Below are 144,179 nucleotides of genomic sequence, written 5' to 3' on the forward strand. Positions count from 1 at the left end.
CACTATAACTTTTGCCCATTTTTACAGGCATAAAAGTCTAGTATATATATATATATATTAATATATATATATATATATATATATATAATGTGTGTGTGTTTGTGTGTGTGTATATATATGTATATATTTCCGAATTTTCAATTTATTTGGAAAATAAGGTGGTTTTACAAGGCATAATCTGGGCACAACTTCCAATTTGAAAATTAAAATACAGGGTGTGCTTCGTGTTTGAGAACATTTATTACATTTTAAGGATAAAAACATACAAACAACAGCATTAAATAATCAAAGTATGTTTTATTCAGCAGAATGTTTCAGTTTGTTTAAAAGTCTCTTGAATCTCACTAAACGATTTCCTTTGGTGGTTTCAGACATAAACTGGCCTCTCTTCATTACATCGAAGATTATCATGGACAGTCCTCCGAATTGTGTCTTCGGAGTCATCGAAATCTTTTGCAATTGACCTCATTGACTTCTGCGGGATCTCGTCAATGATATTCAAAACTTGTTGAATAAACTCGTGTGTTCTAATACTGTCAGAGCGTTGCTGGTGCTTTTTACGTTTAGCAAGAGCTGAAATTTGGCCATCATCATCATCTTCTAACTCTTTGCGAATTTTAAAAACAAAGGATCGGGCAACTTTAAGAGATTTATAATTTGCACATCAATTTGTTCTGCCATTATTGCAACTATTACAGCATGTCTTTTCATTTCCTGTGTTAGTTTATTATCTCCCATGATTGATCGTAAAAAACTGTAAAAGTTAATACACAGGAATGAATTGGTAATATAAGTGATGTTCTCAATCACAAGACGCACCCTGTATTATAACTTTGTAATGAATTTGATACTCACACTTTTTCCCATTACATGAAAAATAGTACATAAACATTACGAAACAACCTTCATCATGAAACTGGCCAAACATTACAGTCAAAACTGTCTTACGAATGAAACAATCAGAAAACAAGTATGCTACGAAAATAGTCCAAAAGAATCGCCAAAACTAAACCAAGAATTTCCATTGCAAAAAAAAAAAAAATGAAAAAATGGGCAAACCAACAGCGTGTCAAGTATTTTCTGTGTGAATTCACCCAGGACTCTACATATAGCCGGGATAAAAAGATAACAGCTCAGCCTTGATCAGGATAGGATTATCATGGTTTGCCAGGATCAAGACTTGATGATGAATTCTTTTAAGAAAATGAGTGATCTCAGCAATGACAAGGTTCTGTAAGGTTCTGATAGGGGACGGCTTCTATACGATGCGGCACAATCGAGTGTGTAAATCTGGGCAGGAGCTGCTAAAAACAGCCTATCCTGCCTTGACAGAGTACAAAATAGACTTCGTGGCTTAGTGGAGGATGCCCTTTTCTCTTCCCTGCAACCTCTCTCCCACAGAAGAGACGTTGCAAGCTTATCTTTATTTTATCGTTATTTCCATGGCAGGTGCTCGTCTGAACTCCAATCTCTGGTCCCCCCTCGCCAATCTTTTACAAAACCACCCGTCTAGCTGAGTCCACTGTCAAAAACTTTCCCCATTCTTTATCTATGCCTAAATCAAAACATAGATTCCATGAACAAAGCTTCTTTCTTAGAACTGCATGCCTGTGGAACTCTGTTCCGTCTGCCTGCTTCCCTCCTGACTACAACTTGGATGTCTTCAAGTCCAAGGTAAACAAATTCCTGATGAACCGCCCCCTTAAGTAGACACTCTAAAATATCCACACTAACGTACTGTACTTACAATAACCTTTATCCATGAGTGGCTTCCGGGCCTTGATAAGTGGTGACCACCATGTAAAAAAAATATCCCAACTGTACAACGTTGAATATCGAATGCAGCAGCAAATCCTGGGAACATGTTTACCAGCAAGAACAGTTGGGAATAAGTCATTCACCATCCACTACATCTATGCTACGTACTTAGAAAAAGGAGCTATTAAACCTGGCATAATGCTATGGGGCAAGAAGGAAAAGTTAGTGTCCCCAATGATGTTGAGTTAAACAAAGCTAACAGGCAAAAGATAACGAAATACGAAGGTATTCTGTACGACATGGAAAGAAATTGGAATCTTAGGAAGATCTCTATCATTACAATAATTATCGAAACAAATGGACTCATGAAAAAGAATTTTAAAACCTACCTGACAAATACACCCTGTTAACCAATGCAAGAGAGATTTAAACAATTTCATTTAAAGAGACGGTTAGAATCTCAAAAGAAGATCTCTCGGTTGGAATATATGAAATAGCGGGTGAGTTTCTGGCATCCGTTAGGATGCTCCATCCCAAGCTTAAGGAAAATGATGAACAAATTGAAAAGAATTAAACTAAATATGAAGCAACAACAACTATGAAGATGAGGATAAGAGTCCAAAAAAATAAATAAATAAATACACATAGGTTAAAAATATTTGTTACATTCCGTTAAAAAGCTAGCACCGGTGTGGCAACGATACTCCATACATGAGCAAACGATGATATACTAGCGTTATTCCAAAAGTAAAGCCTCCTATTTTATTAAACTCAAAAAGTTGGAAGAATACGAAGACGGGAGTAGTACCATTAAAACAAACGACATTTTATGCTCCAGAATGTATTTTTCCATACAGGCATTACCATCTCCAATGCACATTGGTTAGAAATTTAATGACACATCTCTGTTTCTGATGCACGTCCATGACAAGGGTTGCTTTCTTAGCATCTCACGCCGTCAATATATATATTTTTTACAAAGGATCCACCACTTATGAAAGACAGGAAGCCATTCGAGGATAAGGGTTACTGAGTGTACAGTAGTCAATGGGAAAATGTACTAGTAATCGTTAGTAGTTGACATTTGGTAAATTGGATTACTTAAGGGAACGGCTCGTCAAGAACTTGTTTACTATCATATTGTAGTCAATTGGAAATGAGGAAAATGGAACAGAGTTCCACAGGCGTGCAGTCATAACAAAGAGGCTTTGTTCATGTAATCTATGTTTAGGTTTAGGCGCAGATAAAGAGTAGGGGCAATTATTGATAGTGGTTACAGATAGATGAGTGTTTTTCGTAAAAGTTAGGCCAGGGGGGGACTATAGATTGAAGCTAAGACGAGCACTTGTCATAAAAATAATGATAAAGCAGAGACAAGCTCGCAACGTTTCTTCTGTGGGAAAGAGGTTGCAGGGAAGAGAAAAAAGTATTCCTCACTAAGCTACGAAGTCTGTTTTGAACTCTGTCAAGGCAGGATAAGATGCTTCTAGATATAGCAACAGTACTCAAGCCTTGGACGTACTTGGCTCTTATACTGGTAGAGAATTGCATCAGCTATGAGATATCTACTGGAGGGGTAGAACAATTCCATTATTTCTCCAGAAGCCTTGGCAACGGATTTGATGTATGTATTCCAACTCAGATCAGAAGTAAAGGTCAGACCTAGAAGCTTGTCAAAACATGGAGTCTTCCCAAGACGAGAACCATTCATTTCATTGATGCCAGATGGATATCAGAGCGTTGATGATGTCAAGATAGAAGCTTGGTTTTAGATGCATTAAAAGTAACCAGCCACCTCTTTCCTCATTGCACTACATTATCAAGATCAGAGGAGAGAGAATCAGAGAGAACTTGGTCGTTTACGTTTGAAGTGTTGCCATGTATGGTAGTGTCTTCAGCATATGTGTTTATGAATGATCTGAGGATGTGATGTGGAAGATCATTGATGTAAATAAAGAAGAGAATTAGGCTCAGAATGAACCCCTGAGGGACTCCAGCATTAATACTGTGAGCTTCTGATTTCTGACTATCTGCCACTACTCTTATGAACCTATCAGAGAGAAATGATTTAATTATTAATACATTTCCAACTATATCGTAGCTTGAGATGTTGTGGAGTAGACCTTTATGCCATACCCTATCAAAGGCTTTTGATATGGCAAGAGCAATTGTCCTAGAAAGGAAGCCTCCGTCGAGAGATTCGCTAACCCTATGAGATATAACTGTTAGCACATCTGCTGCAGATCTAGCAGAACGGAAACCATATTGCATGTAACCGAGGTGATTATTTTTGCTGAAGTGGTTGGCTACTTTACTATTTAACACAGATTCCAGCAACTTACTCATGACGCACAGGAAACTGATATGTCTGTATTGAGAGGGAGATGATGGATCGCCTAAATTTTTAAATACGGAACATACTGATGAAGTTTTCCAGGGTGTTGAAAGCAATTCATCTTAAGATAATGGTTACACAGCTTTGTAAGTGTTGGAGCTAGTTCTGGTTGAAGCATTTTGAGCACTATGATAGGAATGCCGTCAGGGCCAGTTGCTTTACTTGAATGGCATTTAAATTTTCCGCATTTAAGTAGTTTTTGGATATCAAGCACCGTTAAAAGTGGTGGCCATTGTTATACGCGCAAGTGTGCATACTTTTGCAATTCCATAGCTAGCCAGAACATATACTGACCCAACGAGTCACGAGTAGTCTACTATATGGATATAAAATGTTTTTCTTACACAACATGGTTCAGTCTCCTTAAAGTAATCTTAGAATACCCAAGGTGCTAAAGGAGGGCGGAACAAGAGAAATCAGCAAAATAAACAATATCTTTTTCCTTTTGCTTTTTTTTAAATCCTGCAAAATAATCACTAGTGTCCAAACATAGATATAAGAAACATTTAAACATACATGCTCTAATAAATTTAACTTGTCTCTTCATTAGGGATGAAAAAGGTTTGGAGGAGGGATGGGAACAATAGACACAAAATGATGAAAATATGCCGTAAGCGAATAAAGTAAAATGTCCAAAAGAAATAAGCATTCAATTCCGAAGATTCTCCAAATTTCCATACGCAAGAATATACAGGATGAGCCAAAAGTAGGTGGACAGCATCTTTAATAGGTTTATGCATCAGTTATTTTAATGCAATTATTTATTATAACTATAACCGTAACCCTAACCCTAACATGTTCACCTACTTTTGGCGAACTCTGTATATTTCACTGTGAAAATTTCCTGTTAATAAAACAAATAAAATATCAGTTTATTGATGTTCTTTTATGTGATTTTATCAGATATTTTTAGATCCATAACGCTGCAGTAAATTAAGATAAGCTACACTTATTATTGTCGACTAGCAGTGCTATCTGGCGTCGCCCAGGGCCCTAATTTTCGTTATATAGTTTATAGAAAAATATGCAAAATGCTGCAGCAGGAATAGCGAGAGTTGCACCTAAAGAAGGTCATGCTGACTATTTGGTTTCATCCATTACAGTTTTTTGAATGCAAGCAAAACTATTACGGCGGAAAAGTACTGCCAACAAATGGATGAACTGCATCAGAAACTTCGACAACAGCACCCAGCATTGGTCAACAGAAAAGGGTCAATTCTCCTCCAATGCCCAACAGAACGTTGCTAGAACTTGAACGAATTTGGCTACGAAACTCCGCCTCACCCGCCATACTTTCCCGACCTCTCGCCTACCGAGTACCATTTTCAAGAATCTCGACAACTCTCTTCGTGGTAAACCTAAGCGATATGAAAAACGCCCTCAGTGACCTCATCACCACCAGAACGCAAGATTTTTTTTACATTGCTAGCATAAATACACTTGTTTTGCGTCGGAAAAAGTGTATTGATTCTGATGATTATTTCGATCAATAATATTTTTTGAGCCGAAATATCTTTATTTGAATTTATAAGTTAAAAATCGCAATAACTTTCTTGTCAACCTAGTAGATTACGTGCATTAGATCCTCACGTAATTTGACATGTTCTGAAATAACATGGGGTTGTTTTGGTATGATTTATATTTGAGATATGCCCACAAATAAAACTGTGTGCAATTAAGATCTAGAATCACGCTCCCTACACACGACAAAACGTTCCAACACACTTGTGTAGCTTAATGGACAGGGCACATCTTGACTGAAGTTTATAGTTTTCTGATTTTGTTTTAGATGAGGGTTGATAATTTGGATTATTTTGGATTATTTTGATTACTATTCTCACGTTGTTATTATCACAACGTTTCGGCCGATGTAAGCTCCGACTTTCCTTAGATGCATCTTGGTAAACTCTGGAATCTGCACTAAGTACTAAAAAATCAGTTTAAAGTGAAACACTTGTGGAGGTGAAATGGTTTTATTTTCAGGGTGGGCGACGTTTAGAATACAGTTGCGAATTACCTTACATTAGTCTCTCCTTTCCAATCTTTGGTCGATGGCACTCAATGTCCAACCGACGGTCTCATAAACCTTTATCCTAGAATAGCCCCCGAGTCTTGATAAGTGCTCATCTATTATATATATATATAAAAATGTATAAAATTGAAGACGAAAAGTATAAAAATTTATAACTTTTCTTTATTCATTTTCGATTGATGACGTGCAGAAAAATGTTGTTATGAAAAAAAAAAATTAAAAAAAATGTTTTTTTCATGAACATATTTACATATTTTCGACTGTACCGTCATCTTCCTTAGTGTAATATATATATATATATATATATATATATATATATATATATATATATATATATATATATATATATATATTATAAGGTAAAATTAAAAGCCAAGAACAATGCGAGATTTTTTTTTATATATAGAGTAAAATTAAATGAAAACAAAAAAATAAATTTCTTTTTTTTTTGTTCGTTTTTTCTTTTTCACACAAATTTTAACTCTAAACAACAGTAAATTTTTTTTTCTGTTGTATTCAATGGTGTTATAAATCTCAATATATTTCAGACCTATTAGTCCTTTTTCAAGAGAAGACAAAGGACTAATAGGTCTGAAATATATTGAGATTTATAACACCATTGAATACAACAGAAAAAAAAAATTCTGTTGTTTAGAGTTAAAATTTGTGTGAAAAAGAAAAAACAAACAACAAAAAAAAGAAATTTATTCCTTTTGTTTTCATTTAATTTTACTCTATATATAAAAAAAATCTCGCATTGTTCTTGGCTTTTAATTTTACCTTATAATTTTCTTCAACAATGCTTCAAGCAAACTACAATCTACATATATATATATATATATATATATATATATATATATACATATGTGTGTGTGTGTGTATAATGAAATAAGAAATACTATTTTGATGGTTGAAATTTAATATGAAGAAATTCATTCTGACGACATCAACTTTATTTATTGTAAGAATTTCTTCTCACATAAAGATATTTGTGAACATATACACACAACAGTGGGCAAATGCTTTTCTTATATATGCAATCCAGTGCTGTTAGTGGCTACCGAATAGTCCATCTTTCATAACGACGAAAGTCCATAACAGTACAGTAAAATCAGCAAATAGGTTTATATGAGATTAATGTATTGTTTGCTAAAAGTCGACAGCAAAACTATTGTTATTTTTTACACCGCATAGTCATAAAAAGACGCTAATAATCGCTTCAAAGGTCACTTCTTTCTTTTAACATGAACCCGGAAGTAGGTGGAGGGGAAGAAGGGACAGTGTGTAAACGGTGCAATTTCTAACATGATTCATGTTTTGCTGATGATGAAAAATGAGAGCAACGAATTTAAGGCCTTTTTTCTTGGATAAAATTAATGAAATGAAAAACTTCATCACTGAAATGTTCAGTCACGCTTCTCACTCTAGCATGTCAGAAAAGAACTAGAATTCTAAATAAGAGAAGTCAAACAAAAACAAAACTAAATAAATATAATTGCAAATCTTTCTACCGGACATACGAGCAGAAAATCTCAAATCTAAAAAGCAAAGAAATTCAAAAGGGGACTTTAAGACAACATGAACTGGAACAAATACTTGAAGACATTGCCAAAACTGTTGCAAAGAAGGTGGGCCCCCTCTACCGGAAATAAATGTCATTTTACAAAAACGTAGTCGAGTTATCATATGTCCTATGTTCCTTGCGACGTACCCTACTACAACGTGTTGGGTCCTAGGCGTCTACATGCTAACGCGAATGTAAGCGTGTAACGTTACACGTACGATAGGCGTAGAGGTTGGCATCTTTATTGAAAGTGTTTCTGTGCAACACACAGGACTCGAACTTTTCCCACCCAGATTTTCAGTCCGTATCGTTAACCACTTAACTACAGTCACCTCCAAACAATTACAATGATATCCCAGGACTGGTTCCTGAAACTATCACTTTTTTTAATCGACAACTCTTTTCTCGACTGAAACAAAACTCTCACCATAGAACATTCTAAAAATGTAGTAGTGGAGAGAAAACACACGAGCTTCAAAACATGTTAGAAGTTTCGCGTGTAGGACAACTGTGTTTTGTTTTGTTTAATAAAAAAATAATTGTGTTCATAATAGCAGATATTTATAGTTGGAACCACTTTGCATGTTTTGGCAACTTATTTGCATGGATAGAGAACAACTGTTTTTACAAAAGATGAATTAAAAGCAGATGGTGAATTGGATTTCGGACATCTCTGAGAAGGAGGGGATTTATTAGTGTTTATCACAATGTTTAAGAAGGAGGCCTTTCTTTTTGAATTGTCGTCGTAATGATACGGAAAAGGTTTGTATTGTCGCAATAATAAACTACTAATCAGAACAATAAATCTGGAATTTGCAAGAAAAAAGTGGTCACGGCACCAAATTATTTATATGTTATATTGTTATTATTATTAGACGAAGGTACCACTTGTGCGCGTATGTTACGTGAGTTCTTATTAGTAAAGATACGAGTCTTAGTGAGAGTTTGTCTTATTACAAGTGATGTTGCATCTTAGAGAGAGAGAGAGAGAGAGAGAGAGAGAGAGAGAGAGAGAGAGAGAGAGAGATGTTGTTGTAAGAGACTTAGAGAGATTGTTCATGTTATGAGAGATTGTTCATGTTATTACGATTCTTATATATTAAGAATATGTTTATTCGTAGGTTAATAGATGTGTTGCTATGTGAAGCTCTTAGAGTGAGAAGATAGTGTTCAGACAGTCTTAGTGTAGATATGAGATGTAGATTCACATTGTGGATATGAGATGTGTATGTCACGACATTTTATAACACAGACATATAATACAATTCAATTTACCTTTTTGTAAAATCATAAGACAAGACGACGTTTTATCAAAACACATAATGGGTTTATTTCTTCACGACTGGCCGTGGTTTCCATCATCAAGAATTCAAAGATTCACATTTTAGTTTCAAAGTGATCGTCTCGCTTCCTAGACGTTCGAATTCCCAGACCCTCTCTGAGTTTCTCACTAACTGTCTCCCTAACTAACTAACTCTCACTTCCTATATTGAGAAATCCATGCATCCCGGCCACGTGAGCAAAATTCACGTGTTTCAACATGCGCGACTTTGCACGTTTTTCCGACATAATGATTTCCCAATAATCTATTTTTTCTTTGATGTTTTTACAAAGGAATTCAACCTACATATCTAATTTATTTAACCCATATTTTATTATCCAGATTCTTTCTAACAATTGAATAGTTTATTTATTATTTATTTCATCAAAATTAACAATTTACTGGACATTCCATTTAAACCTATTGTTCTTTAAAACTTATATCCAAGGTTCGATTTCTGCTTTCTCTCATTTTATTTTCATTTTAACTAATCTCTCTATTTTTATACTTACATGAAAAGGGGACAGCCCTTATCATGTAACAGAAAGACAGAGAGAACAATAAAAGCTAAGAAGTTCAGAATACATTGAAGACATTGCCAAAACTGTTGCAAAGAAAGTGGGTTTAACGTGGTTAAGTGGGTGTAACGCTATGTAACGTTAGACTTTACTTTGGTAATTAAAAAAAAAAAAACTCAAAAGAAAGAAATAAAAATCCGGGTCGGCATTTTTTCTTTTTTTGCAAAAGCATTTATTACCGTCTCGTTTAAAAAATTATTATCCCGCCTCGACACCATTTAAAAAATCTCTCGCTTCTGCTTCACTACACGCCGGCTGTAGAGAGCCATTTCTGATACGTCCATCTTTTTTCGACCGCACACTTTGTTTTCCCTTCATTTTACACGTCCGTCTCCTTCGGCGTCGACTTTTTCTCCCGAATACGTGGTGTCCTTTATTTTTTTTTCTATTTTTCACAACAGCAGCTTTCGCACACTTCCTAATTTGCATATGTGCGTTTTGTTCGGCTACTGCTGCTAATACAATGGCTTGACACCCATCCTTCGACTGCTGCTGATATTCTCATCTCTGTTACACCTCTACCGTGACAGAAAACAACTCACACGTTACAATATTCTATATCTAGCTAAAGTCAAACGTAGATTCCATGAAAAAAGCTTCTTTCTTAGACCTGCACACCTGTGTAACTGTCTTCCGTTTTCCTGCTTTCCAGCTGACTACAATCTGATTATCTTCAAGTCCAACGTAAACAAGTTCGTGATTAGCCGTTCCACTTAAGTTAACAAATTTACCGATTTTCCATTACTAACAATTACTATATTGTTAAATTTACTACTGTACACTCTTAACCCTTATACTCGAGTGGTCTTTGGGCCTTGATAAGTGGTGATGTCTATGTAAAAAAAGGTCACTATTTACTCATGCATGGAATACTTTTGCCACGGTGTATCTAACACTAGTTTCTCCTTCTAAAGCAAGGCCCTAAACAGAGTATCCAATATAATAGTTCCCGCAATATAAAACAAGCTCCAACCCTCCCCCATCATCCCAATATTGCATCCTGTACCCTTCGACATAAATATCCCCGACTAACCCGAAAAACACCATAACTGTCGCGTTGTTCATTCATCCAAACAAAGATTTTACTCGTTATAAACCATCCTTGGTGTATGATTACTATTTCTTGTTAATTTTAGTGTTATGTGGCCAGTAGTTTAACAGTTCATCGGTTAAATATTTACACACACAGACACACAGACACACATACATCTACCGTTTTATTTAATAGATTACATTTTTTTTACTTCTCCGAGATCGGAAGTGATGAGACGAGAAGCTGGAGTCACGCTACCTAAAATTATTAATAAATAAATAAAAAATACATTTGACTACGCGTAATGCAGAAATTCAGTATTAAAAATTATTGCATACATTTAATATATAAAGTAAAGTGGGATTTTCCCTTATTCCATTGACCGGCATTGTTTCATAAATAAAATATAGAATTTTGTTTTCAAAACTTATTACTTATATAATTTTAAAATAAATAGTTTCGTTCGAATTAACTGATTTGTAAAATTTTATTCGCTCTCTAGTTTTCTCATTTTTATTTATTTCAAAACGGAAGTGGGAGTGAATAAATTTCCCTGAATAATAAATCTTCATCCCCTCCCCAACCAAAACCCATCTTAGAAAGAATACGGTAAAAATTATTTAAAGTCACTCTTTTGTATTGCTGTGCTAAGCGCACAGCAATACAAAAGAGTGACTTTAAATAATACAAAAGAGTGAATTTAAATAATTGATGAAAATATTTTCTTTAATTCTATTTTCAGACTGAAAATAATATTAAAACATTCATAATTTTTAATTTATTTTTATTTCTGACTATTATTCTCATCTTTATTAGTTGTTGTTTTCATCTTTATTTGTTGTTGTTTTTCACGACGTTGAGAATAATAGTCCGAAATAAAAATAAATTAATATATATAATGCTCATCTCAAAAATGAATTGCAAATAAGGAATAATATATATTCATAATCTTTGTTACCGTAACGTTCTTACAATATACATAATAAAACGTACCCTAAAATTCGTTGTTCTAAATCCATTCTATACTGTTTTATTGTTTTTTCCCTCTCAATTATCACGCATGCTTAATTGGTTTCGCGACCTACTCACTGAGAAAAGAAAAAGAACGTAAATTCATCATAGTAGCGTTTTTATAGCGTTGGTTAGAGCGAGCAAGCAGCAGTTATTACCAGTCTATTATTATAGAAACACACTCGTCACATCGCGCAAGAAAGTAGGTATATTAGTATAGAATCGTATACCGATTCGAGGAAGCCGTTTGGCACCTTGAGCAAAATAATATTTTACCTACCCTAGGACGGGTATCACAAACATATATATGGAATAATTGTACCTTCCCTAGGACAGGGAATTTACAGCACGTATGTGGAAAATAATTTCCTTACCTAGAGCGGGTAATGTACAACACATATTTAAAATTATTTACATAATTTTCTGTTGTACTAAATTTTCGATTTGTCACAGGTAAGAGTGTGTTTTTACATCAGAGTGCTATAGCGGAGAAGCACCGGGTTTGTTTTTATGAATGTTATACTACACGAATATATTACATTATTTTCGATTTTGATAACTTACGTACGTCACAGATAAGAATTTCTTTGTTTTTTATATGGGTACTTCACTGTACAAGTACCTCATTAAATCTTAGGTGGAAACAGGAGTTTCATGTGTGTTGCATTTTTTTCCCTAGAGCACCACTCGTACAACATGCCGCTAGTTTAATATAAAGTATTAGTGTAAAATGACGTTGACTAAGTGGTTAACGACACAGCGTGACAACCTGGGTGTCCGAAGTTCGAATCCAGTTCGTTCCACAAAAATCACTTTCACCAACCTTCACGTCGTCCCTCCCATAAGTAGCCAATGTCTTTCTAGAAAGAATTCTTACCAGAAAAATTATCAGGGAAACCAATGCAAACAACAAAATTTTCGGATTCATACTATATGATGATGACTATAAAGTATATATCTGTCATCATCTCTTGACTAAAACCGTTTCCTGTTTCTAGATCGCTTTTATATCGAGGCGCGCCTTCTCGAAGAAACTCCGCGTTTATTTGCTAATTTACCAATTTTGTAAACGTTTAAATGATTGTCCGTTCGCTTTTGAAGCGAAAACTGTCAAATGAAAATCTAGTTATACGATTGAATTTAAATAGGACAAAAAATACTTGAAATTAACACATAAGAAAGCCCTGACAGAATAAAGAGAAAGACTATATAAAAAAAAATAAAATAAAAATGGAGTCGTAAAAAATTTGAAATCGATACAGAACTGCAAAGGGAGATAATTCGGCCAAACCAAAGCGAAAAGAAAAACAACAACAACAACAACAACAACAACAACAACAACAACAAAATAAAATAAACAACCGAAGCTAAAAAGCAAGTTTGAACGAAAAGCAGAATAAAAACGAGTAATAAAATCAGAGAAATTTCATTAGGATGTTGAAGAACACTTGCTGAAATTAAATTTTACTGAATCGACGAAAGTTTTCGGAAAAAAAGTTGAGATTGTTGGCGCACAAAGATGCTTGTATTTCTCTTAAAGAAACACACACACACACACACACACACACACACACACACACACACACACACACACACACACACAAATGAATTGTGATTATTTTAACAGTTTTTTTTCGTTGATATTTTGTAAAAGTTGTATTATTTTTGCATTCTTATTTAACATTACACGGAGAGCGGTCGGATTGTTGATTGATCTCAGAAAGAAAAGAAACATAACGTAGAAAAAATAGTAAAAAATACCTGAAGATTTTGAGTTGACCAAAAAGTTCGTTCGTTTTATAAATGCCATCTTTCCGTTGCCCGGGTGGTTGGAGGTGTATACTGAGCAAAAAAACAAAAAACAAAATAAAAAGGTAAATTTTTAAAAACTTTGACCCCTATTATTACCCCTTAAAATTTATTGTTTTGGGTTCAAATCAAGTTATTAAGTTAGATCTATGTCCAAGGAACCTATATCTAAAATTTTGAGTGTTTGGACCCAAAATTGTCGGAGGAGTTTAGTAGAGTTCTCAAAGGTCAGATCGTTGAACTTTTACCCCTTAACAGCGAAATTTCTGGGAGAAAACTGATCACATAGATTTCCCGAAATCTCAGTACCCTGTATATCAAATTTCGAGTCTGTAGACTTATAATTGACAGAGTTATTGTGTAGGGAAATGTACACAGACAGACAGACACACAGAAAGACACACAGAAACAAAGATGTACACTAGCAGGAAGGCCAGACGTTGCTCGGGATTGAATGATAATCAACAAATGTTTCACATACCCATATTTCAATCAAATCAATTGATTGTCTACTCTATTTGGGGATACATCGCAACTCACCGAGAGGAAACTTTAGCTGCCTCCTCGCAACAATGACAGTTCACAATATATTGTAATTTACATTGCACTGTAGAGAACCTACTGTTGATTTTTATAAAATTATTTTATATATATAATGACTTGAATATAAGTTTAAACTGAAAACGTCAAGTATCAGGTTTCAATTATGCTTTAAACAGAAACATTCCTTTCTAACGGGCCCACCATATTAAAGAACCTACTATTGATTTTATATGTCAGGCCTTTTTGCTTGTGCGGTAATAAAACTTCTTAAGTCACTTGTGATGTTAGGCTGTATAAAATATTAACTTTGGTCAAAATCTCCTATTCCTTTTTCATCGGATTTTATTCAATTATCGGTACTTATCGAAAATATTCCGATACGAAACCAACACCAGCTATATAAAGTACATTTCTGTGAAATTTCATAAAAATTAGCATAGCCTTTTCAAAGTCTATAGAGGACTCACAAACAAAGACAGAGCTTCTTTATATATATATATATATATATATATATATATATATATATATATATATATATATATATATATATAAAGAAGCTTTGTCTTTTTGAACAGAAAAAAATTTACAATTATTCATGTATATTTCAAAAATTAGTGCATGGATTTTTCTGAAATACTCAGAATAAACAAATAGAACCAATGTGCATAAACTAGTACAAAAAAAAATTACGACTCAATATTGAGAAATATTTTAGTTTAAAATTATATCTGTGGATTTATCCTGGGCAAAAGTTAAGGAACGAAATAGAAAAGTTATTTTTAAGAGACTAAACTTTACATAAAAATAGCTAATTTTTAATATTGGATCTGCTGATAAGCACAACAAAGAAAAATGGCGTCACCAACTCGCAAAACTCTGTCTCTCCAAGAAAAAAATTCATTTTAGACAATTACAAAGAAAAGAAATCAATTTCAACAATTTCTAATATCGTTCGAAGATCAAAAAGTGTTGTTCATCGTGTGATAGCTCAATATAAGAATAAAAATACATTAGAAGTATCCCCTAAAACCAACAGACCCCCTAAAACGTCTCAAAGAGAAGATAGGATTATGGTAAGGCAAGCTCTTAGTGACCGATTCAAATCCGGAACATCAATTTCTCGAGATTTTAATGAACAGACCGGGAAAAATATATCTAGAAAAACTGTTTCTCGATGGTTAGCAGCTGCCGGATTGCATGCCAGGGTGCCAGTATCTAAACCCTTGATCTCCAAGAAGAACAAAAATAGCCGTTTGAAGTTTGCCCATGAGCATGTCGTCTGGACTGATGAACAATGGGCTAAGGTTCACTTCAGCGATGAATCCAAGTTCAATTTGTTTGGATCTGATGGAAAGAAGCATGTACGGCGTAAAGCAGGTGAACGATTATCCTCCAAATGTGTTAAAAAGACACTTAAATTCGGAGGGGGAAGTGTAATGGTGTGGGGTATGATATCCTCGGAAGGAGTTGGCCCTCTAGTTCGAATCTATGGTAGGATTAATGCGGAGACTTATAAGCAGCTCCTTCAACAACATGTCATTGAAAGCTTACGCCTTTCACCTAATCAGCCAAGCATTTTTATGCAAGATAACGCCCTTTGCCATAAAGCTAAAAAAGTGATAAGTTACCTCGAGGAAGAAGAAATAAGAGTAATGTACTGGCCAGAGCAGAGTCCGGATCTGAATCCGATAGAAAATGTTTGGAAAAGGTTTGGAGAAAGAGCACAGACGAGGAATCCCAAAAATCAAATCATTTGTGGGATTTATTAAAGGAAGAGTGGGAAAGATAAATCCTGAGTTTTGCAAGAAACTAATCCAGTCTTGTGGTCGAAGATGCAGTGAGGTCATAAAGAATAAAGGGATGTTCACTAAATATTGAATGAATTTATTTTTTAAAACATTTGCATTAAAAAAACATAAATTTTCTATTTCGTTCCTTAACTTTTGGCCAGGATAAATCCACAGATATAATTTAAAACTAAAATATTTCTCAATATTGAATCGTAATTTTTTTTTTGGTACTAGTTTATACACATTGGTTCTATTTGTTTATTCTGAATATTTCAGAAAAATCCATGCACTAATTTTTGAAATATACATGAATAATTATAATTTTTTTCCGTTCCTTATATTATGGCCGATACTGTATAGGAACCACTTCTGCGAGTCCTGACGAAGCTGTCGGATCGTAAACATGGTCCAACATCAGAAACATATGTAGCCAAACATAAAACCGTAATAAAAAAATAAAAACATATTTGCTCTGGAATAGTATTGAGTACTCTCTTCAAGTTTTACTAATTACCAGTTTTACCAACTATATATATATATATATATATATATATATATGTGTGTGTGTGTGTGTGTGTGTGTGCGTGTGTGTGTGTTTGTTTGTGTGTGTGTGTGTGTGTGTGTGTGTGTGTGTAATGGTTGTATAGACTGGTTTCCTAAATGTAAATCCAATAAAACTCGCATGATTATTAAAGAGTTCTCAATGGAAGATTGAGTTGGTATATTATCTATTTATTATACAAATAGTATTGGGTACATATGTGCATACATGTTTCAGTGGAAACCATTTCATCAGAACAAAAGGGGAGCGATATTGAAACGAGAGTCAAGATTACATTCGTTTTTTATAAAATATACGTGTATGTGGTTTACGCTTTTATAATAAGTTGGGTATATATTTTGTGAATGTGAGCACAGGTTTTGGAGTGAGGTATGGTGAAGAAAGGGAGTAGAGATGGTGGGTGAAGAAAAAGAGGTGGAAGTACGAGCCCGTGTGTTTAAGTTGTCGCAGCAGGGAGGTATTGGTATTATTTTACTTTTCGCTTTAATCCGAAGTGATATTATGCCTTCATTGCGGTTACTTCCCTATCCTAGGTCTGTATGGTTATTTTTTTATTTTCTAATGGCGATTTCATTATCAATCTATTTTATTAAAAAGCTCTATTTATTTATTTGTTTTATTCCTCGCTTTTTTATCTGTTCATTTGTTTTTCGTTTTTAAGTTATTTATTTATTTGTTTAATTATAAAATATATGTCCAAATGTCCAAATTAACAGTTAGTGAACAATTATACAGGCTTATCTATATGATTTAAATAAAAGTGTATAATGGGAGGTATATTTTCAGTCTACCGATGTGTTTGAAGTAATTACAAAGGTTTTCATATCTATATATAAACTTAATTTTGATGGTTGTCATTCTTTCATTTGGGTTGTTTATCTTTTCCTCAATTCTAGAATATAAATATATTTTATAAATTTATATGCTTCGTTATAGAGATAGCTTTTCATATCATATCCATGCAAACAGGTACATAATATCATATATTTTTTTCTATATTGGTAGAGCACTCCGTTTCTAAAGCTCTCTAGTTAGAGTATTTAATTATCGTTTGAGATCAATTATGCGTTTTATTTCCTTATGTAACGTTGCTTTACGATAATACTTCTCCTAGGTATATATCAACATACCAATTACAATTACGTGAGACTTTCTGCAGACCTTTCACGTATCCCTTAGGCAACTCTACCAGTCGGTATTTATGGTTTAATCAGCCAGTCATAATCTTGTGAGTAGGAACTCGGATGAACTCATGTTTATTACACTAGTGGGGTCGTAAAATGTGATATTTTAATATTTCGTATATATTTTATAGAATTCTGATTTCAAAATTAGAAAAAAATTATTTTGGTGCCATCAGCAAAACTATAACATTCGAAGCTGGTGACGTTACCACTGTTCCAACGTGACACGCATATGACCTGATTAAAAATAAACTAAGATAAATGTAAAAAACATGTATAACGAGTTTTTCAACTTTGAACCGTGTTTGACCCCTTAAAACATTTGGTATTTTGTACATTCGTCTCAGATTATTTTTAATTTTTCAGTTTTATATGCGTGCCTCGTTAGTAAAGTGGTAACGTTACAAGCTTTAAATGCCATAGTTTTGCTTTCGGTTTCGATTCTAGCTGATGGAACACAAATACTTTTTATTTACTTCATAAGTTACGACTATAATAATATATATGAAATCTGGATAAATTAAAATATCATATTTAAGCGTATTTTACGCCCGGGCGAAGCCGCCCTCCTCCGCGCTAGTAGAAGTAATAATGCATAATATTTTCATTATTAATAGTATAGTGGCGGCTTCAGACGGATAAGTTTCCGTTATAGAAGCAATAGTATAATTTCCGCTCCAGACAAGCCGATACCAAATCTCTATTAGTGATTGTATAGTTTTGATTTCAGACAACATAACATGAGCTACTTTTATTTTCTCTACCACTCTCCCTCGACCCAAGACTGCACCATAATAAACAGAGTATCTGACAGCATAGACACAGCACTCTCCCTCGACACTAGCGCACAAGTACATGTATTTGGTGACTTTAATGTTCACCACAAAAACTGGCTTGGATTCTCTACTCACACAGATGCAGCGGGCAGCACAACACATAGCTTCGCTATATCTCACTCCCTATCATGATTACGTTTCCAACACGTTTCCCTGACCAGCAAGAACAACACGCATCACTTCTAGATCTGTTTCTGATCACAGTTCCCGAGGAGTGTATAACAAATGCTGACAGCCCACTCGGGAACGCTAGTCATGCAGTGATAATGATCGAAATCGCCCTAAACTCTAGACCCAAAACTGAAGAGTCAGTGCTCAAAACAACGAGATATTATAAAAAGGCTGACTAGAAGCCATCAGAGATCTTATCAGAGACGCCCCATGGGGAAATATTTTTTTTCTTCTTGCTGAGCAGTGCGCAAATGAGACAACTGAATAGTTCAAAACAGCAATTGAAGCACATGTTCCTATGCGGAAATTTTATAGCAAGCCCCACTCTCCCCAATGGTTTACTTCAACTATCGCAACTGCGATTGCTCAAAGGCAGCATGCATACCGCAGATTTAACCGACATCAGTCCAGTTCAAATAGACATAAGTATATAGAAGCTAGAAGTAACGTTAAGAAAGAAATAGCGAAAGCTAAGAGAGAATTTACTGAAACCACTAAAAACGCACCGAAGCACAAAAATTAGGAAATCGTGATTTCTGGAAAATCTACAACAGTGTAGTAAATAATAGGCAATCAACAATTCCCCCACTAACCAACAATCATGAGGTTGTTTGCTCAGCAACCGAAAAGGCTAATATGCTTGCCAGCCGGTTTGCATCAAACTCCACACTAGACCCTTCCAACCACCCTCTGCCTTTGCGGACAGACGCCACGCTAGACGATCTACAAATCACCCCTGCTCAGGTACATGCTATCATAAAAAAAACCTTGACACTTCAAAAGCATGTGGACCTGATCTTATCCCAGCTGTGCTATTAAAAAAGTGCTCAGCCGAAGTAGCTCCAGTTCTCTCTAAACTCTACAACAAATGCCTTAATAAATCATGCTTCCCGGGCTGTTGGAAAACTAATTCTGTGGTACCAGTATTCAAGAATTCTGGCGAAAGAACTGACCCAGCAAATTATCGCCCCATTAGCCTGCTCCCACTTTTCGCTAAAATATTTGAGACCATAATTAACCATGCTCTAGTCCGTCACCTTACAGATGCTAAACTTCTGACTGACAAACAATATGGATTTAGACAAGCCCGTTCCACAGTAGACATCCTCACTGTAATCTCTTAACGTATTTCATTCACTGGACAAAGCGGGGGAGGGCAGAGCGGTAGCTCTAGATATATCTAAGGCTTTTGACAGGGTATGGCATGAGGGTCTCCTCAGGAAAATTAAATCATACGGTATCACTGGTAGAATACTTAACATAATTAAATCCTTCTTAGATAAGAGAAAAATCCAGGTTGTTCTCGACGGTCGTACATCTAAACAGTGTGATATAAATGCGGGAGTGCCTCAGGGGTCTATCCTTGGACCTCTATTGTTCCTAATATTTATTAATGACCTCCTCGACAAAATTGCCTCTGAGATGGGTATATATGCTGATGACACCACACTCTATAACAGGCATGACAGGAAAACAAATGAACACATAACTAAAGAAATGGCAAAAACACTAGAGGATGACCTCCAATCTGTAGTGGAATGGGGACAAAAATGGATGGTCACATTCAATGCTGCACAGACTAAACTGGTTTCCTTCAATAATTACAAGAAACCTTCTCTGCCACCAATAGCAATGGCCAGTGACTCCCTGTCTGAGAGTACATCTTTCAAACTGCTTGGCCTAACGTTCACAGGAAACATGAGTTGGAACAATTATATTGAAAAAATTGCCAGGGCCGCTACGAAGAAGGTAGGCTCTCTCTACCGTGCTAGAAAACTACTGACACCTGAAAGTATCCTGTACCTCTATAAGGCCACCATTCGCCCATGTATGGAGTATTGCTGTCACATCTGGGCTGGTGCATCTGCTGCTAGTCTCTCGCAACGCAAGGTTCTAAAGAGAGTCGCCAATCTGATAGGCCCCGAACTAGCATCTAAGCTTCAGCCTCTGTCCCATCGACGAAATGTTGCATCCCTCTGCCTGTTCTACAAGTATTTTAATGGTGAATGCTCTGACAAACTGCAGACACTTGTGCCCCCACGACGTAGACATCTTCGACAAACCCGACAGGCAGCTAAATCCCACCCACATACAGTAGAGATCCCTAGATGTAAAAGATCTTTCTACTCCAGTAGTTTCTTCCCCAGAACCGATAGACTCTGGAATTCCATTCCAGGTCCCTGCTTCCCTAACTGTACTGAAATGCAGAAGTTCAAGTGTAACGTGAACCGACATCTTGCTGCACAAATCCCAACATAGTGCCCCAGTAGCTGCTGCTCCTGATAGTAGCCCCTTACACCACAGTGGCAATGTGTCTTGTTTGGTGTGAAAATGTAATAAAAAAAGGAAAAAAACAGATACCTAATCTTTATTATTAATAGAAATAACACTATTGTTTGGTTTCAGGTATATAGTAATCAAATATCTATTATTAATAGACGTTATACTATAGTTTCGGCTAAATCCTCACTACAAATGAGTATGATTTCGTCTTCAGGAAGACGCATGGTAAATATTCATTATTAGTAGAAATTATAGCATATTTTAGCCTTCAGACAGACGGATACCCAATCTCTATTATTAATTGAAATAATAACATATTTTTGGCTTCAGACAGAAAGATACCAAATCTCCGTTTTTAATTGAAATAATAACATATTTTTGGCTACAGACAGAAAGATACCAAATCTCCGTTTTTAATTGAAATAATAACATATTTTTGGCTTCAGACAGAAAGATACCAAATCTCCGTTTTTAATTGAAATAATAACATATTTTTGGCTTCAGACAGAAAGATACCAAATCTCCGTTTTTAATTGAAATAATAACATATTTTTGGCTTCAGACAGAAAGATACCAAATCTCCGTTTTTAACTGAAATAATAACATATTTTTGGCTTCAGACAGAAAGATACCAAATCTCCGTTTTTAATTGAAATAATAACATATTTTTGGCTTCAGACAGAAAGATACCAAATCTCCGTTTTTAATTGAAATAATAACATATTTTTGGCTTCAGACGGACACATACCAAATCTCCGTTTTTAATTGAAATAATAACATATTTTTGTCTTCAGACAGACCGAATCTCTATTGTTAATAAAATAATAGTATAGTCTTGTCTTTAGAAAAACATCCACCAAATATGCATTATTAATAGAAGTAATGACATAGTATTCGTTTCGGACATGAACCATATGTCCATTATTAATTGAAATAATATAGTTTCCGCTTCAGACAGACAGATAGTAAATCTGCACTACTTATAGATACACGCGATTTTTGATTCGATTAACTTTAAGTTTGGGTCAATATGTGAGGGATTATATGTATTTTTGACGAAATTGTTACGCTTATAAACGACTATATATATTTTCCGCGAATCATGTTACGTAAGTGATGAAAACTAAAACCAAAGAGTTCTCCACGCACTGAAGAAATCATCCGTACGGTTGGGGGCTCAGTGGTAGGTAATACCGAATCTATCTCGACATCGCACCCACTTTCAATTTCATGATCATGACAATTGAGGAAAATTTGCCTGCAATTTGCGCCAGAGTATTCAAAGTACACAAAAAATTCTTAGTAAATTTCCTCTATAAACAAAAAAACAAATTAGTTAGAAAAATCTACTCGCGTTTTCGGTCGGAATTACTTGTTCAAATAATAAAAGGTAGATAACAAACACTCTAACAGTTTTGTGTGTGTGTGTGTGTTTTTTATATAGGAGGGATATACAAAGAAATAAGTAGCGACGCCATGTTATCTAATTGTTATAATGTACGAGCTCACGCGTGCGTACACGCCAATAACACGATGAATTCACATCGCGTATTTTCGCTCAAAGTACAAAGTTACATTAGCTGAAATAAGAAATGATCGTTAAGTCGATAAAACGCGCTGACTCCGCTGCATCTATTCACATCATGAATAAAATCTTCCACCATCCTGTCTTCCTATGAAGCAATTTTATGTACGATTTCTTTTTCAGTTTACATTTGACGTTTACGTATCGAAATATCGTTTGATATTCGCCATTTTTATTTTTCTTTCCGAAGAAAAATCATGTATTTCTACACTTTCTTTGTTTTTTTTTTTCTAAACATTTTCATTTTTTAATTATTCTAAGTATTTCCTTTTTTATTTATTTTTATTTTTATTTCATTCTTTTTTTCTTTTATGTAATATCAATTTTTGTTACTTAGGAGTCACCACATCAAAGCACGTAGGCCACTAGAGGATAAGGGTTATAGAGTATACAATAGTCAATGGGATAATATTGTAGTAATCGGTAGTAACGGAAATTTCGTAAATTGGATTACTTAAGGGGGCGGCTCATCAAGAATTTGTTTATGTTGGACTTGAAGACAACCAAGTTGTAGTCATCTGGGAAACAGGCAGACGGAAATGAGTTCCACAGGCGTGCAGTTCTAAGAAAGAAACTTTGTTCATGGAATCGACGTTTTGATTTAGGCACAGTTAAAGAGTGGGTACAGTTATTGAGAGTGGTTTCAGCTAGACGAGTGTTTTTCATGAAATATTGGTATGGGGGAACCAGAAATTGGAGCTCAGACGATCACGTGCCATGAAAATAACGCTAAAACAAAGAGAGGCTACCAATGTCTTTTCTGTGGGAAAGAGGTTGCGGGGAAGAGAAAAGGGCATCCCCCACTTAGTTACGAAGTCTATTTTGTACTCTGTCAAGGCAGAATAACCTGCTTTTAGCAGCTCCAGCCCACATATGGCAGCAGTACTCCATTCTTGGACGTACTTGGCTTTTATATAGGTAGAGAATTGCATCAGGAGTGAGATATCTTCTAGAGCGGTAGAAGAATTGCAACAATTTCTTCTATTTACTTTTGTTTTCTTTTCTAAACATTTTTTTTTCTCTTTTTAATTATTTTAAGTGTTTCCCATTTTCTTATTTTCTTTCTTTGTCCTTTTTATTCCATTCTTTTCTTTTTCTTTGATGTAATATTAAATTGCAACATTCGAAAATACAACCCTTTTCACCGTCGTCGCTTGCAAGTCTTCTCTACACCGTCACCTCTTTCAAGTCGTGTTTAGAAATGAACCGGGACGAATAACTGTCTTCGTTTATCACAGCTAACGTAGCACGACACAAGCGATCCTATGTTGCTTACATCGATAGGTGAAGATAGATACTGTCTATTAAACTGCTTCCCTGATCATAACACATTTAGCAGCTATGGGTGGATCTCTTTGGTTTGTTTCTGTTTCGGTTGTTTCTCGATGTTGCCCTTTGAGTCATGTTGAACTGCGATGCTGTAACTGACGCTTTAACCACAAAGACGATTACCAATCACACCAGATTGTTCAGCATTGAATTTAGAAATATTTACATTAAGTATGTGCGTGTTAAAATAACCTAAAACTGTGTCTGAGAAAAGCCCTGCAATTAGACAATTAAGAACATCGTCCCATGAGTGGTCGTGTGGTTGGTTTGCTAGCTAAACATAAACCACGTGTACAAATATTAAAGCACTTCGTAACATGAATTCCATGTATTATAGTCTGACTAGTTGTTGTAAAGATGACATGCAGAAAATTATGCGTTTCTTAAGTGGCATATATATTTTCATAACCGTATATATATATATATATATATATATATATATATATATATATATATATATATATATATATATATATATATATATACTTTTCTTTAATTTGAAGAAATTTAAGTCAATTTATTACTTCGTTAAAGTTCTTATAAATTAAGATATCATTATTATGGAAGATTTGTTTACAAACAAGCGGGTTGAGCACTGTACAAGTGGCGGACGGATGTTTGTTTAAACAGAAATTCGGAAGGGGTATTTGCGGACATCGCTTCCGTGGTCGAGTGGTCGAACTGCCGACTGTCAACACGATGGTTCTAGGTTCGATCCTGGGCTTGGGAGAGGTGCTAGTCTAGCGGCACTGATGAGTTATGATACAACGAACCAGGACGGTATATCGATTGTTACATATATATATATATATATATATATATATATATATATATATATATATATATACACACACACAAGGGTTGTTCCAAAAGTAAACTTAACTCAAAAGGTGGAGGAGCTATAAAAAGAACATTTTTACCCTTTAAAGAAGTGACCTTTTGTGCTCTAAAATTTATTTTTCTACATAGCCCTCACCATTCCCAATGCACTTTTGCCAGGAATTCAATGACGCATCTCTTCTAACGTATGCCCATGCTTGGGTTCTTAGAGTCTCACGTCGCCAATACATTTGCAACTGAAAGGTGAAATTTTCAGGTCATCGTTGCATAAGTTCAATCATTATAACAATGCAATTTGCAACTCTCATTGATTCATTCGAGTCGAATAAAAAATAGGATGGTTTACTTGTGGGACACCTCTTATATATTAGAACTCCTTTTTATTTGCTATCAAGCGATTACTATCGCCGCCATTAATTAAAATAAAAAAAATGTTTGTCTTGCTGAATAATTTTCTATTTTCTGATTCTCTTTATCCTGTTGCTGTGGCAACCGATCAAGTTTCCACCTATTTTATTACGTAATAACGATCTTGACTGAAATTGGACAAGCCAGCAGAAAGAGGATTGGCTTTCCTGGCAATATGATTAAAGCGCATTGGTGCAGCTATCAGCGCTTTTGTTCTTACTTACCAGAAAGTTATCATGTTATAAAAGGTAAGCCTACAACAGTAAATGTTGGTCGATCCCGTTCGGTTGTAATACAAAGATCAAAGCATGAAATCTCTTCAGAAGACCACCCGGAACTGAGCCTTTATCCACACGATGTAACGATTCTCAACCAAAATATATAGTTCATCAGTATGGCCGCGCTATATTATTACGTTCACACGGCGGTTTTCCTTAGATCACAGAAGTTAAGCAACGCTGAGTTTGTGCAGTACCAAATAGATGGTCATTTTGGAATACCAAGCATTATATGAAGAAGAATATCAACACTTCCTTGACCATGGTATGCTTGGGACCAAATATGATATTCCTGAAAATTTTCTTCCGAAAAAGCTGGTAAAACCCGCTTAGTGTATGCCATTTCATTTCGTTTTGTTTTATGTATTCGTATGTCCTTTCAAGACAGGGAGTTAACTTTTTCTGAATAAATTAAGAAACAAGTACAGAATAGTTAACACCCGAGAACTCATTAAAATAACAAAGCATGATTTATATAAAACATATGAAAATGTAACGTGTGGGGACAATTTACAAGTACTCCTAAAAATATTAGGAGTACAAAAAACATTCGAAAACTCATAAATCAAACAAAATGCCGTGTACCAACCTGTAAGAATGTTTAAAACTTCCAAATTGGTTTTCATACATTAAACTATGTAGAGAAATTAATAAGCTTTATAGAAAACATATGTTGTTGCTTTTATATTTTCGAGTTCTCGAGTGTTAACTATTCTGTACTAAAATATTCATTGAACAAATAAATAATTTGGTTATGTTTTTTGGGTGATCAAATTCCCATGACAAAATTTAACACTTGATTTTATATTCATGTTTTGTCTTATCCAAAGAAACTCATAATATCTGGCCTATTAAATTTTGACCACCCATAATTTTTTTAATTGCTTTTTCTTAACAGAGGCAACCTATTCAGATGAACTTGTCAAATCGCTAAAGGGCAGCGCCATTTCTGACATTTGTTTTTAGATTTCTTTCAGTTAGTGTTCTTTTTTAATGGCTCAAAAGAAATTATTATGAAAGAAAACAGATTTCTTCTTTATCAATATCCATAAATAAGTTTATTAAATTATATATATATATATATATATATATATATATATATATATATATATATATATATATATATATATATAGAGAGAGAGAGAGAGAGAGAGAGATAAAGAGAGAGTTTGGTGGGCAAAATTTTTAAACAAAAATATATATGCATTCATAAATATATATGAAAAGAGTTTTGTTTACTCTAATCTTTTTACGGATATCTACACAGTTATGCGGATTACCCAATATACAGCTTGGATCTTATTATCTCACTGCTTTATAAAACAGTCACCATGAATTTTACTACACAATTTGGATCTAAAGGTTTTATATTCTTTTCTTCAAATTCGCTTGCTATATGACTTCTGATTAATCAATTATTTTTTACTTTGATTTTCCATATTTAACTGACTAGCAAATAGAGTACATACCTTTATAAATATTTGCTATTATTTTCTCATCTAAAGAGATGGTAGACATCGAAAACCTATAGGTTAAGGAGATAAAATTTCTAAAGTATTCTTTGTCTTGCTTAGAATAATAAAAATCTTTGATATGAAACTCAAACATTTCATTTCAAAAAAGTTTTTTTTTTAAATTCATTGAATCACTATAATTTAATATCTATAATAAAGCTGAGTGTGTATGCGTGTTTGTGTGTGTGTGTGTGTGTGTGTGTGTGTGGTCACGAATAGGCTCCTATATGGTTTACTATTTAAAAAAAATGATTACATAGAATGATAGAAGATGTATCGAGATACAGGAATGGCTAGGTTTGATCTGGCAGAACGGTGGTTCATTAAAATTGTGGGGGTTGCGTTCGCGCCTGATCCACAAAGTATGGAAATAAAAAATTTAAAAATAAAAAAAAAACGTTTACAAGTGTTTTTGATATAGATGTACATAAGAATACTTTGATAAGTATATTTTAACTTAAATAGGGATGGTGCAATGAAATTGTGGGGTCTGCATTCGCGCCTGGCCTCCATAGAATGGAAATAGGCACAAACTTTAATAAAGATTTTTCATATCTATCTGCGTAAGTATACTTTGATAATTATGTTTCAGTTTGAAGAAATATGGTATAATAAAATTATGGGGTGTTCGTTCGCACCTGACCTCCATAAAATGGAAATATGTCATAAAGTTTAATAAGGTTTTTTAATATAGATCCACAGAATATTGTGATAAGTGTTTCAGTGTGAACAGGTATGGTATAATAAATTATGGGGTTTATCTATTTTATTTTTACTTTCATCATATTTTTCTTTGGTTTTGATAACCCCAAATTCGAAGCTATCTCTTTACAACTCTTCCTTTTTATAACCTATCATACTTTCATAAATCAGAGTCCATTTTCTGTAGGCTGTTTTTGAACCCAGTCAACGACGGGTACTTTGCTAGTATATATATATATATATATATATATATATATATATATATATATATATATATCGCCATGATATAACTGAATGCATCAGCCGGTATAATAAAGATCAAAGAGCGATCAACTAGGATTCGCGAAAAAGCGATAAAGACTAATTTCCATGCTTCCTAATTGCGAGAGCTTATTCGTCGAAGAAAAAACTGAGATGAGCATCTCAAAGGAGAAAGAGACAATATCAATATAAACAAAAAAGAACAAGGATAGAAATGAAAACAATAGAGTGGGAAAAAGATAGCATTATCTCCCGATTTCTCCGAAACTTCGGGACTGAATCTATTCTATTATTTATCCATTTATATTATTTACTATTATCCTCATTTTCTAGTTCTTGTTTTACGACGTTTTGACCGACTGTTCTTCAGGTCGCGGCGGATGGGAACACCGAATCTCCTAACTGCATCATCAGCAATTACTGCCTTCCATAGTTGTTGTCGTCTCACTACGGTTCCAACTGAGCATTGTCTGAAGATAGCGGTTTACATCCTACCCAAAGCCGGCCAGAGGATTAGTTGGCTAAAACTTGGTGAGACGACAACTATGGAAAGCAGTAATTGCTGAGGACGCAGTAGGTAGATTAAGTATTCCTATCCCATCGCGGTTAACCAACTGACGAAGGCCAGATGTATAGTTGGTCGAAACGTCGTGAAAACAACAACTAAAAGATGAGGATAATAGTCCGCAATAAATAAATGAATAAATAATACAAATTTACTCATCTCAATCAGAATTCAAATAAATTAAATGAATATATTCTATTTTTGATATTTTCTTTTCATGTTGTTGATGACGTCACCCATCTAAGTACTTTGTGTTTTCGTGTTCGTTCGACAGTCAATCAGATTTTGTAATAATATAATACGGTGCTTAAATGTTCTTTTTATTTTGAAGAGTTTAATTACTTCTTATTTTCTTTTTAGCCACCTTTTGAGTGTTGCATTTGAACCCTTACTGTATTAAAATATTATATATATATATATATATATATATATATATATATATATATATATATATATATATATATATATATATATATATATAACTACTTAATTTACTCACATAAAATTAATATACGAAAGTATAGATTTATGCGTAAACTTAAAGTATTTACTTCAAAAGTGCTCAATACGTAGGTAGAGCTAGTTAGTAGTTTATAAAATATATATGGCGATTAAGCTACACTGAATATTCCGCGTTTCATCCACTCTAGGATTCTTCAGGCTTATGCGCATAAGCCTGAAGAATCCTAGAGTGGATGAAACGCGGAATATTCAGTGTAGCTTAATCGCCATATATTTTTTAATAAATTACTATATATATATATATATATATATATATATATACACATATATATATATATATATATAAATATATATATATATATATATATATATATATATGAGCAAACAGTTAATAAAATATGTTAAAAACACTTTGAAATGAGGTAAAAACATATTTAATCTGAAAAGGAAACACTAGATAAATGGTTAGTCCTTAATCCGCGGAGTTTCGAAGAAATACTCTCCTTCTCATCAGAGGGTAGGAATTAGCAAAATGTGGGATCGGATTTTGCATGCAGAAGTATTTGATGAAACAAAAAGTAAGTCAAAGATCTTACTTGAAAACAAAATAAGTTAAGCAGAGGGAATATGGTAAAGAAAAGGTGATTACACATGAATGGATAGTCTGGTGGAAGATAAAAAATCCAGTGACGGTAAAATCCAAATGTAAAACTTCAAGTAAGTTAAAAGAATTTCCATTTGTACAAGTAAGATCCAAGGAAATCCCATAATTGGAAGAAGATGGTCGATAATAATCCAAAGGCAGAAATCCATGGAATAATTCACAAGCATGTGTACAAGGAAAAAAATAATATTAATAAAAGAAAAATAAGATGAGGTCAACTGAAATGTACAGGTTATCACTTAAAAATGTCAGCAAGAGTTATTAAACGACACTAAAAGGAAAATAAAAAATATAAAAGGAAAATAAACATAAATAGATAAATAAATATATAATAAATAAATAGAAAATAAAGAGTAAATAAATGAATAAACAAATAAATTAAATATAATAAAAAATAAAATATAAAATATAATATATAATATAAAATAAAATAAAATAAAATAAGAAAAGAATAAAGATAAAAAATAACAATTATTTAAGGGGAGAAGATGGCCAGTATCTGCAATTTCAGGAAAAAAATAAGTTAATTCATATAGTAAAATTTAAGTAAATATACATACAAGATATGAAAGTGTGGGTAGATTCATATATTAGATAGATAGGAAAGTTTAAAGAATAAAACAGAAAATGCAGATAAAAAACCGGCCATGCAAAAAGAGATAAAGAATTAAAATAAAGGATTATTAAATTATAAAGCATTAAGAAGTATGTCGAAAAACGAAAAAGTTGAAGAAAAAATATTTTATATCTATATAAAAGGTAAAAGTAATAACTATGTAATTTCACAATTGCCATAATTAAATTTGGACTTATGTTTACAGAAAGAGATCAGTTCATTTTTAAAATTTATTATATTGTTACTTTGAGAGGAAGTAATTATAGTTATAGCTTCGGTTGTACAGAGGCGACATGACTTAGAGCCTGGAGTATAAGACTTAACTTTTTTTTATAATAGTCCATTTGATTGAGAAGGTAGTGTTGTTAGAGTTAAGTTTTTTTTAATTAAAGTGGTTAGAGAAGTTCCTTGGTTATTATTAGAATTATGGTTGTTAAAAGAAGAAATGTGGTTTGATATTCTTTTCTTAATTAATGTTGAAGTAGCGCCGATATATGTATGTACTTTATTAAAAGCTCGAGGTCTGATATTAATATTAATTTACTGATTTGTATTAGTTAAATAGTTTGAATTTTGTTCATAGTGTTCAACAAATGGTGGGACAATGTCTGAATGAGGACTATTTTGGAGGGGATAATAAGTGTTGTTAGTGTTAGGATGGCTGTTAGGAGAAATATTATTATTCTCATTATTATTATTATTATTATTATTATTATTATTATTATTAGTTGTATGATTGTAAATGGAAGGGCTGCTCGAATAGTGTATTGGATTAGTAACTATATCAGATGGAGGATGGGAAGAATAACTTGAAGACGAAATATTAGTGTCTGTTATGGGAGGATTGCGTGGGAGCTCAGTAATAGTGCAAGAATATATAATATCTTTATGGATACAATCATTATTGAGTGGGCAACGGTGTTTGTTATTACAATTACAGTTAGTTTTGGGTTTAATTGGGAAAGGGATTTTTTGGGCTGATTTAATTTTTTTATTATTAGATGTTAAGATTCTTTGTGCTAAATTAGGCATTGTTGAATAAGAAATCCGGATTGAATTTTTATTGAAAATAGAACTATATCTGTGTGGTATTTGAAAGAGTTTTGTACAATGTTGAAGAATTCCTTAGGTATATTAGTTTTGACATTTAAGCTAAATGGAGGATTAAACCAAATATTTTTCTATCTCCTGATGCGACTAGGTGGGTTAGAGGCATTGCGATTAGTATTTTGGTTTGAATTATAAATGTAGACTGGTTCATTGTTATTGATAGCGGCAGATCTTGTTATTTGAACTGGTTTCTTACGAGTCATATTGTGTGTGATTACAGATTTAAGGCGGCCTGAAGGAGGAGCATAATTGTTGTATTTAATCTTTTCCTTGTATCCTGAGTTCCATAAAGCATTATTGAAGAAAGTAGCATTTTGATTAAAAGTTTTTTTATCAGCAGAAAGAGCAGAAATTCTTCTAGAGACAGATGGTACTATAGATTTTATAATTGAGTTGGGGTGGTTAGAAGATTTATGGACGTATAAAAGCGTAAGATTAGGTTTATGATAGGGGCTATGAGTTTCGGTGTTAAGATTAAGTGTAACATCTAGAAAATTTGAAGTTTTTTTGTTTGGTTCGATAATTATAGAAAGGTCAAAGTTATTGAAGAAGTTATGTAATTTTTTAATAGTTTTGTTGTACTCTCTTGACCTGGCTGTTGTAGTAAAAAGGGCATCGTCTCTATAAAGACCCCCTTGGATATGTTTAAAGTGGTATTTAAGTTCTTTCAATAAGAAGAGTCCCACTAAATCTGTAACTTCTGCAGAGTCAGAATCACCCATCAAGATGTCAAAATTATCAGGGGTATCCTTTCTAGTCCAAAGCTTATTGTTAAATTGTATAAGAGACTTTCTCGCTAGAAGAATCAATTTTATTTCTAAATTAGTTAAGTCAGAATTTCTTTTAGCAAAGATAAGGGCCTGATTTAAAAGGATCGGAGAAATTGATTGATAATAATTTTGGATGTCAAATGTTATGAAGTTAAGGAGGTGTTTATTTTCAAGGGAAACAAACCAATTAATTACGGAATCTGAATTCAGCCAAAGAGGGAAACCTACTTTTTCTTTAATGGAAGGGATTATTCTATCTAAGATATTTTTGCTTACAGCTCCTCAGTCAGAGTTAGATGGGCAGATCAATCTGATGGAGGGGTTGTCATAGAAATTAGGTTTATGATCTCTGAGGGTGAATCTAGGAGTACCCGGAGAAATTATTTCAGTGAAGTTATGAATGTTCATAGAAGTCAGTAAAAGTTTAGCTTCAGAATTAATGAAATCTAAAGTCTTAGGAGGGACTATTTTATAAGATTTATTAAAGTTTTTTATATGTAGGATAGTCAAGTTTACAATAATTTTTTTGTCTTATCAGCAGGGACGAATATATGTTTATTCTTTTTAACTTTTTCGGCAAAATTATTTATTTTTCGAGTAACCGGATTATAATGGTGTTTTTGTTTCTTAAATTTAATTTTTTTGACTAAATTCAACATGGAATTCTCAAACTCTTCGAGATAAGGGTTGTATTTGGGGTGGGCAGTAGTTTTTAATCTATAAAATTTGGCAGCAATTCTTTCGAATTTCTTTTGTTCTCTATGAGAGTTGATAGGGTTCATTTAAGATTTCAGGGTGAAGTTGGTCTTCAGAGGAAATAGGCGCTTTAAGTTTATTTTTAATGCTTAAGTCATGGTGATAAGTCTTCCGCCTTAAATTTTTTTAGGAAAGTGTGTAAAGCGAGAACAAATTTGTGGATATATTCCTGTTGGGTAGGAATAGGGATATTTTTGGCAGACAGAGGAATGTGTTCCTTTTCAAACATATCTGGAGAGAATAAAAAGCTCAACTAAATAGGAGCTTATACTAAAATGAAAATTACAATTGAATTTACCAAAATGATCAAAGATAGTAAAATTAAAGTAAATTATAAATATTAAAGAATTAATATTTATAAAATTATCTCAGCCAGACATAAAAGCTCGATAAAACCAAATAGGAAATAGAGCTTATAATATGAGCAAACAGTTAATAAAATATGTTAAAAACACTTTGAAATGAGTTATAAACATATTTAATCTGAAAAGGAAACACTAGATAAATGGTTAGTCCTTAATCCGCGGAGTTTCGAAGAAATACTCTCCTCCTCATCAGAGGGTAGGAATTAGCAAAATGCGGGATCGGATTTTGCATGCAGAAGTATTTGATGAAACAAAAAGTAAGTCAAAGATCTTACTTGAAAACAAAATAAGTTAAACAGAGGGAATATGGTAAAGAAAAGGTGATTACACATGAATGGATAGTCTGGTGGAAGATAAAAAATCCAGTGACGGTAAAATCCAAATGTAAAACTTCAAGTAAGTTAAAAGAATTTCCATTTGTACAAGATCCAAGGAAATCCCATAATTGGAAGAAGATGGTCCATAATAATCCAAAGGCAGAAATCCATGGAATAATTCACAAACATGTGTACAAGGAAAAAAAATAATATTAATAAAAGAAAAATAAGATGTGCTTTTCACTCTACTTCCGAGACATAACTATAAATAAAAATATCTAGGAAGAAAAAGGAGAGAGAGAAGAAAAAAGGATATATATATATATATATATATATATATATATATCGGTGTTTGTATTTGCGTTTTGACATTTTTGCTATCCGTATGCATCATTTAAGTACATACTTATCTTTAACCAGACAACGTGTCACAAAGGCCTAAAGTTTAATGGTTAACATAGATTTTTATAGATTTTTATTCGTGTGTTACGGGCAACGTAAAGAGTAAATGCATAGATTCTGCACAGGGCACCATGCCCGACCACTGGTCTCTCCCAGGTCGTAACAATATATATGTATCATCAATTGTTCAAATAAATACAATGTGGGATTCCTTTCGGTGTAAAATAAAGTACAGGGTTTGATTTCAAGACATAGCGCAAGCACTAACTAATAGACAAAATACTCAAATTTTTTCCGTAGTGAAATCACATCACTACTATTTTAAAATTCTTTTTAACTTTAGATTTATTAATATTCAAATCTTCTCGCTTTTCTCTTCATTATTTTTCTGTACATTTAATTACATTGCCTACCGAAGGATGGAACGATATAAGTGTCGTCCTAAAAAAAACACCACTGCAGCTTTATTTAAAAACTTTTATTGAAAAAATATCAATTCAGCTACATTGATAACGTAATAGAGCTGACATCTATTCAATGTAGCCGTCTTCAGCGATCAGGCTGACTTTAGTGTTGTGGGAGGCCATGTTGATGATGTTCTCGACGTATGACCAAACGAATTCAGGTCGGGGGAGGAGGAGGGAAATAGAAGAAGGGTATAAATGTGGCACTATTTCTTTGTGCCACTGTTTCTAACACACTCTGCAGCATGGACGAGTGGTAATTTGGCCATGAGCGTAGAGATACAAAGAAATCCCTTGCCATAATTCCCTTGCTATCTTTCTGTCTTGGTTTCCTGCACGACCACCATGAAGTGAAGACGCATAGTCTGTCTCTCCGTAAGTGGGGGGGGGGAGCACCCCCTCCCTCAATACTAGTTAGCTTAGTTAGCTTTGAAAAGCCTATTGTCAAGTTTTTAATTGTTAAAGTTTTTGTAATATATATTTTGTAAAATAAAATAGTTATACTTTATATATATATACAATTGTGTCGCGTGTCGTTTTTCTTGTGTCTGCCATAAATGCCTTCATAAATGCCTTCATAAACGCCTTCATAAATGCCTTCATTGAACAACGAAGCGGTCCGGAAAATGAAGAAATAAAACTCCAGCCAGAACGCCACCAAGGGTGAAGAGGTCAAGACGTTTCCTACACAGCACATCCAACATCTCAGGTATGCTTTTCTTCTTATAGACCCTTACGACGGCCATCTTCATAGCTTCCCAAGACCGCTTTAAGACATTTACTATAACACGTCTGTCGGTCACACCTCAGTGACCGGCTGATAGTGGCATACAAAGTTGTAGCTCTTCTTTCTGAAGCCAAGCCTGGGTCTCTTTGGACTTGTGGGTCGGTGCCGAGTATTGCTCTAACACCCAGTGTCTGCCAACGGCCACCCGATTGCACCAAATGATCACCACACTCTTCAGCACATCCGGGTACACTTTGATGTTCACTTTGAAGATGTGAGGGGGCATGATTTGGCTCTCACTTGAAACTACACCAAAGACCATAACCGTAGCCGGAAACTTCGTTGAGCTGTGCCCTCGAGCGTTGAACCGTTCAGATTTGCATTTTGAAGGTGCTGGCAATGACCCTGTTGTCAGAACTTGGATCGGTAGAGAACATGAGTTGTACATCGGCGCATCTCCGATCTAGCTTGTTGAACATTGTGTCACTTTCAGACATGATAGAAGGTCCCCATCGCTCTTAGGATTTGAACACAACTGGCCGATTAAGAGATGATCTACAACAAGAAAAAAAAATGGTTTTCATCAAACGTAAATGGAATCATATCATCCTTTCTAGAGTGACAATTTTCTCGTTCCACCCTATATAATGGCATTGTCTCTTGAATCATGTTTTTGTTTCCTGACGGTTCTATAATCCATGTGTTCATTTTATTTCCTCTGGTTTTCAACTGCTTTCTGATGACAATTAAGTATAACAAACTGTTTGACACCAGAGGTCACATAGCACCTTCTAATTACACAACCGTTTTGTTCTCAAGATATTTCAATAATTATTCAAACACTAACAACAGTTTCACATAACAGACTGTATGATCCCAGAGGTCACACAGTACCACATACTGCGCTGAATTCAATTCAATAAACGTCCGATAAATTTCGTCTTAATCATGATTCATAGCGAATAAACATTATCCAAAATCTATGTTCGATCTCAATCGATCGAATCTGTATCCTCATCGATTAACTTTATATCCGATAGTGTCATTTGCGCATGTAGCGACTTTCTGCCGATTAATCAAAGACTTCGATCATTTATTGATCAATAAGTATGTTAGCTTTTTAAAATTTTTTTTCTGATTTATATTTGAAAATGATGCGCTCTAAACAATGTGTTACTATGACAACAAGTTCAATTTCTCTTTTATTAAATATATTTTTTTGCAGACTGTTATCTTCATCCTAATAGTTGTTCTTGTCTCACAACGTTTAGGCTAACTCATCCTCTGGCCTTCTACAGGTGGTTACCCGCGACGCGTAGGCTTATATATTCTGCAAACACCAACAACTATATTTAGTAGCCAGTGTTTGCGGAATATATAAAACCAATGCCACCTAAAAGCATAAGACTCTTATTGTAAGATGAAAGAACGATTCCGGTTTTTATTATTGGTAATCAGCAATCTTTCACACTTCTTAATGATGACGATTGATGGTTAAATATGTCAGTGTACATCACTAACAATTCTTCAGCCGGTTCGAAAGTTTTCCAGAGATTGACATATAGATATCTACAAGTGCAAACAAGGAATAAAGTATTTAAAATTTAAAAAAATTTTAAAATTTAAAAATCAAATTTTAATTAAATTAAAAATCAGTTTCATAAGAAGGAACAACAACAAAATCAATTATCTGTACGATCGTTTCGGAAATCCGTGCTTTTTATTGTGGTATACATGAAGTTATGTAGAACAATTATATATAGTTTTTTGGTAAGCAAGGTCTCCTCATCAGCAAATTTAGGAGGGTTTTTATTGAATTTAAAAGACACCACAAATAAACCTAGCATTAAAAGTAAGGCAGATGAATCTGACAAAATTGAAATAAAAGGTTTGGATTTAAAATTTATAAGAAATTAATATGGGTTAAAGATAGAAATAAGTAGAGAAAAATATATATTTTTGAATTTACATAATAAATTTGATTTAAAAATATATAGAGATAGTTACCTTTTAGTTTTTCTTTTTTTGAAATCAGGAACTGTGTTTAAAGTAGTCATTTAGATGTTTGCTATAGCTTTTTATTTTATTGAATGATGAATTTTAAAAGGGCGACGCTCGTGCAATAAATTGTTTCCGTTAGCGTATTTTTGATTTAAAGACGCTACAGTTTATATATAGATAGAGAATATTTTTATTACAAGTTTTTAAGGGGAGATAATTGTCATGTGTTCTTGACTTTATTTATTATTTGTTTTACGGGTCTAAGGGAGGTAATTGGTCTAACTTAATTTATTAAAAAAAAAATAATAATAATTGTAATCTACTTTTACTAATAAGTAATTTTTAATGATTTAAGGTGGTTTATATTTATTAAATATAAACCAACGTTTATGACTACATGTCAGAATCTCTTGTCTTGAATTTAATAGTTTGGTTGTACTTTTTATATCTTCATATTTTAAAATTTTTAGGGTCTCTTTTGTACATAGTGCACAAAATTTTTCTCCTGGTTTGCAAGTCTCAATTATTTGCCATTTTAAGTTGAAAGAAATATTGCTGTTTTTTAGTTGCCAAATATAGTTGGATAGAGTAGTTTGGTTTGATAGAGAGTTATTTTTAAAAGAATGTTTGTGCGTTGAAATTCTATGTTTTATTAGGCCAGATGTGGAACCAATATATATTACCTCTTGATTGTTGTGATTATTTTTAATTTAATAAAAATTTGATTTTTAAATTAAAAATTTTTTTTAAATTTTTAAATTTTAAATTATAAATCACATTACTTAATATTGAATTAGCTCTAGGACATTTAACTATCGAGCTTATTATATATCTAAATTACAACGAGCACTTTCTATTTCCTGTATTTTAATTAACTAGTAATTTCACTGTTACATTGAAATACACTCAGCTCTTTAGACTATTGTTCTAATCTCCTTTAAATATATATATATATATATATATATATATATATATATATATATATATATATATATATATATATATATATAAATGTAACCCTTGGTTCGTTCGTAATTAATAGTCTAAATAACTAAATACATAGTTGTTTCGACATTTTGGTATGATATGTTTACTGTACCCATGCGTGTTTTTATATATCTCTATTTAATTATAACATTATACTAAATTTTTCTATAATAAATAGGTGGTTTTCTTTGTACCGATAGGCCATTATTTTATTATTTATCACCGCTTGCCGTCACGTGACCAGTGTTTTCAATTTAGTGATTTTCTCGCTAGATCTGGAGATTTCGTTTGCAATCTAGCGGGGAATTCTAGAAAATCTGGAGATATTTCGCACCCACACACCCGCAATTTTAGATTAAAAAAAATAAAGAAAAGCGCTTGAAAATACTTTAAAACACAAAATAAACTCATTCATATAAGTAAAAAAAGTAGCATTTATTGCCTTTGGTAACAATTATTTATTGATTATTTGTTTTGTTTTTCACCTTTTTTTCGGCTAACCATTCTTAAATCTCGCTATAAAATCGATTTTTCCAAGTACATTTTAGGTGCGGGTGGGGGGGGGGCGCATTCCAACCTCCGTAGTTTTGTTTAAAATACGATCTAAGCAACCCTCCTTTGTCAAAAATTCTAAAAAGCAAGAAACAACAGAAAAAAAACTTATACCAAACACAGTAGAATTTAATTATCTACCAACCTAAATACTTTTAACATGCTAAAACAAAGATTTTATTTTTTATTTTTCTAATTTCCAAATATGTTGTTCAAAGTGGATTTTACACGCCGAATAAAAAAATAATAAACAAATGTCTGCTTATCGCTTAAGGAGTAAGGAGGTTTAATTTCTCAAAAGTTGTAAACAAATGACTGGGTGTATCAGAATTTTTGTATGAATTTTTGACATCCCTAACTCGTAATTTCTCTTTTAAAAGTGGGTTGTTTATTTTCTTTATGGATTATACTTCCAAAATAAACTATTAAAGTGGTATAAGAAGTAATAGAAATATTATTTTTTTATCCAAAAAAAAAAGAAAAACACTAATTAATTAATTAACTAATAATTCAAACTTTTGAGCTTTGTATGCGCCTGTATTAAATTTTTACTTTTGCTAAAATATTATATTCTATATAATATTCGCCCCAACAACATAGACTCCATTTGCCACTGGTATTTAACAATGTCAACCCAGGAGAGGTTAGAGATTGCACACCTCCTGCCACAAAAATTTCACGCACAGGTACCCTTGCGGTGGTCTGTCAAAAACTGAAGGAGCCTATATATATATATATATATATACATACACGAGGGGCGTGCAATAAGTAATGCCCCTGACCAACTTCCAGTTGTCTGATCTACCTGAAATTTTGCATGTGCAATGATTTATATCTCTACGGATTATGTGACAAATTACAGCTCTGAACTAATTGTGCTTTCTGTTTTACAGGTGTTTGAACTGAGTCAGGTGTGAAATGGAGCCTGTTGAATTTCGAGCAGTGATCCGTTTTTTGTATTTGAAAGGGCGCACACCACAGGAGACTTTTGATGAAATGAAAGAAACTTATGGTGATAATGCCCCATCATATGACCTTGTAAAACGCTGGCATCGTGAATTCAAACATGGCCGGAGGTCTGTGGAAACAGCTCCCAGACATGGTCGCCCACATCTGCCATTGATGAGGCATCTGTCCGTCAAGTTGAGGCTGCCATTTAGGAAGAGCGGCGCATTACTATTCGCCAAATAGTAAAATGCAGAACCAGTTTTTAGGAAAAATGGAACGTACCATTCGCTTCGCTAGAGAAAATCAACGAGGAACTTGACAGACTAGTCAAGACCGGTATCTTATCAAAAGTGAGATTCAGCCAATGGACAGCTCCTGCCGTATATGTCAAAAAGAAATAAAAAAAAATCCGCGTTTGCGCTGATTTTTCTATTGGGCTAAACGCCGTCTCGAAAGACTACTCTTACCCACTGCCTAATCCCGAGGAGATTTTCGCGGAACTGAACAGAGGTAAGATCTTCTCTACGATCGATCTCAGTGAGGCTTATCTTCAGATTCCAGTTGAGGAAAATAGCTCAAAGCTACTTTGCATAAACACCCACAGGGGTTTATACAAATTTGAGAGACTAGCATTTGGGGTCAAGGTCGCTCCGGCGATTTTTCAAGAAATAATGGATACTATACTAGACGGACTCGATTTCGCAACTGCATACTTGGACGATATAATTATCATCAGCAAAGTCAAGGAAAAACGCAGAGAGCCCATACAAAAAGTATTTTCACGGATACAGGATTTCGGTTTCAAAGTCAAGGAAGGAAAGTGCGATTTTTTCCTAGAAAAAATTAAATACCTAGAATACATAATTAACAAAGAAGGAAGGAGACCAGATCCTGATAGGACAACTGCAATAAAAACATGCCAATTCCTGGGAACGTCACCAAACTACAAAGCTTTCTAGGACTGGCCAACTATTACCAATCATTTATTCCCAACATGCACTATCTTCGGGTCCCACTTAATAAACTTTTGAAGAAAGAACATCTGAATTCCCGGAGGTATTCAACAAAATTAAAACTGCACTGATGTCCGACCTATCTCTTACGCATTACAATCCAGAATTAGATATTATAGTTGCCAGCGACGCAAGCTCTTTTCAGTTTGCAAACTGACCATAAACCGCTCCTAACTATCTTCAGATCGAAGAAAGGACTATCTGTGTATAGAGCAATCAGATTGCTGAGATGAGGTACGATCTTACTTAACTATAGTTAGAATACCTACCCTCACAAAACATTGGTCATGTTGACAGATTGTAGAGGTTAATTCCAAGTCAAAGCGAACCAATAGAATACACTGCGATCGCTTCTTTAAAAAACGATAGCGAGATCAAGAATATGATGCTTAACGTGATTTAAGAACTACCACTTACCCTACATGAAATAAAATGCGAAGGCCAAGAAGACGGATTCATTTGCTCCACACAACAGAAGATCATGGAAAAACATCGACATTTTCTCCTTACTATTAATATTATATAGTGAAAGGGTGGTTATACCCAAGACTTACAGATACCAATACTAAGAGATTTTCACACATGTCATCCAGGAAAGAATAGAGTGAAAAGCCTTATGCAGAGTTATGTATACTGGCCAAATATGGATGTTGACATCTCAAATTTGATGGATTCTTGCAAGGATTTTTCTCTAGCAGCTAAAGTACCACTAATCACCTACAAACCATGGATTTCGCAGGATCAGTGGAGGATGTCTACTACTTGATTGTAGTAGATAGCTATTCAAAATGGTCAGAAGTACTCAGGTGCAAGAGACCTACCACAGGGGTTACTATCTCTTTCCTTTATGAACATTTTGCCCGATTTGGCGTTGTCGATTGCTTAGTCAGCGACAACGAGACACAGTTCACATCAACTGATTTTAAAGAATTCTTCGACAGTTTTCGAATAAAACACATCACTATACCTCCGTATCATCTAGGATCTAATGGACAGGCAGAACGTTTCGTAGACAGTTTGAAAAGAGCATTAAAAAAGCTTCAGGAATACCTTCAGATAAGGCCTTATAAAAGTTTTTACAGGTTTACAGGATCACACCGAACCCGAATATCCCTGAAGTAACGCCTCCTGCAGACACCATGTTTGCGCAAAAAATACTACCAGTCTTCGAAAAACTACTGCCAAGAATAGCAAATTCACACACACACACACACACACACACACACACACACACACACACACACACACACACACACACACACACACGCACGCACGCACGCACGCACGCACGCACGCACGCGCGTGCGCACACACACATAATGTAAATTAACAACAAAATGTAATTAAACCATGTAATTTCACAACAAAATTTACTGTTTCACTAGGAATACAAAATTTTTTTTCTAAATCCATGGATTTTCAATGAATGGCTCATCTCATCGCAAAAAATGTTATTAGCAAAATAGGTATTTATTAAGTAAGTTTATTGAGTAATTATAAATTTTGATTATTAGCACATAAATTAAAAATTAACTCTAAAATGGTTGTATGATAAGGATATTACATGGTTGAATAAATGAGGATACAGGAACAGCTGTAAAATCCAAAACAATGAATACTAGTATATTTCAAACTGAATTTTTTTTAAAAAATAAGTTTAAAGTCATGTATATGAAGTAGTCCATAATGTTCACTGTGGTAAAATCCGTTAAACAATGCGTAGGCATAATACAGAAATGATTTAACTGAAAATAGTTTTAGGTACGATTTGATGAGAAATTTTTCTTTAATAAATATGTATTGAATTAATATATATTTTTTCTTATGATGAATGAATAAAATGCTTAAAGTATTAAATAATATTGAATAAAATATACGGGGGAATTCTAATAGGCTCCCGTCAGAAATTAAGGTTTACAGTATCATACACTCTGTAATCTGAATTTCATTTAATATATATATATATATATATATATATATGTATATATATATATATATATATATATATATATTCGGAGGTAAACAGTTACATCTGGTCGTTACAAATAGCTATCTGTTTCAGTCAATGAGACTTTGTCAGGCGACTCTGAACCATTTGACGCTTTGGAAAAATAGCGTCGAATGGTTCAGAGTCGCCTGATGGAGTCTCATTGACTGAAACAGATGGCTGTTTGTAGCGACCAAATGTAATTATTTACCTTCGAATAAATAAAAACATATTTTGCTCTTGTTATCGAGCACTATCTACCAACCTCGTTGTATTCATTAGTCCCTATTTTTGAACATCTCAAACCTGAATATATATATATATATATATATATACATATATATATATATATATATATATATATATATATATATATATATGTATATATATATATATGTGTGTGTGTGTGTGTATGTGTTATTTTATTTGTTTTTTTTGTGATACATTTTAACGAATGAAATTATTTATACGAAAGTGCATTTTTACCTAAATGCTAGTTAGGAATAATTTTCCCTTTGACCAATTTGGGAGCAGCATATATATTGTTTTTAAAATATAATTATCTACTGACATGTGTTTCGTCGTCTACGACTCATCAGAGTGGCTGCAATTAGTGAGATTAGAAATCATGACTTCATGGAAAGAATATATATATATATATATATATATATATATATATATATATACATATTTAAAAAAGTGTAGCCATCAACAATTGTGGGTTTTTTAAAGGTTTTCATCATATTTTTATTTTAAAATATTTTTATAACGCGTTTCGAGCTTAGGATGTGCTCTCTTCAGATGTTTTCGTAAAAGTTTTTCTTTAAAATGGGAGTTTATTTATTACGCCATTTCTCTGTATGTGCGTGTGTATATGTGTATGTGCCTGCATGCGTATGCGTGTGCATGTGTATATGTACATGTATGTATATGTATGCGTGTGTGATTGTGTGTGAGTGTGTGCTATACATGGGGAAAGAAGGTCTTTAAAAAAACTAAAAAAAACATAAAAACCTTCACCAAATGGACCAAAAGCGCCCTCTTTGAATCTAACTTTGACCGGACACTTTGAACACTTACGGTTGGAGACAGGATGTCTGAGACCACATCACTCTGAAAAACACATTTAGTATCAGAAGAGGTAAAAATAACCTTTCAAACTCCTATTTTAAAGAAAAACTTTTTACGAAAACATCTGAAGAGAGCACACCCTAAGCTCGAAACGCGTTATAAAAATATTTTAAAATAAAAATATGATGAAAACCTTTTAAAAAACCCACAATTGTTGATGGCTACACTCTTTTAAATATACATGGAACTACACAACCATCACTTTAAATATATATATATATATATATATATATATATATATATATATATATATATATATATATATATATATATATATATACATTGAAATGTGTAAATTTAGGAAGAAAAATTTACTTGTTTAAAAATAAAATTTTCGGCGAATATGACGCCTTTGTCAGAATTAGAGTCCATTTGTGTTTTTACTTTTTCTTTAGTCGTTGCATGACGTCACAAGAAGAAAAAAATAAGAATTCTTAAACGATGATATTTTCAAATGTTCAACATCAGGGGGAACACGTAGTTGCCCATGAAATAAACTAGTGAAGATATTTTCTCCCTGATGCAAGCGTTGACTTAATTTAAATTGAAATTCATAACTTTAGGAAACCCATACAACGCGTGTACCATTGTGAGGGGATTTATATAGTTTTATGTCTGTATTATTATGACGTTTGTCTTTGTGTGTGTACATGTACCTGATGAAGGTTCAGCTTCGCTAGGCTGGTCCTGTAGCCCGCATGCCTGACTATAGACTACCCAAGAAGCTTTGGTTTGCTGAGCTTCAACATGGCAACAGAACTTTTCAAGCAAAGATTGGGCTTATCAGCCATATCGATGATGACTCCCCGCACCCTACCCTACAGGATGATGATGGTCCTCGTCGTTTCGACGGACGAACACACACATACACACACGTGCATATACAGTCATGTGTGTGTGTGTGTGTGTGTGTGTGTGTATTACATATAAGGAGATCTTAAGTCACGCACCTTTTCTCAATTCCTTATTCGGTGCTTCCTCGCGGAGATTCATACATGCTCTCAAAAACACGACTTGTGTATGTGTGTGTGTGTGTGTATGTGTGTGTGGAACGGCACTAACCCTATTTGAGTTTAACGGGCTTCCTCCGAAGGAGGAAGTTCCATGGGAGTATGAAATTCACAAGCGGTCCACAGTCGCATGTATATCCCCTTAGGGTAGATAGACAACGTTAGGTTTTTGCAATTCTTGCAGGGAGATGTCGACGTCCTCCTACATACAGCGCCTGGAATTCCCAAATTGATCACCCATTTTAGTAATGACTGGCTCAACGTTGCTTAACTTCGGTGATCTGACGGAAACCGGCGTATCAACGTGATTATGCTGTATAAAAACACGACTTGAATAAATCCGTAATAAAGGCTATCTCCAAACAATAAAAACACGACTTCAGTATTATTGCAGATTTTCCTCGTTCAGTGGGAAGGCCACTGCATCGCTGAATCGATTTAGATCTTTTTATTTCTTTCCCTTTTCTCCTCTTTAATAAAAATTCTATCGTTCTGACTGACTGATTTTAGTCTGATTAAAGAACTCTCTTACTGTATCTGACCAGTTGACTAACTGCCTAAAAACGCATGCACCCTCTATTTATTTTAAGGTGTATGTGTGGGGTGGAAAATCTCGTCGATAGCTTGAACTCAAGATGCACTGACCTGCCTCGTGACCCCTGCTAGCATCCAGGTGTAACGTTTCGTCAATGGAAGTCAATGTTGATCTTAAGCATTCGACCGCTCTGCACTTAACTTGAGCACAAGCAAGTTGGTTCAAGTTAGTATCGTGTTAACCGCGTTATTGACGCACAACACGCGGATTAAAAAATAAACAGTGTATTTCTGTGTGCGAATGTATGTGTAAGTTAGGTTAAAATTATAAGTTTTACCCATTAATGAAAATGAGGGATCAGTACAATTTTAACAGTTTTTTTTATATTGACAGGATCGCTTGAGAAACTGTTTGGTTTTAATGCACAAAACAACTGTAATACTTGACTTTTCCTTTAACTTTAACTGGAAATAACTTTCAATGTTAAGTCGTATAATTCAATTTTTAATCAGTTTATATTGTAATAAAACTTTGCAATTTAGTTATCATGATAGATTTCTCTCAATTCTGATGTGTACATAGTCGCTATTCCGTTCATCTTTGATGCCTGAAGCGTTTCTTTAAGTAAAGTTACGTTGCAGGTGGACGGTTTTTGTCTCTTATCATTTGCGAACATTTCGCTCTCAGCCTTACTTTAAACTTGACCTTGTGTTTAATTTGCCCTTGCGAATAAATTCCGCTTCGTTGCTTTATGAATAACTATGACGCCATTGCAACTTCAGATCAGGTTAAAAATGGCGCGCTTTCTTATGTAATATGAGTGCATCGAAAAGGCGGATTTCTTTCGTTTCGTGACAGAAACGAAATGCAAAATCGAATGGAGAAAATAAAAGATTTGCATGAAGGGAATGCAGAATGGCAAAGACGTTGCACGAAGGGTACGAGGTTCATTCAAAAACTGACTCGCAAAAACAAATCATATCAATAGTCGAATACTAGACTTTTTATAGTTGAATATGGTTACATTTGTAATTATTTTGGCATAAATACTAATTCTTATCATTTCCTATTAATCTATAACTGTGCATAGAGCAAACACCGTACGACTTAGTTCGTTGCACCTCAGCATGATAAAGCTTCATACAAACTTTTACTCAGATTGTCCAAGTAGTTTCTGAGAAAAATTCTAGAGCAAACGTGGTATTGTGGTAACTAATTCATTTTAATTCTTATTAATCCATAACTGTGCATAAAATATATATCATAACACTTAGTTCACTGCTCCTTGCATTTTATATATTTGCACGTACAACATTGACTACAAAGTTTATGAATTGATCATAATGGTTTTTGAAACACCGACGCTAGTCACAAATGATAAAAATGTAGGCTTTGTTTATTTCAATTTAGTTTAAAGCAAAGAGGACAAAACGGACAGTAGCCCCTTGTAAAAATTCAGGCATCCAAATTTTATGTGAAATTTTGACAAGAAGTATACAAAATCAATTAATAAATATTCCTCAAAGGTTCGATTTTCTTAGAAATTCACACATTTCAAATTGGCATCATATCTGATCCATAGACATTAGATATAAAGTAAGCAAAATTTTGATTTCTTCATAAAATCGTGAGCCTTTCTGTTTCTGGATCAGGCTGTTTGAAGATATATGCTTCCTCACTTGATAGCATCAAACAATCACTTTTCAAAACACAATCATGTTCCGCAAAGCTAAAAATAAAAACAACCAAACTAAACAACGTGAATAAATATTTGAAGATATAAAACACTTGACGCATAAAAACGTTTGCCAAAATGATTGAATTCGAAGCAAAAATTAATATTGTAAGATATAAAGAGCTTGAAGCATAAAATGTTTTTTTTTTCAAAATTACCGGATTCGACCTTCATTAATCTGAAAAGGTTGATATGCCATAAAACAAAACACCAAACCAAACAAACTTGAGTCGTAAATTTAAGACCGTTTCTAGAATAAAAGATCATGCATCTTATCATGACAAAGCTTCATACAAACTTTCACTTAGATCGGGTCCGTAGTTTCTGAGAAAACTTCTATGGTAAATGTGGTAGTGTGGTAACTAATTCTTCTAATCCATATTAAGCGATAACTGTGCATCGAATAGATACCATAATACTTAGTACACTGAACCTTGTCATAACAAAGGTTCATACAAACTTTCAGACAGATTGGCACTGTAGTTTCCGAGAAACGTGAAACGGGAAGAAAGATTTAGAGACATATAATACAGATTTAAATAAAGTTATATATGCTTATATCTATCTATATAATTATAAAACTCAAATGACCCAACATCCGGTTTACAAATTCCGGTTGCGCATGCGTACATAAACAAATAATCAACGCAACAATAAAACGTACTATTTTACTGTGTACGTTTTCAGCGTCCCAATTGTTTTTCTTGCGTTTAAATTATCCCAATAAACAACTGTTAATGCTTTCTACAGTTTTTTACATCGTTCATTTCCGTATTACGTTTAAGTTATTTTAACGCAATTTTATTACAAATAAATCTACTTTAACCCGTTGACAACCATAAGAGCATTTTACGACGGAGATTTACCCACCGCCTTCATTTTTTAAAAATTTATCCTGCATTTTTTAATACACCTTTCTTAACAAACATTCATACATTTTCTTCTACACTACCAACATAAATAAATAACCCCGAAAATATGTTTTTTTTTATTTTGCGTTACAAATAAATAAGCAACGCGACAATAAAACGTATTGTTTTACTGTATACGTTTTCAACGTCCAAATTGTTATTTTTTTCGCATTTAAATTAAAAGATATATCAAAGTTTGAATTTAACTCTAAGTATCATGGTATCTATTCAGTGCACATTTACCTGTAAGTATGGCAAACCACTTATAATTCAATAGCTGTAAGTTTTTTTTAAATAAACAATTATAAACAGAACGACACACAGAAATCTATCTATATTCTTTTTTCATTTTAATATACTTTCTTAGAAATGTTTCTGTTATGTCACAAAAACTATTTTCTTTACGTCACAAGTGTCACGCTCATACATTAATTCCATAGCTAACAGGTCACGGGTAGTCTAGTATTTTATGTATTTTTACGTAGTAGGTTTACTACAAAATTAACTAACTGATAATTACTGTGTTTGAAACATAAACGCTAGTCGTAAATGATCAAAATGGAGGCTTTGTTTAATTTAGCTTTATGCAAATAGGACAAAGAGGGGAGAAGCCGTTGGTAAACATTCAGATTTGCCCGATTTTTATGTGAAATTTTTATATAAAGTATCCGACATCAAATAAATATATTTTGTTTTATTTTGAATATTTCAACGACGTCCCATTAGAAATTCACACATTTCAAACGTGCATCATATCTGATCCATAGGCATTAGACATAAATTAAGCAAAATTTCTTTGAATTTAAATTTCTTCTTAAAACCTTGGGCCTTTCTTCTTCTTCTACCAGATTAGTCAGTCTGAAGATATTGGCTCATTGACTTGATCGCATCAAACATTTATTCATTGATTTTCATTTCGTTGTGCAAAAAAAAAATCATATTCTGCAATGCCAAAAATAACAATTTTTCTCCACAAAACAACCAAACTAAACAATATAAATAAATATTGTAAGATATAAAACACTTGACACATAAAAAAATTTGGCCAAATGATTGAATTTGAAGCAAAAATCAATATTTGAAGATATAAAGAACTTGAGGCACAAACCCTTTGCTTTTTCTAAATAACCTTAAAAGGTTGATATGCCGTAACACATAAAAAAACAAAGAATGTTTTAACTTAAATTTAAAAGCGTTTCCAGAATGAAAACAATGTGATGGATTTTGATCAAGATTGGAAGAAGTATTCTAAACATAATGCTTAGTAAAATTATATGTTGATTTGGATCTTTTTTAAGGGGGATATAAAATAATGCAACATGTTTCTGTTCAAAAATTAATTTTACCTGCCCTGGAACGAGTATTTTTCTATTTTATTATAAATCATCATCATGTATGACTCCGTTGGCATTGGTTTCTCCGATATATTTCTTTCTAGAAAGTCATCTGTTATTTACAGAAGGAACGACATGAAGATTGCCAACATCCTAAGTGAATGTGATTTTATGAAACGAACTGGATTCGAACTTGTAACACTCATGTCGTCAGTCCGTGTCGTTAATCTTAATCGCCGTCGGTCCGTGTCGTTAAACTTAATCACCTTCACCTCCCTGGTGATAAATAAAGTATGGCTGTGTATATAATGCAACCAATCGTTCTACAGCTCATTACAATCTGGTCCTTTTATTGTTCACTTCCAGACTGACAAAAGTTTCTCCTGAAACACAACGATGATTAAAAATAAGTAAAAAAACAAAAACAAAACAAAAACCTCAACTCAAGAATTGCATTCTTTGACAAAGGTTTCTATTCGCACAGCTTCTTTCCTCGAACTGTTTACCTTTGGAATTTCCATCCCGTTTCTCTTATTATAAAAACATGCAGAATTTTAATTGTATTGTGAACAGACATCTTGTCTCAAAACACCCCACTAAGCGTGCCTCTATAAATCTTGCCCTTAATTCATAAAAATTGCCTACGTTTGTCAAGACTGTTTGTCATTTTTGGTGTTAATCAATTTTAGTTACGTATCACTTATTTGTTGTATCCATTTTCTTTCACAACACTTTAAAGTCTTATTTGGATTCTTCGGACTACTCTTCTTACCTTGAGTGCCATTTTCACAATCCTTCGGTCGTTCAGCTGTATCGATCGAAAAATAGAATTGAAAAATATGTAGGAACTCTACCCAATCATGGCTCACGAAACGAAAGCATTCTACCCCCATGGAATAAATAAAAGTGTTCCCGACTTCGACAGAAAGATTCCCGAGTTTGACAATATACACCTGAAGAAGGTCGATGGTTACATCGACCGATACGTTGTGAAAATGAGAACAGAAGTCCGAAGCATCCAAATAATATAAATAACTGATCCTCATCTCAATCTCAATAAAAGTTAAGATCGGTATCTTATCTTGTTTTCTCGTTTTCAGTCCACTAACTACTGATGATGGCGGATGCGACACAAGGTCGAACCTTAATATGAATCTGGATATAAGCATCACAATCGCGCAAAAAATAAATCAGATATTTTACAAATACGATGTTTGTTAAAATCTTATACTTGTATAAGACTTTAATGGGTTTTGGAAAAAAAAAACAACAAAAAATAATAAAACAAAACTATAGAATCATATTTCAGAAAGAATTCCCATTGTTGTCCATTCTAGGATTCAATACCTCCATTCAGTCTCGAAAGACAAAGTATATGCTGTGCAGAGGCAGCTGCACGTGTAATTGTGTGGTAAAGTTTGCGCAATCCCTAACCACACCTTTCCTCTCGAATTTCTTTTTTTTATAGGCAAAAGAATTTGTCATTTATGTTATAAACACAGCATATGGATTTCCCTGCTAACACTTATTCTAGGATTTCGCCTTCGCCATCCAAGTAGCCCCTCTGGACTTGATTTCTAACCATTTTGATTAACGTCAAATTATAATCATTAGATGTTTAGGTTTGTAGAGAGATGTTATCACGTAAAGATGAAAAAAAGTTGTCAGGGTTCAAATATGTAAAATTTGTGGTCACCGTCTTTCGCGGCGTAATAGCTTAAAATAAATAGTGCCGGAAGACAAACCCAAAAAATGCAAAAAGACGAATTCAGTATGGGATAAGAACATGTGTAAACCGATTTACAGAAAACTTTTGCAGAATTTAATTCTGCACACTTGAATTTCGTCAGCACTTCGTTTTCTTGGTTGTTTAATCTCGTCAGACACAAGAACAAAGTTAAAGGTTGACAATAGCTGACCAAGGCAATCTTTAACGCTTTAGATAAAACATTAAAACAGGAAATAATCATGTTTTTGTATTATTTGAATTCTTTGGACTACTGTTCTCATCTTGGGTGTTATCATTACAACTTTTCGGTTGATGTAACCTTCGACCTTCTTCAGGTATACCTTGTCGAACTCGGGAATGTTTCTGTCGAATTTGGGACTGTGGACGAAATTTCGAACAGAACCTTTATTTACTTCACGGGGGTAGCATGATCTTGTTCCATCAGCCATGATTGGATAGAGGTCTTAAGTCCTCATTATATGTTTCGGTCGCCCACACCAAATAATACGAATAACCAATCTTCATAACAAAAATTCAGAAACGTACGAGTAATAAGTATTTCTTGTTTTAATTCGAAAAACGAAATTTACGGTGTATTTAAAAATCTCGATTATGATATGGTTTCTTGACGTACCCTACGAGAAATTTACATAAAAAATAATCCAGTGTATTCAAACACTCAAGAGGCGGCTGGCTGTTTAGGCAAGAACGTCTGTTACGAATCATCTCAGCACATTGTTTTGCTAACACATATTGTTTATTTGATTGATGATGGCGATGGTGATTGTGTTTACTATTATTGTTTGTATGGTTGGTGATGATGATGATGGATTATTATTGAAAAAATAGAAATAAAACTAAAACAAAATAAAAAAACACAAATACACAAACAAAAGCACACAAATTATAAAACCAATCAATCAAACAAACACACAAATAAACAAAAAGCAAATACGGACGTTAATTTCAAGTTTCATTTATCGATTTATCGATCTTCCAATTCAATTTCAATAACATGATTTTTTTTCCACGAAATTGAATTTCTAAAGCTTAAATGATTTTTGTTGCTACATTGGGGAGATTTGTATTTATTTTTACCGGCAACGGTCCCATTTGGGAACGCATATAAAATACTTAAACTTTCATTTTGTTGCAGTTAACGGTGAAAATCATTTTATCTTCCTCTAAGTAACTTCCTATTCGTTTTTAATTATCTTCAAATGAAAACATTCTTTTTTACCTTTTGTCGCCTCTTACAAGTCATATTACTACTGAAGAGTAGGAGGCTATTGTGATTGGTTCTGATTTGTTGGCGGAAAATTGGATGATGGTTGGGCAGCCAAATGTTTGAAACAAGGTGTGGGGAAAAAATTCCAAAGGTTACATGTTCAAGGAAAGAAATTGTCAGAGTACAAGGTTTTCCTGTACTTGTGGGGATCTACAGTGAAGGACCGGAAATATGTTGTTAGTGGCATGGTAAAAAGCATTTATGTTTAGGAATTAGAAGTGCAGGAAGTTCATCGAAACACATTCCGTAGGAGCACTTAAAATATAGGGATGCAACACTGCAGCGATATGATAGGGATTGAGATTTGGCAGACAGTGCGGAGACTATTAGGTCAGGAATTCCATTTTCTTTCTCTTCCTGCTAAAAAGGGCGAAGCTAGTGGTTGGTTCACCAACAATGCTCCACGCATGGACGAATGCTGGCTTTATACTGACTGATATATTTTTGTATCCGAATCATTGTGAACAACAACGTTACGATAATATCGTGAAACCTTTTCTTGTGTGCATTTCTCGTACTAAACATTTTAAATTTACTATTAGTCAAATATTTATTAGAAATCAAATTACGTAAAATAAATCAACAATTTAAAACCCTATTTAAAAGTAACCAGCAGGGAGATTCAACCTTGTCCAGGATAAAATAAGGATCAATAAACATTCTAATATTGTTATTGTCATCGAAATCGGTAGAATTGCCCATTTTTCAATGACATCGATTGAGTGCCTACTCTAGTTGGGGGCCCACAATAACGCACTAAAAGGAAGTTTCACATGCCTCCCCGCAGTGATTAGTCCACGATATATTGCATTGCAGTGTAGATTTTGATTTTTATCTATAAGTTATTTTATATAATAGCTTGAATTAAAGTTTAAAATAAAAAGTATACGTATCATGGATCATTTGTGCTCTAAACAGCAATATCCATTTCGAGCGCTGGCCCTGTCGGTGGGGCATTAGAATACGCCGACTGCCCCCCTGCAGAGGGTAAAAGTCCCTCAATGAGGGTCCTGGATATGACCATAAACTATATCCAGTGGTGATGAGGCCCCAGCTTGTGGGCTTTGGGGAGTTTAGAGCCACCCTTTCATTACCATTGCTCCCAGGTCCACTCTGACCTGGAGTGGTAGTACCTGTTAGGATCCCAACTATGGGTTAAATAGAAACCAACGTGAAAACAACAAATATATTCTATTAAAAAAATTTTTCTTCAAAATCTTTGGATTCGGCATTAAATAACCTAAAAAGGGTTGATATGCCGTAAAACAAAAACAACCAACAAACCAACCATTTCGAGCGCGCCCCTGTCTTATCAAATAACCTACACTGGGCTCTTTATGGTGATAAAACTTCTTAAAATGCACTTGTGATGTTAGGCTGTAACAGAGTGTGAACTTCAAAATCGGACTGTTATAACACACATACACACATATATATATATATGTGTGTGTGTGTGTGTTTTCAATTACATTTCACCCTTTGTGTATACTAATACTTTTTGTTCAGAAGTTTAATTTTTGCTAAATATAACATAGCAAAAGAATAATAGTATAGGTACATTCTAAGTTCTATATATTTATTTTCTTACCAAACAGTTCTTTATGCATATCAAAACTTAGGTACATTTTTTTACGCCGACAATGCTTCTAATAGTCACAGATTGCTCAACTCACCTAGAATCAAGATTTTGTCACAGATACGTTCGTTTATTGTGTGATGTCGAAATACAACGCATGTTGCAAAGGATTGTTGGTATGAGATTCAATTTCCGGCTTAGGAAAAATGGAAGAACCGCATCTCCCTAGTGCAACAAAACACGAAATAAATGACGAATAAATGACACAGACTGTTGCTTTACTTTAATAAGTGTCACTTTTCTGCTTCCGTAATTTTTCTTTTGTATTATTTGTTTATCGTATCGGAAGGAAAATCGCAAGAATTCAAATTTGGAAAATAATAACAAAATTGTGTTTCGAAGGAACTAAAGTGACATCCATGTAAATAAAAATAAAATTAACTCCTGGGACCTGCCTCACCCCCAAATTTTATTTTGTTTTCAAATTGGATGACAAGCAATTAAATTCAGTTTCAATTTTGGAAAAGCACCTCCTAATATATATATATATATATATATATATATATATATATATATATATATATATATATATATATATATATACATATATTATTAGAAGGTATATACATAACACATACATACATATATATACATAATATATATATATTTACTATGTTTTATATTTTACTATATATATATACATATATATACATATATATGTATATGTATATATATATGTATATGCATAGATATAGTAAAATATAAAACATAGTAAACATATATTATGTATATATGTGTATGTATTATGTATATACCTTCTAATAATATATGTATATATATATATTTATATTATAGATATTATATATAATATATCTATAATATAAATAAATTAACTACATATACATTAACTACAAAACCAACAACACCATAGAGCTCCAATGACCCCCATAAATGAGACACAAGGTAACACCCAAGTTACACATGAACCCCCTCCTGAAAACAGCTCAAACCTAATCATCCCTTCCTCATCTACAAATATATCCGACACCCATACTAGAAACTTTAACAATTTAAGTACCATTAATGCAAATGTAAAACCCCAAAGTATATCGGCACAACGGCAAATCTAATTAAACTGAGAATTTCCAACCATGTAAGCTCCTTTAATAATGAAAATGCAAATAGCAATAAATCCCTAACAACTCTGATTAAAGACCTCCAACGTAGGAATATTCCGTACTCGCTAAAATTGGATGTATTGAAAAAAAATCCGATTCATACACCCTTAAATCTAAACTCTGCAACCTTTGCACTTCAGAAGCTGTTGCAATAATAACATACCCTAAAGCTACAATAAACGCCAAAAATGAGCTAATTTCGTTATGCAAACACAGGAAAAAATTCAAGTATAGCCAGTTTAAAATTACTTAAGTCAACATACCTAAACTAGCTATAGCAATGTGCATCTATATGTACGCACATGGGTTTACATATGTATGCGTGTGTATGTATGCATGCATGCATGTGTGGGTATCTTATGTATGTGTATATGCATGTTTGTATGCGTGTGTATCTATATGTATGTGTATATATATGTATGTATGTGTATGCGTATGTATACGTGTGTATATGTATATATATATAGAGAGAGAGAGAGATGAATGGGCTTCTATGTAAGTTAATTTTATTTTTTATGTATGTGTGTGTATATATATGTGTGCATATGAGTATGCGTTATATATGTATATATGTGTGTATGCACACACACACACACACACACACACACACACACACACACACACACACACACACACACACACACACATATATATATATGGACAATTTACAGAGTTACACACATTTGCCGCAAATTAACACCGGACCATCTGTATACATGGATAAAGGGGAGTACTCTCCCACTCTAGAAGAGAACTATTAGATAAACCCGATCAATTGTTAATGTATGTATATGTTTAACTGTATGTGTGCATACGCGTTGTATATGTATGTATATCGATACACGCGCTTGTATCCCCGTATAGATCTATTATGTATGTATACGCTAGTATGTATGTACAAGTGTGCCATATATGTATACACATGAGTATAGGGATTTTCGGTCGTATACATGTGCACAGGTGTACACCCAAGAATGCACGCATGTTGGCACGTGCGGATGTATATATGATTCCCTATGTGTGTGCATATATTCACATGTGTACAGGCGCGTATGTTATGTGATGTGTATGTGTGTATGTGTTTATACATGTCCATGAGTATATGGATATGTGTGCATGCATGGGTATTAATGTATGTATATGTGTATGTGTATTATATATATATATATATATATATATATATATATACTAGCAAAGATACCCGTGCTTCGCACGGAGCTTTGTTGCGCACTCGGGTACCAAAATCTGTGGGCACCTTTCCAGTAAGTTGATGTTGTAAGAGCAACGATTGCATAAGGTGATTAACATTTTAACTACCTCTTGTAGTGACTGAAATTCAATCAGGAACTTCACAAAACATTTTCATCAAAAAGGAAGGTTACTTGATGTTACATAGTAAATTTTTCATTGAAGTCATTTTCAACTCTTGCTTAAATTTTATCTTGCACATTCAATACTAAAAACTTACCACAATCAGATCATGTCAGTTTTTCCTCATATCCATTTCTCGAACTTTTCACTAAAGAGCCTCAGGGTAAACTACATTTCTGCTGCTTTGATTTGGAGCCAGAATGTAGAGTTTTTCTGAACTTCCTGTCCGGCTGATGGAGACGTAGAACATACCGTGACTGAAGCAGTCTGATGTCAAGTCTACGCCAATGGTGTTAAATGTCTGACCTTGACTTTTGTTTATGCTCATTGCAAAACACACCTTCACAGGAAATTGGAGTCTCCGGAATTTAAATGGAAGTACTGAGTCCGATGGAACTAAGGGGATCCTTGGCAGTAGAACGGTTTCGCCTTTGTAGGGACCACAGGAAATGGTGGCCTCAAGTACATTGGTGTGCAATCTGGTGATAACACATCTGGTTCCGTTTGTTATTTTTGGCGGTTCCAAGGATCGAAGAATCATGATTGGCGATCCAATTTTGAGATTTAAAATGTGTGGAGGCATTCCAGATATCTCCAAAGAGTTTAAAAACTCCACAGGGTAGTGAACAGCTTCATATTCATTAGTAGCTGAATCAACTGACTTGTATTGCTTTGTGTCTCCTGGAAATTCATCCATTATTGAATTGTTCAAATGATTCACATTGCTGTTTAATGGCGAAATAATAGCCCTCTCAGCAAGCCAATCCGGTGATTTTCCATTGTTTTGCAGGTCTGGGTACACTTTGTCTTTCAGTTGCTTCTGATTACCGACACATTTACCAAGCGCAGTTGGAATCTTAATTGTGTCAGGTGAAGAAGTGATAGGAAACTGACCATTACCGATTTGGAGAAGCAATTTTGAGAAGTCTGCTGCAGCTGTGTTATCAGAGATATAGGCTCTCATATTAGTAGTCAGTCTCTTCACTATAACGTGCCTCCAGAGATAGGATTGTTTCAAACTTGCATTGACAATGTTAGCCCTTGTGCCATTTTTAACCACTGGGAGGATTTGACGGAAATCACCGCAAAATAAGGTTGGAATGCCACCCATGGGATTCTTGTTTCCTGTGATGTCTTGCAGTGTTCGGTCAATTGCTTCATAAGCACTCTTGTGCGTCATTGGGGCTTCGTCTACAATGATTGCAGAGGTGTCTCTAATTACATTTGCCAAGGCTGAGTTACCAGTAATTTTGCAAACTGGCTGATCCATTCGATGAGTATCCAAGGGTACTTTAAAAGTGCTGTGAAGAGTGCGGCCACCTTGTAGTAGAGTAGCAGCAATGCCACTGAATGCTGTTGCAAGCACAATCTTTCTCATGGATCTAATCTTTGCAAGGATCAAATTGATTACAAAAGTCTTGCCCGTACCACCTGGAGCATCAAGAAACATCATGTTTTTGTTCATTTCACCTTGTGCTTCCAACATTGCCATGAATGAATTGTAAACTTCTCTTTGAGAATCGGTCAGTTTTTCTTGCATATTTTCTGCTTGTAGGGAAGTTCTTCAAGATTATAAGTAACTTCACGTTGATACTCTCTCGCGAGTCTTTCATCTCTCCCTTGCATTGGTGCAGGTAATCCATAGCTTGCCAATGGTTGACCGCACATAAGGAGAACTTTTTCTTCAATTAGACAAAGAGTTTTATTGTAGATGTCCTCATTAAAATCTGCTTCTGGATTGTTAACTTCTTGCCTGTATCTGTGAAGAATGTCTTCAGATATTACATCACGAAAAGCCATCCAGATCTCAAGAGGATTTCTTGGCTCACAGGCTGTTAAAATTATCACAAATAGGCTTCGCAAATTTGAAGGTGATTGAGTGGCACTTGCCTCTCCTACTGCTTGATGCAAGTGATGGTCATTTTCTAGAAGGCCTCGAGCAAGGCACGCTGCTCTGTATGTTTCAAACACCTGACCATTGTATGCTCGCAAATTTTGAAATGAAGTTGGACCAGCAACCTCATTGAGCAACAGGCATAAGAAATAACACTCCCCTGCTTTTGGACTAATCGTGTAGATTCTCCCAATGCATGGTGCCTTCCATACATCATCATTTTCAGTACCTTCAACTTGTACCCCACGCATTCTTCTCATCCATTTCTTTGTCGATTTGTTCCAAGTGTAAAACTCAGGGACTTCTACGTATTTGAGACCCCTTGCAAAGTCATCCTCATGGCAGAGTTGAAAAAATGCTGTCAAAGTTGTGGCAGGCGGTGGACCTTGGGCTCGTTCCAGAGCAGTATCAGCTGAGAACATGACATGCTGCCCATTTTCAAGATGAACAGAAAGTTGTACAATTGGGGGGAAATGTTCATGGATGGGATGTTCCAATATCCTCCAGGCTGCCTCTGAACTGCCGACATACCTTGCATTCTGGAACTGCTGGATCTCATCCACAATGTGACTTTGTACTTGGCCTTGTTGGTTAGCTGCTCCATCAGTTCTTTGTAGTTCAAACACTGCTTGATCACATCCTTTATTCACGTATTTGAGGACATATTTGATGCTTTGGATCGAGCTGCAAATTTCTACGTTAATGTGAGCGTTGAACTGCTGAAGGAGGACCTTGTTGTACGGAACAATCCACTGGTTTGTTATTTCTTGATTAACATACCGACCATTTCTCTTCATCCTTATTGTACCAGTCTGGCCTCCATCTTCTGGTTTTCTTCGCCTGTACTTGGGGTAAGAGTCTTGGCCTTGCTTGGTACACTGAAGAAATTCTTTTGGGTATTTTTTGGAACATTTGTTGTCAATCATACATGGACAATTTGGATTAAATGGTCCACAAGGTCCATGCACCATATGTGCCATCACTTTAGCATGAAGATCAGGATCTTCCTCTTTGTCAGGGATCTCTGCAGATATGCAGAGATCCATTTTTTCTGGTAGAAGTTTGTCCTCTGGGGCCTGCCAGGTGAGGATGTGTGCATGCGGCAGTCCTCTTTTTTGATATTCAATACTGTACAGGAAAGCCCTCAACCTGCCAAATCCTCCCTTTTTAATAAATTCAAGTAACTTTTTTAGCTTCTGCCTGAAAACCCTGGCAACAATATCTGGACGATCCTGAGGGTCTTGCCCTTGAAGACAATTTTCTGTAATTTCTGTCCACTTTGGATTTGTTGTGAACATGATGAAGAGGTCGGCTCGGCCCATTCGCCGAACATATGCCATGGCATCACTTTGACGCTCAAACATGTATCGAGGGCCTCCTGTATAAGTTGCCGGAAGTACAACTCGTTGACCAAACTGTTCTGGATTCCCATCCTCCCTAAGAATTGAATCTCTCAAGTTGCTATAATTGTCAGCTCTCAGGGTCTGTTGCTCACGCCTCAGGAACTGTAAACGTTCTGTTTCAATCTTGCAGTACACGTCCACCAGCCATTGTTGAAATAGCCTTCGGTACCAGAGAAAATAGTTTCCAGGCCGAGTCATTAAATGGTACGAATAAAATTGCTGTTGGGTAACTTTTCGCCCATTGGATGCCTTCATGTAGATGTTGTAAGATGGAGAACCATAGGGGTACATTAACAGGTACATTAAAGTATCGTAGAGGGGATGTAGTTCGGAGATCCATTTTAATGTATCATTTCTAAAACGCAAGACAATATCCCGGTTAGCTGTTGGTTCATTCTCCATTAATATTCCAATCTCATACGTTGTTGTTGGAGCATTGAATCGCCGTGGATGCTCTTCTTGCGGCCTTCGGTCTTCCCTTATGACAACTTTATGTTCTACCAAGTGTTCTTCTTCAATCCTCTCCTTTGTTGTTTTCAGCTGACAAATAAAGCTGTTGTTCTCATGTAAAAATTCAGTCAGACTTTGGAGAATGTCTCTATTGAGTCTACTGTCACGTCCCCGATTATGTAGTTCCTCTTCCAGACTATCCAAGAAGTAGACTTGAATAAACTTTGCTGTTTCATCTTCAGGTGGTAAAAGACTCCCAATCTGGTGGCAAACCTGGCCTCGAATTCTAAAAGAAGGATTCCACCCATGTACTGCCGCAATTTTGTGACCAAATGATGTCATTGCAAAACAATTGTTATAACTGCGTAGATTTTGCAGAAAATCTTTAGAGATGGGACCATTGCCGGAGAGCAAATCTTGAAGCAACTGAGGCAGTGGTGGAAAGCTATCAAGCACAACTTTGCCAGAAGAACAACAACAACCAGGGGGTTCTCCTTTAAATTTTACAGCTGAGCAATGTTGACATACTTTGTCCATTTTTCCTATATCAGCTGTAGTGAGAGAGTCATTTTTGTTGTAGAGCAATCCTTTTCTATTGCAGTGTTCTATTTCATGGTGTCTCAAAGCAGTCATTCGTTGTCTAGCTGCCTCGTTTTCTGTCAATTGCTGGGGCAAAGTCATACTCTCTCTCCATGCAGCCTCTCGTTGTTGCCCTTGGTATAGGCGAAAGCTTCGTTGGGTTTCCGATTCATTCTGATGTCGTTGAGCCACTCTCAACTCACCTTGTGTACGTCTACTTACCTCATATAATTCATTCGATCGTAATATTGCTTCTCTTTCCAGTGCATATCTTTGCCTTTCTTGAATTTCATCTTGTGATGAATTTAACCGCCTTACAGCATGTCTAGTTCTGTCAGCTTCACGTTGGGTTTCTCTTTCCAAATCTGACAGTCTTGCTCTCCTTTCTCTTTGACGTATCCTGTTAAGTTCTAGACGTCTTTCTCTATCTGAATTGTTTTCATTGGAGCGAATTGCAGCAACTCTTAGTCTATTAGCTTCCAATCTTTCCATTCTTTCTTCCTCACTTTCGTTTCTACTTCGTTTGGGTGGCATAATTTCGGTTTTAAACGGAATTGTTTAACGATATTAATGATTGTAAATTAATTAAGCGTAAAGGAAATGTATACTAACTGAAATGGACGAACTATAAATAATATTTCTGAATAGTACAATTATAAACAATTATGCCTCCCCACGGGACAGAGTTAGACACCAGGGTCGTTTTTTAACGTGGAGAAAAGGTACAAAAATAAAAATTGTCTCAGTCGTGAAGGATTTCTCCTCCACCGAAAGAGAACAAGAAAATGAAGTGCAGCATCTGAAGAACAGATACTACACGTTGATCTTGACCAAAAGGAATGAATAAAAGCGACCTACGTGTGACTCATTACTTCCGGGTGTAAACGTCACAGTCTAAAAGTAATAATTAAAAAAAAAAGTAAATGTAAAATAAATGTAATACCAACTTAGGTTAACTAAGTAAACAGTACAATTAAAACAGTTCTATTAAAACAAATAATTACTAAGATCTAGGTAATTGTTAGTCTCATTGTTATGGTTTTAAAGAAAAAAATGTGTAAAAAAAAGTTCTGCTTTTGTGAGTACGTGTATTTCTTTTAAATTACATAACCTTTTTATTTTATTATTTATATCTCTTTTAAATTTATATATTTTGTTAGTAAACTGGAAGAAATTCAGTTGAATAAAACCTTGTTCGTGTTCTTTACGTTAAACTCATATTTTTATAAAAGGTTCATCCGGTTTAAAGAAAGCACTAAGTTTAAATAAGACTGGAAATAACTAATTCAATATATAAATAGAAAAATGAAATAAATATAAGCTTTAAGTCTTAAGATAGTAATAATCAAAATGTAATAAATTATTTGTAGTTCAAATCTATGATAAACAGGCTTTCGAAATAGGCTCGACCAGAAAGATTAAATTGGAACGAAATTATAATCTCCGTGCCATTTTCAAAACAACCCCACAAAAGTAACGGTATCCTGCAGTTGGTTAAAATGACAACGTTGGTTGTAAGAAAAATGTAAAAGAAAATGCGCTTATCTGTTTATTTTGACCTGTTTTATTTAATAAAAAAAAATTGGCTATAACTGGAAGAGAGCGTTATGTTTTGGGGGTTGTTTAAAAAATAGAATGGAAATAAAGTTAGTTCCGTTTTAATTGTCTTTAATTGCGGCAAGCGCTAAAAAAATCGAAAAATCACTGTTTACATTCGAAATGTTAACTTTTATAGGTTTACAGGTTTGCTGACAAGGCTGGGGGTGTTTAATACAATTATTTTACTAAATTGATTTTTTTCATTTAAAAATAAAATTATTTCTTTTTTAATAAAGTTTTATTTTAAAATATTTGTTTTTGTTTATTTATATAAAATTACGATAGTTGAATTGTATTCTTTCAATTATATTGGCAAGTAAAATATAAAAGATTAAAACGGAACGAAATTGAAATTTCCATTACATTTTCAATACAATCCCAAAACATAAAGCTTTGCTCGCCAATGAATTGTTTTGATAATATACGTAAAGTGAAATAAATCGAATATAAAATTAAATGAAAATATATTAAATAATTAAATGTTAAATAGATTTTGTAAATAGTACAGTTGAAATGATTAGAATATTTCCAATACGTAATAAGGTCGAGGTAATTAGTTAAAGAGATTTAATATAATGTGATATGCAAATGAGCATAAGTCATTCGATATGGGGGTGGTTTGTAGACTAGTATATAAAGAAATTAGGCATAGATTCTTATGTCTCCTATAACAGAAACATCCTAAAATGGGTTCTAATGTTTCTCTACCAGGAGAGATCTACCCTCTTACCTCCTTTATATTTCGTTGATGATGGAGAGCTGTACACACAGACAGAAACACACGAACCCTATTACTTTATAAAAATATAGATATATATATATATATATGAGTATCTGTATGCATGTATCTGGGCATATGTGTATATATTGGTGGATAGATATATGTAGATTATTATATAAATAGTCAGATTTAACCACATTTAGACAACCTTATACTCAGCCCTTTATATGCATCAAGTCCCCCCATAGCTAATTAAATCTATGTATATAAAGCATTCAGTCCAGCATCGATTCCAACCCAACGAACAGCAAAACCTATTTATCCATAGATCGCCTCCAAACAGAAATATATACGTTTTAAATAAATTTAATTAAACTAGATTATACTACGATAACATGCGTAATGAACAAACTGTATCTCAGCAAATCAAGTTACTTTTAAATAAACCCTCATAATTAAAAACACCCAACCTTTAACTCACTTAAATAAGTAATCCCCCAAGCATTTCCAAACTTTAGACCAGTACTCGTCTCCATTTCCACCTCACCTACTCACCCACCCGCGCAGCAGAAACAGCATATCCACCCCATCTGATACACACTCCCATAAAAAATCACAAGAATATATATTTCCCATTTGAACCTAAAATTAAGAGTTCAGCACATCTGACTGAAACCTAACACACAATTCCTATTGCGCACATGCCTGATCGCCCAAACCTAACCTCCCCCCTTCTCTCCTTACCCTCTCTACCTTACTCTCCTCCTCCTCCTCGCTCCCTCATCTAAATGGCTTCCTTCTCCCCTTTTCAACAAGAAAGCTGACCAGCAGAGTACCAGGAATTCAGCCCATATCAGAAGCTAATCGTCTAACACATCGGATCGAATAAACATCTCTCCAAATATTTTTCAACCCAGACGATTGATTTTTGAGGTCTATCGTACCATAGATATGCATATATAACTCAACATTCCAATTCCATCACCGACGGGAATATATGCAATGGAACGGAACATTCATCCAATATCTGATACACTATTTCTACATCTAAAAAGACTTTGGATCACATCTACCAAAACATATTCAACTCACCAACGAATACGGCCGCTCCGTATACCCTTCGGAAAATCAGTATGGAGCAACCATGCATTCTTGTTATATGGGATTACTGCCTTCTCCCCTGGACCAATATTCTGCCTACCTGGCAATAATATCCCGGAAGATATTGTACTCCTTCAGATAATGGACTGCCCAGGTTGTATGAAATTCCGTTGCCCATGATTATTTTCATATAATTATTATTCACCACCCAAAAAACTTTTTCAATATTCGTGCTGGAAAGCAAAATACGTGTCTATTCACAGCTGAACATTTTGCTAACCGCATTTCATTTCCTCTGATGATATGAGCCATTATTGAAATCCATGGATTAAGGAAATTAACATAACCTCCTTGTATATATTCCTATTGTCACACAATAAATTCTTAACTCGAATATATGTGTCTATATTTTGATTTTCAGAATTTAACTTTAACCACTAAACTTATATATTGCTCTATTCTTTCTCAAGGTGGTCACCACTTTTACAAGGTGGTCACCACTTATCAAGGCCCGGAAGCCACTCGAGGATAAGGGTTATTGCGTGTACAGTACGTTAGTATTGAGATTTAATAAGGTGTCTTACTTAAGGGGGCGGTTCATCAGGAATTTGTTTATGTTGGACTTGAAGACATCCAGGCTGTAGTTAGGGGGGGAAACAGGCAGACGGGACAGAGTTCCACAAGCGTGCATTTCTAAGAAAGAAGCTTTGTTCATGGAATCTACGTTTTTGTTTTGGCACAGATAAAACCAAAACATAAATCGTAAAATTGCCTACTCATCAATGAAACAGCTGTAATAGAAAAAAAATCCAGGAAACAAACGAAGGTTATAAAAAGAAAGCGTGAGTCTTTGAATTTTCAACAAAATTTTACACTATATATGATCTGTGCCTATTAAATAGATACATTGAGCTTAACTCAAAATTAACGGTGCGTGATTTTAAAATAACAATCTAGACCCGTTAAACGAAAACGGTATACATCGAAAGTAACGATATTCAAAAACAAACTTAATATATATATATATATATATATAGAGAGAGAGAGAGAGAGAGAGATGTTTTTATTTGTTTTCATTAACGATACTTTTTTTAATGAATTCAATTATTCATACGAAATTGCATTTTTACCTAAATGCGAGTTTGGAATAATTTTCCCGTTGACACATTTGGTACCCTCTTAAATGGGGAGCGGCATATATATTATTTTTAAAATAGAATTATCCACTGACACGTGTTTCGTCGTCTACGACTCATCGGAGTGGCTGAATCTAGCGAGACTCGAAATCGGGACACCATGATAAGAAGCCTAAACCTCTACCACGCGGCTGCCTCGACTGACTACTAAATGTATCGCGTTTTTATGTGGATGTTTTTATTTTTTTTTATTAGCGATACTCTTTGAATGAATTCACCTATTCATACGAAATTGCATTTTTATCTAAATGCGAGTTGGGAATAATTTTCCCTTTGACCAATTTGGTACCCCCTTAAATGGGGAGCGACATATATATTATTTTTAAAATATAGTTATCCACTGACACGTGTTTCGTCGTCTACGACTCATCAGAGCGGCTGAAGCCTAAATGCGAGTTGGGAATAATATGTATAATTAGGCTTCCTTAATGTAGATCCACTGAAACCTGTCTGATTGTAAATGAGGGCTGTATGGAGGACAGAGCAGGTAGATAATATATTTATTATACAAACATTATTGGTTGCATATGTGTGTACATGCTTCAGTGGAATCTCAATTCAGAGAGAGACCCACCTTATCAGCCCGAAAAAAGAAACGATATTGAAACCAATATCAAGGTTCATTAATTGTGTATATAAAAGATATATCCGGGTGTGATTTAAACTCTGAAAGAAAAGAGGGATGTACAGTTTGTGATTGAGAACAGTTTAGGTTAGGAGGAAAGTGTGACAGAAAGGGGATAGGGGTGAGCGATAATGTTTGTATAAGAAACATACTATGCATATATGTGTGTGGGTGTCAATGGGTGTATCTATGTATTTAATAAATAATACATAGGTGTACTTATGGATGTGGGTGTATGTGTGTATCTAAGAAGTATATATATGTGTGTGTATATGTGTGTGGGCGTACACTATAAATAATATATATGCATGTGCGTATATATATATTGCGAAATATGCTCATATTACCTACACGAAAAGGTAAGTGTTTCATTCTCGAATGAAATCATCAGGGTAAATGTGTAGATGTGTGGCTTAAGATTACTTTTATAGCAAAATCGTGTGTACACTGACACACCAGAAACATTGCTAAAAAAGAAAAATAAATAAAGCGAAGATGCCGAAAGTAAACTTTTTATTTTTCCTTCCGGGAGTTAAACACGAACACTTTGTATAGCTTAATTGCCATAAACATATTTTCATACTGTTGGGCTTTGCTCACAAGCGCCGTGACGTAAACACTGAAAGAATATATGTCCAATATAATAATATGTGAATAAACATGAAATAATATATATATATTTGATTATATATATATATTTGATTATATATATATATTTGATTATATATATATTTGATTATATATATATACTTGATTATATATATATATTTGATTATATATATACTTGATTATATATATACTTGATTATATATATATATATATTTGATTATATATATATACTTGATTATATATATATATTGTGTAAAATGATTGATAATTGAAATTAAAATTAAAAAGATAAATTTCGGTTTCACAAAGAAGAACAAACAAAATCAATAAATTGTACGATCATTTCGGAAACGATGTTTTTATTGAGACAGAAAATAAGTCTTGGACAACAATTTTATCAATTGATTTTATAAAACAAAGTCTCCTTATCAGCAAAAAGAGTGGTGGGGGTTTAAAGACACCAAAATAAATAAAACTAGCATTTTTTATGTAAGGCATGTATTTACTAATACATATATTTACACACACACACACACACACACACACACACACACACACACACACACACACACACACACACACACACACACACACACACACACACACACACATATATAAGTGAAAATTTAGAATTAAATTTAGTAAATTAAAATAAAATCACGAAAATTTTTTATTTGCCAACGAATACAAAAGTCGGCTATATCAACACAAGAAAACATTTTACACAGTCATCCATAAACAGACTCTTTCTCTCTATCACAGCTTTTCATTGCTATTGCGAATATGCACACACACACACACACACACACACACACACACACACACACACACACACACACACACATATATATATATATATATATATATATATATATATATATATATATATTGTTTTCAAAATTTATCCACTGGTATGCCGCTCCCCAAATTGGTTAAAGGGCAAATTATTCCCAACTCGCATTTAGGTAAAAATGCCGTTTCGTAAATAATTGAATTCATTCAAAATGTATCGCAAAAACAAAAGCAAATAACATTTCTCTCACTCTCTCTCTTTCTCTGTCTGTCTCTGTCTCTGTCTGTCTGTCTGTCTGTCTGTCTGTCTGTCTCTCTCTCTCTCGCTCTCTCTCTCTCTCTCTCTATATATATATATATATATATATATATATATATACACCAGGTGCCTTCAATAAGTTTCTAAACTTTTTGTACAAACATTTAAAATTGTCGTAGACTCTTTAAAATTCAGTATGTTTTTGCTATATATCTTATGAGATGTCTGACGAAATTTTATGATTTCAGGTTCAAATAAACAGCTACAACAGGAATTAAAATACACCCTACTAAAACCTGATTTATCAGCTGGTGATTTAAAAAAAATGCCACTTGGACGTGAGGATATTTTAGAAGAACGATATTCAATAATATTCTGTTTTAAACTTGGAAAAAAATTCCACAGAAACGTAGGTAACGCTTCAGACTGCTCTTGGACAATCTTGCATGATGTTCCTGATGATTAAAAAAAAAACATTAGGATACGGATGGCCACTTTAGATCAAAAATACTTAAATAAACTAAATTATAGCCATAAAAAATTATCCGGCTGAGATGCTTAGCTTTAAATGTATTTCCCCTTCCTCCTTCTCTCTTTCTCACATCTACATTTATTAACCCCACTATACCCCTCCTTCTCCAGAGTTTAAGTCATTGATATATAAAATGAATGAATCTTGACTTTTAATATTGTCCCTTGTTTCGGTCATGAGGTGTCTCTCTGAATTGAGGGTCCACTGAAACATGTATGTACATATGTAACGAATAAAATAAAACTATATATCCAATACAACCACCCACCACAACTACCATGACATACACCCCCACCAACTCCCCCCACACCCCACACCACCTTACTCCCTCCCCCTAAGAATCCCCCTAAATAAAAAAAATCACATACCCCTAATCACCACCAACTCTAAACGCCACATAACCTCATCCCACATAACCACCCAATAATCGGCAGAAACCCCCTCCCCCCAGCGCCAAACACCCTCGCCCAACCCCAACACACCCTACATGCAACCTCCATGACTTAACACGGAAATTGTTTACATATGACTATGTGGATTTGCACCTGCACAGGTAAGTGCACATGTAAATGTACAACCAACCGATATCTCATGTGCATAGACGCACACCTTAGAGTAATACACCCTAATATAGCCTTCCGCCAAAACTGATCGATAATACCATATAATAAAAAGCGCAAGCGAGAACAACGCAGGTGTCTATGCATGCAGGCGCACATATGCACATATATTTGCACGCAAGAGCGGGCATGTATGTGTACCCGTGACCGTTTCTTTTAAGTATATATGTGTGTACTTGCGCATGTGTGTACCCGTGGCTGCGACTGCTAGCTGACCCTCTCCAAACAATTAACAACAAAATAAAAATTAAAAATAAATAAACCGAATCATAGCCCCCCGCCTCCAAACATAAGCGAACACCCAACAGCTCAAGACATACTTACCAAGAAATCACCTCACCAACGAGACGCTAAAAACTTTAACATTAAGACTCAAATTTTAAAGTGACCCTCCTCCTCCCACCCCCACATATTCCCCTTCCCCTCATGTAACCCTATGCCCTCAGCCATACCAGAAATGAACTTCCCAGACCCTCCCCCACAAGTTCCTTAAACCCCAAAACTAAAACATTATCGACATACCAAACGTCCCCCCACCTTCCCTCCTTGTTCCCTTCCTCTCTTCCTCTTCCGCCCTCCTCGCAACCCCCCTGACCTCATTCACTCTTCCAACTCTTTCATCCCAAAATATCGAACATTTCTGTAAAAGTCTGAGGACGCTACAGACGGCAAAAAAAAAAACGGCCGTGTAGCCGAAACAATAATGTAACTTAACAGAAAGATACAGTAATAAAAAATAAAACGTATATATATATATATATATATATATATATATATATATATATATATATATATATATATATATATATATATATATATATGTATATGTTCGATCCACAGCTAGGAAAAGGTGTATATCTAGCCGCACTGGTGAATTGTGATACAACGAAACAGTACTGTATGTGGATGACTATATATATATATATATATATATATATATATATATATATATATATATATATATATATATATATACGCTGAAAAGCACGTTCTCAAAACAACTTGCTATTCTAATGTATGGATATAACTTTATCGTAATAAAATCATTCTGGTATATCTTAATAGTTTACTGCAGTTTTATACATTATTCAATTATCAGTAGTGAAATATCAAATTTGGATTATATTCAAATATTTGAGTTTATTATAGCAAATCCTATAATTGAACATTTAAAAAAAAATGAATACATTTTTTTTACTTATTTTGAAACAAATATTTTATGTCACATCAAATGAAACCAAGAAAAAAAAACCGTTTACATAAAATTATACATAAATTTATATAAATTTATTTTATTATTTATAGATGAAATTCATCAAAAAAAGTCTTTTGTAAACATATGTTGAATTCCATTTTTTTTAATGTAAAAATAGGCAGAAACAATAGTATGAATAAAGATGGGGTTCTTTAAAATATGCATTGTTTGCGGTGAAACTGAATAAAACATTAAGTAAATGTCTTTTCCCAGAACTATAGTGAGTTAATCAATTAAATGTTGTTACGGAAACAGCTCGAATCGTTTCTGTTTGTTAAACTAAAATTCGTTCCAGGGTAATGCATAATAATATTGGAGCGCAAGGATCTACTATGAAAGGGGCCAGATTTATAGAATGCAACATGGTATAAAAATCAGACGGAAAGGTTTTTGTTTACATTACATTTAAATTTCTTCGTGTTTGTACAACCGGGAAAACATGAGCAGGGAGGGAATTTCAAAGAAAAACAAAGTGTAAGAAAAACTTCGGCATTAGGGGACTTCTACAATGAAGGAATGCCACTCTGTTGCGAGTGGAGTTGGTCAAGGTTATTTACTTTGAGGGGGATACAAATTCATTACGTTCATTGGAGCATATTCTGTGGAAATACTTGTAAAACAAGTACAGGGATGTAACACTGCGACGATACCCGAGCAGTTGGTGTGTGTCGTACAGTGCGAGGCCTTTTTTTTTTACACAGGAATCACCACTTATCAAGGCCCGGAAGCCACTCAGGGATAAGGTTATTGCAAGTACATTACGTTAGTGTGGAGATTTGACGAAGTGTTTACTTAAGGGGGCGGTTCATTAGGAATTTGTTAACGTTGGACTTTAAGACATCTAAGTTGTAGTCCGGTGGGAAACAGGCAGACGGAACAGAGTTCCACAGGCGTGCAGTTCTAAGAAAGAAGCTTTGTTCATGGAATCCGCGTTTTGATTTAGGCACAGATATAGAGTGGGGGGAATTTTTCACAGTGGATTCAGCTAGACGAGTGTTTTTCGTGAAAGATTGGCGAGGGAGGACCAGAGATTGGAGTTCAGACGAGCACCTGCCATGGAAATAACGATAAAACAAGGATAGGCTCGCAACGTCTCTTCTGTGGGAGAGAGGTTGCAGGGTAGAGAAAAGGGCATCCCCACTAAGCCACGAAGTCTATTTTGTACTCTGTCAAGGCAGGATAGGCTGTTTTTAGCAGCTCCTGCCCAGATATGGCAACAGTATTCCATCCTTGGACGTACTTGGCTTTTATATAGATAGAGAATTGCATCAGTAGTGAGATATCTTCTGGAGCGGTAGAAGGATCCCACCATCTTTCCAGCGACCTTGGCAACAGACTTGATGTACGTGTTCCATTTCAGATCAGGAGTAAAGGCCAAACCCAGAAGCTTGTCAAAACACGGGGCCTCACTCAGACGAGAGCCATCCATCACAATTGATGCCAGATGGGGATCAGAGCGTTGATGATGTAAGGATAGGAGTTTGGAGTATTAGCTTTTTGTACATTGACCAAGAAAGAGAGGCCAGTGGTTGATGCATGAAACCAAATGTGGCCACAATATTTAATCCACAGGCATATAGTTGCTTCATAGAGATATATGATACTAGGATATTTTATATTAAGGAGTAAACCATTTATTAAGTTAGAGAAGCCATTCGAGGATAAGAGTTAATTGGGTACCAGGTAGACAGTGAGTCAACACCGTGATGATTAGTAATGATGGTCGCAATTAGGCAGCATTTGCTTTTTTAAAAAGTGCAGCTCAGTAGTAATTTGTTTATATTGGACTTGAAAACGACCATGCTGTAGTCAGTTGATAATTAGCCCATCTGTTGTGAGAAGTTTTCTAGCCCGGTAGAGGGAGCCTACTTTCTTTTAACTGCGGACTTGTCAGAATCTTCTGATAGTGGACTGTCAACAGAGTACTGAGTTCATTGAGAATACTCAACAATGAGAAACTGTTAAGGTGCTTCCAGATTGTTATTATGAACGATATGCACACGTGTTTCCGCCTTTTCGTCTCTTTTCATCACATTCTCTTTGAAAATGGATTATTGATGCATTATTTCTCCCCGTTTATCGCATGCATTTTTCGCCCTGACTCCTTTCCCCGTAATTATCTTCTTACTCGCACATGTCTTTATTTATTTCAATTTATTTTTCTCCTTCTTTCTATCGAAGTCTATAATAAACGGGTTTCTACATTTAATGAGCTCTGGGATTTCGTATATTCCCAGCCAGTCACTTATTAACACGATTGGAAAATTATTTGCACACGATTTTCTCAAATAAGCAATATCTCTTCTTCCTTCAACAAATAAAATAATTTAAAAAAATAGCGCCTTCCACTACCTTTCGTTTTTTTTCTTCTTTGTTACTTTATCTATTATTTATCTATTATTTATCTGTTTCTCTTTATTCAAGTTAAATAAGGGTTTTAGTTATGCTTTGCATTTTTAAGACGAATTTTGGCATCGGTGTTTTTGCACAAACATATTTAATTTAATAATAATAATAATAATAATAATAATAATAATTATTATTATTATTATTATTATTATTATTATTATTGTTATTATTACAACAATACTAGCAACACTAATAACACTAATAACAATAATAATAATAATAACAATAATAATAACAATAACAATAATAACAACAACAACAACGACAACAACAACAATAATAATTCTGATTTCAATTGTCAACGTCTCTCTGGAAAGGGATTTCCAGAGGATTTCCCTTAATCCCGGCTTAAAACCAGAAGTTTCAAAGATCAAGGGTTTTCCTAAGGATGTTGGTGGTACCTATAATTGCAGAGGTCTGAAGGCCGCCTAAAACATTGGAGATTTGTAGTTTTTTCAATTGTCCTTACAGACGACTTGATACTACTCCTAGTGTACCAACTACGACCGAGATTATATGTGTTTTAACCCCGTGTATACGCCTTATCTTCAAGGCCAATGGAGCATAATTGCTCCACTTCTCATTGTCCTTCTCTCTCACATTCCTGTCCCAGGGCACTGAAACATCTACAATCTGCCAGTTTTTTGAGACCTTGTCAATGACGACCAATCCGGACGATTATGTTACAATTGCTTGGTCGTTATGACACTTTTGTCCCACCATACTTCTACCTTGCCATCCTCACTTGTTCTCACTTTATAAGACACCTCCTCAAACCATTTTCCAGTACACTGGGTTTATTTTTTTTATTACATTTTCACCCCAAACAAGGCAAATTGCCACTTTGGTGTAGGGGGCTACTATCAGGGGCAACAACTACTGGGGTACTATGTAGGGATTTGGGTAGCAAGGTGTCGGTTCACGTTACACTTGAACTTCTGCACGTCAGTACTGTTGGGGAAGCAGGGAGCTGGAATGGAATTCCAGAGTCTAGCGGTTCTGGGGAAGAAACTATTGGAGTAAAAAGATCTTTTACATCTAGGGATCTCTACAGTGTGGGGGTGGGATTTAGCAGCCTGTCGGGTTTGTCGAGGGTGCTCACGTCGTGGGGGCACAAGTGATTGCAGTTCGTCAGAGCATTCACCACTAAAATACTTGTAGAAAAGGCAGAGGGATGCAACATTTCGTCGATGGGACAGAGGCTGAAGCTTAGATGCCAGTTTAGGGCCTATCAGGTTTGCGACTCTCTTTTGAACCTTGTCAAGGAGCGAGAGACTAGTAGCAGATGCACCAGCCCAGATGTGGCAGCAATACTCCATACATGGGCGAATGGTGGCCTTATAGAGGTACAGGATACTTTCGGGTGTTAGTAGTTTTCTAGCACGGTAGAGAGAGCCCACCTTTCTTGCAGCGGCCCTGGCAATGCCTTCAATGTAATTGTTCCAACTCATGTTTCCTGTGAACGTTAGGCCAAGGAGTTTGAAAGATGGACTCTCAGATAAAGAGTCGTTGGCCATTGCTATGGGTGGTGGAGAGGGTTTCTTGTAATTATTGAATGAAACTAGTTTAGTCTTGGCAGCATTGAACGCGACCAACCACTTTTGTCCCCATTCCACTACAGATTGGAGGTCTTCCTCTAGTGTTTCTGCCATTTCTTTAGAAATGTGTTCATTCGTCTTCCTGTCGTGTCTGCCATAGAGTGTAGTGTCATCAGCATATATACCCATCTCAGAGGCAATGTTGTCGGGGAGGTCATTTATGAATATCAGGAACAATAGAGGTCCAAGGATAGAACCCTGGGGCACCCCCGCATTTATATCATATTGTTTAGATGTACGACCGTCGAGGACAACCTGGATTTTTCTCTTATCTAAGAAGGATTTAATTATGTTAAGTATTCTACCAGTGATACCGTATGATCTGATTTTACTGAGGAGACCCTCATGCCATACCCTGTCAAAAGCCTTAGATATATCTAGAGCTACCGCTCTGCCCTCCCCCGCTTTGTCCAGTGAATGGTATATACGTTCAGAGATCACAGTTAGGATGTCTGCTGTGGAACGGGCTTGTCTAAATCCATATTGTTTGTCAGTCAGTAGTTTAGCATCTGTAAGATGATGGACTAGAGCATGATTAATTATGGTCTCAAATATTTTGGCAAAAAGTGGGAGGAGGCTAATGGGGCGATAATTTAATGGGTCTGTCCTTTCGCCAGAATTCTTGAATACTGGTACAACAGGAGCAGTTTTCCAACAGCCCGGAAAGCAAGCTTCATTAAGGCATTTGTTGTAGAGTTTGGAGAGAACTGGAGCTACTTCGGCTGAGCACTTTTTTAATAGCACAGCTGGGATAAGATCGGGTCCACATGCTTTTGAGGTGTCAAGGTTTTTTATGATAGCATGCACCTGAGCAGGGGTGGTTTTAGATCGTCTAGTGTGGCGTCTGTCCGCATAGGAAAGTCAGGTAGGGGGTGGTTGGGAGGGTCCAGTGTGGAGTTTGAGGCAAACCGACTGGCAAGCATGTTAGCCTTGTCGGTTGCTGAGGAGACAACCTCGTGATTGTTGGTTAGTGGGGGAATTGTTGATTGCCCATTATTTACTACACTGTTGTAGATTTTCCAGAAGTCTCGAGTTCCTAGTTTTTGTGCTTCGATGCTCTTTTTAGTGGTTTCTGTAAATTCTCTCTTAGCTGTCGCTATTTCTTTCTTAACGTTACTTCTAGCTTCTATATACTTCAGTCTGTTTGAACTGGACTGATGTCGGTTAAACCTACGGTATGCATGCTGCTTTTGAGCAATGTCAGTTGCACAAGTCGACGTAAACCATTGGGGAGAGTGGGGCTTACTATAAAATTTCCGCATGGGAACATGCGCTTCGATTGCAGTTTTGAACCAGTCAGTGGTCTCGTTTGCACATTGTTCAGCAGGGAGAGAGAAAATATTTTTCCATGGAGCATCTCTAATTAGTTCCCTGATGGCTTCCCAGTCAGCCTTATTATAATATCTCGTTGTTTTGAGCACTGGCTCTTCAGTTTTGGGTCTAGAATTTTGGGCGATTTCAACCATTATCACTGCATGATCAGCGTTCCCGAGTGGGCTGTGGGCCTTCGTTATGCAGTCATTGGGAACTGTGGTCAAAAACAGATCTAGAAGTGATGCGTGTTGTTCTTCCTGGTCAGGGAAACGGGTTGGAAACGTAACAATTTGTGATAGGGAGTGAGATATAGCGAAGCTATGGGTTGTGCTGCTCGCTGCATCTGTGTGAGTAGAGAATCCAAGCCAGTTTTTGTGGTGGACATTAAAGTCACCAAATACATGTATTTGTGCGCTAGTGTCGAGGGACAGTGCCGTGTCTATGCTGTCAGATACTTTGTTTATTATGGAGCAGTTCTGAGTCGAGGGAGAGCGGTAGAGAAAATAATAGTAGCTAATATTGTGTTGCATGTTTAGTCTAAAGCACATAAAGGCTTGATCATCTGTTTCTAGGTTTGTTTCTCTAGTCAAGGGAAGGGTATTACGAATGTAAACTCCAAGTCCGTGCATATGTCTGTCAGAGTCCTTACGGCAGAGTGGGAGATATCCAGGCATGTTTAAGTGGTTAGAGGGAATGGAGGAGTGTAGGTTAGTCTCACTTAGTGCTAAGATATCCGGGGTATTTGTTAAGAGAAATGCTTTAACATCAGCTAAGTTAGTTCTAAGCCCACGGATATTTGTGAATGAGAGCCTCAAGGGAGGAGGCAAGTTGAATTTGTTTGTCCCTAATCCTGGTTTAAGCTTATTTTTAAATTATACTGTCGTCATATTTTTTTCAAGAGTTTCGGTAAGGGGGAGCTAAACAAGAGGTTATGCAGAGCTTCAGACATGCATCACAAGTAGACCATCAGCTGACCTTTCTCCAATTAGGACTGTGGCCTCAGGAAAGCCCACCGGGGATGAGTGTAGGGTCCCTTTCCATGCGCGTCATGGCACTACAAACAACCCGATATTATTCAACTGTTGATGGAGTAGCCGCTCTAAGCGCTACCAAAGAGTTAGGGCTCCTGTACTACCAGTCGGGAACAACAGCAAGGTACTGTCAATCCGGTACCCTCAACCCATTAGAAGAAGGTCAACCCAATCTAATCGCCCAGGCATATCTTATACTCAAGCACTCCCAAATGTTCAGTTTTAGGGGTGGGGCGTGCTGGGAATGGGGAAGAAGGGCGATCGTTGCCCTAGCCAGGAAACAAGATCTACCGCTGGGTGTTTCTGTCGAATCACTGAGATAGTGTCTCTGCGCTTGACTAATAGGCAAAGAAGGAGTATGGAAGCCGGGCGATAGACAGAGCTTAAACGAGCATGTCTTGTAGTAAAATTTAACACAGTGTATTCTTTGTCCCAGCTCCCACGGAGGTCTTGGTGTACTCACGGTCATTGATTCTGCCATGCCCTGTAAAATAAGGGCAATCGATGAATAAATAATGGAGATATCACATAAAGTGTACACGGGGTCCGTTGGTTTTGGTCAACCTGTATATATATATATATATATATATATATAAATATATATATATATATATATATATATATATATATAGTATACATATCAAATGGTATGAGGAGATATAATATTTCATGTATCAAATTCAGTATTTAATTCGATAATGCTCCATACGTGATTAGAGTTAGGTTGTAAATTATAAAATTTTAGCTAAACGGTTCTCCTGTTTCCTCCCTGTAAGGAATCGTCAGGTTTAATAACTTCAAGTTTCATATCTTAATACACATGCAAACACGCTTGTTTGCGTTAGAACGAGAATATATAAGAGAAATGGGGAAAGTAAACACACACACACACACACACACACACACACACACACACACACACACACACACATATATATATGCGTGTGGGTGTGTGTACAATCACATTTCTTCTATCTCCTCTTCTTCTTCTCTTCGATTTGTAGTTTTCTTTACCTCTATTGTCTTTTTGTATAATTTCATACCACGAATTTTAAGACCGTTCAATTATCTCCTAACTAATACACCAACCGTTTATTTTACTACTTCGCTTTCTTTTTATCTTTGTTGCTTCTATTTCTTCAGGATTCTTCATAAACCCAAACGAAAAAAAAAATCAGAAGCAATGAAAAAGAAGCCGAACAATAATTCCATGAAAAAAAAAGTTTAAAAATAGTCAACAATGATGCGTGTAATGATCTAATGGTAACATGTCTAAAGAACATTCATTTCCTTTTCATACAAAAAATAAATAAAGTGTTGATTTTTTATGAAAATAAATGAGTTTGAAATTTATAGCACGCCATGACCACACCCTTTCTTGCATGCCTTTGTTTAAAATTAAAAAGAAAAAAATAAGATAAAATATTATTTTTACTAATGATTCTACGAGAATCCAAAACTAATTCTAAAACTAGACCATATGTTCTCTCTTCTTCGCCCAGCCTATTCCTCTCTCTCGATATACGCACATACAACTCCTTTGTATGGAAGCAAACATATGAGAAGTAATTCCTTGATTACAGAATCAGATTTACTTCCATTTATTTGATGCATTATGGTTGCAAAACCGACCCCCTTGATGAAATCTGCAAAAGTTTAGAATCCAAGAATTGTAGGTGTTTATTTCGCTTTTATTCTAACTCCAAACAAGGTACTTTGTCGCCGAAGTGTAATACCTTACTTTGGTTTATAGGTATATAAATATATATATATGTTTAACATAGCTGAGTCCGAAAATGCGAAAGGATGACGTCGACTATTACGTTATCAAATACGGAAACAACACAGAATGCTAAGAATTTATCAGTATCTTTTTAAAAATTTAAAAAGATTCTTTCGTAACTTATTGTTTTTGAATTTTTTTTTTCACCAGACTTCTGAATTTTTGTTTGTTAATTAAATATTTTCCTTCAGACCGAATGTTTATCGGAAGATCTTCCTGAAAATATAATTGCTATAACATAAAACTAATAGCTAGATGTGGCACAATGATAAAGATCCCCCTATATTCGAGGGCCTTTCCTCATACTCGAATGGAGACACGTATATTTTAAGATGTGTTATTAAAAACTTGGCAGAAATAACTATCTCTACCTTAACTTTAATTGAATATATGTTTATATAAACTCGAGGGCGAAAACTGTTTATAGCTCCAAAGCAGTAAACACCGTGAATTCGTTAGCGAAGGCTTACAAAATAACAATATTTCAGTCTCTTTGTTTTAATTTGTAGCTATTTCCCCCCTCTTTTCTCTATCTCTTTCTATATCCGTCTCTATCGTCCCGTCGGCGACGGTCGTTGAAATCCAAACCCTGAAGGCATATACGATGCATCCGTTCAGTCTCAAAAGACAAAGAATACCTCGTGTAGGGGCAGCTGCGTATGTAATTATGAGACAAAGGTTGCGCAATTCCCAACCACACCTTTCCTGAATTGGCACTGTTTGAGTCCAGTGGCAAGGAGAAGCACAAGACGACTGGAAACAATACCAAGATGAGCGCAGAGCACATACAGCACATGGAAGTCTCATATGGTCACCCATTTAGTCCTGACCAAATCCAATTTTGCTTAACTTCGGTGATCCAGCTGGAACCGGTATGTCGACATGATTAGAAGACGTATAGAAAAAAAGAGGCGTATAGAAACCAGCATTTTAATCTAAGGTAGAACTTCATGAGTGTGGAGGAAGCGTCAGAGGCTACTTTAATTTATAGGGGAATAACCTGAATATGATTATTTACCTTACATTTAATTTATATATCTATATGTTATGGATAAAACATGAATACCCTCCGTAAATTTGATGAAAAATTCCGTTCAAAATTCTGCACAAATTCTAAAGTTTGACAAAACGTACCTAATAAAGCTCGGACGTTACATCGGCTGAAACGTTGTGATAATAATATTTAAGATGGGGATAGTAGTCCGAATAATCGAAATAATACATTTTACTTTATATTCATCGGTTATTTAATAACATTTTTTTGTTGCAATTATTTTGTACTGTACCAAATCTTAGTATGCCATTTTAAATGAATTTATTCAACTATAAGTTTCTTTTTCTAGAAATCGCTCGAGACAAAAACAAAGCCACTTGATGTAAGGAACTAAAATCTTCCTTCGAGGGAAAAATAAATAAATAAAGACAGCCAACAATTAGTGTTAGATTCCAACCCAGAAAGCAGCAACTCTTCCCTCTGTGTCAGAAACATTGCTCAGGGAATGTGAGAACTAAAGAATAAAATAAGGGAAGCGAGACTTACGAAGCCGTCGAAGGTAAACCAAATGATATTTGTAAATCACACCTCTATTTATATAAGGTTAAGTATATGTATGTGTCTATATTTGTATGTATAGGATTTACTCCTAAACTAATTAACTAATCATTATGATTATTGCCCTCGCAACTTATAGGCGTAAGGAATCATTATGTAGGCTATCATTGGTTTCATTTGATTTTATGTAAAGAATTCAAAGATGACATGGAAGACCATCGTGAAAATTCAGATCCTTCCAATTTCTGTAAGACTACTACTACTACTACTACTACTACTACTACTACTACTACTACTACTACTACTACTACTACTAATACTAATAATAATAATAATAAATTAAAATAATAAACAAAAAATAAGAATAATGTAGAAAATCAAAATAGTACGATAACTAAAAGTATCTTTACAATTATATAAATGCAACTTTGTGTGTGTGAGTGTGAGTGCGTTCCTCATAGACTCTGAAACAGCTGAACAGATTTTCTTTAAAATTTACAGAACGCTAGTATATAAGTCTGGGAGTGATCTTAGTTAAGTTTTGTCTCAGAGTACCCCCGATAATTACCGGTAATCGAAACCGTTATTTTAATTTATTTATCATCGGTAAAGCCATTTTTTCCATATCGTCGCCTAGCAACAATAATAGAACAACGGGCCATGAAAATTCTACTGCAGGCAAGTTTTTTTTGCATAGTGTGGTCTGTAAGTTAAAAATCCACACGTAGATTTCTATAGTTTTTCATTAACTGCAAAGAATTTTATAAGACTTGAAAATTTACGTTTTTTTTTGGGTTTTTTATGACGTGGTCTGTAGGTTCAAACTCCGCAACCCCGCAACCCCGCACGTAAATTACTTAATATTTTTTTTTCGTTATCTGGAAAGACGTTTATACGAAATAATTTCATAAAAGAAACGGTAAGTTCTCTACAGTGCAATGTAGAATAACATATACTTTGAACTAAGTTACTGTAGGCGAAGCTTCCTCCCGGGCGATTTCACGGATTTCGATGACAATAAAAATATAGGAGTGTGAAATATTCGTTGATCATCATTTAATCCCGGGCAACGTCGGGTCTCCCTGCTAGTATAGCAATAATAACAAAACGAAAATTTCCACCACCTAAAACAATAAAAACAACAACAATGGAATTTGGTAAAGAAAGATGTGCACTGCTAGTTATGAAAAAGTAGGGAACTACCTAACCAAGCGGAGATAAGGACACTCTATGTATATGACGCCTACAAATATTTGGGAATTCTGACAGTAGAAATGAAAGAGAAAATTGGAAATGGATACTCAGAAGAACAAGAAAACTCTTAGAAACTAAACTATATTGTAGTAAAATGTATAAACACATTGGCAGTGTTACTAGTAAGATACCCCAGACGTGTTATAGGGTAGACAAAAGAAGAACTGAGACATATATATATATATATATATATATATATATATATATATATATATATATATATATATATATAGGGTAACCAAAAAAAAAATAAATAAAAAAACCCAGAGGACATTCAATTGTTTTTCTGAGCATTTTAGAGTCAACGGAGAAAAAAAAGGCCAAATACCCTAGTGTTTTGATGTGATGTTTTGAATACGATAAACTAGTTATGACCAAAGTTTAATTTCATTCGGACAAAACAATAAGAAACGGGGACTGATTAGTGTTGGGGCCCGTTACACACACACACACACACACACACACACACACACACACACACACACACACACACACACACACACATATATGTATGTATATATATATATATGTGTGTGTGTGTGTGTGTGTGTGTATGTTTGTGTGCTTAATAGCAAAATTTATGAACCCATATAAATATTATTTTACTAAAAACATTTCCTCTGACGAAATAAGCCATTTCTTGAAAATACATCGATTAAGAAAAAACTTTGAAAATGTTGTATTTTTTTCTTGAATAATAAATTTGTCGTAATTTTTGATTTATTGAATTCAATTCCAAAGTTTTATTGATGTTAATGCTCTATCTCGTATATTGAGTTTCTTTATCTGATTGGAATTGTCTTATAAATATTGATACTAATATTTATATGGACTTTAATTTTACAGTATTTTACAATCTAATGTGAAAGTGTTTAAAAAGCTCAGTTTATATATATTATATATATGTATATATATGTATATATATGTATGTATATATATATGTGTGTGTATATATATATGTATATATATATATATGTATATATATATATATATATATATATATATATATATATATTGCAGCCTTTAAAAGTAATTCCAGCTTCATCTGTCTAGAAAAAATATTTTTGTCTTTTGAAATGTATTTTGAATCTATTGACTTTAAAAAAATATTTTTTTATAAATGTAATATATTTCATAAAAGAAATAAATTAATGAACAAGCATTGAATCTTTTATTGGAATAAGATAATTTTCTAAATTTTGGTCATTTCTTTTTATAAATACCGGATAATTTTGTCAATGTTACTAAATTAAACCCCTTAGTTCATATTGAAGCACCTAGCATTCCTCGGTTCATTTTGTTTGTAGTTAAGATTCAATTTCTCTGTTTTGACTAATTTGAGAATGTCAACAAAATATGACGGCCAGCCAACCGGTGTAACACAGGCTGTTGCTAGAAGGCGACTGACTGGAATGAAATCGTAAACAAGTAGTCATAAACAAGTGTCTAGCGTATGAAAACATATTTTGGAACTTAGGAATTAACGCTGTCAAAGCAGTGGCACTCTCCTGTCAAAGGAGATGCATAACAGTGCGTTTCTTTCAGGCGAGTCGAGCGTGAAACAATGCAAATGAGAGTAAGAAAACAAACGGTCTTTTAGACATTGTACATTGTATAAAGTTCAATTAAAACGCTGTTTACACTCATATTCCATGTAGTTTTATGAGTGTTCAAATACAGATGTGTTCATCTATTTTAGATGACATGATCAGCCAATGGTCAGTACGATGGCTAATCGGTTTGTTAGTTTATCTCTCATATATTCGAAATCGAAATTTCGTTGGTCAGTCACGCATAAATGTTCAAATGGCATTCCTGTTGGTCTGTCACGCTTCCGTTTGAAATAGCATTTCTCTTGGCCTGTCACGACTCAGCTTGACAAAAAAAGAATTTCCATTTGTCTGTCATCATTCAGTTTGGAATAGCATTTCTGCTGGTCTGTCACGACTCAGTTTGTAAAAACTCATTCCCGTTGATCTCTCACTCTTCAGTATGAAATAGAATTTCCCTAGCTCTGTCACGACTTAGAATAACAAAAAAAAAAACATTTCTGTTTGTCTGTCATCCTTCAGTTTGAAAAGCAATTCTGCCACGCTTTAATTTGTAGTTGCATTACCTTTCGTCTTTCAGGCTTTAATCCAAAAAAGAATTTCCATTGGTCTGTCATATTCAGTTTACAATAGTATTTCTGTTGGTCGGTAACACATCGATTCAAAATAGTATTTCTATTGATCGGTAACACATTGATTCAAAATAATATTTCTGTTGGTCGGTAACACATCAATTCAAAATAATATTTCTGTTGGTCGGTAACACATCGATTCAAAATAGTATTTCTGTTAGTCGGTAACAAATCAATTAAAAATAATATTTCTGTTGGTCGGTAACAAATCAATTCAAAATAATATTTCTGTTGGTCGGTAACAAATCAATTCAAAATACTATTTCTGTTGGTCGGTAACACATCAATTCAAAATAATATTTCTGTTGGTCGGTAACAAATCAATTCAAAATAATATTTCTGTTGGTCGGTAACAAATCAATTCAAAATACTATTTCTGTTGGTCGGTAACACATCAATTAAAAATAATATTTCTGTTGGTCGGTAACAAATCAATTCAAAATAATATTTCTGTTGGTCGGTAACAAATCAATTCAAAATACTATTTCTGTTGGTCGGTAACACATCAATTCAAAATAATATTTCTGTTGGTCGGTAACAAATCAATTAAAATAATATTTCTGTTGGTCAGTAACACGTCAATTCAAGATAGTATTTATGTTGATTGTCAAGCATCAGTTTAAAATGAACATTTCGGTGAACCGATCATTTCAGTAATTTGGTCACACTTCAGTTTTGAATACCATTTCTATTATTAAATGCCTCGATTGATTCTACACATGCTGCGAATCCCCGTTCTACCGGTTTACTGACTGAATCAAAACAATGTCTATTTCAAGGTGTTATTTATCTTGTACTAGCAGGGAGACACGACGTTGCCCGGGATTGAATGAGCATCAACAAATGTTTCACACTCCCATATTTTTTATTGTCATCGAAATCAGTGGCATTTCTCATTTTTCAATCAAATCGATTGATTGCCTACTCTAGTCGGGGAGCCCTCGCGGTAAACCGGGAGGAAACTTCACATAGTTCCCCGCAATGACTTTATCCGCAATACATTATAAGGAATTTACTGTTGATTTTATAACATTATTTTAATGTAATTGCTTGAAGTTTAAAATGAAAATGTAAAGTATTAAAATTCAATTGTGCTCTAAACGAAAATATTCATTTCTAACGCGCCCTGTCATATCAAAGAACCTACTGTTGATTTTATATGTCTGTCCTTATTGCTTGGGCGGTGATAATGGTTTTCATTAAAGTTTAAAATGAAAACGTCAAGTATCATGGTTCAATTATGTTCTAAACAGAAACATTCATTTAGAACACACCGTTGTTATATCAAACTATATGTCGGGCCTTTCGACTTGTGTGCTAATATAACTTTTCAAATGTACTTGTGATGTTAGGCTGTGTAAGGTGTTAACTTTGGTTAAAATCGCCTGTTCCTTCTTTCATCGGATTATTTGATTATTGATCATCGATATTTATCGAGAACACTGCCAGACACATAAAGTACTCTTGTATGAAATTTAATAAAAATCGGCTACCCGTTTTCGAGTCCATAGGGAACGAACTCACACAGACACACACACATATAAAGTTCCTTTTATATAGGAGTAGAAATTCGTTGTCGCTAATTTACTAATCATTCTCAATTAATTATATATTCATGCTAATTGTACATTTACGGCTTAGTTGTCTACGCATCATTTTTTCTTACTAAGGTGTCACCGTTTATCAAGGCCCATAGGCCACTAGAGGCTAAGGGTTAATGAATGTCACGTGGCCGATGAGACAAAACCGTGATGATCGGTAATGGTGGAAATTGGATTGGAATTGATCATTTATTAAGACAGTTCAACAAGAATTGGTTTACATTGAACTTGAATGTTATAGTCAGTTTGGAAACAGCTTCGCGGTATTGTGTTCGGCAGAGGGGCAGCTCTAAGAAAGAAGCTTATGTTTCTTTGGAATTTTTGTTTAGTTTTAGCATACGGAAATTGTTGACAATCATTACAGCTAGGCAAGTGTTTTTCGGGTATGCTTCACGAGGGGGGGGGGGCGTTTCAAGTATAAAAATCTGCAATTGTAAAAATTAGTTCATATAAGATCTCAATAGAGAGGGTAAGAATTGAACCCTGTATCGCCAATTTCACAGTTCACGGCGGTTCTTCTCAGGCTAATTACGCACCCTATTCGATTAAAGATATATATATATATATATATATATATATATATATATATATATATATATATATATATATATATATATATATAGAGAGAGAGAGAGAGAGAGAGAGAGAGAGAGAGAGAGAGAGAGTGAGAGAGAGAGAGGGCGCATTTAAAAAAGAAAGGGCGAGAGAAAGAGAAATAGGGAGAGGGAAAAATAAAGTGAGAGAGGCAAAGAAAGAGAGAGAGAGAGAGAGAGAGAGAGAGAGAGAGAGAGAGAGAGAGAGAGAGAGAGAGAGAGAGACTGAGACGGGGATAGAGGGGGAAGAAAAGGGATGGGTGGGATCAATCTATGTATACGCCGATGGTTAAACCGCGGCGATCATTCGATAGGGGCGTGCCAAACCCGCGATCCTCAAGATAACGCACTTATGACCTGTTACGTGCGCCGAGATGCATATGCTTTTGGGCAGGACAAAAGAAGCGATCACGGATGAGGGCCAGCGGGTCGAGCGTGAGCTGACTCTCTTATCCGCGAACTCTCCGCCAATTTTCAACGGGCGCTTTCAAAAGAGGAGATGTGGAGGTGAAAAGTCGACGTTAGCCTCCGGGGGATCATAGTCAGGGAGAGTTAATCAATTGGGGTAAAGTGGGAAGTCGAAAATGATTTTGGTTTATTGGATGAGGGTGGTGGTGATGGTGACAATGTTTGGCTTTGGGGACGAACAAAGTTTCCTGATTTGGCTTCAAGCAGATTATCAGAAATTACACTGATTAACGTTCGAATGAAATATTACAGCGAGGAAAATGGTCTAGATAGATATCTAATATCTAATAGATGAATTTCGGGGATTGAAAATATTTCAAATAAAGATCATGCATCAAATGCTATCTTTAAATCAATTCAGAACATTTATCAAATATTATATATATATATATATATATATATATATATATATATATATATATAACTACTTCATTTACTCACATAAAATTAATATACGAAAGTATAAATTTATGCGTAAAGTTCAAGTATTTACTTCAAAAGTGCTCAATACGTAGGTACAGCTAGTTAGTAAGTTATAAAATATATATGGCGATTAAGCTACACTGAATATTCCGCGTTTCATCCACTCTAGGATTCTTCAGGCTTATGCGCATAAGCCTGAAGAATCCTAGAGTGGATGGAACGCGGAATATTCAGTGTAGCTTAATCGTCATATATATATATTATAACTTACTATATATATATATATATATATATATATATATATATATATATATATATATATATATATTACATGGAAGTCAGCACTTATCAAGGCCCGGGGACCACTCGGGAATAAGAGTTATTGCGTGTACAGTAATCAATGGGATAGTATCGTAGTAATCGTTAATAATGTAGATCTGATAAAGTGTCTTACTTAAGGGGGCGGTTTATCAGAAACTTGTTTATGTTGGACTTGAAAACATCCAAGTTGTAGTCAGGTGGACAAAAAGCAAACAGAAGAGAGCTCCATAGGCGTGCACTTCTAAAAAAGAAGTATATATATTATATAATAGATTCCACAGCTAAACGACGTCGCAGCCCACAAGAGCCATGACAGTCAGCGAACCTGAAGTCCAAGACTCGAGTTTCGTCCTCATTTTGAACTCATCAGTTAGACACATCCGAACTCAGGATTTGAGACCCGGGCCTCTTGCATGCGAGGCAAGCACTCTGCACACTGAGCAAATGCCCCGGACACAAGAAATTCTATCAGCTAACACAGATCAAGCAAATCGCGCCGAAATCCGAATGTTTCTCAGTTGGTAGAGCGCTTGTCTCGAACGCAAGAGGCTTGGGTTTCCTGAGTTTGGCTGTGTCTAACTGATGAGCCCAAAATAAGAGCGAAACTCGAGTCTTGGACTTCCGGTTCGCTGAATGTCATGGCTCTTGTGGGCGTCGACGTTGTTTGGCTGTGGAATTTATCATATATAATCTCTCACATTCTAAACTATTATATATAATCTGCCACATTCTGAAAGTCATATATATATATATATATATATATATATATATATATAGTGCAACATTTTGTTGAGAATTCAAAGACTCATGTTTTCGTTTTCATAACCTTCGTTTATTTTCTGGATTTTTCCATTACAGCTGTTTCATTAATGAGTTGGCAATTTCACTATTTATGTTTCCGTAAAAATATCCTGTCCCCACCAACTTCTTCAGATGTTTATCCATTAGATTTTTACAACAAATGGTATATTTTTAACATGCGGGACATCGTATTCTGGTAAAAAGATGCACACAGCCATGCTTCCTCACTTCCTCCATCTTTTGGTGTTATGTAAAGATAGTTTTCCGTTTTAACCGTACTTTCGTATTTTTATTTTTTATTTATTAATTATTCAGTAAACTAAACCTAGATAAACAATAGACCCCAACCACTAATGTGTAAACTTCTTAGACATAACCGCTTAATCTAGATAACAACTCCTATGAACCCTACCATATACCCAACCAAACGCTATTCTACATAAATCACAAGTCCAACGATCCGAATAGTATGAAAAAAGCACTTATACCTAGCATCTCATAAAGAATATCCAAAATATCACAAAATGAAAACTTATTAAATAAAAACAAGGAATATTACAACCAGCCTTAGCTAGATCAGGATATAAAGAACAAATTAAATTTGTTAAGGAAACTAAAAAAAATGACATAAATGCAGAAAGAACAATAAACAATGCAAATGTAATATCTTACAACATGTCGAAAAATTAAAAAAGAGCAAAAACAAATGAAAAATAAAACATACAATAAACATGAAAAATAAAAATAAAAAGATAGACCATAATAAAACTGAAAGAGAAGTTAAAAAGAAAAATAGAAGGAAGAGCCAGACGTGGTTTAATCCACCGTTCAACCAAAAAATAACATCCAAAGGGAATTTTACCAAATTATAGAAAAGAATTTCCCGCAAGATAGTAAACTAATAAGATAATTAATAAAAACACTGTTAAGCTATCCTTCTCAACGCCTGCTAACTTAACAAATACCATAATTGGCTCAAATAACACAAAATTAAACACATTTTTGTAAAAACAGAAATAGGACATAAAATGAATCTAACAATGTAAAATAATGTAACAGCCGATACTCTAATGAATGTCCAATGGGGAGAGTCTTTAACTTCAAACGTAGTATACAAATGTGAAGTTATAACAAATAATTAAACTAAAGTATACCTGGGGAGCACCGGAACTTGCTTTAAGGACAGATATCATAATCACTTAGCATCGTTTAAAAATGAAACTGAGAAAGAAAAGAACACCAAAAATAACGAAAACAACAACAATGTAAATAAAAATGAAAACATCGGTAGAAAGGATCATAACAATAGTGACAACCACAACTACTATAACGAAAATAGAATCAGAACAATAGTAATAGCGAAAACAACCTGAAAAAAAAAACAAAGAAAAACTCAACCAATTTAGCAGTATGGATTAAGGGATTAAAGGAAAATAAAACTGAATATAAATTAAGATGGTGAATAATTAATAAGGGGGAAAAATATAAACCTAGCTAATCGAAAAGAATCTTACCATATACTATATCAAAAGAAAAATTATTAAACAAAAGACTAGATGTAGTCCACGGGTGTTTGTACAGAAACAAATATTTAATTCCACGCACTAGAGCAGATTAGGAAAAATGCAAGGGAGGTAATCCTGGAATAAAATGATACCATGAGAGTGACCTCCCCTATATCGGGTAATGTAATAAGAATTCAAACACTAAGCAAAAAAAAAAAAAAAAATAACTATTAAAATAAACATGCATAATATAGGAATAAAATTATATAAAATTATATTATAATTGGAAAAAACAAAACCAAATAGGAAAAAACAGGGAAAATTAAAACAAAAATAAATGATTAATAAAGAAAAAATACGGAAGTACGGGTTAAAACGGAAAACTATCTTTACATAACACCAAAAGATGGAGGAAGTGAGAAAGCATGGCTGTGGATATCTTTTTACCCGAATACGGTGTTCAGCATGTTAAAAATATACCATTTGTTGTAAAAATTTAATGGATAAACATCTGAAGAAGTTGGTGGGAACAGGATATTTTTACGGAAACATAAATAGTAAAATTGCCAACTCATTAATGAAACAGCTGTGATGGATAAATCCAGGAAATAAACGAAGGTTATAAAAATCGTTTTTTTCGACGTAATCATGTCTTCATCAGTATAGTTTCTGTTTTGTCTTTTTTTTTATCCTTTGTGATATGATGCCACTAAGAAAATTAAGACCCACGCGGCGTTATCAATGATGCTTACGTCAAAAAGTTCGACTTATAAACGAATAAATGTTTGTTTATTCAAAAGACAAATCTGCGTTTAATTGGCTTACTGAACTTACATTTTGAATAATTACTTAAACAAGAATTTTATCACAGAGAAAGCATATCTTCATATAACTATCTACACCCAACCGTATCTCCAGGCTTGGACATTTAAAAAACTCACCGTTGATAATACCGCACGGGTCTTCTTTCTTAGTGGCATCATGCCACGAAAATTACAAAAGATAGACAAAAAAAGTGCTTGCCTGACAAAGACGTTATTACGTAAAAGCGTTCGATTTATAAATGAATAAATATTTTTTTATTTAAAAAATATCCGCGTTGAATTGGTTTACTAAACGTACCTTTTGAAATAGTACTTGAACTAAGCTTTTATCACGAAAAAAAAAAAAACATATCTTCATATATATTTCCACAGCCGAACAATGTCACAGCTCACACAAGCTATGAAATTCAACAAACAAAATGCCCACAATTCGAGTTTCGCCCTCATTTGGGCTCATCAGTTGAATACATCGTAACTCGGTATTCGAAACCGAATCTCTTTCATGCAAGGTGAGTACCCTGTCACGTCAGCAAACGCGCACATAGATGGAAATCTATTAACTAACACAGATTAAGTTAACTGCGGCGTAATGCGACAATGGAATGTACGTACTTCGTCTCAAACAATGGGCCTGATCATCCACCCCCTAAGAACCAAAGCTGATGTCTCTAAAGTAAGGACTTTACACTCGCTAGAATGATGCAATCAAACAAGACAAGCTATCATATATATATATATATATATATATATATATATATATATATATATATATATATATATATATATTCATCCACATACAGTATTGTTTCGCTGTTTCACAGCCCATCAGCGCGCCTATTTCACAATATATATATATATATATATATATATATATATATATATATATATATATATATATATATATATATATAAGTTTACTTGCCAGCTAGTTTCAAACAACTGTAATCGAAGACAAGATGCAAGCTAGCAATAAAACAAGCAAATTCCGCAGTGTTTATATATATATATATATATATATATATATATATATATATATATATATATATATGTATATATATATATGTATATACAGTAACTTATGGAAATATATATGGCAATTAAGCTACACAAAATAATCCGCGTTTCATTCTCATGAGAAATCGTCAGACTCAGGCATATATTTTACAACATACCTCTACCTATGTATCGAGCACTGTTTAAATAAATACTGAATAATTTACGCATAAAATTATATCTTCGTATATTAATTTATGAATAAATCATATATACATATATATACATATAATTTACGCATAAAATTATATCTTCGTATATTAATTTATGAATAAATCATATATACATATATATACATATATATATATATATATATATATATATATATATATATATATATATATAAGTTTACTTGCCAGCTAGTTTCAAACAACTGTAATCGAAGACAAGATGCAAGCTAGCAATAAAACAAGCAAATTCCGCAGTGTTTATATATATATATATATATATATATATATATATGTATATATATATATGTATATACAGTAACTTATGGAAATATATATGGCAATTAAGCTACACAAAATAATCCGCGTTTCATTCTCATGAGAAATCGTCAGACTCAGGCATATATTTTACAACATACCTCTACCTATGTATCGAGCACTGTTTGAATAAATACTGAATAATTTACGCATAAAATTATATCTTCGTATATTAATTTATGAATAAATCATATATACATATATACATATATATATATATATATATATATATATATATATATATATATATATATATATATATATATATGTGTGTGTGTGTCTACATTTATTCAAAATGTATGTATAGATTATCATATAACGATTAGATCACTGTGACTGACGTAAAGAACATTTAAAAATAAAATGTTTAAATTCAACGTTATTTCTCCTGGTTTATGGTAGCCGATTGGATACGGTCTTTGCTAATCGAGCCATAGATTGCTCGTGTTGCCGGGTTTGAATCTGTCGACTGGTGTTTATCGTGACATCCTGCACTGAAGATTCCCGAAAGAATGAAACACTAGTGTCTGTAGGTATTTAATTATATATATATATATATATATATATATATATATATATATATATATACTTTTTACCTTGCTCTACTCACGTATTGAGCACTTCTAGAGTAAATACTGAAAATCTCTACATAAAATCCTTGTACCATTTCATGTGGATGCATATTATGATACCATTCATACGTGTGTACGGATCTACAAACTTGTTCATTTATTTACCGTTTTAAAGAGCTGTGGGAATAAGGTGAAGGTGGACATTCACGCTATGTCTTATTTGTGATATTTCACGTCTTGCTTGATTGTGAAGATAATCATGTTTCGATATTAAAAGTAAAGCTCTTTGTTCTTCCGAGTTCGCGGGAAGGCGTTTATGTTATTGGTCACATTTGAGGTGCGACTCTCTCCGGGGGGGGGGGGGGGGTTTCGTCGTTGTTGTGAAAGTCTTTGTCGGCAATAGCGACACGCGAGGGCGCATTAGAGCCTATCAACTTACAAAGGTTGTTAATGCCTTCGTGTAGGAGTCTTCAAGGAAGAAAGGTGTTGTTTATGCGATAGCGTCTCAGGTGACGCGTAAGTATAAATGGATACATCCTCACGTCAACAGAGCAGAGTAAGTATTAATGAAAGGCGGTGGGGAGAGTTAGACAGAGAGACATAGAGAAATGCATAAAATGAGAGAGAGAGAGAGAGAGAGAGAGAGAGAGAGAAGGAGAGAAAAAAAGGAGAGAGAGAAAAGAGAGAAAGAAAAAAGGTATGGATCGAATGAAAAGAAAGAGAGAACTTTGTCTTTATATATATATATATATATATATATATATATATATATATATATTACAACCATGGGTGCCAGGCGTTGCCCGGGTATTTGGAGGTGTATGTTGAGCAAAAAAAAAGCAGTCAATCTTTTTCACTTTGACCCCTATTATGACCCCTTAAAATTTATTGGTTTGGACTCAAATCAAGTTATTAAATTAGATCCATGTCCAAGGAACCTATATCTAAAATTTCAAGTGTTTAGACTCCAAATTGTCGGAGAAGTTTGGTAGAGTTCTCAAAGGTCAAATCGTTGAATTTTGATCCCTTAATCGCCAAATTTCTGGCCGAAAACGGATCACGTAGATTTTCCCAAATCTCAGTACCCTGTATATCTAATTTCGAGTCTGTAGACTTAAAATTGACAGAGTTATTGCGTAGGGAAAATGCACACACACACAGACACAGACAGACAGATACACAGACAGATAAACAGACACGTTCACTTTTATAGATATATAGATTGAGTTTATATAAATATAACAATATCATTCAAATTGTTGCAAATAACAACTCAATAAAGTTATGTTTCTGGCTTCAGAGTATATATATATATATATTGGTTGGTTGTCTCCCAATGGCCAAAAGAAAAATCAGTCCATAATCATAATTTTTGTCATTTTTTTTACCTTCATTATTTCATTTAATCCCCATATGTTTTTTTTTACCGTCTCCCAATTACAAAAAAAGTGATAAATAATAATAATACATAGAATAAATAAATAAATAAATAAATAAATCAAAGTCGGTCCATAATTTTTATTTTTATTTTTTACCTTTATTATTTCGGTAGATTCCCCATATGTTTTTTTCTTTTTAGCCGTAACGAAAAATATTTATTTGGATGCTCTTCTGAAACAATGTTGCAAAACAAAAAAAAAAAAAAAGAAAAAAGAAAAAAAGGAGGCAAGTGAGAAAGATGAGATGAACGGCAAGTCAAGAACGCAATAAACTCACTTTAAAGATAATAATCAGAGAAAAATTTTCCACCTAAAAAAAAAAGAAATAAATAAAAAAGAAATCCAACACAACGTTGAAATATCCTCAAGCCGCTCTGATGATATTTGGATTCACATGCATAAAAGAAAAGTAGCACCGAAAAAAGTGAGATAACAAACGAAGATGAAAAATATAGAAAAATAAAACAAAGAAAAGCAATCCAAATTACAAATCCCAAAGATAAGATGGTAACGTTTTCATGTGGTTGGTAATGTGTGCGAACGTTACCGTTACACACGTAACAGATCACTTTATTTTTCTTATAATTAAAAGAGTTTTATATCACCTTAATTAACTCAATTTCATTAAATATTTTTTAATTCAGAGTTTCAGTAAATATTTTTTTTTATTATATATATATATATATATATATATATATATATATATATATATATATATATATATATATATATTATATATATATATATATATATATATATATATAAAATCATGATATTTTCGAAATGAAATCAAGCCATCTCGTGAGTAATTATTGTTGTAAAACAAATGTTTTTAAAAAATCTTCATGAAATATTTTTATAATGAAAAGATTGTTATTATTATTATTTACTTACGAGGAGTAGTCACATAGACCATCATCAACGATTTCTTTTTGAGAACAACTTGTGGCGTTCTCTGGAGTCTGAGTGACAGCAAGTATCCTTAGATTTCCATTATTCTCCACCTCTTTGGATAACTTTTGCAGATGAATTTTCATTATCGTAACAGCCGCTTACCATAAATTTCTCGTTGGGGGCCCCAGTCCTCTTTGCACTGATCCAGCGGTAGTCTGGCTGGTGCTTTCTCTTCTTGGTTTTTCTATCCTCTTTTATTATTATTATTATTATTATTATTATTATTATTATTATTATTATTATTATTATTATTATTATAAAAACAAAATATTTAAAATACAAATCCTCGCAAAATAAAAAGATCATAGAAACTGTTTAAATACTTTTGCATTGTATTATAGACTTTCATTTGTAAACAAACTGAGTTTACCAAGAAGTATAATATACCCGGAAGTTGTTTTAGTCTAACCCTGTTTTTTGGTGACTTTAACTCGAAACTTATTCTATTATGCCACCCCTATCTATTCCCTATGACATATTTGGGTACTTGTGCAGTTTAACGAAGACATTAAACAATGAAAATATCGAAAAAAGTTTAAATTGTACGTATCCTTTATGGAATGAAGCTCTAGAAAATTTCTTTTTTTAACTTAAGTCCATCAAGTTTTTATTTTACAGCGAAAAAACAATTTGTTATGATACTGAGGAAAAGGTTCGATTTTTAGGAAGAAAAGCTAGTAATAAAGATGGGGAGGGAGTGTCGGCGCTTTAACTGGAGTTATCTCCCTTGGCATTTTTAAAAATCAAACACATTTATTTTTTAAATCCAAGATGTCTGCCTTCAACGTGCTGTCATAAAAAACGTGTTTTCGCTGTAAAAAAAAAAAAAAAAAAAATCGATCAAATTAAGTGAATTTTTTTTTCGGAGATCTTCAGTTCAAAACGGATACGTACAATATAACCTTTTTTCGATATTTTCATTTTTTTAATGTCTTGATTAAACTGTACAAGTACCCATATTCGATATCTTTCCGATGAATCACGTATACAAATTACATTTCACTAGAAATGGTGAAAATTGAGTTTAATAATAACAGATAATAATGAAAAAGAAAGTAAAGAACAATCACGTATGTAAATTTAATTTTTATTAGTAAAGAATACAAGGCTTAATTGATAAAAATTAATAAAAGAATAATCACGTATGCAAGTTAACTTTTAGCGTTTCCCTTAATTTGTCCTTTTGTTCTCACATTCCATGAGTGATGTTTCTTTTTTTTATTAGATTTTCACCCCAAACAAAGCACATCGGCACTTTGGTGTAGGGGGCTACTATCAGGGACATAAGCTACTGGGTTACTATATAGGGAGTTGGGCAGTATGATGTCGGTTCACGTTACACTTGAACTTCTCCATGTCAGTACAGTTAAGGAAGCAGGGACCCGGAAGGGAATTCCAAAGTCTTGCGGTTCTGGGGAAGAAACTACTGGAGTAGAAAGCTCTCCTACATCTAGGAATCTTCGCTGTGTAGGGGTGGGATTTAGCTGTTTGTCGGGTTTGTCGAGGGTATTTATGTCGTGGGGGCACAAGTGCTTGCAGTTCGTCAGAGCATTCACCATTAAAATACTTGTAGAACAGGCAGAGGGATGCAAAATTTCGTTGGTGAGACATAGGCTGACGCTTAGATGACAGTTCAGATGAACATAGATGAGACATAGGCTGACGCTTAGATGACCTATCCGGTTGGAGACTCTTTTAATTACTGCTTTCTGGGTCGGAATCTATCCACCTAACATTTATTGCTTCGTAGTTTTTGACGTTGAATTTGTATTTTTAGTTCCTGACATCAAGTGGCTTTATGCTTTGTCTGAAGCGGTTTTCATAAATACAAAATAAAACAAAATAAAACAAAAAAAAAACAGCGTAGGCTTAATTTAAATAACTGATAACCTTTCTAAAATAATGAAAGTGAACGTACGTATGTCTGGCGGGATTCGTGATAATGAGAAAAAGTGGTAGATAGATGGATAGATAGATTAAGAGAGAGAGAGAGAGAGAGAGAGAGAGAGAGAGAGAGAGAGAGAGAGAGAGAGAGAGAGAGATATCTCCAGTGAAGATCCAAATTTGCCCTATATCTGCTTCCGAGTAGAACTTGCTCACAGCACCGCGTTAATATTTGCTCTTTATTACCCACACAACAGCAAAGTTACTATTTTTAAAAGCATGTCTGAGAAAATTGACCACATCCTTGTCTGCTCATCCCTTGGCTAATATTCACTCCAATGTTCACAATGCTGGATGACTAGACCACTCAAACAACTTGCCCAGAACTATGCTCACTATCCGTTCTGTCCCTACTAGGATCTTTCGACCACTCGGTTGTCTCAGTTAAAATGAAAAAAAAAAAAATGTAATAAGTCCTCTAGCTTAACTCTCCATCGTACAGTATATCGATACTCTATGGCTGATTGAGGTAACGTCGGTACATTTATATCAGATGTTCCTCCTCACACCATGCTTAAAATGAACGTGTCTTCTATAGTATCAGACCTGACTGAATGGTTAATTGTCGGTATAGATCGCTTCATACCCTTTAAGAAATTTTAGCAGAATCTCAACAGCTAGCTCTGGTTCTCTCCAGATGTACCGCTGCCATTTCATGTGAAAACAACTATTTGTACTGCTTTCAGTAAAATAGATGTACTAAGACTAAATCCGTCTTTAGGGCTGCTAAAAACCACTGTAAAAGAATAATGAAGAACGCCTTCTTACACCTAGGGATCTCCACTGTGTAGGGGTGGAATTTTGTTGATTTTCAAGTATTTCGGGGGTATTTACGTCGAGAAGGGGCACAAGGGCTTGTAGTTCGTCGGAGCATTCACCATTAAAAGACTTGTAGAACAGGCAGAGGGATGCAACAATTCGTCGATGGAACAGAGACTGAAGCCGAGATGACAGTTCAGGACCTATCAGGTGTTATATAGGGGGTTTCATTATTATTATTATTATGATTATTCTTTTCTTGTTTTTATTAAAAGCGATGCTTAGAGAGTCTTTTATTAAGAGGGATGTTGTTGTAAGAGAGATTGTTGTTGTTATAAAGATTCATATATTTTAAATGTTCATACTTAGATGTGTTGAAGAAGGAAGCTCTTAGAGTGAGGAGATAGTGTTCAGACAGTCTTAGTGTAGATATGAGATGTAGAGTTCACATTGTAGATATGAGATATGTATGTCAGACATTTTATAACACAGATATATATACATATAATAACAATTTTCACTTTACCTTTTGGTAGAATCACAACACAAAGACGACGTTTATACAAACACATGATGGGTTTATTTCTTCTCACGACCGGCCGTGGTTTTCATCATCAAGGATTAAAAGCTTCACATTCTAAGTTTCAAAAGTTACCGTCTCGCTTCTAGACGTTCGAATCCCAAACGGCAGACTATCGTCTGTCGTTCTCAAACTCCCTCTGAGTTTCTCCCAGTTTCTCCTCTCTTAACTCTAAAGTTTTCTAACTATCTCTAGAACTTTCTATTTTCCATGACGTCATACACACGTGTTCTGGACATACGTGTCTAAAACTTTTCCTTTTTTTTACAAAAGGAATTTTAACCTATATTCTCAGTAACCTATATTTCCAATATGTTAAAAACATGTTTATTAAATTATCTTGTCAGTGCATTCTTTCAATTGAATTTTCATAACAAAATTGACAGTGCACATTCTTTTCTTGAAACTATTTTATCTCTAAGCTGTTTTACATTCCATTTTCTAATTCTCACACGTAATCTATTTTTAACCTAAATTACGAGGTTCGAATTTCGTCTATTGCTATTTCATTTTCATTTTAACCAAATCTCTCTATTTTTATACTTACATGAAAAGGGGACAGCCCTTATCATGTAACATCAGGTTGGCGACTCTCTTTTGAACCCTGTCCAGGAGTGAGAGATTAGTAGCAGATACATCAACCTAAATGTTACAATAACAATCTTTCCATGGGCGAATGTTGGGCTTGTAGAGCTACAGGATACTTTCAGGCGCAAGTAACTTTCTAGCACAGTAGAGAGATGTATCTGTTTCAACTCATGTTCCATGTGAACCTTAATCCGAGGAGTCCGAAAGAAGTACTTTTACATGATTGTCGTTTTGAGAAATGGCTCTTCAGTTTTGGGTCGAGAATTTATGGAGATTTCCACTATTATCACAGCATGATCAGCATTCCTGAGTGGGCTATGTGCATTCGTACCACAATTATCGAGAACTGTGGTCAGACACAGATCTAGAATTGACGCACATTGATCTTGCTGATCTGAGAAACGCCTCGAAACGTAACTGTCTGTGATAGGATGAGATATACAGAAGCTATGTGTTATGCTACCAGCTGCGTCTGTGTAAGTAGAGAATCCAAGCCAATTACTGTGGTGGACATTGAAGTAAACAAATACATGTACTTGTGTGCTAGTATAGAGGGAGAGTGCTGTGTCGATGCTGTCAGAGACTTGGTTGATTAGGTTACATTCCTGGGTTGGGGGAAAGCGGTAGAGAAAATATAAGTAACTAATGTCATGCTGCATGTTAAATCTTAAGTACACAAAGGCCTGGTCGTCTGATTCTAGTTTTGTTTCTCTAGTCAAGAGGAGAGTGTTTCGAATATAGACTCCAAATCCGTGCATATATCTGTCTGAGTCCTTACGGCAAAGTGGAAGCTAACCAGGCATGTTATGTCGTTAGAAGGGATGGATGATTGTAGGTTAGTTTCACTTAGCGTAGTGTTTGCTAGGAGAAATGATTCAATATCATCTAAGTTAGTTCTAAGCCCGCGGATATTCGTGAATGCAAACTTCAGGGAGGAGGCAAATTGGTTTTGTTTGAGTTTAATCGTAACATTTGATTGAACTGCCATTTTATTTTATTTAAAAATTTCAGTTTTGGGGAGAGAGGTGCGGGAAAAAGTATATTGTGCAGAATATCAAACATTTACAGGGTTGTGGTATCGATAAAATTCACCGGAGATGGTTGCAGTGTCCCTTTCACATGCGAGACATTGCACTACAACCATCCCGATAGTATACAACTGATGATGGAGCAACCATTCTAAGCGCTACCAAATCCGCTACCCTCAACCCATCAAACAACCAATCCAATTGTATTGGCATAAATGTTCAGTTTTAGGGGATCGGATGCAATGAGAGCGGGGAACGGCGGTCATTGACTTAGTAAAGAAACAAGGTTGACCTCTGGGTGTTTTGGCGAATAACAAACAATATCCTGGCCGAAGTGTGTCCTCTCTCCCAACAATAATCAGTGGACCTGAAGAAATTTCATCAGCATCAGACAAAGCCAAGCTCTTTGCCAAGTACTTTGCAGCAAATTTCCTCCTGTGTCTGAAAACACTCTACGCGACATACAAATAACTGTACGTGATGTTGTCAAGCTTATAAAAAATCTCCATTTCAGTAAAGATACTGGCCACGATGACATTCAATTTATAATACTAAAAAAGCTTCAACAAGAAATACCCACACACTTACAAAACTATTTAAACGTTGTCTTAAGGAGATATGCTTCCCAACACCCTGGAAAATCTCTTCAGTCTGCTCCGTATTTAGAATTTCAGGTATCGGTCATCTCCCTCTCAGTACAGACCAATCGGTCTCCTGTGCGTCACGAGTAAACTACTGAAATTCGTGTTAAACAGAAAAGTGATCAACCACCTCCTCAGTGACATGCAATATGGTTTCTGCTCGTCTAGCTCTACAGCTGATGTGCTAACAGTAATATCTTACAGGATTAGTGAATCTCTCGAGGCGGGCTTTATTTCTAGGCCAACTGCTCTTGACATATCAAAGACTTTCGATAGAGTGTGACATAAAGACCTCCTACACAAGATCTCCAGCTACGAAATATCTGGAAATGTCCTCTCAATTATTAAATCATTCATCTCTGATAAATTTATAGTAGTAGTTGATGGACACAGTATTAATGCTGGCGTCCCTAAGGGTTCCATTCTGGGCCAAACACTCTTCTCGATCTTGATCGATGATCTCTGTAATCACATTTCTAGATCATCCGTAGACACTACCATCTATGGCGACATTTTTAAGACGAGAAACGGCAAAGAACTCTGATTTTCTCTCCTCTGATCTTGAGCACGTGGTGCAATGGGAGAAAAAGCGGCTTGTTGATTTTAATGCATATAAAACCAAACTCCTACTTTTCTATCATAAACGCACTCACTTACATCTGGTCTCTATTGAAATAACTGCCCTCCCCCTGAGGATGCCCCATGTTTAGACAAACGTCTTGGTCTGGCCTTCATTCCTAATCTTAAATGGAACACATACTGTAGCTAAGATTGTTGGAAAAATGCTTAAATTTTACCGCTCCAGTAGATATCTCACTGTTGAAGCAATTCTCTACTTGTAAAAGAGCTCAGTACATTCTAAAATAGAGTACTGTTGCCACACCGTAGCAAGAACTACTCAAAGCATCCTATCCCGCCTTAGAAGAGTTCAAAGCAAACTTCATAATCTAGTAGGCGATGCCATTTTCTATTCTCTGCAGCCTCTTTCCCACTGAAGAGATGTGGCGAGCCTGTTGGTGTTCTATAGCTATTTTCATGGCAAGTGTTCGACTGAGCTCCAATCTATGCCCCCTCACCAATCCTTAACAAAAAATACTTGTCTAGCCAGAATCACTATCAATAAATTCCCTCGATCTCTATCGTTGCCTAAACCTAAATGTAGATTCCCCAGAACTGCCCGCCTGTAGAAACTCGGTTCCGTTGGTCTGTTTCCCAGCTAACTACAATATTCTTATCTTCAAGTTCGACGTAAACACGTTCTTGTTTAGCCGTCCTCGCAAATGACCTAATCATACCAAATTTCTTGTACGAACGATTATTATGCAACTATCACAATGAATAACATACACACATTAACCCTTATGTGGCTTCCAGGCCTTGATGTGGTGACCTCCTTGTAAAAAAGCCTAAATCCATAAAAGCGTGGTTCTAATATGATTTCTTACGCATTGTTGGTTTGTGGCACAATAACAAAGTTTCTTCTGAAGAGCTGGGGCTTCTCACATTAATGAACATTGTGCTCTCGTTGACGTAAGAAAGAAATGAGTTATCTCAAAAACAACATGGCGCTTAAGTAACTGGCGTCAATTTGATATTCCAAAATATCAGCGCACACAAACAGTTTATGTAATCAGAATTTAACAACGCTAATATTTCAGGTGGCATTGTTTTTAGCATGTATGCATGTTTCTCTCTTTTTCTCTCTCATTTTATTTCATTCTTTCTTATCCCTTTTCTCTCTCTTTCTTAAAGAGAGAAGAATTGTATTAAACAGTTTAAGCTGTAACTCCGTCTAACGGGTTGCGTGTCAACGACGCTTATAACAGTTTAGGTTCGATCTCGTTCGCGATGGACGTGGGTCTACGATCACCGAATTAAAAATGCTCCTTAAATGTTGAATTTAATGAAATTTTATCATTTAGTTCTCACATTCCATGGGTGATATTTCTGGTAAAAATGGGGAATAATTGGTATTTTCTAGATCGGAATCAAGTCAATACAACACTTATCGTTAGCTAGTTTTTGGTCTTAAAAGTAGTATTTGTTATAGCTCTATACACCAAATGGCTTTGTGCTTTGTCTAGATATATTTACATAAAATGCAGACGAGGCTTAATCTTAACTGGTAACTTTTTAATCAGGTTGACAAGAAAGTTATTGCGGATTTTAAATTTGAAATTCAAACGAACATATCTCAGTTCAAACAAAAATTTATTGATCGAAATAAACACCTTAAGAATCAACACACTTTTGCCAACGCAAAACAAGTGTAATCATGCCTGTAACGTAAAACTCTTGCGTTCTGGTGGCGATGAAGTCGCTGAAGGCGTTTTTGGTATCGATTAGTTTTTTGAAGCATTTCTCACGCAGAAAGTTGTCGAGATGCTTGAAAAAGTAGTATTCAGTAGGTGAGAGGTCTGGAAAGTATGGCGGATGAGGCAGAGTTTCGTGGCCCAATTCTTTCAACTTTTGTTGAAGTTTCTGATGCATTTCATCCATTTGGTGACAATAATTTTTTTGCCGTAATGATGTTGCCTGCATTCAAAAATTTGTAATGGATGGGACCGGTCGCAAACAACTAAACAGTCAGCATAACCTACCTTTGGTGCAACTCTAGCTTTAGGAAGTGTCGTGGAGCTTCGTCGACTTCTAACCATTAAGCTGATGTGTCGTAATGAACACACTTTCATCGCAAGTCACAAGTCGAGAAACAGGTCGTTCTTGTTGCGAGAAAAAAGACAAGATGACACTTCATAACGGCGTTTGTTTTGGCTGTCGCTCAATTCGTTAGCTAGCCATTTATCTAGTTTTTGTCTTTCCAATCTCTCTAAAGTAGTTGGAAGTCGTCATATAATTTACATCTAATTCAGAATCAAGTTTCCTAACAGTTGTACGTGGATTGGCTTCGATGAAGGCTTTTAATAAATCGTTGTCAACATTCGATAGCCGACCACTACGCTCATCATCTGCAAAACCCTCATCGCTGCCAAGAAATTTCTTAAACCACCATTGTGCTGTCTGCTCAGTAGTGGTTCCTGGGCCAAACGCTTCGTTGATATCGCAAGTTGTTCTAGTAAGTTTTTGGTCTTGCTTGAATTGAAATAAGAAAATGGTGCGAATTTGCTTTTTTTCCATCTTGTATTTAACGTTCTGAAAAGAAGGCATGTTTGTTTTAAAACGATTGTAATTTAAACGATTAGATAGAGCAAAACACGTTCTTTAAAATGATATATAAAGTAAAGGTATTATAATAAAAACTTAATCGAAAATCATTTGAAATTAAAATTATAAATTCCACAAGAACTTTCTTCATTAATATTTAATAAAAGTAAATGTACATTTGTGCGGCAGACTTCACAGTAATTTGAAACACCCAGAGAGAGAGAGAGAGAGAGAGAGAGAGAGAGAGAGAGAGAGAGAGAAGTAGAGAGAGAGTGAGAGAGAGAGAGAGACGACACTTGCTACAAACACAGGCAGGAACTAATTCTCACGATTCGAAATATGAAATCCATTTCCTCCTGGCTTGTCCAATCACAAACCAGCTATCTATCACGTGATCGAGTACATAAAAGGCGAAATCTGAGACCCTCTTCCTTTTCCTCTCGATGCTCTGCCAGTAGCACTCAATACGTAGGTAGAGCTAGGTAGTAAGTTATGAAAATATATTCGGCAATGGGGATACGCAGACTATTCCACGTTTCATTCTCGTGAGAATTTGTCAGGCTTATTAAGCCTGGCGAATTCTCACGAGAATGAAACGTAGAATATTCTGTGTAACTTAATTGCCATGTATATTTTCATAACTTACTATATATATATATAAAGAAAGAGAGAGAGAGAGAATATATATGTATATATATATATATATATATATATATATATATAAATTCATATTCCTGTCTGTTTTTTTTGTTTATTTGTTTGTTTGTTCACGATTTGATTAATATATACAAAAGGGCCATCACTTTATTATTTCATTCATTCCTATATATAGTATGAATCTTGCAAAATATACGATTAAGAGGAGACGTCATTTGCATATTACATTAAGGATAAATCGATTTTATTAAATAGCGGTTTGTTAGTTATTATTTATAGTGGAAGAATTGTTTTAAGTGTTCTATTTAAGTTTATTATTAAAATTTGATTCATATTGATAACATATTTGATTGAATTAATTTTTACCGACATCGATTTTTTTTTCTCCTTTAACCGGCTTCCTTCGTACCGACGGCCACTAGCTATAAACACGTGTAAACGGAATTGAACTATTCTCTTTTTCAACCAGCCGGCATGATATTAATTCTATCTTTACTCAAGAACACTTCAACCTACTGACCCGTTTCTCTCTTGTACACTCTACTAACGAAGATAACAAATAAAGTTTGTTTAGTAATATAGAATAAAACTCCATCTCGTTGTCTTATCTATATATAGAGAAAGAGGAAGAAAAAGAGAAGAGAGGAGGACAGAGTTGATATATTTTTTACCGATTAATTTCGTTTTAATGATATCAAGTAGTTATAGGAATTAAGAAATCAACTACAAACAAATGTTGAAACTATTAATTGACTGACAAACAGACAGACATGCTTCGTTATGATAAAGATTAAATGGTACCTTTCATAGAGAGATACTTCAGCTAATATACTAAGATAAGAACCAGTGCCTAGATCCATAAAAATTGCGTTTCTAATTTCATTTCTTACGCATGGTTGAGTTGTAATTTCTATTTTGGAGTTAATGAAATCCCAAATTTTCAAAATAAGCTAAATGACGTCTTATAATGATGGATTCACGGTTATTAAAAAAAAAAACCCGGGGAAATGCTTGAAGGGCAAAAAATAAGAAGAAGCAAAAAAAAAAAAAAAAAAAAATAAATAAAAATAAAAAAAAAAAATAAATAAATAAAAAAGTATTTTTTTGCGCCAATCTTCTACTATCAAGTAATTATTATTGCAAAAGGAAAGACGCAAACTGCAAATAATTAAATATTTGTGTCGCGAATTTGTTTTGGTGGAGTCTGTGTGATCGTCTGGATGTTAGATTTTTATAATATTATTTGAGGAAACAACAAATAAAACGAAACAATTATTAATTAATAGGATACACGCGCGCCACACACACACACACACACACACACACACACACACACACACAGAAAAAGAGAGAGACAGAAAGAGAATACATACACGCACACACACACACACACACACACACACACACACACATATATATATATAAACGATAAACGTTTGAGAAAAGCTCCGGTAATTTTGAAAAATGTGACGTAATCATTTATTACTCGTTTATTAAGGATGCGCCATAAATATCTCCCCCATTTTAACTTTTCAACAATATATTGCAAATGAACTTATGCAAGTGCCAATAATGTTTTCATTAACTTGCCATATTTAGGTACCCTCATCAATCAATATGGTTTGGACTGGTGCATATCATGCTTTGACCGTAAAAATGTTTAAATGTAGAATGGTGAATCTGTAACTGCAACACAGAAACCTTTCCGAGCTCACTACACGTTTGGACGGCATGATGTTGTTTCAGACAGAAAAACAATGCAGCTTTGGGTTGCAAATTTCAGAGCTACAGGTTCGTCACTTAAAAGAAAGCCACCTGGAAGCTTCAAAGCGCTCGAACACCAGACAGTGTTCGATCTGCGCAACTTTCTTTTACTCAGTCTCCTACACGTTCAGCTCACACACATGCTTTGGAATTGTCTGATCGAACAATCAGAAGAATTCTACACACTGATATGCAATTCAATTCATACAAAATAATGATTGCTTAGAAACTGCACGGGCCTCGATATCCACACGTTTGCAATATATATGGTTGTTTAATATCCACTGATATCCATAAGTTTGCAATAGGTGCGGCGATTAGTGTGTCCAAACAGAGTTTTGTAAAATATCCTTTAGAATCCCTTTGAAAAATTATCGGGCGTCACAGAAAGACTAAAAAATCCGTGCAGGGAAATCCTGTAGTGAAATGTTTGGTTACATGTGTTTCGGATGTTGGACCATGTTTACGATCCAACAGCCTTGTCAGACCTTACAGAAAACCTTTCGCCTTTATTTTGTATTCCTTCTTTTGAATAAAATATTGCATTTAATTCTATAATATCTTGACTTTAGTTTATATATATATATATATATATATATATATATATATATATATATCATCAACGCTTTGATCCCCATCTGGCATCAATTGAAATGGGTGGCTCTCGTCTAGGAGAAGCCCCGTGTTTTGACGAGCTTCTGGGTTTAACCTTTACTCCTGATCTGAAATGGAACACGTACATCAAGTCTGTTGCCAAGGTCGCTGGAAAGATGGTGTGATCCTTCTACCGCTCCAGAAGATATCCCACTACTGATGCAATTCCCTGTCTATATAAAAGCCAAGTACGTCCAAGGATGGAATACTGTTGCAATATCTGGGCAGGAGCTGCTAAAAATTAGGCTGTCCTGCCTTGACAGAGTACAAAATAGACTTCGTGGCTTAGTGGGGGATGCCCTTTTCTCTACCTTGCAACCTCTCTCCCACAGAAGAGACGTTGCGAGCCTATCCTTGTTTTATCGTTATTTCCATGGCAGGTACTCGTCTGAACTCGAATTTCTGGTCCCCCCTCGCCAATCTTTCACGAAAAACACCGTAGCTGAATCCACTGTGAAAAATTACCCCCACTCTTTATCTGTGCCTAAATCAAAACGTGGATTCCATGAACAAAGCTTCTTTCTTAGAACTGCACGCCTGTGGAACTCTGTTCCGTCTGCCTGCTTCCCTCCTGACTACAACTTGGATGTCTTCAAGTCCAACGTTAACAAATTCCTAATGAATTGCCCCCTTAAGTAAACACTTCATACAATCTCCACACTAACGTAATGTACTTGCAATAACCCTTATCCCTGAGTGGCTTCCGGGCCTTGATAAGTGGTTATATATATATAAAATTTATTTATATAAACATTGATGGCTACATATCTGCATACATGTTTCTGTAATCACCCATTATTGAGGATATTACGTTTTCAGGCCAAGAATTACCTTTGAAAACTGAAATTTCTGGATACAAACATCTTCTTATAGCGTTTACAAAATTAGAATTTTTTCATCGAATAGGGGTGTGGTGGTTAGGTCTGGGGAGGATAAGTAAGTCCTCCCCCCTCTCCCCCCTCTCTCTCTCTCTCTCTCTATCTATATATATATATATATATATATAGTGGCTTAGCAAGGTAGCTTTAGCTTTGCTACTTTGGGATGAATTTTGCTTAATATTTTTTTTGCTTCGTTGTCTCCTTTGTTGCCTTGCTAGACCTTTTACGGAAACATAACTTACTGACGTAAAATGCTACAAAAACACTTTAGCAAACAGGTTTCTAAATCGAGAATTCATCGCTTTCATTACAGGTGCGCGTGCATTTGAACAATTCTTCCATTACTATTTATAGCAGCATCCAAGTAGGACATTAGTTGTCATGACTCCCTTGTACAAGCGGAAGGAAATCGTCCGTGACTGGAAGCTGCGTGCAAAATTGTCAGTGTAGGCATCTTGTTAAATGACTTCTTCATTTACATGTTTGCTTCAACAATAGTTTGCTCTCATATGTCGTCCATTGCGTTGGTGTGTAGAGGAAGTTGGCAGCTCGACTTTCACATCTTCCATATCGGGAAGTTCAAAATAGAAATAAATCAATAATGAAAACAAGAAACCCTTCTAAAGTTATATATATATATATATATATATATATATATATATATATATATATATATATATATATATATATATATACATATATATTGAGTAAGATGATTGATAATTTATAATAAAATTAAAAATTAAAAATCGGTTTCATAAGGAAGAACAAACAAAATCAATAAATTGTACGATCGTTTCGGAAACGATGTTTTTATTGAGTCTTGGACAATAATTTTATCATATAGTTTTTTTTGGCTTTCTTTTTTAAAGATACCAAAAATAAAATTAGCATTTTTTTTATGTAAGGCAGATGTATCTTTTAATGGTTCGCCTTCTCCAAGTCGTAAGTATCATCGTCAAAGCATTCATTTACCATCCAAATAAATGCTTTGACGATGATACCTACGACTTTTAGAAGACGAACTATTAAAAGATACATCTGCCTTACCTAAAAAAATGCTAATTTTATTTTTGGTGTCTTAAAAAAAAGACACGCAATATTTTTGCTGATGAGGAGACTTTGTTTCAAAAAACTATATGATAAAATTATTGTCCAAGACTTATGAAACCGATTTTTAATTTTAATTATAAATTATCAATCATCTTACTAAACATTAAAATAGATCTAGGATATATGCCTATCGAGCTTATTATATGTTTGCATTGCAACGAGCACTGTTTTCTTTTATTTTAATTGTATTAATGAATTTACTGATACATTAAAATATACTCTGCTCTTCAGACTGTTGTTCTAATCCCCTTAAAAGTATATATATATATATATATATATATATATATATATATATATATATATATATATATATATATAATAAAATAAAAATGTATTTCTTCGAAATTCCGCGGATTAAGGACTATCCACTTATCAAGTGTTTCCTTTTCAGATTAAATATGTTTTTAACTCTTTTTCGAAGTGTTTCTTAACATGTTCTATTAACTGTTTGTTCGCATATATATATATATATATATATATATATATATATATATATATATATTGAGTACAGAAAGTTGTTAATTGAGACAGATCATTGGTACCGTCGGTTTCAAGCCCGATAATAAGGCCCGTTTAAGGTATCCTTATCAAGCTCTCTTCAGCCAATATTCGTATATATTCGTCTATTCGTCGAATATTGGCTGAAGAGAGCTTGATAAGGATATCTTAAACGGGCCTTATTATAGGGCTTGAAACCGACGGTACCAATGATCTGTCTCAACTAACAGCTTTCTGTACACAAAATATAAATACGCTCTTACATTTTGGATTTTCCTTTTAATTGAGCACTCTGCTGGAATTCTTTTTCCAAAATAAACTAATCATATATATATATATATATATATATATATATATATATATATATATATATATATATATATATATATGTAAGGAGCTTTTCTGGGCCGATTTTATGAAAGTTCAGACAAATGTACTTTAAGTGTTATTTGATACATTTTGTATCGGAATACTTTCGATAATCGATAATCGAAAAACCCTATCAAAGCAGGAATATGTGATTTTAACGATAGTTAACACTTTTACAGCCTAACATCACAAGTACATTTGAGAAGTTTTATTACCGCGCAAGAAGAAAGTGCAGGCATATAAAACCAACAGTAAGTTCTTTGGTATAACAGGGGCGCGTTCGAAATAAAAGTTTCTGTTTAGGGCACAACTGAACCATAATGTTTGACTTTCTCGTTTTAAACTTAAATTCAAACATTTATATAAAAAATAAGTTTATAAAATCAACAGTCGGTTCTCTAGTGTGCAATATAGACTAAAATGTAGTCTGGGCTAAGTCACTGCCCAGAGGCATGTAAAGCTTCCTCTCGGTACACCGCGGTGGGTCCCCAACTAGAGTAAGTTATCAATCGATTTGATTGGAAATCATCGATTCTGATCACAAAAAAATTATTACAAGTGTTGAACATTCATTGATCCTAATTCACTCCCGGGCAACATCTATGCTAGTATATATATATATATATATATATATATATATATATATATATATATATATATATGTGTGTGTGTGTGTGTGTGTGTTTGTGTGTGTGTGTGTGTGTATGTGTGTGTTATTGGCTTTGCTGTACTGATATTGATTTCAAGTATGTTTACAGAAAAAAACATTGACCTAACTGCTTGATAAAGATAATAAGCAATGTCTTTGAAAGGTTGGTCAACAAGAAGCTTGTTCATTTTCTGGAAAGTCTGGGCATCTGTGGTGACATTCGGTGTGGCTTTCATGGTTTTTGTTTAACAGCAAATCTTTAAACTTTTGTAACTCAGCAAATATAAATAATTGAAGAAAGGAAACGCCATTGCGCTTGGCATTTCAAAAACGTTCCACATACTGTGACATTCTGGTGATCCACACAAACTTCGAGGTTATGGTACTGTTCTTTACATGATTCTTTTTCTTGTCGAAGTCTGCGAATAATTCTAGATGGTGTTGTCACTTCATTCGCTTTTCCTATAAATACTAGTGCTCCTCAGGGTTCGTCTATTCTAGGTCCAACACTGTTTCTTCTTTATATCAATAATTTTCCATAGAATATTATTCAGCAAATTAGCATATATGCTGAGTGTGCCATTCTCTATTTTAGTGTTCTTGCCCCTTTTCCCATGGATCAGCTGAAATATGCAACTAATCTTGCAGTTAATCTGGGTTCAGTTTGAGATTTAAGAAAGAAATGACTTTCGTTTAATCCTGTTAAGATTCAGCTCGTGTCTTTGAATTGTAGGCATGCCCCTTTTCTTCACGAGATTCTCCTGAATGGCTTTGAGGATTAATTAACTCTGAACTTCTTGGTCATTATTTCTCATCAACTCTTCTTGAAATTCGTATATTAGAATACATTGGTCATTTTGCTTCTTGTAAAGTCAGTTCTATCACTTTAAACACTCACTAATAACTGAGGCTATTCCCTATCTATACACATCTACTTTTAGACTACGTATGGAGTACTATTATTAATTAAGCTAGTGAATCTATGCCTTTTTTTTAGCTTTTATTTTGCTAAGGTGCAGAAATATATATGCAGTTTGATTGGGACAACTTTTTCTTCTTTGCAACCGCTTTCTCACAGACGTGATGTTGTTAGTCTCAGTCATTTTTATAAATACTGTTATGGAGACGCCCACTAATTAATCAGTTCTTTTAGAAACCCACGCTAGGACCATTTGTAATTTTCTGAAACTCGAGATCTAATCGCACAGGCGATTCAGAACTTGTTTCATAAATCAGAAAATGGATAACTATCCATTTTCTTTGTATACGGAACCCACACACACACACACACACACACACACACACACACACACACACACACACACACACACACACATATATATATGGTTAAGTGCCAGTCATTTAGAACTGCTTTAAACGTTTACCGCTCACTCATTTTTCGACAAAATTTCAAACAATTATTACAGTTAATAAATCACCTTCTCAGCTATATTGTGAAAAGAAATTTCAATTTTCGTTCAGTAAAACAAAAGTTATGAATTTACTGGTGTTCAAAAGCGCAGTTCTGAGAAAGAAGCTTTTTTTACATGAAATCTGCATTTAGATACACAGATAGGCACAGATAGAGAGTGGGGGAAATCGTATATCGTGGTTGTAGCTAGTTGAGTTTTTCTGTGAAAGCTTGGCAAGGTCAGTCGAGCACTTACTATGAAACTAACGAAAGAGCAGAGACATGGTCGCAACATCTCTTTTGTGAGAAAGAGGTTGCAGGGAAGATAAAAGGGCAAGGTTTCAAAACCGGTTTTATACTCTATCAAAGCCGGATAGGGCGCGCCGATCAGCTCCTGCCTTGATGTGGAAACAGTGCTTCATTTTAGGGCGTACCCAGCTCTTATACAGATAAAGGATTGTATCGGCAGTGGTATATACATACTGAAGCGGTAGAGTTATCCAACCATTTTTCAGTGATCTTGGCAGCAGATCTGATGCATGTGTTCCATTTCAGATCAAGCGTGAAAGGCTAATCCCAGAAACTTGTCAAGACATGGGGCTTCCTAAGACGCGAGCCGTTCATTTCAACCGAACCATGGTGGGGGTCAGATCGAGAGAGAAGCTTGGTTTTTCGATGCATTAAAATTAACCAGCCACCGCTTTCTCCATTGCATTACATTCTCAAGATCGAGAGAGAGAGAGAGAGAGAGAGAGAGAGAGAGAGAGAGAGATAGAGAGAGAATCAAGTCATTGCTAGCCTTTAAAGTGTGTCCATAGATTGTGATGTCGTCTGCATAAATGTTTACGATTGATCTAATAATGTGATCTGGAAGATCATTGATGAAAATCAACAAGTGAGTTGGGCACAGTATGGAACTTTAAGGGACACTAGCGTTAATAGTATGAGATTTTGATTTCTGCCTATTAACGACTACTCTTGTAAGCCTATCAGTGAGAAATGGATTCAATAACTGAAAGAACATTTCCAACTATTCCAGAGCTGGCGATCTTGTGAAGTAGAGTTTTATGTAATACTTTATCGAACGCCTTTGATATGTCAAGAGTTATTGCTAAGAAAAGACACCCATGTCGAGAGATTTTTTAATTGACTTATGAATTTAATTAAATTTTAAATTACTGTTTTATTATGAATATTTTTCATTTTGATTTTGATTTACAACCTAGAACCTAATTACAATATCTTGGCAATATGTCTCCAATAATTTTGACATCCAAAATAGTGTCATAAGACGGTTTCCCTACGTATGTTTTGAATTCAATTATTTTTGTAGTGTATGCGCATAAAACACTACTATATTTAGTGTTTATTATTTATGAAATTATGTTTTTGTAGATTTTACGTTTCCATTTCCTTTTATCTTTTTTCGTCGCCAAATTTCTTTTCATTTAATATAAAAACAAACTTTATTTCCATTCGATATAAACACTAACTTTATTTCTATTCCATATAAAAACTAACTTTATTTTCATTCCATATAAAAACTAACTTTATTTCCATTCCATATAAAAACTAACTTTATTTTCATTCCATATAAAAACAAACTTTATTTTCATTCCATATAAAAACTAACTTTATTTCCATACCATATAAAAACTAACTTTATTTCCATTCTATATAAAAATAAACTTTATTTTCATTCCATATAAAAACAAACTTTATTTCCATTCCATATAAAAACAAACTTTATTTCATTCCATATAAAAACAAATTTATTTTCATTCACTAAGACTCTCCAAAGCGAACAACAACAACAACAACAACAACAACAACAACAACAACAACAACAACAACAACAACAACAACAACAACAACAACAACAACAACAACAACAATAATAATAATAATAATAATAATAATAATAATAATAATAATAATAATAATAATAATAATAATAATAATAATAATACTACAGAATATACGTTCATTAATAATAACACCAGTATATAATACATACGCATATTTGGTACCTTCTAATAATAACACCCAGTATATAACAATTGATTTATTTTTTTATTAGCGATTCTTTGATATTTAATTTTTACGCTTACGTTAGCGTTGAGTTAGTTACCTGCCTTTTGTTTATTTACATCGCCCTTTATGTATGTATGTATGTATGTATGTATGTATGTATGTATGCGTGATGCGTGTGGGTGTATAATGCGTCGTTTAGTCTTCAAACTATTTCCAAAAGAAAAGGTTCATAACAAATCAATTAATCGTTTCTAAATACATTTGAATTCGAACCCAACATTTAAATATTTTTCAAAATTTGAATTTTTGAAACAATAATAAATTTATATAACGTCAAATAGAAACTATTTGTAAAAAATAAATAAAATAAGCACATAAGAACACAAGTAATTATATACATCGTAATCAGATACACATACATATTGAGATTGTAACTTGAAAAAAATGTAATGGAGGAAAAATACTTAGATTGAGGCAATAATTTGTTTCATTCCAGTATTAGTATGTTGGGGGTTTTCCTCAGTTTTAGAAACTAGTGTCTAACTGTCCTCGGAAACAAGTAAATAACTACTTTTTTTTTATTAATTTCTGTTTTCACTTTTTAATTAAAAAAATTGTTTTTTGTTAATAATTTTTTTTATTACATTTTCATCCCAATCAAGGCATATTGCCACTTTGATGTAGAGGACTACTATCAGGTACATAAGTTGAAGGCGTACTATGTAGGGAGTTGGGCAGTTCACATGAAACTTGAACTTCTGCATGTCAGTACAGTTGGGGAAGCAGAGAGTCGGAAAGGAGTTCCAAACTGTAGCTATTGCAGTAGAAAGCTCTCTTACATCTAGGGATCTCTATTGTGTGGGGGTGGGATTTAGCTTCTAGTCGTGTTTGTCGGGGGTATTTATGTCGAGGGGGTACAAGTGCTAGCAGTTCGTCAGAGCATTCATCATTAAAATACTTGTAGAACAGGCAGAGGGATGCAACATTTCGTCGATGGGACAGAGGTTGAAGCTTAGATGACAGCTATCAGGTTGGCGATTTTTTTAAACATTGTCTAGGAGTGAGAGTCTAGTAGCAGATGCACCAACCCAAATGTGACAGCAATACTCCATACGATAATATTAAAGAAACTTCCATTTCATTATAAAGTGATTCTCTTTCAGTTCTCAAAAACAAGACAACAAAAGGCATTTTAAAAAGTTTTCATAAACTTACTTAGTTTGCATCCAATATCGGATATCGTTTTTTGTTCGGGGCGAGGTGGGGTTAGGGTTAGGGTTAGGGTTAGTCTTTGTGATTTTGTTAATTTATTGTTATATTAAAAAAAGACAAAAGAAAAAAAAAGAAATAAACAAATAACAAAAAATATCTTCACTTGATTTTAGATGTTTATATTAAAAATGCTCGGTTTATTAGTTTAGGGGTGAGTCATACGTACAAACATACACACACTGAACCTTATATATATATATATATATATATATATATATATATATACTTTTATTTATTTATTTGCGACTATTATACTCATCTTGTAAAGTTATTGTTTGACGACGTTTCGGCCAACTATTCCTCTGACCTTCGTCAGGTTGTTAACCGCGACGAGATAGGAATGCTTAATTTGCAACAACAACTATAAAAGATGAGGATAATAGTCCGCAAATAAATAAAATATACAAATTACTCATCTCAAAAAGAATTATGAGAATTAAAATAATACACACACACACACGCACACACACACACACACACACACACACACATATATATATATATATATATATATATATATAAATATATATATTGGGGGGATACCAAATTGGTAAAAGGGAAAATTATTTCCAACTCGCATTTAGGTAAAAATGCACTTTCGTATAAATAAGTGAATTATTTCAAAACGTATGGCAAAAACAAAAACAAAATAGCGATATATTGTTATATTAAAAAAAGACAAAAGAAAAAAAAAGAAATAAACAAATAACAAAAAATATCTTCACTTGATTTTAGATGTTCATATTAAAAAATGCTCGGTTTATTAGTTTAGGGGTGATTCATACGTACAAACATACACACACTGAACCTTATATATATATATATATATATATATATATATATATATATATATATATATATATACTTTTATTTATTTATCTGCGACTATTATACTCATCTTGTAAAGTTATTGTTTGACGACGTTTCGGCCAACTATTCCTCTGACCTTCGTCAGGTTGTTAACCGCGACGAGATAGGAATGCTTAATTTGCAACAACAACTATAAAAGATGAGGATAATAGTCCGCAAATAAATAAAATATACAAATTACTCATCTCAAAAAGAATTATGAGAATTAAAATAATACACACACACACACGCACACACACACACACACACACACACATATATATATATATATATATATATATATATATAAATATATATATTGGGGGGATACCAAATTGGTAAAAGGGAAAATTATTTCCAACTCGCATTTAGGTAAAAATGCACTTTCGTATAAATAAGTGAATTATTTCAAAACGTATGGCAAAAACAAAAACAAAATAGCGATATATTCAAGCAGTGGTGCGGGATGGTCCAGTGGTTGGAGTCTAATCTTTATCTCCTGAGATTTCGATATACTGATGAGTTGTAGACGACGGAACACGTGTCAGTGGAAAATTATCTATATCTATATCTATCTATATATCTATAAAAACAGAGATGTGTGTGCCACAGACGATTTCTGATTGGTTAATCCAATAATCACATCTCCTAAAAAACTATGGTTCGTAGGCTCTTTACTTTACCATAAAATATTATGGCTTTATTTATTGTCCATCTTGGAAGGGTTTAATTTTTTTCCTAACTTGCGATTTACAAATTACAAAAATACGAAACTTACAATCTAACAATCGAACCTCCGACATCACGGCAGCCATTATGAAACTAAACTAAAAAAAAAAACGCGCGTTCACTCGTGGTCTTTACATTTCGGGTTTGGGTACTTGTGTAGTTTTCCATTGACATTAAAAAATGGAAATATTTAAAAAAATATATATTGTACGTACTCGTCATGGGATAAAGTTTTCCTACAGAAAAAAATCACGTAATTTCATCAAGTAGTTATTTTTTTATAGCGAAAAAAGAAAAAAATCAACGCTACAAGCGAGTCATTATTAATTAAACAGAAAGTTCAAGTAGGGGGATTTCCCTTTTTTTTCATAGCGAGGCCAAATTTCGCGAATTTGGCCTTTTTTTAAAGCAGTTTGGCCTTCAAAATTTCTGTTTGGCCTTTTTCTTCACCGATGAAATAAAAAAAGCAAATAAAAACAACGCAATAAAACTTTAAAAAATACGGCACACTTTTGTTGTTCTTGTTTGTTTTTTTTGGTAATTTTCCTTATTTTTTTATTTTTTCAAGATAATACTATTAAATGGACACTATTATGCCAAATTAGCCCCCCCCCAAAAAAATGCACAAAAATTCGAGATTTAAGGTTTGGACGAGATAATTTAGCGAATTGTCCGGACTATTGCGAGAAAACCATCCATTAGTTTTTCCTGAAATTTTGCCACAAATTGTATTTCAATACATAGATGTGCATAGTAACAACATTTTTTTGCCGAAAATTCCCGTTGCGTCCCCAGATTTCATCGGTGAAGAAAAAGGCCAAACAGAAATTTTGAAGGCCAAACTGCTTTAAAAAAAGGCCAAATTCGCGAAATTTGGCCTCGCTATCAAAAAAAAAAAAAAAGGAAATCCCCCTACTTGAACTTTCTGTTTGGTTAAGAATCAAGATGGCTGAATTAATAATTACTCGCTTATAAGACTATCAATACACACAAAAAAAATATAGATTTATTTTTGGGTAAAGTTCCCCCGGGTTTTCCTTTCACTTGAGTAAATAATGGTCTTTTGTTATATATATGGCGTACTATTATCCTTATATATATGATGTTTATGTTTATATATATATATATATATATATTTTGTGTACAGAAAGTTGTTAGTTGAGACAGGTCATTGGTACCGTCGGTTTCAAGCCCGATAATAAGGCCCGTTTAAGGTATCCTTATCGAGCTCTCATCAGCCAATATTCGTCATATTTGTGTGTGTATTGATATTTATTTAGGGGTCGTGGAATTATATATATATATATATATATATATATATATATATATATATAAGTGATAGTGTCTGTGTGTGTCTGTGCGTCTGTGTGCATTTCCCTACGCTAAAACTCTGTCAATTTTAAGCCTAGAGATTCGAAATTTCATATACTGAGATTTGGGAAAATCGATGTGATAGGTTTTCGACAGAAATTTGGCGATTAAGTGGTCAATATTCAACGATTTGACCTTTGAGAACTCTACCAAACTCCTCTTACAATTTTGGGTCTAAACACGTGATATTTTAGATATAGGTTCCTTGGACATGAATCTAACTTATTAACTTTACTTGATCCCTAAACAATAAATGTTAAGAGGTCATAATAGGGGTCAAAGTTTAAAAAAATTGACCGTTTTTTTTTCTCAGAATAAACCTCAAAACACCTGGGCAACGCCGGGCACCGATTGCTAGTATATACTATAATTGTTTTTTATTTTGTGTGTGTATTGATATTTATTTAGGGGTCGTGGAATTGCATTCATCTGCAAAAGATCTAGCTAATTTGCATATTCTTTTAAACATTCATTTTAATTAATTCCCTATTAGTTTTTTTTCGGTTTTCCTATGGGATGATCATCTTTAGTTAACTATTACGTTTAAGTATGTGTAATTATATTCATGCAGATATTCTACATGATTTATACTTGTGTAATATTTGCGTAAAAAGGTTATAGTAAACACAAACCTCTTTCTATATATATTCATGTATGCGTACATATATATATATATATATATATATATATATATATATATATATATATATATTTGTTTAAAAATTCTGACTACCAAACCCCTCTGTTAGTATTGCTCTACAGACATGAAACTTAATATATAGGGTACTTAAGATCATACGACACTTTATATTTGGGTTTTATCCGGGAAAAATCGGTGCAAAAGTGTGAAAATTAAAAAAAATTATATTTGTCCAGGTGAAGTTCGGACGACGTCATTATTAATATGCATGCGTAACGTAATAGCCATTGGTTCATGTTTTAATTTTTAGCCTTGCGGCAAACGTACCTTCATAGCTCAGACATTAACCTCAAAGGAAAAAGTAAATCGTAAGCTAAACGTTTTGGTTTCGATTCTCGGTGGTGCCGCACGAGTCATTAAAAAAAACAAAACTTTTAAAATCATTACTATATATATGGTCCAATTTAACCTATAACATAAATCTCACCTTTCCGTTTAAATGTATGTATATATGTATGTATGTATGTTTGATTGTCTGCGTAAAACTTTTGATAAACGCGTCGGAACGCGGCGAAACCGGTATCGTTTTAAACCTCGAACGGACGACAAATATTGAAAAATTAGCAAAAAAACATTAATTCTCCCTATCCCCAACGGGGAAGTTTTCTATAAGGAAGGGTCGCCTTTTTTCGTAGACATTTTCGAAAGTCATCTACTCTTTTCGATTGACTAGCCTTAATTTAAAACTTTACCACTTCCGGTTTGGAGATGGACACAACAGCAAAGACGTAACGTTTTTTTTCACGTTCTTCTTCGCGGTACGTGTTCGAGCCTGCCTGCCACTAATACTCTTTTATTTTTTTGCTCACGACTCACCTCCAAACACCCGGGCAACGCCAAGCTCTCAGGCTAGTATAATAATAAATACGAAATCTGCATTAATTAAAATATCATATTTAAGCGTATTTTACGACTGGGCAATGCCGGGCGGCTGTCTAGTTTATATATATTCTTGAAATAATTAAAATCATAAGGTATCTTCTCTCCACTTAAATGTAATGATATACCCTAAATCAACTCGAAGCGTGTAACTTATACTTCTCAGCTGTCATCTACCCCCCCCCCACCTGGCTCCACTCACAAATGAAATGATAAATGTTGTCTATTTTGTGTTTAGGCTGTATTCATTATTGGTTGCTTCTAAAAGTAGCAACTTCCAGTACAGGTTGTATTACACGTTTAGATTTATCCTGTATGTCTCTGCTCTACCCTCTCTCTCTATATATATTTTTCTTTCCTTCTCTTTTTAGCCCCCTCCCTCTTTTTAATGGAGTACCTTATGTTATCATTAGGGCTAGGATATAATGTTTATCTCTTGATAATTGATAACTAGAGCTAGGACAACAGCATATTCTTTTCATTCTTATGATTTTTCAGTGTGTATCCGTTGATATCTTATATGCTTTTATATAGAGTGATGTGGTTCTCAGTTGATTAACTGTGTCTAATTGCGTCGGATATATACTCAAGAGCCAAAACAACGAAAAGAATATGCTGTTGTCATAGCCCTAGTTATCATTTCGTCAAAAGATAAGCAGTCAGATTTAGATATCAAAATGGTAATAATACGACGAAAACAGTTTACAAAAACTCTTAAATTATCGCCCAATTAGCCTCCTCCCTCTTTTCGCCAAAATATTTGAGTCCTTAATTAATCAAGCTCTAGTCCACCACCTTACAGCTGCTAAACTTCTGTCAGACCACCAATATGGATTTAGGCAAGCCCGTTCTACTGCAGATATTTTAACTGCAATCTCTGAACGTTTATATCAAGCACTGGATAAGGCAGGGGAGGGGAGGGCAGTAGCCCTTGATATATCTAAGGTTTTTGACAGGGTATGGCACGATGGTCTTCTGATGAAAATAAAATCCTATGGTAATAATGGACGAATGCTTAGCATAATTAGATCCTTCTTAAATGAGAGAAGAATCCAGGTTGTCCTCGATGGGCGTATGTCCAAAAAATTTGATATAAATGCGGGTGTGCCTCAGGGATCGATTCTTGGACCTTTGTTATTTCTGATATTTATAAATGACTTACCTGATAAAATTGTCTCTGAGATGAGTATACTTGCCGACGACACTACGATCTATAGCAGGCAAGTGGGGGAAAACTAATGAGCACACATCTAAGGTAATGGCCGAAACCCTAGAGGAAGACCTTCAGTCTGTAGTGGAATGGGGTAAAAAATGGATGGTAATGTTCAACGCTGTCAAGACAAAGCTCATTTCCTTTAATAATTACATGAAAACTTACCAACCACCAATAGCTATGGCTAGAAATACTTTACCTGAGAGCACTTCGTTCAAGCTCCTTGGCTTAACGTTCACAGGAAACATGAGTTGGAATAGATACATTGAGATTATTGCTAAAGCTGCCGCAATGAAGATGGGCTCTATCGCGCGAGAAAGTTACTTACGCCTGAAAGTATCCTGTACCTCTACAAAGCCACCATTCGCCCATGTATGGAGTACTGCTCTCACATTTGGGTTGGTGCATCTGCTACTAGTCTCTTGCTCCTGGACTGGGTCTAAAGAGAGTCGCCAACCTAATAGGTCCCGAACCGTCATCTAAACTTCAGCCCCTGTCCCACCGACGTAATGTTGCATCTCACTGCATGTTTTACAAGTATTTTAATGGTGGATGCTCTGACGAACTACAATCCCTTATACTCCCCTCCCATCGACGAAAATACCCCCGACAAACCCGACAAGCAGCGAAGTCCCACCCCTACACAGTTGAGATCCCTAGATGTAAGAAAGCCTTTTACTCTAATAGCTTCTTCCCCAGAACTGCAGGACGTTGGAAATACTTTCTGAGTTCCTGCTTCCCCAACTTTATTTACATGCAGAAGTTCAAGTGTAATGTACACAGACATCTTGCTACTAAACTCTCTACATAGAACCCCTGTAACTTACGTCCCTGATAGTAGCCCCCTACATCTAAGTGGCAACGTGCCTTGTTTGGGGCGAAAGTGTAATAAATAAAAAAAAGGAGAAACCAATAAACTTTCCTTCATTTTGATCGTTATTTATTTATTTATCTTGTAATTATTTGCATAATTTCTTTCTTTCTCGTTAACTACTGAATATTTTTTCTGTGCTAATTTAGTCTTAAACTTATTTATTTTTGACTTCATTCTTTTTCTTACTTCCTACGCTTTTTATGTCATTGTTTTTCGTTCTTTCTACCTTCATATAATTTTCTTTCCTTCTTTATTTTTCTCAAGTAACGCCTTCATTTGTTGTTTCGGCTTATGCTCAATTTCTTGTCACATTTCTTGCTCATTTTTTGCTTTCTTTTGTTATCACTTTCTTTTTTCTTTCTCCCTTTCTTTCTCGCTTTCTATGTTTCTTTCTATATTTCTTTTTCCCACTTCCTTTCTTTCACAATTTAATCCTTAATTCGAATATTTGAAAGCTATTGGTTTTTCAATATGGCGTCTCGTTTTACGTCTCAGTATTTTCTGTAAACCTTAAACAATTGACTTCTACCTCAACATTTAGCACATGTAACTCATCATTATAAGAACAGATGGACGAATCTCATAAACTTGTCATCTTCCTATTTTCCGTTCGGTCGTCTAGGAGATGGTAAGGTGAACGAAACTTAATTTTTAGGTTTATGGAAGAAGTCTGACGTTTGCCTTGCTCAGTGTCAATCATTACTAAGCATATTGTACCGTTGTTCGCGGACCAACACACGGTGTGTGCAGTTTCAGTCCCAAAGAAAACTAAGACAAAGAATAGGAAATATCTCCAACTCGTTTGTTCTTTATAGTAACAAAATTATTTCCTCATTGGTACAGCAGTGACGTCACGCACATGGTCTAGCAAGTTTTCTACATCTCTGACGAGACTTCGAACGTAAGGTCACTTCGCATGCATTTACATACGTGCATCCGCGCTATGTTAGAATATTACAGTTTGTTTGGTTTCATGTCTGTAATCTCTGTTATTTGGATTGTTCAAACTTTCAAACTAAATTCTCTTTAAATCACTAGGGGTAGATTGTTCATGTTCTGTCAACATAACTCGGTAGAATTCTAAAGTAATCTTAAAATTTAAGTCTTACTTAGTATCGTCTATATGTATACGTAATGCAACAGAAAGAGTTTCAAACTAATAATTACTTCTAGTCTTCTAGAAGTTGAAGGTTCAATTCTGAGTACATATTTTATTAAAAAAAAACAAAAAAACTTTTTGACCGTTCGTACTATCTGTTTGATTCGGTTCCAAGAATTTGACTCCCTCTCTCTCGGCTTGTTATAACGTAAATTTGGGGGTGAATCCCCATCGATATGCAAATCAATACATAACAAACTATATCCTCTCATGATCCTTAAAGATCATCGCATTACCCCGTGCCAAGATCGGTAATAACATCAGCTTAAAACACTGCTAGACATTACTAGCCTCTCAAACACCGCTAGAGTCTACTGACCTCCCAAACACTGGTAGACATTACTAACCTTTCAAATACTGGTAGACACTACTAACCTCTCAAACACTAGTAGACACTACTAACTCCTCAAACACCGCTAGAGTCTACTGACCTCCCAAACACTGGTAGACATTACTAACCTCTCAAATACTGGTAGACACTACTAACCTCTCAAACACTAGTAGACACTACTAACTCCTCAAACACCGCTAGAAACTACTAACCTCTCAAACACTGGTAGACACTACTAACCTCTAAAACACCGCTAGAAATACTAACCTGCCAAACACTGGTAGACACTACTAACCTCTCAAACACCGCTATGCAATATTAACCCTCAAACACTTGTAGATATAACTAACCTCTCCTACACCGCTAGAGTCTACTGACCTCTCAAACACTGGTAGACACTACTAACATCTAAAACACTGTTAGACACTACTAACCTCTAAAAAACTGGGAGGCATTACTAACCTTTAAAACACAGCTGGACACTACAAACCTTTCAAACACTGGTAGACATTACTAACCTTTCAAACGTTGGTAGACATAACGAACCTCTCAAACACCGCTAGAACTACTGGCCTTCCAAATACTGGCAGACACCAATAACCTCCAAAACACCGCAAGACACTAATAACTTTCAAACACTGGTAGACATTACTAACTTTTCAAACTCCGGTAGACACTACTAACCTCTCAAACGCTTGTAGACAATACTAAACTCTAACACACTAGTAGATACTACTACCCTTCCAAACACTGGTAGAACCTACTAACCTCTCACACACTGGTAGACACTACTAACCTTTCAAACACTGTAAGACACTACTAACCTCTCAAACACTGGTAGAACCTACACACCCCTCAAACACCGAAAGACAGTACTAACCTTTCAAACACTGGTAGACATTACTAGCATTTAAAACAATGGTAGACACTACTAACCTCTAAAATACTTGTGGACACTACTAACCTCTTAAACACTGGTAGACATTACTAAACTTTCAAACACTGGTAGACAATACTAACATCTCAAACGCTGGTAGACAATACTAACCTCTGAAACACTGGTAGACATTACTAAACTTTCAAACACTGGTAGACACTACTAACATCTCAAACGCTGGTAGACAATACTAACCTCTCTAACACTAGTAGAAACTACTAACTTTTCAAACACTGATAGAAAATACTAACCTCTAAAACACTAATAGACACTACTAACCTCTCACACACTGGTAGACACTACTAACCTCTCAAACACTTGTAGACACTACTAACCTCTCAAACGCTGGTAGACAATACTAACGTCTCAAACACTGGTAGACACTACTAATCTTTCAAACACTGGTAAACACTACTAACCACTCAAACACTGGTAGACACTACTAACCTCTCAAACACTCGTAGACAATACTAAACTGTCAAACACTGGTAGAGACTAATAGCCTCTAAGTCTAAATGACACTACTAACCTTTCAAACACTGCGAAACATTACTAACCTCCCAAACACTGGTAGAAACTACTAACATCTCAAACACCGAACGGCAGTACTAACCTCTCAAACACTGGTAGACACTACTAACACCTCAAACACGGAAAGACAGTACTAACCTCTCAAACACTTGTAGACAATACTAACCTCTCAAACACTTGTAGACGCTACTAACCTTTCAATCACTGGTAGACACGACTAACTTCTCATACACTGGTAGACGCTACTAACCTTTCAAACACCGGTAGACAATCCTAAACACTCAAACACTTGTAGACATTACTAACCTCTCAAAAACTTGTAGACACTACTAACCTTTCGAATACTGGTAGACACTACTAACCTCTCAAACACTGGTAGACATTACTAACCTCTCAAACACTGGTATACTCTACTAACATCTCAAACACTGCTAGACATTACTAGCGTCTCAAATACCATTAGAGTCTACTAACCTCTCAAACATTGGTAGACACTACTAACCTCTAAAACATTGGTAGACACGACTAACCTTTCAAACACTGGTAGACAATACTAACCTTTCGATCACTGGTAGACATTACTAACCTCTCAAGCACTGGTAGACTCTACTAACATCTCAAACACTGCTAGACATTACTAGCGTCTCAAATACCATTAGAGTCTACTAACCTCTTAAACACTGGTAGACACTACTAACCTCTAAAACATTGGTAGACACGACTAACCTCTCAAACACTGGTAGAAAATACTAACCTCTAACACACTGGTAAACAATACTAACCTCTCAAATAGTGGTAGATAATACTTACCTCTAAAACACTGGTAGACATTACTAACCTCTCAAATACTGGTATACAATATTAACCTCTCAAACACTGGTTGACAATACTAACCTTTGACACACTTTTAGACACTACTAATCTCTCAAACACTGGTAGACACTACTAACATCTCAAACACTGGTTGACATTACCAACCTCTCAAACGCTGGTAGACACTGCTGACCTTCACAAAACTGGTAGACACTACTAACCTTTCAAACACTTGTAGACACTACTAACCTCTAAAACACTGAAATACACTACTAACCTCTCAAACACTGGTAGACACTATTAACCTCTTAAACACTGGTAGACACTAATAACCGCTCAAACACTGGTAGACATAACGAACCCCTCAAACACTGGTAGACAGTACTAACCTCTCAAACACTAGTAGACACTTCTAACTTCTCAAACACTGGTAGACAATACTAACATCTCAAACACGTGTAGACAATACTAACATCTCAAACACGTGTAGACAATACTAACATATCAAACACTGGTAGACAATACTAACCTCTCAAACACGTGTAGACAATACTAACATATCAAACACTGGTAGACAATACTAACATCTCAAACACGTGTAGACAATACTAACATATCAAACACTGGTAGACAATACTAACCTCTCAAACACGTGTAGACAATACTAACATATCAAACACTGGTAGACAATACTAACATCTCAAACACGTGTAGACAATACTAACATATCAAACACTGGTAGACAATACTAACCTCTCAAACACGTGTAGACAATACTAACATATCAAACACTGGTAGACAATACTAACATCTCAAACACGTGTAGACAATACTAACATATCAAACACTGGTAGACAATACTAACCCCTCAACCACGTGTAGACAATACTAACATCTCAAACGCTGGTAGACAATACTAACCTCTAAAACACTGATAGACACTACTAACCTTTCAAACTTGTAGACAATACTAACCTCTCAAACACTGGAAGACAATACTAAACTGTCAAACACTGGTAGACACTAATAGCCTCTAAGACTCTAAATGACACTACTAACCTTTCAAACACTGCGAAACATGACTAACCTCTTAAATACTGGTAGACAATATTAACCTCTCAAACACTGGTAGACACTACTAAACTATAAAACTGGTAGACAATACTAACCTCTCATAGACTGGTAGACAATACTCGCTTCTCAAACAGTGGTAGAGACTACTAACCTTTCAAACTCTCGTAGACACTACTAACCTCTCAAACACTGGTAGACATTACTAACCCCTCAAACACCGAAAGGCAGTACTAACCTCTCATACACTGGTAGACATTACTAACATCTCAAACAATGGTATACTCTACTAACTTCTCAAACACTGGTAGACACTACTAACCCCTCAAACACCGAAAGATAATACTAACCACTCAAACATTATTAGACATTACTAAGCTTTCAATCATTGGTAGACACGACTAACTTCTCATACACTGGTAGACGCTACTAACCTTTCAAACACTGGTAGATACTACTAACCTCTCAAACACTTGTAGACATTACTAACCTCTCCAAACTTGTAGACACTACTAACCCCTAAAACGCTGGTAGACAATATTAACCTCCCAAACACTGGTAGACACTACTAACCTCTCAAAGATGTGTAGACACTACTAACCCCTCAAACACCGAAAGACAGTACTATCCTCTCAAACACTTGTAGACAATACTAACCTCTCAAACACTGGTAGACACTACTAACCTTTCAATCACTCGTAGACACGACTAACTTCTATACACTGGTAGACGCTACTAACCTTTCAAACACCGGTCGACACTACTAAACATCAAACACTTGTAAACATTACCAACCTCTCAAAACCTTGTAGACACTACTAACCTCTAAAACACTGGTAGACAATACTAACCTCCCAAACACTGGTAGACACTACTAACATCTCAAAGACTGTTAGACACTACGAACCTCTCAAACATTGGTAGACACTACTAACGTCTAAAACACTGGTAGACACTACTAACCTTTCGAACACTGGTAGACACTACTAACCTCTCAAACACTGGTAGACACTACTAACCTCTCAAACACTCGTAAACAATACTAAGCTTTCGATCACTGGTAGACATTACTAACCTCTACAACACTGGTATACTCTACTAACATCTCAAACACTGCTAGACATTACTAGCGTCTCAAATACCATTAGAGTCTATCAAACATTGGTAGACACTACTAACCTCTAAAACATTGGTAGACACGACTAACCTTTCAAACACTAGTAGAAAATACTAACCTCTAAAACACTGGTAAACTATACTTACCTCTCAAATACTGGTAGATAATACTAACCTCTCAAACACTGGTAGACATTACTATCCTCTCAAATACTTGTATACAATATTAACCTCTCAAACACTGGTAGACAATACTAACCTTTGAAACACTTTTAGATACTACTAACCTCTCAAACATTGGTAGACACTACTAACATCTCAAATGCTTGTAGACACTACTTACCTCTCAAACGCTGGTAGAAAATACTAACATCACAAACACTGGTATACATTACTAACCTCTCAGACACTGGTAGACACTACTAATCTCTCAAACACTGGTAGACATTACCAACCTCAGAAACGATGGTAGACACTACTAACCTTTCAAACACTAGTAGACACTACTAACCTTTCAAACACTTGTAGACACTACTAATCTTTCAAACGCTGGAAGACACTACTAACCTCTAAAACACTGGTAGACACTACTAACCGCTCAAACACGTGTAGACATAAGGAACCTCTCAAACACTGGTAGACAGTACTAACCTCTCAAACGCTGGTAGACAATACTAACCTCTGAAACACTGGTTGACATTACTAAACTTTCAAACACTGGTAGACACTACTAACATCTCAAACGCTGGTAGACAATACTAACCTCTCAAACACTAGTAGACACTACTAACTTTTCAAACACTGATAGAAAATACTAACCTCTAAAACACTGATAGACCCTACTAACCTCTCACACACTGGTAGACACTACTAACTTCTCACACACTGGTAGACAATACTAACCTCTCAAACACAGCTAGATAATAATAACCTCTAAAATACTGGTAGACATTACTTACCTCTCAAACACTGGTAGATATTACTAGCTTCGCTAACACTGCTAAACTTTACTTACTCCTAAAAAAATAATAAGTCGAACTGTAATTGTCCATTATATGATGACAATTAGAAAAAAGTCTTACACAAATCACAATCTTCCATTTATCGACGCTTTAGGTTTTCAAAGTTCCACGCGAATCGTTTAATATTTCCATTTCTCGACGCTTTCAATTTTCATTTTCAAATCCAACTTTCGTCTCGGTCGCATCGACTTTATATTTATGTCGGAATAGCTTGTAATTAAATAATAAGAAAAGTTCTCAGAGTCTTTTTCTAACCCGAACCCTAATCCTAACCCGAACCCTAACCCGACGCCCCCATCAACTCGGTTTGGTTCCAAGAAGTCAACTCATTCTCTCTCAAGTTTAGTCCTCTTAGTAGAATGTCCATTTTGAGGTTCTGAAGCAAATCAATGCATATTACACAACAACATACTAACTAAAAATGAAATAAAAATTAGTTACTTAATACTTCTACCAGATCATAGCTACATGAGAATAACATATCTCCGAGGATCAAATAAAAAAAATTAGATCCAAATGCTTTACAAATTCCTGAGTTTTCATATGAAAATTTGTGTTGACTAAGACGCATATAAAGAAAAGGTCGGAGGTTACATCGACCGAAACGTTTTAAAAAATGACATCGAAGTTATGTTATATGTACCTATTAAAAACTCCACCAATTCTTCACCGATGAAATCTAAAATATAATAAGTTAATTTCTTCTTAAACTTTTCTGTTAATAATATAAATAAACGTTTCATTCACAATGTTGCAATATTTTTTATATACAAAAAAGAGAGTATGTTTAAAGAAAATTGGAACGTTCTACTAATAGACACTGGTGATAGAAAGTGACCAATCAAATGGAGGCACGCTCTGCTCGTAACCAATCAGAAACCAGAATCATTCAATAAATCATACTGGATATTTTAGAATTCTCATACATAATTTTCGTATCCACACGAAAAGGAATCTTGCTCTTCGACTGCAACTTTTACAGTTCAGGACTTATACAGATTAGCTAACCACCGAAAACTCTTCTAAAATCAAACTTGGCTTTCACTAGAAAGCACAATTTCCACCGACAACCATTTTAGTTCGCGCGAATCCCCATCCGCCACTGAAAACATCAGCGACATGGCGAATTTCGTTTTGTTTAGAAAATAGATCCTATAAGCCGTTCTCGAACACCTTTTAAGGGCTTTGAACTTTGCTTTTCACAGAGTATTAACTGGAGATTTATTTAATTCAACTAACTACATTTGTAACGTTATACACATTTACAAATGGGTCTCACACGTCGTATGCGGTCTTCGTCGCAAAGGAGATCAAGACAAAGAATACCCCAAACTAACTTGTTCGTGTAACAATTGCATTTATTTCCTTATCATCTCACCACGCGTGACTTCTAGTTACGACTGTGACGTCTCTAATATGATCGTCTTCTCTAACGTGCTCTCTCTTCTTTTTATAGTTTTTTTCCTTATAGTGACGTCATTTCACATTTCGTATGCATTTGAATATGCGCGTCCGCGCTCTGTTACATATCGATCGGCTTTTACGTTCGGATCACATGTGTTCCCCACGGACCTTGTCCTCTTCCCGACTTATGCGATCATTGTTTATAACGACAAATTTAAAGTTGTAAATTTAATACTGACTACTAAGTTTCTCTTACTCTGTTTTGATATTCATTTCAATTAGTATTTCTTTTTATCAGGGTGAGTGTATCCTGTATTAATAACGGGTCCAGGCAACCTTGATGTGTTTCTTATTCTCAAGCCTCCTCACTCGTTTCCTCACACACCACATCACTGCCACCCACATCGCAATCAGAACTGTTATCATACTTATCCAACTTAACACCATCTCCTTTGGGGTTAGCACATTTTTTCATGATCAAAAAGTTCTAAGGCAGCTCTTCAGTTCATTGTCCCTGAAAATAAAACATGCAATCAGTTTAAACACACACACGTATATATATATATGTATATATATATATATATGTATATATATATATTATATATATATTATATATTATATATATATATATATATATATATATGGTGATTAAGCTACACTGAATATTCTGCGTTTCATCCACTATAGGATTCGTCAGGCTTATGCCCCAAATTGCCTGACGAATCAGGCTTATGCGCATAAGCCTGACGAATCCTATAGTGGATGAAACGCAGAATATTCAGTGTAGCTTAATCGCCATATATATTTTATAAATTACTAACTAACTCTACCTACGTATTGAGCACTTTTGAAGTAAATACTTAAAGTTTACGCATAAATCTATACTTTCGTATATTAAATTTATGTGAGTAAATAAAGTAGTTATACATATATATATATATATATATATATATATGTGTGTGTGTATATATATGGAGAGAGAGAGAGTGAGAGGGAGAGAGAGAGAAAGAGAGAGCGAGGCATATTTATCTATATAAAAGTGAGAATGGGCGTGTGTGAGGACATATCATATACTCAAGAAAGTGTTTATCTACAGACTTGAAATTTGATATATAGAGTATTCAGACACGTGGAAATTTTTAATCGGTTTTCATTTGAGGGGTAAAAATTGAAAATTGGTACGTGAAGATCGTATTTTATCTGTTTTCAACTGTTTCACGACTGTACATGCACGGTCGTGAAACATGACAGAATCCTTTATGGTAAGAATAAGTTTATTTGAAAGTTTGTCTAATGCTTATCGTGCCTGACTCACTGTCTTCAGGTTTTGGTTTTGAACTCGGCTCGAGTATTTTTTGGAACTTTTAGAAGAAAAAACAAAAAAAACAAACAAACAAAGAAGAAAAAACAAACAAAAAAACAAACAAAGAAGAAAAAAAACAAAGAAGAAAAAAAAAACAAAATAAGAAGAAAAAACAAAAAAAAACAAACAAAGAAGAAAAAAAAAAAAACAAAGAAAAAAAAACAAACAAAGAAGAAAAAACAAAAAAAACAAACAAAGAAGAAAAAAAAAAAACAAAGAAGAAAAAACAAAAAAAACAAACAAAGAAGAAAAAAAAACATCACACTCCCATGCGCATATCTCAGTTTCTTTCCGTTTTTTTAAACTTCATTTTAAAGGAATTTAACGTTTTTTTTTTTTTTTACAAAGGCATCACCACTTATCAAGGCCAAGAGGCCACTCAAGGATAAGGGTTAAAGAGTGTACAGTAGACATTGGACAATATAGTAATCATTAGTAATAAAAATTTGGTAAATTTGATAACTTATATAGAACGGCTCATCAAGAACTTATTTACTTTAGACTTGAACACAACCATATTGTAGTCAGCCAGAAAGCAGGAAAACGGAAGACAATTCCACAGGCGTGCAGTTCTAAGAAAGAAGCTTTGTTCATGGAATCTACGTTTAGGTTTAGGCACAGATAAAGAGTGGGGGAATTATTGATAGTATGTACAGCTAGACGAGTGTTTCTTGTGAAAGTTTGGCGAGGAGGGACTCAGTTGAACACCTTCCATGAAAATAACGATACATCAGAGACAAACTCGCAACATCTCTTCTGTGAGATAGAGGTTGCAAGGAAGAGAAAAGGACATCTCCTACGAGGCTACGAAGTCTATTTTGAACTCTATCAAGACAGGACAAGTCCTTTCTAGCAGCTCCTGCCCAGATGTGGCAACAATATTCCATCCTTGGACGTACCTGGCTCATATAGATAGAGAATAGCATCAGCAGTGAGATATCTACCGGATCGATAGAAAGATCCCACCATTTTTCCAGCGGCCTTGGCAATAGATTTGATGTACGTGTTCCATTTAAGATCAGGAGTTAAGGTCAAGTCCAGAAGCTTGTCAAAACTTGAGGTCTCCTGAAGACGAGAGCCATTCATTTCAATTGATGCCAGATGTGGATCAGAATGTTGGTGATGTAAAGAGAGAAGCTTGGTTTTAGATGCATTAAAAGTAACCAGCCACTCCTTTCCCCAATTGTACTACATGCTCAAGATCAGAGGAGAGAGAATTGGAGAGAACTTGGTCGTTTACTGTCTTAGATGTGCTACCATAAATGGTAGTGTCGTCAGCATAAATCTCTACAAATGATGTTAGGATGTGATTTGGAAGATCATTAATGTAGATCAGGAAAAGAGTTGGGCCCAGGATGGACCCCTGAGGGACACCGGCATTAATACTGTGGGCTTCTGATTTTTGCCCCTCAACTACTACTCTTATGAACCTATCAGAAAGAAATGATTTAATAATTGAGAAGACGTTTCCAGCTATACCATAGCTAGCGATCTTATGAAGTAAACCTTTATGCCATACCCTATCAAAGGCCTTAGATATGTCAAGAGCAATTGCCCTAGAAATGTGGCCTCCGTCAAGAGATTTGCTAATCCTATGAGATATAGCTGTAAGCACATCACTAAGAAGGTTATTTTTATAAATTAGAATTCTGCATTAAATAAAATATAATAGTTATGCGTATTTAACGACCGATCAACGCAGGGTGGTTGGCTAGTATAAGTATATTTATATGAAACTTAGTACGCATAAGTGTACAATCTATAAATTTAATTGGATGGTTTTGACATGGACGGTTGACAGCAAACGTTTGCATTTATGCTAAATAACATGAAGAGAACGAAGAAAGTGTTGGAGATGGAGAGGAAGACGGCATTTCCTGAACAGGTAGAAGGGCGGTGTTGCAAACAAACAAGCAAACAAAAAATAGGCCATGTTTCTTCGTCCTTATTGTTTTTCGAAGATTTATTAACCGATACATAACAGGTGTCGACAGTGCAATTATCTGCGGGATTGATTTGGAGGCTCGATCAACAATTTACCAACCAACGTAATAGAAGAAAAGAGAAAAAAACATTACGGAAGAATTGGAACTTGACAAACAGAATCATCCAAACTTCCTGTGAAGACAGAAAAAACAAACATTAAAATTTAAATTAGATATTAAAAAAATAAATGAATATAAGAATAACCAGATTTTAATAGATTAGTCCTTCGTCTTGTTTCCGCCTGGTTTCGTAATTATTTGACGTGGAAATAAAGCTGTAAATTTGTAAACTAAAAAAATAAAATGTTTCAGTATAACACCAGGTAAAGTTGATGTGGTCTTTAGGGGTTAGTTGTCAGTTTTTGACACCGTGATCTGCATGGAAGATTGAAAAACGCTTCAAGCCCCTGAAGGTTTTTTTATTGAATTGTTAGATATTGACTCGACAACGCCGGATAACCTGGTAGATTATTATTATTATTAAAAAAAAACAAAAAAACAATTAGATTTTGGACAACGTATATTTAGAGGTTGGAATGTGTAGTCAGTAATTTAATTTAGAAATATAATAAACAAAGTCGATTGAGGTATCTCAGAGTATATTGGAATTTGGTTAGAAACTTAACAAGGCTTAAGCTTACGTGAACGGCTCGTGATTTGATCTGCTTTGCTGACGTAATAGTAAGTTAGCAGATATCAAACTAAGGAGGTGACGAGAAATACATTAGCTAAAAAACGCATGAAGACTTGTTGGAAGCAAAAAGGACAACGAATGAAAATTTAGAAAGAGTCTCAGCGTGCCAAAGACCGACAAGAAATCCATAAAACAAATAAAACTCATGTAAAATATAAATCATTATTCTGGAGTTTTTTCAGACATTGGACAAATAAGAAGGTATGTGATTCTTTTGGTCTGAGACAAGCAGCCATATTGTTATCGTTTGATCGTAAGAAAACTGTCGGTAAAAGTTTGTCATGTTTGTTAATACCGTGTATTTATGAGGAGGCGGTCGCACAAACAATGAACAATGGACGTTTTATATACATGCAGAACACAATGAATATCTCTACGTTCTGTATACACACACCAATTAGATATGAAACACTGTTATATACACCATATACACCACTAGACGATTGACACAAGCAAGTAATACACTATATATATATATATATATATATATATATATATATATATATATATATGAAAATCCAAGATGGCGTAATCGTAAAATATAAAGGTAACTGTAGCTTCTCTTCCTTATTTTCGAATTCTCACCATGTCGTATCACATTTTAATTCGTTTTGGTGGATTGATTGTTGCTATTTCTTCTGATGAGTTAAGGGCATAATAGGTTCACTAATTGATATAATTATTAAGTGATTGATTTTGCGCTACGAAACAGATACTGTCAAGAACTGTAAGGATCAATGGATGTAAAGGAATAAAATATAAAATTGTCAACATCATGTATTTTGGAATATAAATTTTTGTCATTTATTCTATATATTGCTATGTATTCACATTGAGCTTCTTATATAAAGATTGCTATATAATAAGAAAAATATATTTTTACAGAAATATATATATATATATATATATATATATATATATATTAATATATATATATATATATATATATATATATATATATATAAAGGGCGAGAGATTAATAATTGTGAAATTATGTACTGTCGTATCGGAAAGGATATCTTTTTATTCATTCGATATTTACAAGTAAACCTCAAGGACCGAGTAAAATATTTCTGAATATCATCTCCTTCATCAGGGGAGTGGTAAAAGGTGAGAAGACACCAAATTTTAACCAGCTTAATGAAGTAAACCCATAATAAAAATAAAGAATAAAAAATAAAATTTAGAGTGAAATTTAATTCTTTTGTTTGTATAATAATTATGAGATATTTGTTCAATTGTATGATAAAATGTTTATATCACACAATAAAACTATTGTGTGATGATTTTTCTTAATTAGTTACATAGTATAAAGAAGGAAAAACAGTAAGAAAAAAATTCTGATTTTATACTTTTATAAGGGGGGTTAGGGTTAGATTTTATACTTTTGTAAGGGGGGAGTTAGATTTTATACTTTTGTAAGGGGGGCTTGGGTTAGATTTTATACTTTTGTAAGGGGCGTTAGAGTAAGATTTTATACTTGGATAGGACTTCTGTTAACAATAAGTATAAAACGCTGTTTTTTTTTTTTTTTTTTTTTTTTAGAATTTTTCGATATGATATAAAACGAAAAAAAAAGGAATTATATTTACAAAAAAATTATAAAATAAGTACCTTTGTAAGGAAGTGTTTCTATATATTTTTAAACTGTAAAGAGGCCTCTCAGTGCGCTAACCTTCTCTGATGAGGATATTTTTACAAACTAAAAGACATGGTTGGTATTTGTAACCATTTTTTTAAAAATCTAATTGCTGTGTAAATAAAGGGGAAGTAATTACCCTTAAATATGTGCTTACGTCGATTTTTTTTAATTCTAAGGTAAGTCATTTTAAATCAAAATGAAAAAGAAACGTTTGTTAATGGAATTTTTAAAGAATCAAATCCTGTGATTTCTAGTTAAATTTATGATTATTGTCTATTACTTTAATATAAGTTTTAATTATTGATTTTTTGCGACTTATTTTTAATGTTTATTATTTTATTAGGGTGGTTCAAAACTTATCATAACTGAAATACTCCGAGCACAACATCTTTAAATATATTTTAATGAGGCTTTGCTAATTTAAATCCTGCCTATTACACTCTATAATATATATATATATATATATATATATATATATATATATATATAATAGGCATAACCACTTATCAAGGCCCAGATACCACTTGAGGATAAGGGTTAAGAGTGTATAGTAGTCAATTGGTCAATATAGTAATCGTTAGTAATGGAAATTCGGTAAATTTGTTAACTTAAGTGGAACGGGTAATCAAGAACTTGTTTACGTTGGACTTGAAGACAACCATATTATAGTCAGCTAGAAAGCAGGAAAACGGAAGACAATTCCACAGGCGTGCAGTTCTAAGGTAGAAGCTTTGTTCATGGAATCTACGTTTAGGTTTAGGTACAGATATATATATATATATATATATATATATAATATATATAATTATTCAGAATAATGAAATACAATAAATCTACTGGTGTGCAAACCCAGTGATTATCTTACAAAATATTATTGGATGTAATATTTTATATAAGACTATCCCAGCTAAATAAAATCGCTCAATATACTAGATAGAGCATATAAATCATAATTTAGGAATTTAAAATTTGTGATTTGAAAAAGTTAAAGTTCAAATATAGAAATTTTATTGTATGCAAGACAAAGAATGCAGTATAGTAAAATATATTTCCTTAACTCATGAGTTTTCGATGTTTATACATTTACTCAGAGGAAAATATTAGCAAATATTATAAAAGGTTTGCACCTGATTTGCTAAAGGTAATAAACATAGAAAATTAAATTAAATGTTTTTAAAGTTTTAAATCATATTAGCTACATAGAATAAAGGAAATTGGATATTGATGCAGGAAAAAAAAAGGATATTGAACTTCAAATCGAAAGCGTATGCTAAATCCTGTAATGGAAATTCTTGGTATTCGGCAGGTAAAAAGATCCAACGCGTATTGTAATAAATCCAAGGAAGCTGGTAACAATCCAATATATAAATATTTCCACAGTTTTTCTTTAATTTGATTGGATATCCAGCAAATCTTTGATTATATCAATCCGGTGAAATTTTTTTTTTCATATTTAAAAATCAGTTCAAGTTTTCAATCAATTTGTGAATAAATACCAAAAGATATCCGTAGACATGCAAATAAAATTAAATTGAAATTGCAATTGAAATTAAAATTAAAATAAAATGAAAAAAAATAATTAAATAGAAATAAAAATTAAAATAATTACATAAAAGAATTGCTTATCAAACCAAAGCAAAAATAGTGTTTAAAAATTAGATGAAGTTTTAGATTATATTTGTAAGTTAGCACACACACACACACACACACACACACACACACACACACACACACACACACACACACAAAATTAGATACAGTTTTAGATTATATTTATAAGTTAGCACACACACACATACATACACACATACATATATATTTAGTATGAAATTTGATATCCATTCGTGTTTAATATAATATTTCGAATAAGCAGGACCCATGGATATTTCACGGCATGAGAAATATATTTAATCAAAAAATATGTTTTGAAAAAGCTGATATTTTCTGGATAGGGCAAAAATGGTTTTGTGGACAAAAAAACTAACAACACACAGAAAATATGAGGCAATTTAAATTTCTATGAACATAGTGTCCATTGTATTTTAAATATAGAGCCGACTAAGTGAAATAAATTAATAAATACTAATAAATACTTAGAAAGTAATAGTGTGCTACATAGTTCAATAAAAAAATACAATCACATTTTAGTAGACAATTATTTCTTCAGTCCCGAATCTCTTGTTTTTTTTCCTGTGTTTCTTTTGAATGTTTTCTTTTTTACATAAAGTTTCGCTGACTTGTTTCTTGAGAGAATAATCACCATACGTCTGCACGTACGACATAATCCCGCTGACTTGTTTCTTCACGGAATAATCACCATACGTTTGCACGTACGACATAATCACGCTGACTTGTTTCTTCAGGGAATAATCTCCATACGTCTGCACGTACGACATAATCACGCTGACTTGTTTCTTCAGGGAATAATAACCGTACGTCTGCACGTACGACATAATCACGCTGACTTGTTTCCTCAGGGAATAATCACCATACGTCTGCAGGTACGACATAATCACGCTGACTTGTTTCTTGAGGGAATAATCACCGTACGTCTGCACATACGACATAATCACGCTAACTTGTTTTTTGAGGGAATAATCACCATACGTCTGCACGTACGACAAAATCACGCTGACTTGTTTTTTCAAGGAATAATAACCATACGTCTGCACGTACGACATAATCACGCTGACTTGTTTCTTCAGGGAATAATCACCGTACGTCTGCACATACGACATAATCACGCTGACTTGTTTCTTGAGGGAATAATGACCATACGTCTGCACGTACGATATAATCACGCTGACTTGTTGCTTGAGGGAATAATCTCCATACGTCTGCACGTACGACATAATCACGCTGACTTGTTTCTTGAGGGAATAATCACCATACGTCTGCACGAACGACATAATCCCGCTGACTTGTTTCTTCAGGGAATATCACCGTAATTCTGCACGTACGACATAATCACGCTGACTTGTTTCTTGAGGCAAAAATCACCGTACGTCTGCACGTACGACATAATCACGCTGACTTGTTTCTTGAGGGAATAATACCCATACGTCTTTACGTACGACATAATCATGCTGACTTGTTTCTTGAGGGAATAATCACCGTATGTCTGCACGTACGACATAATCACGCTTACTTGTTTCTTGAGGGAATAATCATCATATGTCTGCACGTACGACATAATCACTCTGATTGGTTCTTGAGGGAATAATAATCATATGTCTGCACGTACGACATAATCACGCTGACTTGTTTCTTCAGGGAATAATCACCTGACGTCTGCACGTACGACATAATCACGCTGACTTGTTTCTTGAGGGAATAATCACCATACGTCGGCACGTACGACATAATCACGCTGACTTGTTTATTGAGGGAATAATCACCGTACGTCTGCACGTACGACATAATCACGCTGACTTGTTTCTTCAGGGAATAATAACCATACGTCTGCACATACGACATAATCACGCTGACTTGTTTCTTGAGGGAATAATCACCATACGTCTGCACGTACGACATAATCACGCTGACTTGTTTCTTGAGGGAACAATCACCATACGTCTGCACGTCCGACATAATCACGCTGACTTGTTTCTTGAGGGAACAATCACCATACGTCTGCACGTACGGCATAATCACGCTGACTTGTGTCGTTAGGGAATAATCACCATACGTCTGCATGTACGACATAATAACGCTGACTTGTTTCTTGAGGGAATAATCACCGTACGTCTGCACGTACGACATGATCACGCTGACTTGTTTCTTGAGGGAATAATCACTGTACGTCTGCACGTACGACATAATCACGCTGACTTGTTTCTTCAGGGAATAATCATCTGACGTCTGCACTTACGACATAATCACGCTGACTTGTTTCTTGAGGGAATAATCACTATATGTCTGCACGTACGACATAATCACGCTGACTTGTTTATTGAGGGAATAATCACCATACGTCTGCACGTACGACATTATCACGCTGACTTGTTTCTTCAGGGAAACAATCATCATATGTCTGCACGTACGACATAATAACGCTGACTTGTTTCTTCAGGGAATAATCACCATACGTCTGCACATACGACATAATCACGCTGACTTGTTTCTTGAGGGAATAATCACCATACGTCTGCACGTACGACATAATCACGCTGACTTGTTTCTTGAGGGAACAATCACCATACGTCTGCACGTCCGACATAATCACGCTGACTTGTTTCTTGAGGGAACAATCACCATACGTCTGCACGTACGGCATAATCACGCTGACTTGTGTCGTTAGGGAATAATCACCATACGTCTGCATGTACGACATAATCACGCTGACTTGTTTTGTTGAGGGAATAATCACGATACGTCTGCACGTACGACATAATAACGCTGACTTGTTTCTTGAGGTAAAAATCACCGTTCGTCTTTACGTACGGCATAATCACGCTTACTTGTTTCTTGAGATAATAATCTCCATATGTCTGCACGTACGACATAATCACGCTCACTTGTTTCTTGAGGGAATAATCACCATACGTCTGCACGTACGACGTAATCACGCTGACTTGTTTATTGAGGGAATAATCACCATACGTCTGCAGGTACGACATAATCTCGCTTACTTGTTTCTGGAGGGAATAATCACCATACGTCTGCACGTACGGCATAATCACGCTGACTTGTTTCTTGAGGGAATAATCACCATACGTCTGCACGTACGGCATAATCACGCTGACTTGTTTCTTCAAGGAATAATCACCATACGTCTGCACGTACGACATAATCACGCTGACTTTTTTCTTCAGGGAATAGTCACCGTACGTCTGCACGTACGGCATAATCACGCTGACTTGTTTCTTCAGGGAATAATCACCGTACGTCTTCACGTACGACATAATCACGCTGACTTGTTTCTTGAGTGAATAATCACCGTTCGTCTGCACGTACGACATAATCACGCTGACTTGTTTCTTCAGGGAATAATCACCGTACGTCTGCACGTACGGCATAATCACGCTGTCAAGCATCGTTGAGCCCGGTCAGTACTCAAATGAATAACCATTTTGAAATATCAAGTGCTGTCTGTGCTCTTTGTTCATCTAGGCCTTGTTTCCCGTCATCCTGGACTTTTCTTTGCCACTCGGATCAGGAAGTGCCGATCTAGAAGCCATGAAGTTTGGGATTGCGCTAGTATTGAAACTACGGTCAGCCTGAAACTACTGTCAATAATTTTCCCCACTCTTTATCTGTGCCTAAATCCAAACGTAGATTCCATGAGCAAAGCTTCTTTCTTAGAACTGCACGCAAGTGGAACTCTCTGCCGCTTGTCTGTTTCCCACCTGACTACAACTTGGACGTCTTCAAGTCAAACATAAACAAACTCCTGACAAACCGCCACCTGAAATAACGCACTCTATCAAAACAACCAATACTAATGATTACTACAATACTATCTCATTGATTACTGTGCACGCAATAACTCTTATCCCTGAGTGGCCTTCGGGCCTTGATAAGTGGTGACCCCCACATGTAAAAAAAAAGTATTACCTCACAATTGCTGAATCCGAGAAACACACATTAACTATTTGTATTACACTCTTACAGAACCACTAACCTCACCGCTGAGGAGTCGCCAAGAGGGACTGCACGTCAAAATTTCTACGAGTTATTTTCTCATGATATTACAAGAATGATAATTTATTATTAAAATGATATTCGACAACAAGGCTGCAGCGAATAGAGGTCACTCGTATTCTTGTTTAGGGTAACCAGATCAATTTTTTTCAAAGGCGCATTACACGAATTTGGCATTTTTTGTAGAGGGTTGGCTTTTAAAATTTGTATTTGGCCTTTTTCTAAACATAAAGCACAGACTAACTAAGGCAGGAACAAACAATATGTAGTTTTATGCAAATTAAGTATAATTTGCGTATGAGCAGATAGCTCATATTTATGAACCGACACCAATTAGAACAGGTGGTTGTTGAACGCTTGCTTAGCGTTATACACGACATATCAATGGCGTCGGCGATAGTATGTTCTCTGGTCTTTGAAGACCCGGAATACCTAGATACTTGGATTAGTTGCTTTGCTGCTAATGCGAGAAGCAAAAAATTGAAAAACAGCAAAAAACAAAGATGGGAGAATGAAATCACCGACTTGTTCATGGCTAACATTGGTTGTGAAGCAATTATGAAGGTTGCTACAATGGTTTACCCTCGAGAATTAGAAGAAATGACTTTCGAATAAATAAGTCAGGTTATCAAGGGAAACATGAGGCCAAAGAAAAGACTGGTGATTGCAGAAAGGACCAAGTCTATGGCAATGAAGCAGGAAGTGGATGAACCGATAATCAAATATTTACTCCGCTTAAGAAGTACGAGTAAATAATGTGACTTTGAAAAACTAGGAACAGAAGAACAGACAACAGAAGAAGTCTTAACTCAACTAAGATTGATTGAACGTTATGCATAATTCGGCACATAAATATAAACTAATAGAACACTTACAACTTACAAACATGCCCTTGAATATGTATCTAGAATTTATAAAACAACGGGAATTGATACATACTTTCAACCAAAATAAAAAAAACTCCTACGAAGAAATAATGGCTGACACGTATATGGTAGAAACGAAAAGAAAAATATACATACTGTGGAAAAATTCAGGAAAAGAAAAAAGAAAAATGCCCAGCGTTTGGAAAAACATGTTCATGGTGTTTAAAAAAGAATCATCTTAAAAGAAGTAAAACGAAAAATGTGGAAAGAATAAAGGATGAAAATAGACAAAGTTTTAATGTAAAGAAGGATAATATACAACATTCTGGATCAAAGAACGGAGATGCAAAAATAAAAATCAACAGTTGTGTTGTTGAAATGCAAATAGATACTGGCAGTGAAGTAACCATAATACTCAGAAATTTGTAGGAAAAAATGGGAAAACCGTTAAAAAAAAGCAACGTACAATTACCCCAGTTTGATGGCTCGATTATAGCAATTATGGGTTACTTTGAAAGTTCAATAGAACTAAAAGAAAAATATGAAGTAGTACCCATTATAGTTACAAATTGCCTAAGAACACATGGACTATTGGCGAATGATGTATTAAAAATAAATTCAACGAAGTTGATTAATAAGATAGAAATGGAAAAAACAAGAAAATTAAAAAACTATGAAGCTAGCCTGAAATTTAAAGAAAATGTTCCCATCTCCTACTACGAAGCGAGAAAAGTACCAGTTCATTTATTACCGTTAGTAATAGCTAAGTTGCGAAAGTTAATAAAGGAAGATTTATTAGAACTTGCCCCTTCAGGAGAAAGTAAATACGCATCACCCATTGTAGTATATAAAAAAAAAAGAATAGAGAAAATTTTAAAAGTGGCTACACCAAAAAATAAAAAAAGAGTTGGAGTCTTTCTTGGGTTTGGTAAATTTTTATAGGAAATATATACCAAAATTTATCGAGTTGACAGTACTATTTGCGAAGTTAAGAAAAATATGCGGAATTTATTTGGTTAGAACACCAACAGAAAAACGTTAAAACAGATTCTGGCGAAAAAGCCAATAGTACACATTTTGACCCTAAGAAGGACATAACTCTAACTACTGACGCTAGTGAGCATTCTGTATCCGGTATTTTGTCACAATGGTCATCACGTAATGTACTTATCGAGGAGATTAACAACGACTGAACACAATTATTCTAATATAGAAAAGGAGGCACTAGCCATAGTGTGGACAAAAAACAGAACAAGACAGTTCTTGATGGGGAAAAATTCTTGTTGAAAAGTGATCACAGACCTCTGGAATTTATTTTCAACCCAAGAAAAGAACTACCGAAAGTTACAACGTCCAGAATATTACGTTAGGCGATCAGACTGATGGCATTCGACTTTGACATTGAGTATGTTAAAGGGAATATGATACCGCACGTTGCTGCCTTATCTAAATTGAGGTTTTATTGAGAGGATAAGGACAAAAATGACGAGGAATTTGAAGACATATTCCTGCACCTTGTAGAAACCAATGTAATATCTGTAGATAAAACGGCTACTGAAACTACAAATGACCCAGTGTTAAACAGAATATGGTTGAGGATGAAAAAGAATCGCTGATGGAAATTGTTCAATGGCTGAAAGACCATTCAAAGAAATAAGACATAAACTGACTATAGAAAACGGGGTAATATGTATGTAGAGGAAACAGGTTATAAAAAGTGTACATGATGATCCAGGCTGTGGAGTAGCAGTTTAGTAAAGAAGATTAAAATTGGAAGCATGATGGCCGGGGTACTCACGAGACGTAGAGGAGTACGTAAAAAGATGCACAAAATGCACAGAACTCAGGAATTTTAAGCAAAAGAAAATACATGTGTAGCCCCAAAAAGCAGAATCGTGGAGCAGAGTACACATGGATCATGCCTATGTCAATAATATAGGAGTATTATTAATATTAGTAGAGGCATATTTAGGTTGGCCTAAAGTGGTGAGAGTACCTGATAAAAATGTAAAACAAATATTCAGAGTAATATTTTCGAGAAATGGGATACCGAGAACATTGTGACATATAACGCGCCAGAATTTGCGGATTCTGATTTGCATTAATGGTTAAGAAAAAAAAGATGCAGACCTTACAAAACCCCTCCCTACCACCATCAAAGTAACGGGATAGTGGAAAGGATGGTCCATACGGTAAAGAAGGGCATAAATCATGCGTGCAATAGAAGGAGACAATCGATGCTTTCCTACCAAGATTATTACTAAGTTATAGAACAATTCCACATGCAGGCAGGCCAGAAAGTCCATCTGCCTTAATGGGAAGACAATTAAGGTCTCCTTTAACTATGTCATATGCCACAAATAAAAAGATGTAGGGCAAAATAAATAGGAATACGGAAGCCGAGACAGCAGAATTTATTATACAAAAAGAACATAATACTGCAATATTAAATAAAGAAAATGGGAACAGTGTTCTAGCTCATGCTGACCAAATAAGATCCCAAAGAGAACAATCGGATGAGGAAATACCTTCAGAGCTGCCCATTATTGACGTGACAGAAGAGTTACTGCAGAATGAGACTACGGAGGAAGAAGTAGAGAGAGACGAGGTAGAAGAGAAAGAAATAGAATGGGACAAGGCAGAAGAGGAAGATCAAAATATGCAGGAGGAAAACTGCCATTATAGAGAAAGACGTGATAGATCCAGATCTCCAAGGGAAAGAAGAGAGATAAAGGAAGATGTTCAGGAGGGCACGAGAAGAAGTAAAAGAATTACTTGCGGCATAAAGCCCCTCCGATATAGGGAGATGTAGTGATATGCAAATTAAGTATAATTTACAGTATAATTTACATATGAGTAGATAGCTCATATTTATAAACTGACACCAATTAGAAC

The sequence above is a fragment of the Euprymna scolopes genome, chromosome 10 (assembly GCF_053919585.1).
Source record: "Euprymna scolopes isolate OS-2025 chromosome 10, ASM5391958v1, whole genome shotgun sequence".
NCBI classification, from domain to species: domain Eukaryota; kingdom Metazoa; phylum Mollusca; class Cephalopoda; order Sepiida; family Sepiolidae; genus Euprymna; species Euprymna scolopes.